The sequence below is a fragment of the Oncorhynchus nerka genome, linkage group LG10 (assembly GCF_034236695.1).
Source record: "Oncorhynchus nerka isolate Pitt River linkage group LG10, Oner_Uvic_2.0, whole genome shotgun sequence".
Lineage (NCBI taxonomy): Eukaryota > Metazoa > Chordata > Actinopteri > Salmoniformes > Salmonidae > Oncorhynchus > Oncorhynchus nerka.
Genome location: NC_088405.1, coordinates 31,036,628 through 31,180,806, shown reverse-complemented (window position 1 = coordinate 31,180,806; position 144,179 = coordinate 31,036,628). Strand labels below are relative to the sequence as shown.

Sequence of the window (144,179 nt, the reverse complement as noted above, 5' to 3'; positions counted from 1 at the left end):
AACTTTAAGCACCAGCTGTCAGAGCAGCTCACAGATCACTGCAACTGTACATAGCCCATCTGTAAATAGCCCATCCAACTACCTCATCCCCTATACTGTTATTTATTTAGCTCTTTTGCACCCCAATATCTCTACTTGCACACTCATCTTCTGCACATCTATCACTGCAGTGTTTAATTGCTATATTGTCATTATTTCGCCCTTATCCTACCTCATTTGAACACACTGTATATAGACTTTTTTCTATTGTATTATTGACTGCATGTTTATTTATCCCATGTGTAACTCTGTTTGTGTCGCACTGCTTTGCTTTATCATGGCCAGGTCACAGTTATAAATGAGAACTTGTTCTCAACTAGCCTACCTGATTAAATAAAGGGAAAATAAAAAATTACTGAAACTCTGTTACCTTGATGAATGAACAATGTTAGTGAAAAGCTGTGAACAACAGTGCGTCAGTAGCTAATAGCTAGCTCGTATAATAACGTTAGCTAGTAACTAGTTTATATGTAATATGAATGCATTTACCTGACAACTCAATTGGAAATGCTAATTATACATCAATATGTTTGCTTTTCCTAATGGGTTTGCATTTTTTGCGACAAAATTGAAATGTAAAAAATATATAGCATTTTAATAATTGAGTGCATAATGCCTGCCAATTTGAAAAATGTCATTGTACTGTCCATTACAACACTGACACATAACAAAAATAAAAAATAAATACATGTAAATGCTTAAATTACATTTCTCATGTTTTACATTTCTTCGTGACATGAATTGTGACAAAAAGAACATGAATTCTCAATTGCAATAGATAATCATTTTCCATACTCTATGATTTAACTGTCAATCAAATGATTAATGAATTCAATTAATCAATTGCAATGCTTAATTTGGCTTTTTTATTTCCCAATTGCTCCTTAGTGTTAATTTTTTCGATGTGTTAGACCTGACAATTAAACAGTGGGTGGAGTTTTGGTAAGCAGAAGAGGTTGCCTGGTCATGCTAGTTATGCTCAGACAAATACCGGCGCTCTTAATTTCGTAAACTATTTCTGGATTAGAGGAAGTGGTGAAGCTGTACTATATACTGAATAACTCTGATAATCTTTGCTATGCTGGCTTGGACAGGCGGTGAGCAAGGAGTTCGCAGGGGGAGACAGACTGGGCATGGTGCTTGCTGCTAGCAACGATGGCTAGTATATGTAGTTAACGATCTAGGTTAGATACAGCGCCATTGGAAAGTATTCAGACCCCTTGACTTTTTTTCACATTTTGTTGCGTTACAGCCTTATTCTAAAACGATTGGTGATTTTTTTTTTAAAGCCTCAGTAATCTACACACATAATGACAAAGCAAAACAGATTTTTAGAAATGTTTGCAAATGTATAAAAAAATATATTTTTTTTTACATAAGTATTCAGACCCGTTGCTATGTGAGACACACAGAATTGAGGTCAGGTGCATCCTGTTTCTGTTGATCATCCTTGATGTTTCTACAACTTGATTTGGAGTCCACCTGTGATAAATTAACTTGATTGGAAAGGCACACCTGTCTATATAAGGTCCCGCAGTTGACGGTGCATGTGCGAGCAAAAATGAGGCCATGAGGTCGAAGGAATTGTCAGTGGCGTGCCAAGACAGAATTGTGTCGAGGGCACAGATCTGGGGAAGGGTACCAAAAACATTCGGCAGCATTGAAGTTCCCCAAGAACAGTGGCCTCCGTCATTCTTAAATGGAAGAAGTTGGAACCACCAAGACTCTTCCTAGAGCTGGCTTCCCGGCCAAACTAAGCATTCTGGGGAGAAGGGCCTTGGTCAGGGAGGTGACCAAGAGCCTGATGGTCACTCTGACAGAGCTCGAGAGTTCCTCTGTGGAGATGGTTGTCCTTCTGGAAGGTTCTCCCATCTCTGCAGCACTCTACCAATCAAGCCTTTATGCTAGAGTGGCCAGACGGAAGCCACTCCTCAGTAAAAGGCACATGACAGCTCACTTGGAGTTGGCTAAAAGGCACCTAAACTCTCAGACCATGAGAATCCAAGATTTAACTCTTTGGCCTGCCTGAATGCCAAGTGTCACGTCTGGAGGAAACCTGGCACCATCCCTACGGTGAAGCATGGTGGTGGCAGCATCATGCTGTGGGGATGTTTTTCAACAGCAGGGACTGGGAGACTAGTCAGGATCAATGCAAAGATGAACGTGCAAAGTTTTATTTTAAGTACAGAGATCCTTGATGAAAACCTACTCTAGAGCACCCAGGACCTCAGACTGGGGTGAAGGTTCACCTTCCATCAGGACAATGACCCTAAGCACACAGCCAAGACAATGCAAGAGTGGTGTCTTTGAATGTCCTTGAGTGGGCCAGCCAGAGCCCAGACTTGAACCCGATCGAACATCTCTGGAAAAACCTGAAAATAGCTGTGCAGCGACGCTCCCCATCCAACCTGACAGAACTTGAGGATCTGCAGAGAAGAATGAGAGAAACTTCCCAAATACAGGTGTGGCGAGCTTGTATAGTCATACCCATGAAGAATCGAGGCTGTTACCGCTGCCAAAGGTGCTAAATCAAATCAAATTTTATTTGTCACATACACATGGTTAGCAGATGTTAATGCGAGTGTAGCGAAATGCTTGTGCTTCTAGTTCCGACAATGCAGCTACAGCAAAGTACTGAGTAAAGGGTCTGAATACTTATGTAAATTAGATTTTTTTTTTTTTTTCTAAAAATCAAACTGTTTTTTTGCTTTGTCATTATGAGGTATTGTGTGTAGATGGATGATGACGGGAGGGGGCTGCGTCTGCTGGAGGAGCTGCTGTGGTTGCTTGTACATAGCAATGACAGTTTCCTGAGGGTTGAAATACGAAATAGATTAGTTGAAAGGCACACTGTCAGATCTGCGGTAAATGAGCTAAAATGGAAAATGCTTTTCTTCCAAGTATTGCTTTTGTTGCCTTCATATCAGACCACAGGAACTCTGATTGGTTCCAGTCCATGTCATATATTTTATATAGATCTATCTTCCCCCTTACTGAGTCTGTGGTACTGTCCCCTGTGGGATATAATTAATTACTTTAACGTGCAAATGAAAGCTTGACTTGTAAAATGTCACATACAAGAACTGTGGGGACGGATCACGGGACTACAATATGAATATAATTATTTTATTCTACTGTGGACACTGCCGCAGAGTAGCCCTTTTTTATGTTGAGGGAGTTTAATTAATCAGGAACTGGGTTCACAGGGCTATGTGACATGAATGGGCGAAATCTGTGATGGAGGAGCGCCCTGCTCAAATAGAACAGTAATCTGCGCTGCCAGGTTATGTTGTCAACAAGACTGCATGATTCATCATTCAGAAAACATATGTATTTTCCATAAAGTATATGTTAGAATTTTACTAGTTTTACTTGGGAAGGCAGATAAAGTACATTCTTTTTTTTACAAAGAGCAAACACTTTGCATGTGAACACTGAAACCTAAATCGTTACTCCATGTTCTTCACATACGTAATTTTGTTTTGAGCTGACTTCTCTGGACTATAAACGGAGCACCCGGCTCTTGCCCGGGAGGCAAGACCCGGTGCAATCTCCGACCAGCTTAATTGAATCCCTCATTGTAATATCACTAGCCCTCAGCTACAGGAATGGGCGTATAGGTGGTTGAGCGAGCACATGAGGGCTACATCTCAATTCTCCACCCTTCTCTTATGGTGTGCACTTGCAAACTCCATCATGGAAGTATGCAAGTGCACACTTCGGGAGAATTCTGCAACAAGTCCAAATCATTTGAGGACTGCATATGACAAAGGGTGCTCTTCACACGGTCTGTTCAGTGTGTGATAGTGTCTTTTGTGTTACACAATCACTCAAGTAATGACTTGGAAACATACAGTACACAGTATCCACCTCTAAGCTTAGTCTCTGCCTCTTATCTATCCAAGTAGTTAGTAGTACCTAATTTGGGATACTTACTTGTAAATGTCCTACATGTGGGCAGTGAAGATGCCCTCCAGTGTTGTCCACCACTTCTCCCCCCAAAGAAAAAAAAGTTAAACAAAATGTTCTATCGTACGTGTGACGTTACACTATATAGTTTGACATGCTTTCAGATAATTCCCTTGTTTTTGAATAGCAACATACCATTAGTGATTCCCTCTAGAGTAACGTTAGTGCCACATAGCTTGCTAGCTATCTGGAAGGAGAATAAATAACCTTGCTAGCTAGTCATACAGCCACTTGTTTGAATGTGAACCAAATGTGAAATTACAAGACACAAAAGCCACTTGCTGTACCTAAAGGTGTTCCACAATGGTGTCTTGTTGCGAAGCTAGACAGTGTCAGTGGGCTAGCTAGTTAACGTTAGCCAGTAACGATAGCCAGTAATGCCTCTTCATAGCCAGCAAGCTACTATGTGGACATGTGCTCGTCAAACATCTCATTCTAGAATCATGAGCATTAATATGGAGTTGGTCCCCCCCCTTGCTGCTATAACAGCCTCCACTCTTCTGGGAAGGCTTTCCACTAGATGTTGGAGCATTGCTGCGGGTGCTTGCTTCCATTCAGCCACGAGCATTAGTGAGGACGGGCACTGATGTTGGGTGATTAGGCCTGGTTCACAGTCGGAGTTCCAATTCATCCCAAAAGTGTTTGATGGAGTTGAGGTCAGGACTCTGTGCAGGCCAGGCAAGGTCTTCCCCACCGATCTCACCAAACCATTTCTGTATGGACCTCGATTTGTGCATGGGGCAATGTCATGCTGAAACAGGAAAGGGCTTTCGCCAAACTGTCACAAAGTTAGAAGCACAGAATTGTCGAATGTCAAAACAGCCCCAGATCATTAGTCCTCCTCCACCAAACTTTACAGTTGGGACTATGCATTTGGGTAGATAGCGTTATCCTGGCATCTGCCAAACCCAGATTCGTCCGTCGGACTGGTCAAGTGTGATTCATCACTCCAGAGAACGCGTTTCCACAATCCAATGGCGGTGAGCTTTATACCACTCTGGAGATCTTAGGCTTGTGTGTGGCTGCTCGGTCATGAAAACCAATTTCATGAAGCTCCCGATGAACCGTTCTTGTGCTAACGTTGCTTCCAGAGGCAGTTTGGAACTCTGTAGTGAGTGGACAGAAGATTTTTACGTGCTTCGGCACTTGGAGGTCTCGTCCTGTGAGCTTGTGTGGCCTTTCAACTTAACAATAACAGCACTTACAGTTGACCGGGGCACCTCTAGCATGGCAGAAATCTGACAAACTGACTTTTTGGAAAGTTGGAATACTATGACAGTACCATGTTGAAAGGCCTGCAGTAAGGCCATTCTACTGCCAATGTTTGTCTATGGAGATTGCAATGCTGTGTTCGGTTTTATATACCTGTCAGCAACAGGCGTGGCTGAAATGGCTAAATCCACTAATTTAAAGGGGTGTCCACATACTTTTGTTTACATATGTTAGCTAGCCACTAGTAGCTATCTTGTGTCCCCTCCACTGAGCTTTATTGTTCCCTACTGCAAATTCCTCGCACACTGGCTGTTCTTCTGTTGGGTCTCTCCCTGGCTGTTGACAGCCTAAAACTCCACATCGATACAGCTTCTACCGAAAATGACTTGCTAGCAGGCATAGGCAGCCTCTCTTCCTTACCGAAACCCTGTGCGCAGTGATTGACAATCAACACAGGTCAAACAATAATGCGAATGAGGAAACAAAATAGCAAAATTAAGCATTACGATTCATTTATCTAATTTGATCATTTGAATTTTGAGTCTTAAACCCCACAGATTATGGAAAGGCCGTGTCAATTGAGAATTATTATTTTTGTCACAAGGAAATGAAATGGCACTTTTTTTTGTAAAGATTTGCCATTTTTAAGCATTTTAGATTTTTAAGTGTGTCAGTGTTGTACTGGATAGTACCATGAAAATAAAATATCAAACACACTTGGCTATTTTTCAAATTGGCAGACATTATGCATACCAGTCATGAAAATGATAATGCAATATATTTGTTATGCGTTTTGTGACAATTCAAATTGAAATGCAATCTGTTTAGGAAAAGGAATTGTAGAAATGATATTGATTTATATTTTGCACATTTGCATTTCAAATTGAGTTTCGGCAACTTTCATAGTATAATTAGCTAGCTCTAAGAGTATGGGTTACCATTAGGCTAGACAACTAATCTCAATTCCATGATTTACAATGGAGTTGAGCGGCCGCTATTGTGGGCGGACTGGAGCTCTGACGACACATTTTGAAGTTTTTAACAATGTCATTTTTAAATGCGGGCTTTTTTTGGGGTTCTGAAAGCCACCAAAAATAAAGTATATAACTTCATTTTATGACACCAGAGCTCCAGTCCGCAACATTCAAATCAATGGAGGCCAGAAAAGTGGTAAGAATCTGGAAAATGATATTGTCAGCTAGGCTGAATTCTGTGCCAGAATTAAAGCTACTGGCTATCTGACAGACTCACTAACCTGTTGAACTCGTCATCTTTCTTCACGAATCCACAGGACATAAAACAATCGAGGTAAGATTGATATCGATTTTCAGACATGACATTTCCTTTTTTTTTTTGTATGCTTTTTATATTAATTTGATTTGAAATGTCCTGTTTTACACTTGTTTTTGAGAGAAATATTTGAAACTCTGTGAAATGTCAATGGAGCACTGAGCTTAAACCAAGCTGTTTTATTTTTAAACCCTTTTACATTTAATTCAGCTTGTGTCGTGCTAATTTTGCCAACTGCTGAAACAACTTTGAAGACAGTTCAAAGACACATTTTCTACACTGCAGCTAATCAATTGCCCTCCCCCCGTAGAGTTAACCTCCCTACGTGTGTTTGTGTTGTAGATCAGCAAGGGGGACTATGAGGGTGAGGTGCATATCTTCGGGAGCAGCAAGGTTCAACAGAAGGCCCGAGAGATGATCGAGGAGTTGGTAGCCGGAGACAATGGCCCTGGGGGATTCCGCAGAGGTAAAACACACTTAAACCAATAGGAAAGGGAGAGAGCACTGAGTGTGGTACTGTAAACTGCAGATTGGACGGCGGTACATTCATGCTTCAAACAGCCTGTTCCATCTAATCCCAAAAATGCTATATATTTGATTGAGGTCTGGGAACTGCTCATGCCACTCAAGTAAACTTAACTCTCGTGTTCCAAGCATTGTTTTTCCACTCCTCAATTGTCCAGTGTTGGTGATTTGCATGCCCATTGGAGCCGCTTCTTCTTGTTCTTAGTTGTAAGAGTGGGAACCCAGTGTGGCCGTTTGCTGCAATAGCCCATCCGTGACAAGGATCAACGAGTTGTGCGTTCTGAGATGCCATTCTGCACACCATTGTTATACTGCGCTGTTATTTGACTGTTTGTGGCCTGCTTGTTGGCTTGCACTATTCTTTCCATTCACCTTTGACCTCTCATCAACAAGCTGTTTTCACCCACAGGAATGTTACCTACTAGATGTTTTTTGTTAGTCGCACCGTTCTCGGTAAACCCTAGACACTGTCGTATGTGTGAAAAGGCCAGAAGGACGTTAGTTTGACATACTGGATCCGGTGAGCCTGTTATCTACGATCATACCAGTCGCTTAGGTCACTTGATTTGCCCCATCTAACGTTCAACCAAACAGTAACTGGATGCCTGTCTGCCTGCTTTATATGGCCAGCCACGTAACTCACTGTCTGTAGGAGTGATCCATTTTTGTGAATGGGGTCGTGTACCTAATAAACTGGCCGGTGAGTGTGTTCTTGAAGGACCTCTTCAACTATATAGCTTTTTGCATTTACTTTGATCTAGTCTTAAAGGCCACTTTTCAACTTTTCATTCGACCTCATTCGTTATCTTCAGCACCAAACCAGTGTCTACATATTTGAAACCGGCGTGTTACAAATAAAAACGTATATTATTAATATATATAAATAATATATGTGTGTGTGTGTGTGTGTATATATATATATATACACACACACAGAGTACGAGTCAAAATGTTTGTCCACCTACTCATTCAAAGGTTTTTCTTTTATTTTGACTATTTTTGACATTGTAGAATGATAGTGAAGGAAGACATCAAAACTATGAAATAATACACATGGAATCATGTAGTAACCAAAACAAGTGTTATCAAAATATACTTTATATTTGAGGTTCTTCAAAGTAGCCACCCTTTGCCTTGATGACAGCTTTGTGCGCTCTCGGCATTCTCTCAACCAGTTTCACCTGGAATGCTTTTCCAACAGTCTTGAAGGAGTTCCCACATATGCTGAACACTTGTTGGATGCTTTTCCTTCACTCTGCGGTCCAACTCAACCCCAACCATCTCAATTGGCTTGAGGTTGGTTGATCGTGGAGGCCATGTCATCTGATGCAGCACTCGCATCACTCCTTGGTCAAATAATCCTTACACAACCTGGAGGTGTGTTGGGTCATTGTCCTGTTGAAAAACAAATGATGGTCCCACTAAGAGCAAACCAGATGGGATGGCGTATCACTGTGGTAGCCATGCTGGTTAAGTGTGCCTTGAATTCTAAACAAATCAGTCCTCAGCAAAGCACCATCACACCACCACCTCTATGCTTCACGGTGGGAACCACACATGCGGAGATCATCTGTTCACCTACTCTGCGTCTCACAAAGACACGACAGATGGAATCAAAAATCTCAAATTTGGACTCATCAGACCAATGGACAGATTTCCACTGGTCTAATGTCCATTGCTAGTGTTTCCCTGCCCAAGCAAGTCTCTTCTTATTATTGGTGTCCTTTTAGTAGTCTTTTCTTTGCAGCAATTCAACCATGAATGGCTGATTTCAAGCAGTCTCCACTGAACAGTTGGTTTTGAGATGTCGTTTTCTAGAACTCTTTAGCATTTATTTGGTCTGCAATTTCTGAGGCTGGTAACTGTAAAGAACTTATCCTCTGCAGCAGAGGTAACTCTGGGTCTTCCTTTCCTATGGCGGTCCTCATGAGTAGCCAGTTTCATCATAGTGCTTGATGGTTTTTGCGACTGCAATTGAAAGTTTCAAAGTCCTTGAATGTCTTAAAGTAATGATGGACTGTTTCTCTTTGCTTATTTGAGCTGTTCTTGACAAAATATGGACTTAGTCTTTTACCAAATAGCCCTATCTTCTGTATACCAACCCTACCTTATTACAACACAAGTGATGGGCTCAAACACAACCTCTACAGGATTGGTGGGTCCCCCTCGGGATGGTTGAGCTTACGTAGACTAATGCGATTAGCATGAGGTTGTAAGTAACAATTTCCCAGGACATAGACATCTGATATTGTCAGAAAGCTTTAATTGTTGGTAATTTAACTGCACTGTCCAATTTATAGTAGTTATTACAGTGAAATAACACTGTGCTATTTTTTTGAGGGAGCGTGCAGTTATGAACTTAAAGTTATTAATAAACCATTTGGGCAGTGGTTCATTGGGTCAGTCTAAAACATTGCACATACACTGCAGCCACAGTGGCCAAAATCTAAATTGCGCCTGGGCTGGAATAATACATTATGGCCTTTCTCTTGCATTTTTTTAAACGTTTTTTTCTTTGTATTATCGTTTACCAGATCTAATGTGTTGTAGTCTCCTACATTCATTTCACATTTCCACAAACGTAACTGTTTCCTTTCAAATGGCATCAAGAATATGCATAAAAAATATGCATTAGGTTAATTAAAAAGGAAAGAAATTCCACAAATGTACTTTTAACAAGGCATACCTATTAATTGAAATGCATTCCAGGTGACTACCTCATGAAGCTGGTTGAGAGAATGCCAAGACTGTGCAAAGCTGTCATCAAGTCAAAGGGTGGCTACTTTGAAGAACCTCAAATATAAAGTATATTTTAATTTGGATAACACTTGTTTTGGTTACTACATGATTCTATGTGTATTATTTCATAGTTTTGATGTCTTCACTATTATTCTACAATGTAGAAAATAGTACAAACAAAGAAAAACCTTGAATGAGTAGGTGTCCAAACTTTGGACTGGTACTGTATATATATTTTTTTACTGTAATGCCTTTTGTGACCGAACACTAGCACTTTACTTTTTACCCCCTACTAGCACTCTTTGCTGATTTAACTTCTTTATTGAGGAGAAATGTCATGTGATTGTCTCACCTAGTGCATCTTAAGATCTTTAACTGCAAAATGACTAAAATGTAAAAAGCTAAAGGGCCTAAAACATAAACACATGGTAGGATTAAAAGTAACAAAACGGTGATCTTCAAAACCTGCAGAGATTTTTCTAGCCAGAGGGTGGGTATTTCCTTTTTCCCTACGTTACAGTAAATTTCATAGTGTTTGAAAATCACTGTTTTTAAAATGTTTTAACTTTTGATGTCATCGGGTAGAACTTTGTTAACTTAATATTTTATATTACAAAATGTGGAAATGTTATTGTGCTGAAGATAATGAAGATGAGGTTAAAAAGTGGTGGAATTGCCCTGTCACATTTTTTAAATTTCACTAACATCACATATTTTGCTGTATCAAGTTATTGTTCTTACAGTATAGAGTTCTCTGAAGCTTTTCATTGTCTGCTTTCCATGAAGGCTTTCCCTGCTATAGCGGGCCTCCTGTATTGTCCGGTGGACTCATCTAGTGAACGAGACTACTGGTTCATCAGACTGAGTTTCTTTGTGTATTGCATTCTCTCTCAGAACCTGGGTGTGATGGAAGATTTGGGGGTGCTGGTGGCGGAGGCAGGAGCGGCTCCATCTGGTCAGCTGCAGCCCTGCAGGCGTCTCTGGAGGACAGTCCTCCACAGGCCATCGACTGGGTCTCCATGAGGGCCAACCGGCACAAATACGAAGAGATGAAGTGGCAGGGTGAGTGGGGGAGATGCACGCATGCATGCACAACACAGACCGGGACTGCATCGCTGTTGATTGACAACTGTTCCTACACTTGATTCTCCCGTGTTCTTACATGACAGTATTCTGATTGATAGTTCTTAGTGGCTGAATAGAACATTTTGATTTGGGATCCCTGCAGATCTCCCACCTCTGAAGAAGGATTTCTACTTTGAGTCAGAGATTGTAGCCAGTCGGTGTGAAGAGGAAGTAAAGGCATGGAGGTAAGTAAGTTGGGGACCAATTTTGTCTCGATGGAGGTATATTTCTTGTCCAGCAGAGGATGCTGTTTATCCACTTTCTGAGTTCAATTTTTATTTTTTTCTGCTCAGTAATATGTTATCAACTCAACTCTTCTGTCGACTTTGGTTTTGTACCAACCTACATGCAAGCAAAGTAACTATATTCCTGACCAATTCCACCCTCTCTTCCCGTAGGAAAGCGAATAACGATATCTTTGTGGATGACCTGAAGGAGGGAGAAGGGGAGAAGCGTCCTTTTCCCAACCCTGTGGTCACGTTCGACGAAGCCTTCCTGCACTATCCTGGGATCATGGAGAATATTGTCAGAGTCGGCTTCGCCAAGCCAACTCCTATCCAGGTCCTTATTGAGTCAGAGTTCAACCTCCCTTCCAAAACCTTACTGTTTGTATACAACTTTTGACCGTCTCTGAGCAAAGACTTGACTGAGTTTCACTGACCAATTTAGATGAGCAATACACTCCAAATTGAACTGACCAATATAGTGCACTCACTCCAAGCCCTTCAAGTTGGAGCATGATGGGAGCGGTTCAACTAAGCTAACATATAGAATTCACTTAAGACCATGCAGAATTTCACCATTATATTGTAGTACCCCTTTAGTTATCAAAATAAATATTTATCAAATAGTTATCAAAATAAATATGACCTTTACTACTAAAGCCCATAGAAACGCATTGAATAACACATTCATAAATGGCAAAAATACAGTCAGTTAATAAGGTTTTGAAGTATCTGTCCTATATCTAGGAGATATAAGACATATTTAACCCCAACAAAATGTTGGCTACATTACAACAGATTTACAATGACTTAATGGGTACATTACAGTTGATGATTTACAATGACTTAATGGGTACATTACAGTTGATGATTTACAATGACTTAATGGGTACATTACAGTTGATGATTTACAATGACTTAATGGGTACATTACAGTTGATGATTTATAATGACTTAATGGGTACATTACAGTTGATGATTTATAATGACTTAATGGGTACATTACAGTTGATGATTTATAATGACTTAATGGGTACATTACAGTTGATGATTTATAATGACTTAATGGGTACATTACAGTTGATGATTTATAATGACTTAATGGGTACATTACAGTTGATGATTTACAATGACTTAATGGGTACATTACAGTTGATGATTTACAATGACTTAATGGGTACATTACAGTTGATGATTTATAATTACTTAATGGGTACATTACAGTTGATTTATAATGACATAATGGGTACATTACAGTTGATGATTTACAATGACTTAATGGGTACATTACAGTTGATGATTTACAATGACTTAATGGGTACATTACAGTTGATGATTTATAATGACTTAATGGGTACATTACAGTTGATGATTTATAATGACTTAATGGGTACATTACAGTTGATGATTTATAATAACTTAATGGGTACATTACAGTTGATGATTTATAATGACTTAATGGGTACATTACAGTTGATGATTTATAATAACTTAATGGGTACATTACAGTTGATGATTTATAATAACTTAATGGGTACATTACAGTTGATTTCCTGCAAAATATAGAAATGAAAAGCACTATGGATGAAGAGATTTAGAAAAGAATACTTCCCAATTCTCTACTTGCTCAGTGTTTACTTGTTCACTTTCCTTCACTGATTGAATTAAAAGGAAATGGCTGGTATTAGAAATCTGTTGGAAACTATCCCATGCCTCCACCAATCCAGTGTGTTTAAATTTGTGAGAAATAGTGAACGTGTACATAATTCAGTAGACATTTTGGCGCTGGCAAAAAAGGCATTTCGTTATACTTGATATTGCAACTTTAAATGTGAAAGATGTAATTGGGAAACGCCCTTTTGAAGCTCACTGAACAACATTTTTCAGAGGTCTATGCCTATACCTGCAATTTGATGACTCATAGCTTACTGTTGTCTGTAGTTAGTTTCAGTATGCAAAAACTTTCTGCCTGCATGCACTGAGTTTCTGTTACACCTCTGTTGTCATTCAAAAGGTATTTATTGTGAGAAAATATTTTGTTTTCCCTAACAATAAACCCACTACTGGGATGCCACATTTGATACTTAGTACCATACACAGTTGCACTATAACTCCCATGTTGTCAGTGTCATTCCCATGACAGTTGTCCCCCTGTCCCAGTCTCAAGCCTGGCCCATGTCGCTGAAAGGAGATGACCTGATCGCGATTGCCCAGACAGGCACAGGAAAGACACTGGCCTACCTTCTACCTGGCTTCATTCACATGGATGGCCAGCCTGTGTAAGTTTTTACCACCATACTGGTATTTCTTCCAGCCACGCGTCTTTCACACAGTTGCTCATTCCAAGATTGACCCCTACCCCTAATGGTCATGTGTAGTTCAGAAATAATGGGATAGGCATTCTTTACATTTTGTGGGTGTGTGACATTTTTTACATTTGTGCCTGTATGGTTTACACAGAAAACGTGATAAGCGGGACGGCCCTGGTATGCTTGTTCTGACTCCCACTAGAGAGCTGGCTCTGCAGATTGAGTCAGAGTGCAACAAGTACAGCTACAAGGGCTTCAAATGGTACCATACGTGCTCCTAACACTATAGAATTATCATACTAGTGCTTTAACAAGCACCACATTTATTCTACTGTACTAACACTATAATACACACTAGCTTATTGAGGTACCATACCTAACGCTACTTATGAAACCACAAGGGCTTCAAGAGATCCGATCTATACTATGACCTACAGGGGAGATGTCTGCATGTGGCGCTTCCCCCTCTGTGTTGTCTCTGTAGTGTGTGTGTCTACGGAGGTGGAGACCGCAGGGCCCAGATCAAAGTGATCTCAGCTGGAGTAGACATTGTGATCGCTACGCCTGGCCGGCTTAACGACCTGCAGATGAACGAGTTGATCAACCTGCATTCCATCACCTACCTGGTGTGTGGTTATGTGTGGGGGGGCAGTGGTGAAAATGTGTATGCGCGTGACTATTTGTGCGTGGCTTTGTATATTGCTGGTAGCGTGTGAGCATGTGTGTAACTGGGGGTTTGTGTGTTAGGTGCTGGATGAGGCAGACAGGATGCTTGACATGGGCTTTGAGCCTCAAATAATGAAAATTCTTCTGGATGTCCGTCCGGACAGGCAGACTATTATGACCAGGTAAAAGGACCCTAAGATGCGAACACACCCCGTTACTTCAGACAGACTACAACTCTGTATCAATGTTCAGTTCCACAGTGTATAGAGCTCATCTGTTTTGTAAGAGTTAATGCCTACCATTCTTTTGTTGATCTTTGCCCATCTTGATGTCTATTCTCCGATTGGCTGATTCAGTGCCACCTGGCCCACGGGAGTGAGGCGATTGGCCAAGACGTACCTGAAGAACCCCATGATGGTGTATGTGGGAACTCTGGACCTGGCTGTAAGTGGAGCGAATGCTTCTGCTGCTCATTCCAAATAAATAAGAAATGAGTGGGATGTGTTAAGACCTAGGCCGGGATTCAATCTGATCAAGTTATATGTATTGTGGCTTTTAAAGGCAATTTGCCTTTTGGTAGGCCGTCATTGTAAATAAGAATTTGTTCTTAACTGATTTGCCTAGTTAAATAAAAAATATTAACTGCACTTATGTTTGTCCCTGCCCAACCTAATAATCTGTAGGTTTCTCTTTACTCTCTCAGGCTGTGAACACAGTGCAGCAGACTGTTCTCTTTTGTCAAGACGAGGAGAAGAAGGCCTATCTCTTTAACTTCGTCCACAACATGGAGCCTGAGGACAAAGTGCTCATCTTCGTAGGCAAGAAGATAATGTGAGTGTTGCCCTGCACCCCTCTGTTCTCTCCTTGTTATATGTCCAATGTCAGCGAGACATTGATGGTCAGCGAGACATTGAGAAAACTAGAGATAATCCCTAGTCCGATTCTAGAGGCACTTCATGTATATTTGACAGAATTACGTAGGTATAAGAATGGATAAGTGTAAAAGAAAATCAGGAAAGAAATCCCTGGCAAAAATCGAAGTAACACTTTGTTTTCAGAGGATTTTAAAATTACCTAATTACTTTTAGCAACATTTTAAGTGCTTTATATGATGTGTTATTTTTCATACAGTTCTTTAGAAGAATAATCGCATGTCAAATGTCTGGCACCCCTGCAGTTAACTTTTAAAACATATGTCCCCCTTAGAATATAGTTGAATAGCCTTGGTGTAATGGATATTGTAGTAGCTCCACCTTGCTTCTAATAGATTAAGTGGACTTTTCACAAGGGCGAAAAGAGGTAAGAGTTCTACCCATCACAGATGTCCTAGTCAGCAAAACAACATGATGGGTGAAATGAGGAAAATAAATGACCAAAACTGGAGAGAGATTGCCCAAGTCATCATTTTAGCAGTTATTGTATCTGATTCTGGCACTCGTTATATTTGTATTTATTATGGATCCCCATTAGCTGCTGCAATATCAATGCAGCAAAAATGCAGTAAAAATAAGGTATAACAAAAACAAGAAATACAAATATGAAATATTAACACATGAAAGTAAGAAGCTATGTACAGGGTCAGTTCCAATACCATATTTACAATGTGCAGGGATATTTGAGTGAGGGGGGGTAAGGTGACTTGGCAAAAGGATGTATGATAGAGTAGCAGTAGCATAAATGTGTGTGTAGACCCTTGTATAAAAAATAAAATACAAGGGTCAACTCAGTCCGTCCGTGTAGCCATTCTGTTAGCTATTTAGCAGTCTTATTGCTTGGGGATAGAAGCTGATCAGGAGCCTGTTACTGTCAGACTTTATGCACTGGTATCGCTTGCCCTGCGGATGCAGAGAGAACATCTAAGGCTTCGGTGGCTGGAGTCTTCAATGATTTTTCCGGGCCTTCCTGCCTGATATAGAGGTCCTGGATGGCAAGGAGCTCGGCCTCAGTGATGTACTGGGCTGTTCGTACCATCTTCTGTAGCGCCATGCGATCGAGGGAGGTACTGTTGCCATACCAAGCAGTGATGTAGCCAGTCAAGATGCTCTCAATGGTGCAGCTGTATAACTTTTTGAAGATTTGAGGGCCCATGACAAAGCTTTTCAACTATCATATGAGTGGACAATTTTTAAGTCCTTAGTGATTTGGACACCGAGGAACTTGAAGTTCTCGATCCGCAGCCCCATCAATGTGGATGGGGGCGTGTTCGCCCCCACATTTCCTGTAGTCCACGATGAGCTCCTTGGTCTTTTTGATGTTGAGGGAGAGGTTGTTTTCCTGGCACCACACTGCCAGGTTGCTGACTATGAGGCAGGGCTCCATTGTGCAACCATTTAATTATAATTATGCAACACTTTGACTTGGCTGTGCGAGTTCAATTTTTAATTGTTCTCACAGGTGCAAGCTGCAAATTCTAGCTGGACACTTCTGTCAAAACATTTGTTGTATTTGGAGGGTGGCTAAAACCCATCATTTGGTCAAACTGTAAGCTAAAGTGCATTGATATCCTGATTTCGGCATGAAGGTTTCTGCCCTAACCCAAAATACATTAATATCCTGATTCCTGCATGAAGGTGTCTGCCCTAACCCAAAATACATTAATATCCTGATTCCTGCATGAAGGTGTCTGCCCTAACCCAAAATACATTAATATCCTGATTCCTGCATGAAGGTGTCTGCCCTAACCCAAAATACATTAATATCCTGATTCCTGCATGAAGGTGTCTGCCCTAACCCAAAATACATTAATATCCTGATTCCTGCATGAAGGTGTCTGCCCTAACCCAAAATACATTAATATCCTGATTCCTGCATGAAGGTGTCTGCCCTAACCCAAAATACATTAATATCCTGATTCCTGCATGAAGGTGTCTGCCCTAACCCAAAATACATTAATATCCTGATTCCTGCATGAAGGTGTCTGCCCTAACCCAAAATACATTAATATCCTGATTCCTGCATGAAGGTGTCTGCCCTAACCCAAAATACATTAATATCCTGATTCCTGCATGAAGGTGTCTGCCCTAACCCAAAATACATTAATATCCTGATTCCTGCATGAAGGTGTCTGCCCTAACCCAAAATACATTAATATCCTGATTCCTGCATGAAGGTGTCTGCCCTAACCCAAAATACATTAATATCCTGATTCCTGCATGAAGGTGTCTGCCCTAACCCAAAATACAAACATGGGGAAACCCTGTTTTGAAAGCAGCTACTGTTGTAATGGTTGGAGAGAGGAGGATCTCATCTTTATGTAGGTATTCCATTTATTTCTCATATTTCAACATAGACTTTTTTTTTTTTTACTGAAGTACAGTGCCTTCAAAGTATTCCCACCTTTTTGACTTTCCACATTTTGTTACTGTCTGAATATAAAATGGAGATGATTTCTTTTGTCACTGGCCTACACACAATGTCAGTGGAATTATGTTTTGCATTTTTTTTACAAAATGTTATGGCAAGCCTAAAGTTCAGGAGTAAAAATTGGCTTAAGTCACTGTGTGCAATAATTGTGTTTAACATTATTTTTGAATGACTACCTCATCTCTATACCCCACACCTACAGTGCATTTGCAAAGTATTCAGACCCCTTCCCTTTTCCACATTTTGTTACAGCCTTATTCTAAATGTATTACTAAAAAAAATGAAAATGTGGGTAGAAGGGCCTTGGTCAGGGAAGTGACCAAGAAACAGTTGATCACTCTGACAGAGCGCCAGTGTTCCTCTGTGGATATGGGAGAACCTTCCAGAAGGACAACCATCTCTGCAGCACTCTACCAATCAGGCCTTTTATGGTAGTGGCCAGATGGAAGCCACTCCTCAGGAAAAGGCATATGACATCCCGCTTGGAATTTGCCACAAGACACCTGAAGGACTCTCAGACCGTGAGAAACAAGATTGATCTATTTGGCCTGAATGCCAAGTGTCACGTCTGGAGGAAACCTGGCACCATCCCTATGGTGAAGCATGGTGCTGTGATGATGTTTTTTGGGACAAGTCTCAATGTCCTTGAGTGGCCCAGCCAGAGCCCAAACTTGAACCTGATTTTGAACAGCTCTAGAGACACCTGAAAATAGCTGTGCAGCATCGCTCCCCATCCAGCCTGAGCTTGAGGATCTGCAGAGAAGAATTGGAGAAATGCTCCAAATAGGGTAGATGCTGATCTTCTCTCCCTGGTACTGCAGTTTCCCAATCTCTCCCGCCAGGTGAAGAATAATTTATTTAGCCTCGAAGCCATCCACCAGTTTCCATTTTATCATAGGTCTGATGTGATGAGCAATGTTGACCACCACTCTAGTTTCTTACCTCCCAAAGAGGAACAAGAATGTGGTCCTCCTGAGCACACTGCACTAAACGGCTGAGATCAGTGATCATAAGGACAGGAAGTCAGCCATCATCCTGGACTACAACCACAACAAAGAAGGTGTGGACAACCTGGACAAGGTGATTGGAACTTACAGTTGCAGGAGGATGACTGCCTGCTGGCCCCTGGTCATCTTCCATAACATCATTGATGTGTCCTCCATACAATGCCTTTGTGATATGAACAAGATCAACCCTACCTGGATGCCTGATAAGTGGGAACAAGAGGAGTGTGTTCCTGGAGCAGCTGGGAAAGGCACATGTAACCCCACACATTCAAAGAAGGGAGTGCCTCCCCCGTACAGCAGCCTCTGCAGCGCTTGTGAAAGCTGTTCAGGGGGCTGAATCTTGTCCTGATCCACCGGAGGCTACAGCTGGGGCAGGCAAGAGGAGGAGATGCCAATTCTGCCCCCCCAAAGAAGGACTGTAAAATGCTATGTGCTGCACATGTGAGAAATACATCTGCAAAGTCCATGCACAGTTTAAAAAAAAAAAGACATGCCGCAAGGTGTCTTTTTGTAGTCTCCAAATCCAGAACAAATTCAAGAAAACGTACAGTATTATATAACGCCCTTATTGCATGTAACTTCCATCTCATATTGCTCAAATAAACAGCCAACCTGGTTTAAAAAAACAGATTAAGAAACACCTCGCGGCACAACGCCTCCTTTATTTGACCTAGATAGTTTGTGTAGGCTACGTGAGCCTTTAAAAAAAAATGTATGTAGTTATGTTCTTGCCTAATGATCTGTATTATGTTTTGTGGGGACCCCAGGAAGAGTAGCTGCTGCATTTGCAAATACCAAATACCATGCACACACACTTGCATACTGTCCTACATGTGCTAATTAGTTGCTTGATTTATGTTCTTCACAACTTATTTTATTCTTATTGTTGTTTATACACCTTGTGGGTGGGGGCAATGGTTAAAGAAATGGGAGAAGACTAGTATTTTGTAGTTGAGTTCCCCATTCTACAGTATTCAAGAATATATCACTATTTTGCCAGAGAAGTTGAAGACTTATTGTTTCCCTTCAATAAAATGCATTCAAAACTACTTTCTGCACATTTCTGCTACTTTCTTAGGCTAGATGAGTACTATCTCTTGCAAAAAAATGTTTACACCTATGCAGTACCTTTAGCAATAACAATAAACCTCTACTTTAGTAAAGAAAACAATTATGACAGGTGTTGTAATAAAAACGCGTGGTGTCCACTGATTTTTAAATGCAGTCTTTCTGCATTGTGAAGAGGGAAACCCCAGATATTCACAAAGTTTGATGAATGACAGGTTGTTTCTAAATGCAAAATAGATTTGGGGTTTAAAATTCAATTAAGCTGCTTTTTTTTTTTTAGGGGTTTAGTGAAGGTGGGTCATTTTTTACCCTTAGGACAAGGGGAGTATACAGAATGTTAAGACTACACAAGGGTTAATCAATCACCAAATACTGAAGGTTTTCTGATTTCTTACCGAAAGGTGTGACGACCTGTCCAGTGACATGTGTCTGCGGGGCCTGGCAGTACAGAGTCTTCATGGGGACCGGGAACAGTGTGACCGCGAGGAGGCGCTCAAGGACTTCAAAGAAAGTAGGTTGATAAGTAATCCCTAACCACTGATCTGAGGTCAGTGGTCCACTGTAGTTCGGTTGATGGAGCATGGCTCTTGCAAAGCCAGGATAGTGAGTTCTATAACCTGGACCACCAATATGTAAAAAATGTGTACACGCATGACTGTAAGTCACTGGCTAGAACCGTCTGCTAAATGGTATATACAGTTGAAGTCGGAAGTTTACATGCACCTTAGCCAAATACATTTAAAGTCAGTTTTTCACAATTCCTGACATTTAATCCTAGTAAAAATTCCCTGTCTTAGGTCAGTTAGGATCACCACTTTTTATTTTAGGAATGTGAAATGTCAGAATAATATTAGAATGATTTATTTCCACTTTTAATGCTTTCATCACTTTCCCAGTGGGTCAGAAGTTTACATGCACTCAGTTAATATTTGGTAGCGTTGCCTTTAAATAATTTAACTTGGGTCAAACGTTTTGGGTAGCCTTCCACAACAAGTTGCGTGAATTTTGGCCCATTCTTCCTGACAGAGCTGGTGTAACTGAGTCAGGTTTGTAGGTCTCCTTGCTCACGCACGCTTTTTAAGTTCTGCCCACACATTGTCTATAGGATTGAGGTTAGTGCTTTGTGATGGCCACTCTAATACCTTGACTTTGTTGTACTTAAGCCATTTTGCTTGCTTCAATATATCAACATAATTTTCCTTCACAAAATAGACGGCATCATGAGAAGTGCATTAGTCCCTCCTGCAGCAAAGCACCCCCACAACATGATGCTGCCACCCCCCGTGCTTCACGGTTGGGATGGTGTTCTTCGGCTTGCAAGCCTCCCCCTTTTCCTCCAAACATAACAATGGTCATTATGGCCAAACAGTTCTATTTTTGTTTCATCAGACCAGAGGACATTTATCCAAAAAGTACGATCTTTGTCCCCATGTGCAGATGTAAACTGTAGTCAGGCTTTTTTTATGGCGGTTTTGGAGCAGTGACTTCTTCCTTGCTGAGCGGCCTTTCAGTTTGTCGATATAGGACTCTATTTACTGTGGATATCAATACTTTACCTGTTTCCTCCAGCATCTTCAAGGTCCTTTGCTGTTGTTCTGGGATTGATTTGTACTTTTCGCACTAAAGTACGTTCATCTCTAGGAGACAGAACACGTCTCTTTCCTGAGCGGTATGACGGCTGAGTGGTCCCATGGTGTTTATACTTGCATACTATTGTTTATGCAGATGAACGTGGTACCTTCAGGCGTTTGGAAATTGCTCCCAAGGATGACCCAGACTTGTGGAGGTCTACAATTTTTTTTTCTGCGGTCATGGCTGATTTCTTTTGATTTTCCCATGATGTCAAGCGAAGAGGCACTGGAGTTTGAAGGTAGACCTTGAAATACATCCACAGGTACACCTCCAATTGACTCAAATGATGTCAATTAGCCTAAAGCCATGATATCATTTTCTGGAATTTTCCAAGCTGTTTAACGGCACAATCAACTTGTATGTGAACTTCTGATCCACTGGAATTGTGATACAGTGAATTATACGTGAAATAATCTCTGTGAACAATTGTTGGAAAAATTACTTGTCGTGCACAAAGTAGATGTCCTAACCGACTTGCCAAAACTAACAAGTAGTTTGTGGAGTGTTTGAAAAACGAGTTTTAATGACTCCAGCTGACGTGTATGTAAACTTCCGACTTCAACTGTATATTTAAAGCTGGGGTGGCCAACCCTCCTGGAGAGCTACTGGGGTTGCAGGCTTTCGTTTCAACCCCGTTGTAACGCACCTGATATCACTAATTAAGGTTCTGGTGAGCAGCTAATTAGTAGAATCGGGTGTGCTAGATTAGGGTTGGCTCCTGTAGGAGATTAGCTCTCCAGGAGGCGGGTTAAGTAATGTGTCCTCCTGGAGAAGTCAGGCATGTAGAGTGCAACATATTAACCAGTCATATCAAATTTTATTTGTCACATACACATGGTTAGCAGATGTTAAATCAATTTTTCCATTATTAAAGTGGCTAGAGTTGAGTCAGTATGTTGGCAGCAGTCACTCAATGTTAGTGATGGCTGTTTAACAGTCTGATGGCCTTGAGATAGAAGCTGTTTTTCAATCTCTCGGTCCCCGCTTTGATGCACCTGTACTGACCTCGCTTTCTGGATGATAGCGGGGTGAACAGGCAGTGGTTCGGGTGGTTGTTGTCCTTGATGATCTTTATGGCCTTCCTGTGACATTGGGTGGTGTAGGTGTCCTGGAGGGCAGGTAGTTTGCCCCCGGTGATGTGTTGTACAGACCGCACTACGCTCTGGAGAGCCTTGCGGTTGTGGGCGGAGCAGTTGCCGTACCAGGCGGTGATACAGCCCAACAGGATGCTCTTGATTGTGCATCTGTATAAGTTTGAGTGTTTTTGGTGACAAGCTGAATTTCTTCAGCCTCCTGAGGTTGAAGAGGCGCTATTGTGCCTTCACCACACTGTCTGTGTGGGTGGACCATTTCAGTTTGTCCGTGATGTGTACGCCGAGGAACTTAACTTTCCACCCTCTCCACTACTGTCCCGTCGATGTGGATAGGGGGTGTGCTCCCTCTGCTGTTTCCTGAAGTCCACGATTATCTCCTTTGACATTGAGTGTGAGGTTATTTTCCTGACACCACACTCCGAGGGCCCTCACCTCCTCCCAGTAGGCCGTCTCGTTGTTGTTGGTAATAAAGCCTACCACTGTAGTGTCTGTCGTCTGCAAACTTAATGATTGAGTTGGAGGCGTGCATGGCCACGCAGTCATGGGTGAACCGGGAGTACAGGAGAGGGCTGAGAACGCACCCTTGTGGGGCCCCAGTGTTGAGGATCAGCGGGGTGGAGATGTTGTTACCTACCCTCGCCACCTGGTGAAGTCCAGGACCCAGTTGCACAGGGCGGGGTTGAGACCCAGAGTCTCGAGCTTAATGACGAGTTTGGAGGGTACTATGGTCTTAAATGCTGAGCTGTAGTCGATGAACAGCATTCTTACATAGGTATTCCTCTTGTCCAGATGTGTTAGGACAGTGTGCGATTGCGTCATCTGTGGACCTATTGGGGCGGTAAGCAAATTTGGGTGGGTCTAGGGTGTCAGGTAGGGGGTGGAGGTGATATGGTCCTTGACTAGTCTCTCAAAGCACTTCATGATAACGGAAGTGAGTGCTACGGGGCGGTAAGTCATTTAGCTCAGTTAACTTGGCTTTCTTGGGAACAGGAACAATGGTGGCCCTCTTGAAGCATGTGGGAACAGCAGACTGGGATAAGGATGATTGAATATGTCCGTAAACACCAGACAGCTGGTCTGCGCATGCTTTGAGGACGCCGTCTGGGCCTGCAGCCTTGCGAGGGTTGACACATTTAAATGTTTTACTCACGTTGGCTGCCCTGAAGGAGAGCCCACAGGTTTTGGTAGCGGGCCGTGTCAGTGGAACTGTATTGTCCTCAAAGCGAGCAAAGAAGTTTAGTTTGTCTGGGAGCAAGACATTGCGCTCTCTACGAGTGTGGTTGATTTTGTGTGTGTACTTCGTAAACAGTTGTAGACTAACAGTGATATGCTTGTTTATGGGCCCTTCCAAACAATATGCACAAAAGGCTTATTTCTTTCAAATTGTGTGCACAAATTTAATTACATCCCTGTTGGTGAGCATTTCTCCTTTTCCAAGGTAATCCATCCACCTGACAGGTGGGGCATATCATTACGCAGGTGCACCTTGTGCTGGGGACAATTAAAGGTCACTCTAAAATGTGCAGATTTGTCACACACCACAATGCCATAAGTGTCTCGAGTTGAGGGAGTGTGCATTTGGCATGCTGACTGCAGGAATGTCCACCACAGCTCTTGCCAGAGAATTGACTGTCCATTTCTCTACCCTAAGCCGCCTCCAACGTAGTTTTAGAGTTTGGCAGTACGTCTAACCAGCCTCACAACCGAAGATCACGTGTAGCCACGCCATCCCAGGCCCTCCAGCTTGTTCACCTGCAGGATCATCTGAGACCAGCCTCCTGGACAGCTGATGAAACTGAGGAGTATTTATGTCTGTAATAAAGCCCTTTTGTGGGGAAAAGCCTATTCGAATTGGATGGGCCTGGCTCCCAACTGGGTGGGCCTAATGAATTTATTTCAATTGACTGATTTCCTTATATGAACTGTAACTCAGTCAAATCAATGAAATTGTTGCGTTCTATATATTTCTTTCAGTATAGAAAGATAACACAAGGAATAAATACATGGGGTACCAACTCCATGTGCAGGGGTATGAGGTAATTGAGGTAGATACTTTTGGCTATGTAGTGCATGGACACCAGGTTTTTCCAAAATCATGGACATTAATTAATGTGGATTTGGTCGCCCCGCCCCCCCTTTTGCTGCTGTAACAGCCTCAACACTTCTGGGTAGGTTTTCCACTAGATGTTAGAACATTGCTGTGGGGACTTGCTTCCATTCAGCCACAAGCATTAGTGAGGTCGGGCACTGATGTTGGGTGATTAGGTCTGGTTCACAGGCGGTGTTCCAATTCATCCCAAAGGGGTTCAATGGGGTTAAGGTCAGGGCTCTGTGTAGGCCAGTCAGGTTCTTCCACACTGATCTCGATAAACCATTTCTGTTTAGACCTCGCTTTGTGTACGGAGACATTAAGATGCTGAAACAGCAAAGGGCCACCCCCAAACTGTTGCCACAAATTTGGAAGCACAAAATCATCTAGAATGTAATTGTATGCTGTAGCGTTAAGATTTCCCTTCACTGGAGCTAAGGGACCTAGCCCGAACCATGAAAAACCGCCCCTCCACCAAACTTTAGTTAGCACTATGCATTCGGGCAGGTAGCGTTTTCCTGGTATCCACCAAACACAGATTAGTCTGTTGGATGCCAGATAGTGAAGCGTGATTAATCTCCCCAGAGAACACATTTCCACTGCTCCAGAGTCCAATGGTGACGTGTTTTCCACCACTCCAGCCAATGCTTGGCATTGCATGTGGTGATCTTAGGCTTGTGTGGCTGCTTGGCCATGGAAATCTATTTTCATGAAGCTCCCAACAACAGTTATTGTGCTGACGTTGTTTTCCAAAAGCAGTTTGGAACTCTGTAGTGAGTGTTGCAACCGATGACAGTTTTTACGCGCTACATGCCTCAGCACTCTTTTGTTCTATGAGGTTGTGTGGCCTACCACTTCGCAGCTAAGCCGTTGTTGCTCCTAGACGTTTCCACTTCACAATAACAGCACTTACAGTTGACTGGCGCAAGGCAGAAATTTGACATTTACTTTTTGGAAAGGTGGCGTCCTATGACGGTGCCCCATTGAAAGTCAGAGGTCTACAGTACGGGCCATTCTGTGGCCAATGTTTGTCTATGGAGATTGCCATTGGTGTGTGCTCAATTTTATACACCTGTCAGCAACCTGTGTGGCTGAAATAGCCAAATCCACTAATTTGAAGGTGTGTCCACATACCTTTGGCCATGTAATGTATGCATGTGTGTTGCCATAGGTGTTGTCCGTATCCTAGTGGCCACTGACCTGGCCTCTCGAGGGCTGGACGTCACAGACGTCACACACGTCTTCAACTTTGACTTCCCACGCAACATTGAAGAGTATGTCCATCGCGTGGGCCGCACGGGCCGGGCAGGGTGAGTGTGTGTGTGTGGGTTTCCTTTCTCTACCTGAGCTGCTTCCAAGAGATATCAGCATGTTTCTTCAGAAAAAAATATTTGACAATTGTTGACAGTTTCAAATTTTTTCCTCGTCTCATAACTGGTAGACGCTCTGGGGCCTCTATCACCTTGGTAACGAGAGGAGACTGGAGGAAGGCTCCTGACCTGATCCCCATCCTGGAGAGGGCTGGACAGGTACTCTGCTCGCTCTCACACACAGAGCAACACACACACAGACAGTATTCACATTGTCTAACAAATGAGACCTATTTGGATTGAACCTGAATCCCTGTGTAGGAGGTACCTGATGAGCTGGTGCTCATGGCGGAGAGATACGAGAAGCACAAGCGAGAGAAGGAGATGTACGGCCCCAGAGGAGGAGGGGGAGGAGGAGTAAGAGACAGAGGAGAGTCTAACTGGAGGTTCTAACCCATTACAGGTACACAGGTACATATGTGTGAAGAGAAGGGCTGATGTGTTAACAATAGTCTAGTCCTTTGGGTTCACAGATGAGACATATTTGCTATTTATTCCCTTTTATTGAAAAGTAGGATATTTGGCACATACACGTTGCAATTTATTGATACTCAGCTGAAAACACCACTGCCCTCAGGCCTTAAATTCCAATGCATGGCTATTAACAAAGAAACCGCTTTTGGTGGAAAAAGCTGAACAGAAATACAAATGCTGTGGGAAAACAGAACATGCAGTGCGTTCACATCGCACACACATTCTCTCTGTTAGACCGTTTGAGTCCTATAATATGACAGTGTGGTCACACCAAATATAGCTGGTGTTGATGTACTTAGTAGGAAGATTTCCTGGGTTTAATTTTTTTTAAACAGTTAAAAAATCCTCACTGACAGCTCATATCCATATCCTTTTGCCAATTGTCAAATCTGTTTTCTTACTTTTTCAGGAGAGGAAGAAGCAACTTGCAACTTCAGTTCTGGAATCTCCAGCGTTCATCCTTTTTTGTGTTACGAATTTTTGTTTTATTGAATAATTCATAGTGTTGTACAGACAGTTTAAATTACCTTTTTATAATTTGAGTGAGAGCCAACTGCTCTTCTCCATGTATCATCTCTGGGAAGACTCAAAACTGTTCTGATCTGAATTAAATGGTAACTTCTGACTCCTTTCTCCTCTGCTCTTCAATTCCTCCTGCCTATGCCATTCCTTTTAACATAGACAACAGTATGGGACCACAGCTATACTCCACTTATGTCTGTCTATTGGGGCTCTGGGTGAGTCACTAAGGGGGCAGTGATTGAGGTAGTCCCGACTCACTAGCCGAAGATGGGGAAACCATTGTTGCGCTGCTCCTCAATACACTGGGCCAGGATCAGGCAGCTCTTGCGGTTGTGGCCAGAGCCCAGCAGGTTGTGTGTGGGGATGAAGAAGTTGGGGAGCTTGCCATCTTTCAGGTGGCCCTCAAAGTCTCTCAACAGCTGCTGGAAGCAGGGTCCCAGCTGCGTCGCCTCCCAGTCACTGTCCTTGGTCCTGGAGCAGCATGCGTGTAGAAGGGTGGTCTTTGCATGGTAGGAACAGAACTTGGACAGACGAGGGTCCTCTGCCTCCAAAAGGTTTAACAGGTGCTTCAGAAGCTTCAGACAGTCCTTCCTGAATGAAGAAAATGGGTAGCCTCATGCACACATGATCATACACAATTTATCAAAGTAAATGAGTTTGGTTAATAAAATAAGAAATATACAATTTAAAGGTCTACTTCATGGAAAGTACACTTGTTAATGATTCCCTGTACTGTAGCAGACAATTTGTCAAGGTTTTGCCAGGGCATTATGACTACAGTAGGCTTACCTGCAGCAGGGAATTCCGTTTGCCTCGCAACAGGTCTTCTGAGAGCCATGATTTGTTATGATACTCTTCTCCACATGCGAGAATGAGATGCGCCAACAGTCTATGCATAACACGACAAGATAAAACATTTAGGAAACTTGGCAAAAGGCCATACATGCCACTTCTCCTTTCTACCGAACTCTCATTAATGAATACATCACAAATTAAAGTGATAGCATGTTATGTGTAAATCTTGTTGACCTAATGCTTACCTTTAGCGCAGACCCCTTCCAGTTCCACCGTGCCCTTTCCCTCATACTTCGGAACGAGGTAGTATGATTGTGTCTTTAGTTCTTTCTTCACTTTGGTCCCAAGCCAGGTTTCTATTTTGAAGCCTTCCTGGGTGAAAGTGGGCCAACTCGATTTGACCTGTAGTCCCAGAACAATGTCCAGTGAGATGGGAACAGTTCCCGTCCTGTTTATCGTTAAGGTCACCGCCGGGCAACCCTTCTTCTTCTTCTCCACCAACACGTCTTGAAAGAAGTGAAATGCAAATAAATGTTTTTCGATACACCATTTTCTACTTATACAACATACAAAGCAATCAATCGTTTATGCATTTGAGAAGCGCGCGCTCTACACACCTTTATGTGTCTTCACAGATGTTTTAACTTCGTTTCTGAACTCCTTAAGCATTTCACTCGCAGATACCGTGTTGTCCTTATTTTGGAAGCGACCCAGAGAGTGTTTTCCCCGTTTAAATGCCACGCTATAAAAAGCTCCATCGTCTCCAAATGGCCGAATGTCCACCCGCATCACCGGAAAAGTAAACATCACGTCGAATTCGTCGGGATCAGAAATCTATATTGATCAAAACATAATATATCTGTAAGGCATGCAAGCGTATTGGGTCACGTTGGTGGTGAACAATTTAATTTAATGACCCACCTTTAGATGTTCGTAGTAACTTCCAGTGCGCAGAAGATTTACATCTTTGAAGCATTCTGTACGCTTTTTCATGTGGTCACTTATACACGTTACCACGTCATTGACTATTCTTGATGAATCCGATTTATGTGTCATCTTAATCTTTAATTTATCAAGTGTTGTAAACAGGATGTTATCCTGATGTGAGTCAACAATCCTTGAACCGGTCTCTTGTGGCACAGTTGGCTTTCCCTCAGTGGTGCACTTAGGCTGCTTATGCTTCTTAGGTTTATTTTCCTCAGGAATCTGTTGCATGTCCTTAGTGTCCATCACTGCATGGCAACCTCCAATGGAACCATTCTTGTCCCGAACCAAACTCTTGGCACACCCTGGTTCTGGCCCCGGCTGGACTCTTTGCGCGGGCCCAGATGGACTTTTTTTTGTCTTCCCTCTCCCGCTCATTGTAGTATGTATGATCGTGATGCGACACCCACTAGTGTATACTATGCCAGAGAAATGATCGTCTTCGCTGTTTTGGTTTGATGAAATGTGATTGTGAACACTCCCCTTGCTATATACAGTATCGGCTCATCGCAAGCTAGTGAGCCAAAATAAACAAAAGCACTAACGCCTACCCCACGCTTGTCACATAATGATTGAGCTTCTACCTACCACTAGGGATGGGCACAAATGACAAAATAAACAACATATTTGCATTTTGAAATGTATTTTAAAATACATAAATACATTTGCAAGTAGCTGACCCAAACGGAAACATTTTTACTTGCTACGACTTGTTTATCTACCTTAGTTGAATGCGCTGACTGACTAGCAGACATTCTGGATAAGACTGTCTGTTAATTAAATAAATATATATGTGAAAGTGAACATGCCAAAATGAACTGCAAAACACACTGGGGATTATTATTTGCCCTGTTTTGGGGTGGAGCTCAGAATAATACTCAGCATGCTTTGCATATGTATTTAGTTCATATACTTGAAAGGGAGCCATAATGGTGAACCTTTTTTAAAATTTGTATTACTTCTCAAAAGTATCTTGTTAGAAAATACATTGGAGTTCAGCCCAGTGTAATACAAAATACATGTAACAGAAATGTGCTATTGTCAGGTAAATGTATGACAACTCTAAATCCCCATCTTCCATCAAGGACTTACATTTCAATATGATGGGAACAGGGGGTTAACTGCCTTGTGCTGGGGCAGAACTTCAGATTTGACCTCGTCAGCTCGGGGATTCGAGCAACATTTTGGTTACTGGCCCAACACTAACCGCTAGGCTACCCCCCCCCACATAGAGATTGATACTCTATGTAACTTGTACTTTTCTTGACCCTAACTAGTTTACTACACAATGGCAAACTCAGTTAAACAGTATAAGATTTCTCCTCAGTTATCGATGAACCCCAGAGAGGATTCATTTAACAGAACGCACAGCTTAGAGCAATTAATGATTCACTTCAATCGAAAAAGGGTTGAGACATTCTGGTTTGTTAATTGATCTTTTAATGTCATGACGAGTCTTGTGCCATCTCGAACAGAGTAAGGTGCAACAGCTTCTGCCAATTAAAAGTTTTCCAGTGCAAAGATAGCAAAACGCCAATTAAAAGTGATTGGAGAGTCAACTATTGGTATACTCAGTGTGCCTAGAGTAATATATATATAACACAACATACACTTTAGAGAAATAATTTTCTACTTGTAAGAGTTAATTACCAAAGGCTACTATAAAGCACCAGGTAGTTTACAAACACTAAAAGCAAGACAACAGACGACGTGAAGAGTGACTTATAACTGCAGTACAGAGAGGAAGGGTGTGGCAGTTTACAAGCCCCTCTATGATTACAATATCTCACACATGGGGAACATGGTCATTCACATATTTAACAGTACACGTTTAAAACTAGCAATGTGCTATTACAACGTAAATAAATACACATGAATCTAACCACTTTGAAATGAGAGGGGGAACAAACACTGTCTTAAGGACTAGGCTTAATATTTGTTTCTTTCCTTCTGATACTTTTGCGATGCATTGTGATTATTAACCAGTCTTTGACTATGGAGTTGCAGCAGCCGATAGGGGGGTGGAGTTGGGTGACTACTGTCCTGCTATGGGTGACTCTTGAGTCAGCAGCACAGCACAACATTCATTTGGTCTTCTGGGCCTTTTGGGCAGACTTGGTGACCTTACCAGTGGAGGGGGCTTTCTTCTCAACAGCCTTGATCACCCCGACTGCCACAGTCTGGCGCATGTCACGCACTGCAAAACGACCTGCAGAGAGAGGATGTCAGATCCAAGGTAACTTCAAGGGAGAGTGGAACCATTTTCAAAGAATTCCAACCAGGCCCAAGAGTTATACTACCCAACAGTACTTACCCAGTGGAGGGTACTCTGAGAAGCTCTCCACACACATGGGCTTTCCCGGGACCATGTCCACAATGGCGGCGTCTCCAGACTTCAGAGCCTTTGGGTTGTCCTCCAGCTTCTTGCCTGAGCGACGGTCAATCTTCTCCTTGAGCTCAGCAAACTTGCAGGCGATGTGGGCAGTGTGGCAGTCCAGCACTGGGGCATAGCCAGCACTGATCTGACCTGGGTGGTTCAGGATGATCACCTAGAGAAGATATCAGACACAGTCAACATGGTTGTTCTGTCAGCACCTGTATCAGCACTGATATTAGATGTTGGCCTCTTTACTTCCAAAAATTGTTCCCCACAGCTCATCACACTGTGCCACAAATAAATATTTGTGAGAGAAGAGCAGAATGAATGAGGAAAGGAATAGATTGAATATTACTAACTGCCAAGCTGTATCATCATCACCAATATTTTTATCCATGTGATCACCACTGTGTATCATAGTTAAACATTTTTAGTTGTATGTCTTTTGGTTCTATGGTTTTTACACCTCTACAGTAGGTGTGAGTGTGTTATCTGGCCCTGCCCACCTGAGCAGTGAAGACTGCTGCCTCCATTGGGGGGTCGTTCTTGCTGTCTCCGGCCACATTGCCACGGCGAATGTCCTTGACGGACACATTCTTGACGTTGAAGCCCACGTTGTCACCGGGCATTGCTTCGGTCAGGGCCTCGTGGTGCATCTCAACAGACTTCACCTCAGTGGTCACATTAACAGGGGCAAAGGTCACCACCATGCCTGGCTTGATCATGCCCGTCTCCACACGGCCCACAGGCACTGTGCCAATACCTGAGGGAGAGCGGATAAGAAAGTGAAGGTGGAGAGAGGATGAGGAAGGGATGTATTAGGGATGTGCATCTTTCCCTTTCAAGACGATTCGATACATATCTAGATACATGGACTCTGATACGATACAGGAACGATACGTTTTAGTTTGAAACGTTTTGTTGCGATTCAGTTTGATGCACTAACATTTGCATAACCACTAGATTTTCCATTCTAAATCAAATCTACTGTTGATGGAGCTCATGAGCTGGGCCTAGTGAAGAGATCAACACTATGAAATAACACATGGGATCATGTAGTAACCAAAACAGTGTTAAACAAATCAATATATATTTTATATTTGAGGTTCTTCAAAGAAGTCACCCTTTGCCTTTTGACAGCTTTGCACACTCTTGGCATGAGGTCGTTACTTGGAATGCATTTTAATTAACAGGTGTGCCTTGTTAATTTGTGGAATTTCTTTCCTTAATGAGTTTGAGCCAATCAGTTGTTGTGTAAGGTATGGGTGGTATACAGAAGATAGAAATTTGGTAAAAGACCAAGTCCATATTATGACACGGGTTAGTAAAGTATTCATGAATTGTGAGAGAACTGTGCTTCCTCACTAATCCCATTCAACAGTATACACTAATATAATTGCTAGGTCACCTCACCAAATAATAATTTTGGTTGAGTGTCACCTGTGTTTGAACTATAATAAATAAGTTCTAAACATTGACTACAAATGACTGAAGACATGATGTAAATCAGATTGTTTATTATTTATGTTGCTAGTCTAAGGCAGTACTATTTGCCAGTCTGAAGCAGTACTTACAAATGTTTGACCTGTAAGAGTTCCAGTTCTTAAAGTATTCTAGATAATTATGTATTGTACAGGTTATAGTATCTAAACTGTTATTGTAGTTGTTTACTTTGCAACGTGTTTCTTGGCTTAGTTTGACAAAGTGCTTTCAATTCCAAGTGTTTCCTGTCACCTGGTCTCTGCCAGGTTATAAATGCTCAGATGTAGAGCTTTATGGGAAGGAAGATTGCCGCCTGTCTCTGCAGGGGTTAGTTAGGGTTGTTCTGAGCCCTAGGTGCTAGTCAGACTGATCTTCAGTTTTTTATATTCATTTGACTAGTTTATTCTTTTCTTTGAGCCTGGTCCAGCACATTGTTGGATGATTTGTATATTTATACCTGCATCTGCTCCAAAAGCCTAAAAATAAAAACCATGCTCTGGATCTTCTGCTAGACAGACCGCTCAAACCATCCAGGGCAAAAATTTTAAAAAAGAGAAAAGAAAACTGATATGGAGAGCCTTTAAGTACTAAATATATTAGTGAAAGTGGTTTGATTAATCCTGAAAGTTGCCCTATTGTTCAATCCATGAAATATTGAAGGTGAGTAAAGTGTACAATAGGGGTTGAACAGTAGTCCTATAAATCTTCCCTAATAATCCTCACTAATCATGGAACAGTGTTTTTGTCATGAACTGTGCTCTAGGTTTAAACTGCTACGTATGGTCTGAGTCCCATAATGATTCAAATAGGCTACATGTCCCAAATTATTGCACAACTTGTAATATGTTAGCCTAATATGATCCACTATTGCTAGCGATCCACAGGAACAACCACACGACCATAGGTAAACTAACGATGTAATGGAATGATGCTAAATTAAACGAAAAAATCAATGACCATTATAAATGTATGCAGGTATAACTGACGGTGGCTACTGATAGTGGCTAATATTTAACACTATACATTGTTACAAAAATTGTATTAAACATTCTAGAAATCATAATTCAACTCCAGGTTTGGCACTCTACTGTCATTTGCACATGGTTACAGAAGCCTATAGCTTGGGTCTCCAAATTTCATCCCAAGTTAAGGCCAGCGTTTCACTGTGGAAAAGGTGATCTGTTGATGTGATGTGATGTTGATGTGTTTCTGTTAGCTGCCATATGACTGGTTTCACGTTCGTCTCCAGTGATATTGTAAAATAGATCTAAAACAATGTATTCATATTTACAATCCGCTTACACATTTACCTCTTATCAATTTGTAAATTAGTGTATGGAGAAGGGCGTTATTTCTATTGCAGGGGGGAATAGATGTTCCATTTGGAACTATTCATTGTTTCATCGCGCATAAAGGTGGAGGAATTATGAAGGAATAAAGTCAAGGTCAGAATACGGTGTACAGTAGTTCTTCCTTTAAAAGTTGTGCCGTTCTGCACCACACCTTGCGGGCTGCCGCAGAATTCTATGTCAAGTTATTTAAGTGTCAGCGATTGTTGCCATTTTTAATGCTAATTAGTGCAAGTTTGACCACCAGAGGGCATCTTTGAGAATCATTTGACTTTTTTTATATATCGGCTGAACTAGAGAATTTTAAATATGTTTTTTTGTAAGAACATAGTATATGGGATTGATTTTATGAAATCTAGCTTAATTAATTTGACTAATATTATGGTGTTTCTATTCCAAGAAAAACTTCAAACGAAACATTCAGGACGCTGTACAACGTGACCGGTCTGGAGTAGGCTACTGTACTAAGATCAAAATAATCCTAACATTTCCACACCCTAATTGTAGGCTAACCAATAGCCAAACAGAGATTCAGTGACAATAAATCCAGGAGTGAGAAGCGGTGCTGAAATAGTTGACTACGTCATTCAATGATATTTATTCCCATAGCAATTCGTTATGGATCCATAATGAAATAAACATCTGCATTACAATTATAATGCAGGGTTAATAATAAATTAATATATTTGAGGTGTTGATGCATTTTTTTGTTGGGGCAAATTGGGTTGTAGAGTACTAAAACAATGCATTTGGTGGACTCGGTAAGATACACTCACTGATGGTTGAAGATGATGAGCGATCGGCAAAGGCAATCAACATCACTCTAATCACAGTCAGAAGACAGTTGAAGAAACTTGTGTGGACTGGTCGGGAGTAGGCCTAGGCTACTAAGGGACTGAGTGAAAAGCAAAATGATCCTAACATTTCCAAATAAAAATCTGATTTATTTATCAAGACCAGTTCATGTCATTCAGTGATATTTATTCCCTATTGGTCCTTCTGATAGTTGAAATAAACATCTGAATTTTGAAAGAGTATTTCTATCATTATTTTATTAAGGAAAGCATCAATACTGTACAATTTATGCCTGATCTGACATTTTGCGGTTGCATGAGGTTTAGAGTTAGAAATGTAAACCTTTTGAGTACTTAATACATTGCAAGTGGGTTGGGGGGTTCACACCTACTGTAGCCGAGCTATATGACTATCCTTTGTAAAGGTTGAGTCTATTGTCCTGCTATTAGCCCATCCTAGAAACGTTGTTTGCAGAATTCACAGCCTCCTACGTTTGTTTTCTCTCCCTGTATCAAAATACTAAAATACTACTTAAACAGGTCTCTTAAAGAATGTAATTGTTCATTTTATTTTTTGATCACAGAAAATAAATAAATAATAGAATGTTAATTATATAAAGCAGCCCCCGTTCCTCGCCCTCTTCAACTCCGCCAATGCCGCCTGACTCTCCGCCAATTTAATTTAGAGGATTGGAGGATTCTAAATATCTAAGGGGCATTTTTCGTAAGGGCAAATCTGATCTGTGAGAATATCTAAGAGGCTTTTTATATAATTCTAATGTAGGGTTAATTATAATAATCACATTGTTAATTTTTTTTATATTTTGTTGATTTCGTTTCAAATAACCGAAAGTGAGCGATTGTAGTAATTTGAATAAAGGGAAAAAGGCCATTCTTGAACATTGGGTGAGACATTCTTACTAATTTGTAAATAGAGGCAGTTAGATGTTTAAATTTTTTTCTGTATTCAGATGGAGAGAAACCAAAAGCTCACTGTGCCTATTTTTTTTGTAAAATCGTCAGTCCACATGTCAAGTGAAATTCCCCCATTTGTATTTATCCAAGTTCTCTCTTAACCCCAGGACCACCGACAGTTGTTGTTGTTGCCTGATGCAGGACTCTAGTGCCAGAGGAGAGAGACTGACATAAACACCACAATTTAGACCTACCGATAGATCAGCGTTCTCCTCCTTGTGATAGTGTGGTGCAATGACAGAATGCCACCATCTGCCACAAACGGTCGCAGTATAAACTCATAACTTTTAACTGAGCCAGCGATTTTGTTAAGTTTTAATCCATTTTCGGAACGATGTATACTTCAGTTCGGGGTACGCAGACCGATGCACTTGTATCTTAAACATTTCAATCAGGGGCCGATGCATATCTGTGAATCGTTACATCCCTAGAATGTATCATTACGGATGGGCAGCCTCTAAGGTGGGTGTGATGCTCACCTCCAATCTTGTAGACATCCTGCAGGGGTAGGCGGAGGGGCTTGTCGGTGGGGCGGGACGGGGCTGAATAGCATCTAGAGCTTCCAGCAGGGTGGTCCCGGACGAACTGCCATCCTTCCTGGTGATCTTCCATCCCTTAAACCAGGTCATCTGAGGATGGAGGAGACCCGAGTGAGCAGTAGATCAAAGTTATAAAGTGTGCTGTGCTCCACATTTTTCATTGACTTACTTTCTTCAAATTAAAGCGGAGGGCAGATTATATTAGGGGTGTGCCGAATACTCGGATAAAACTAGTATCATAACGAATATGGAGAATTTTCATAATACGATTGACAAGTATTTATTTTGTAATTATCAGTGATCGGACATGTTTTATTTTCATCTGCCATCACACATCTTTCACTAAAACAGTGTGAAGCGCTGTGTGCTCCAAACTATTGACTAGTTCTTCTGTCTGTAAAGAAACTGGCAGACTATTTGTTGAGCCTGTTGCAACAATTGAATTAGAATAAGCCGCTCTCCGTCTGCTCTAATTGACCCAGCCATGCACGGCTGTTTCACTAACAGTCACTCTTCTCGGGCCACAAGTCTCCCCTTCTCCAAACGTCATGTATGAATCCGTAGCTAGTGATTGAACAACAATCTAGCTATTTTCTGTAGACTTTTAAGGCCATATATTCTGTCTACTTGGCGTTATTTAGTAGTCCTACTTTGTCTGCCAGTATAATTATTCCATTGTTGACGACATCTTATGTCGTGATCCTAGCCCATGCTTCTTGCTATTTTTTTATTCTGGCCCAGGCATGTTTACCGAGTGACAGATTATTTTAAAATGAAATGACCAATGTTGATATTTTAATTGTACAAATGTTGTGGCATAAGTGTCGGGAGAGAGGTTTTGCAGTGAAACAATATATGGGGCAAGCAAATTAGCCTATCTTCCTCTAAATCTGCATCTGGAATAAATGCATGCAGCAGTAGCCAGCCATGCATTAGGGTATTTATTAGCTTATTTCGTTGATAATTGAATAGGACTAAGTAAATGGCCCTAATGTGCATTTATTTGTCAGGGTCGTTTACCTTTGAACAATGTGTGTGATTGAGTGAAGGAGCCTAACAATGCGCAGTAATGTGCACTAGAGGTATAGGCTTTACCAGCATTTAATTAGCAGCATTTAAAGCGCACTTCCTGGTTTTACGCGTATCAAGTGATAAAACGGATACGTTTACGTGTATGACGAAATCGGCACACTGCTAGATTATATTACATATACTCAAACCGCTCACTGTGGCTGCAATGCTATCCTAGTATAAAGATAAAAAATAAATGCCCTTTAGCTTCTTGCTTACGTACATTAGGACTGGCCTCCAGCATGTTGTCTCCGTTCCAGCCAGAGATGGGAACAAAGGCTACCGTATCCGGGTTGTAGCCAATCTTCTTGATGTAGGTGCTGACTTCCTTCACAATCTCCTCATAACGCTTCTGGCTGTAGTTGGGCTCAGTGGAATCCATCTTGTTGATGCCCACGATCAGCTGCTTGACCCCCAGGGTGTAGGCCAGGAGGGCATGCTCGCGGGTCTGCCCGTTCTTTGAGATGCCAGCCTCGAATTCACCCACACCGGCTGCCACAATCAGCACGGCACAGTCTGCCTGTAAACACCAGAACATGTGAATAATAAATACAATTCGTTTTCAAAAGTCCTATGCAACTAAGATGGCAATTTGAGTCCGCAAATTGCCTGTGGTTATAGTACAGCTATAAGCTAGCCTGGAAAACCACAGTTGCAAGTTTAATAATAGACTTCCAGGCACTTGCATGAAGACCTGGCAGGTGTCTGTGTGTAAGGAAGGACTGTGTCATTGTAATTCAGACCTGGGAGGTTCCAGTGATCATGTTCTTGATGAAGTCCCTGTGTCCGGGGGCGTCGATAATGGTGACGTAGTACTTGCTGGTCTCAAACTTCCACAGTGAGATGTCAATGGTGATGCCACGCTCCCTCTCTGCCTTCAGCTTGTCCAGCACCCAGGCATACTTAAAGGAGCCCTTCCCCATCTGAGAAAAAACACACGTCACTGGTTATATGACATTTCTGAAGAGAAGTCAATGGTGGTGAATTCTATTGCCAAGATGTATTGTCAAATTAGACAATATATGGCAATATAACTGTCAATCTTTAGGTAGCCTATGAAGATTATTGGTTAATACAATATAACAGCAGTGTACTGAGCCCTTTTACAACACGTTGGCCAACAGAAGAACGGACTATCAGTAGATGTTTGCAAAGTACAGTACCAACTCTTACTCACCTCAGCAGCCTCCTTCTCAAACTTTTCGATGGTCCTCTTGTCAATGCCACCGCACTTGTAAATCAGGTGGCCAGTGGTGGTGGACTTGCCAGAGTCCACGTGGCCGATCACCACAATGTTGATGTGGAGCTTCTCCTTGCCCATGGCTGACTGGTTAAAGTGACAGTGAGAGAGTCTGCAGGTGGAAAAGTGCAGCAAGGTCTATGGATCTGAAAGGATTTCCTGGTCAAAGACTCCACAAGGGAATACAGTGAATTACAGCACCATGGACAAGGACACTACAGCTGACTTCCCATTGCGTAACAGCCCCAGCAGCTACTGCCTCAGCATAACTTCTAAGGACAAGCACAGTTTACACACAAAAACAATTTCACATAAATGGCACCACGAGACCAATCAGCAATCATTTAATGTTATCAAACTGTCAGTGGGCACAGAACTGCATCAAGCTCAAGACACAGTTAGTTTCTAGCTAGTTATCCCTCCTTTCCTCGGCCACCCAAAACAATGTGTATTGTCACACACCGGATGGGTGCAGTGAAATGTTGTTTAACAGGGTCAGAAGTAGTACAGTGACCCTGGAGCAAATTAGGGTTAAGTGCCTTGCTCGAGGGCACATCAACAGATTTTTCACCTCGGCTCAGGTATACTTGCCCAACACTATAACCGCTAGGCTACCTGCCACTGCTCAGCAGTGAGACATTGAGACAATCAGCTCTTATGTCACTGAATATCCTCCCTATTACATATCAACTTGATAACTGTAACCTCAGACAGTCCTCCATTTTGTCATGGCATTGAATGTGCAGCAGCCATTTCTGAAGCCAGACTACTGCAGTGGAATGCACAGGTTAAATGCTGGGGAATAACACCATAACACATATTATATTTAAATAAATGCCGGTTTTACTAGGACAGTCCTGTTGTTTCCTTTTCATTGACTTGCATGACAATGACAGAAACACCACAAATTCACCTCATTTTCCAATTGCAAAATTGATCAACACCCTAGGTTGTTGATATTTATGACAGACCATTTCATTAGGTGAGCAATGTATGGAAATGATTACAGTAGCCTAATTCTGCATGCTTATCTAGGTGCACTGGGAGCTGATACCAGATTTCACCAGAACTGACTGCTATTTCTAAAATAAAATTATGGTAGCTTTGCAATAGTTTATTTTTCTTTGCAATAGTTTTTGTTTTTCCACTGTTCATTTGACTTTGCTGTCCATGTAAGCCTATTTAAAAACAGGTGACTGGAATGTAGGTGATACAATTAGCTGCGCGACCGGATAATTCTGATGAAGTCTAGAGGATTTAGTTGGATTTCCAAACCGTCCTCCTGCCTCTGCCGCCATGTTCTCTCATCGCCTACGCTTACTAGAATATGGCCTATCTATGCGCATTAGCAGTCGACTGTCGGCTTCCAACAACAATGCAATATTCACACGCCCACAAACGTTACGCACAACAATGTAAGGGCAAATGGAAAATATAAACATTCAGTCATTCGCCATTTACAGCATTAGATTTGAAACAATGTATCACATGCGTAGTTATTGGAAAGTATTGCCTACCTGCGCAAACGAATGAGTCAAGTCCGGTGCTGAATGAGACTGTGACGAGATGCTGATCTGTTTATCGCAGACAGGAGGGGGTTACGCAATTGCGTTCAATGCTCATACCCCTTCCGAGATCGTTCTATTATATACCCCAGTGCCCTAGACACAGGGCCAGTAGCGGTGCGTGGGTAAAATCACTGGGGAAGCCAAGCCATATTTACAACCTGTGTTGTGATAATTGCGTTGTTTGCTCTATACATCCTGTTAATTAATTTGCCTTGTGAAAATGCTATACAGTATAGGCCTAAAGACCTTTTTGTTTTATCATAAAACCCGATATCAACCTCTCTAAGTGAAGTCCACAAAGCATATTGCTTGTACAGTAACAGACCTACAGCATGACCTACAGCATGGTCAAGCAAGTTAATGTTTCAGACATTTTCGGACTGCTACACAACTATTGATTTAGAACCACAGAGTTACTGCAAGTCGCAAACAGGAGCTGCCTCCCCTATGCCAGCACCATTTCAACGTCAATATTTCAACATCATCACCTCGGTTTAGTCTAATACAGTGATAACTAAAAGATTCCAAACACAATTTAGTCCAAGTTAAATATGTGGCTGTCCATGGTTCTGATTTCTGTGTGTGTGTGCATGCATGTTCGTGAAAGTAGAAAAACATGTTGACTCACCCATGTTGACAAAACGGTCTATCACTCTGTCATACACTACACACTTTTTATTTTTTGTTGTCCTGGCTAAAATGCTTGCTCACTCGCCTAACTTCCATTCATGGGCAACGCTAGTTAACATTAGCCTTCTACATCTATCTCTCAGGCCAGGGGCACAACAATGTATGAATTAATGGTTGGATCAGAATCGCTGTTATAATCATTGGCCAGTACAGAGAATGAAATAAAACCACAAGTCTAAATCCATATCTCCATCCATGGCTAATTTTGGAAAGGGACCATTTTAGCTAGCTGGCTAGCTAACCACCGGAGGACAACACGAGATGCAACAATTCAAGTTTTTTTGTCAATGACGTATGCTCTCAATGGGATTTGATAGGAGTGACGCCAAATCCAAGCTGGCTTCCCTTGACACTTTGGTGCGCCAGGACCAATCACAGTTGAGCTCGCTCAGTTTAGCTCAATGCTGATTGGCTAATTTTTTTTAATACATTTTTGTCAAGGGAGGCCCGATGCTCGCTGGCTTCCCTTGCCTTTGCGGACGCCCGTAGCATTAATGTCATACTTGGTTGGACTAGACAGAATCAGATGGACTACACACATAGAGAGGCGCTGTTTCGCTCGCTCGGATGCTTTCTCCTGTGAGATGCATTCAGCCTCTTGCAAATTGAAGGAAAAGTATGAATCACAGAGACTAAGGATACACTCATCATTTTGGGGGGGAAGCCTGGCTTCCCTTGGCAACCATGAATACACGCAACTGCGTAGAGCAGGGATGGGCAACTGGCTGCAAGCCCGCATCATTTTGAAGGCTCCTCTTATCAATTTCCCAAAAAATATTTTTTTTTTTTTAAAGGGGGAACTCCGTCTGGGTCTCAACTTGTTCCGAAGTAGAATACACAAGGTGCAATTTAGAAATTTGGTTGTTAGTAAACAGTTTTTCTCATCATTCACTGATAGGCACTCAATTTGGGGCGGCAGGTAGCCTAGTGGTTAGAGCATTGGGCCAGTAACCAAAAAGTTGCTAGATCGAATCCCTGAGCTGACAAGGTAAAAGTCTGTCATTCTGAACAAAGCAGTTAACCCACTGTTCCTAGGCTGTCATTGTAAATAAGAATTTGTTCTTAACTTACTTGCCTAGTTAAATAAAGGTACAATAAATAATTAACCCATGTCAGCTAACATTTTTTAGATTGGTAAGTGAGTCTAGTGGCCAGCTATCTAAACTTGTAGTAATCAAGGTTAATCAGTGTCACTCATATCATATTAAAAACTGAAAACATTTGTCTCCATCCTACAACAAAATGTGTAGAATTTCAGGAAATTAGCTGTAAAACGTATATTTTTCCTCTCCGCCTCAACGAAAAATGTGTAGAATTGCACAAAATCTGCAGTCCGTCCTGTCTCCCTGTAGCGCTGTCTTAGGTGTCTCACAGTACGGACATTGCAATGTATTGCCCTGTCCGCATTTGCAGTCCTCATGCCTCCTTGCAGCATTCCTAAGGCATGTTCACACAGATGAGCAGGGACCCTGGGCATCTTTCTTTGGGTGTTTTTCAGTCAGTAGAAAGGCCTCTTTAGTGTCCTAAGTTTTCATAACTGTGACCTTAATTGCCTACCTTCTGTAAGCTGTTAGTGTCTTAACGACTGTTCCACAGGTGCATGTTCATTAATTATTTATGGTTCATTGAACAAGCATGGGACAGTGTTTAAACCCTTTATATTGAAGCTCTGTGAAGTTATTTGGATTTTTCCAAATTATCTTTGAAAGACCAGGGTCCTGAAAAAGAGACATTTATTTTTTTTGCTGAGTTTAGATTTGAAAGTGGGATCATCTTATCCTTTGAGGCTTTGTGTTCTTACACTATGATTTTGAACATTCAAAGCAACTGGGAAACGTCCATGGAAGGCATCGTCACCTTAGCTTGCTATATAACTTCTGAGTTATGGGAAGCACGAGCATCACCACCAATCAGCCTACACCACTGCTCACACACCTGTTGTTACTATGACAACTAGCATAGCCATGTCAGCAAATGACTGCTGTCTGAACACACACACATCTGATTTGGTAACTTGTAACTTACCTGTCTAGACAGTCAGTATTCCAAAAACAAAACTGATTTGAGCATTAAGGCCTGCAGTGTAAACAAGGCTTAAGAGCTTTCCACACCTGGATTGTGCAACATTTCCCCATTTTCAAGCTGTCAAACTGGTTGTTGATCATTTCTAGACAACAGACATGTAGATTTAAGTCATAACTGTAACTCAGCCACTCAGGAACATTCACGGATTTCTTGTTAAACAACTCCAGTGTAGATTTGGGCTTGTGTTTTAGGTTATTGTCCTGAAAGATGAATGAATCTCCCAGTGTCTGGTTGACAGCAGACAACCCTGTTTTCTTCTAGGATTTTGCCTGTGCTTACCTCCATTCGGTTTCTTTTTTTTTATCCTGGAAAACTCCCTAGTTCTTACAATTACAAGCACCACTATGCTTGAAAATATGGAGTGGTACTCAGTAATGTTTCTATTCAGGACAAAAAGTTAATTGTGTTGCCACATTTCGGTAGTATTACTTTAGTTTCTTGTTGAAAACATGTTTTGGAATATTTATATTTTCTACAGGATTTCTGTTATTTACGTTAGTATTGTGGACTAACTACAACATTGTTGATCTATCCTCAGTGTTCTATCACAGCCATTAAACTTTAACTGTTTTCAAGTCAACATTGGCCTCATGGTGAAATCCCTGAGCGGTTTCCTTCCTCTCTGGCAACTGAGTTAGGAAGGATGCCTGTATCTTTGTAGTGACTGGGTGTATTGACACACCATCCAAAGTGTTATTAATAACTTCACTATGCTCAAAGTGGTAACTCAATGTCTGCTTTTATTTAATCAATTTTAAATTCAGGCTGTAACACAATGTGGAAAAAGTCAAGAAGTGTGAATACTTTCTGAAGGCACTGTACAAGACCATTATTCATGTTTTGCACAGCAGGCACATGATTGAACTTTACAGCCATACCCTGGTTGGCTTTAGAATTACCCCAAATGAACTTGTCAGTGTAATTACAGCCTAAATGAGTCAAGACGCCCATGAATATTCAATAAGACTTCCTTGAAATGTTTTATTAGACTTACATCGGTCATTGACTGAAATGTGCTGTTCCTCATTTGACCTTCTTTTAAAGATCAGGCATCAAATATGCCAATATCCACATTTAAGATAATGTGATTACTATGGCTGCGTTTAGACAGTCCAATTTATTACCATGGTTGTATTTTTTGTTGATGGATTTACAGGTACATTACCCATTTCAATTTATGTACCTGTCGGCTGACAATTTGTTTTCAATATTCTTTTCCAGTTTAAGGGTTCTCTTTTCATGGCTTGCTCAAAATTGCTTTCCAATAGTTATTTATAATGAGATCAGTTTCAGGAGCACAGATGGTTTGGTAGTTGGGTTTCCATGGGCCGGCATAACTAAATATTTGGAGTACGGGCATGCCCTTTTGATTTCCAGTTACATTGTTGCGAGCAATAACAGGCAGCCCAATTCTGATTTGACAGATCAGATGGGAAAGATCTGATGTGATTGGTCGAAAGACCAGTTAATGGAAAATAGATCAGAAGGTCTAAACGCTGCCTTGTGTACAAAGCTTATAAAGAGACAGTATGTAACTAACATAACGATGAAATAGCAAATTGAGAAACGGACCATTTGTGGTCTCAAACACAAGTACTGTTCCTTTAGGTGGGGGGACAAAGCCTGTGCAATAAATGTCACCCTCACATAAAGCAACCAAATTGGCAGTATGCCATGATTAACATTGTAAGTAGCGTGTAAAGCAGCTCTCCATCCTCTGAAATGTCGTTAAAAATAAATCAAGTAGACAAGACCCTTTAAAACTCCTTCATTGTAGTTGGTTCAGCAAGTAAACATAACTGATCAGTAAAAAAAAAAATGAAGACAGATTTGGATGGTAGACACATTAACACAGGGAATATTGCTGTTTATCAGTATTCTGTCACCTGTATTGATTAGATGAGATATACTGGGTTGATGATCATAGTTCTATACTTTAGGCACAAGCGGAAGGCCAAAAAAAACAAGTTTCTCAGAAGGCAATAACTCTGCTACATACAAAAACTTTAATTTACCGTATATGTCTTTTTTTCCCTCCTGAGCATCGAACAGAGGAAAAACAAATGACAAAGTGGAAATGCTACTTGTCTGATGTCAGTTCATGTAAGACTTGAAATGTAAAGGAATTTAAAAACAAGCAAACTCTTACCTGTAAACAAAAAACACTAAATGTGGTTATCATATCACAAGAGCCTACACAAAGAGTAAAATTGTAATTGATTTAAAAATAAAAAAACACACTTATACCCATTATTGGGTCCACTTACCAAAACTAAAAACATTAAAATATTAGAAGTTACTTTAGAAGGCTGTTTCCCCACTAGGGTTGTGTGTAGAATTGCTTGGTTGAAACGGTCCCATGGCTGCGAGTCCATTTTGGTCCACAGGGTGTCACCCTTTGTCCCCCTCAGTTGCCATGGGAATGGGGATTGTGGACAGCCCAGGGTTGCACCACGCCTTGACCAAACACCGTGTAGAAAACTGCTCCAAACAGGTTGATCCCAGCAGAGATGTAGAACACTGTCTGCCACTCCTCTATAGTGTTCTACAATAGGAAGCAGAGCCATCTGTGAGACCAATAAAGTAGGTTGAAGTTGCCCCCATCTATACACTGGTTTAAGGTCAGTGCTGCCTTGTTTCTCCCAAATACTAGTTAAGGCTAAGCTGATCCTAGATATGTGGCAACTTTTACCCACATCCTGAGCCCAACACACACCCTACAAGTCCAACAATCATGAGTTTCGTGACACTGTGCTTTCATTGTCTGAAAGATATGATGAAACCAGATGTGATTCTTACATTTTTGGTCAAGGCTCTTGCTATGACTGGTCCCACCATACCAGGTATTGTGGCAAAGGAGTTGGTTATTCCCAACAAAATTCCAGCATAACTAAAAGGGAAAAGGAACATTCACACTAGACAATTATACATCTCACAACAAGACAAGTTGATGGTTACTTCTGTTTTACTATGCCATTTAAGTAAATGTCTGGTAATTTCTCTTGCTTAAAATTAAGCACTACCATAGCAACAGTATCAATAGTGATGACCAGTCTTACGATGGAGCGATATCGAGATGGTTGATGTTGAACCCGGAGGCAACGATTCCTCCCAGGGAGGAAGAGATGGAAAGGAAGGCTACTGCCAGGATGTAGTTACAGCCTGTATACCCAGCAGCCACAATGAACACTGCCGGCCCAATCATACCTACATACACAGACCCAATATGGTAAATATGGTCATTTGATTTATCCAAATGTAGAGGTAAAGTGAGATACAGCTAAAAGACAGACCATGTGGGTGTTTGAATTGGCAGATTGTGAGCAGAGAGGAGTCTTGTGTAAGCATGAATGCATGTGTGTGTTACGATGATGCTGCTCCTCACCTACGAGACTGAAGGCCTTCCTGACAACCACAGTCCGGTAGAAGCAGTTCTCCCTCAGGTAGTCAGCCAGCTGGCCGCCCAGCACGGCCAGCAGCGCACAGCCAATGTAGGGCAGAGCCGACAGGGCACCGTTCTAATATGGGAAAACACTGGGTTAATAACAAGAGTCTGTGGGTGTGTATAAACTCAGAACTAGTGTATAAACTCACCTCTTTGATGCTGAAGCCCAATACATCACTCATGTATGTGGGCAGCAAAGTGAGTAGCGTGTAGAATGTCCAGTTGTAGGAGAAGTGAGCCACTACTATGGCCCACAGCGGCATGGATGTCAAGATGGACCCCCAGGGGATGTGGTCACCCGACAAAGTGAGCTGAACAAGAGAACAAAAGACTGCCATCTTAAAATACCACTTGACTTGCATGTGAAATATCACTGTTCTCACAGGCTTATTTGAGGGTGGCTGAGAAAAGCGCTTTGTGGATGTTTAAAAACAAAAAGGGGGGTTTCTAGTCAATGTCTGTAAGTAAAATATAATAAAAAAGTTATGAGTGCAGTAAAAGGTTTGCATAAAAAGGTGTTCCTCCTGTTGAATGTTACACCAAATAGTTTGACATTTTACACTGTAACAATTACTTTTTTTATTTTCTTCTCAGATGTACTATACATAACTTCACTGTATTCTACATTTATGAACTAAATCCTCACGAGCCTGACAAAACCAGTCTGCCATTTGATCAAGAGATTGGGCCTTAGATAAAGTTCAGACACTACAATTCCCAGCTGCCTTTGCAACATACCTCCTTATTCAGGGAGGAAGTGATGTAGAGTCGCTCCTGTTCTGTGATCCGCGGGTGTGTGCTGGGAGTGTTACTGACAAGGAGCGCCCACAGGATGAACCACACAATTCCCACAATACCTAAACACACACACAGTCAAATAATGCACAAACTAAGTTGCTTTGGATAAGAGTGTCTGCTAAATAACTAAAATATATATTTTTTTTTAAAACAAGCATTGCTTGTGACATGGACTTAAATTTCTCCCACTCAAATGTTCCACTGTTTTTCCCCTTCATGTTCCGTAAAAAAATATTGTATAAACAAGGAAACAGTGTCTGTATTCATTGCATGTGTAAGCATGAAAACAGACAAAACTGTCTCTCTGCACAAAGCTGACACTACGGAAAACCCTCTGCTAGCCTTACCAAAGATATAGAAGACCCAGGTCCAGTCAAGGTAGAAGCAGATCTGAGCAGACAGGGGAAGGGCAACCACTGTACCCAGCTGAGCACCTGGAGAGAGGAGTTTTTATAATTAAACTGCTTTGTGGAGAAGAAAACAAATATATTTTTTTAAATCACCTAAATTTAGGAAAAGTATAGGCCACACGTGCAAACATGAGTGAGTTCCCAGAGTATGAAAGGGTGTGTGTGCAGGGTGGGATAAGAGTGAGCATTACCAGTGTAAGCGATGGTGAGCAATCGGCTCCTCTCCATTGGCGGGGCCCAAAATGCCCACATGGCGTGCATGGCTGGAAACGTCACTCCCTGTTGAGAAATACAAAAATATCCCTGGATTACAGACTCGGTACACACTGAGAAGTAATCAGGTAAATATTATGACCAAAATAAATCCCCCCCAAAAAAAGTGGGTTGAGGTCATACAGATGCTAAAGTGCGAGTTCTCATGAGTACTCGACAGAGCTTATAGCTATATTGCGTGTACACACACTACCTCTCCAATACCCTCCAGCACTCTGACAGCGATAAGGTAGCCTGCACCCAGGTCTGCAGCCATGGGGGTGAGGAGGGTGAAAACCACAGTTACCAGGATTCCTAGGCCCAGTAGCCATTTGGCCCCATACTTGCGTGCCAGGTAGCCTCCTGGGATCTGAGTCAGGATGTAGCCGTAGAAGAAGGAGCCCAGGATCCAGCCTTGGGTCTCAGAGTCCCAATCATACACACTGGCCTGCCAGACACACAAAGACACAGATAATGCTTTCTGTTTGGCCAGAGCAAACAGGCCAGTCAACACAGGTGTGGTTGCTAATCATGTGGTATCGTGATTAAGTGTTACAGTCAGTCGTAGTGTGGTTGTGTAATGTGTGCAGTCATAGTGGTCATGGTTTTTTACATGATTACTCATATTGTGGTTGTGTTTGGGGCGAGCAGGGCTGGGCTGGTGGTACTCACAGTGTGGTTATGTTTGGGGCGAGCAGGGCTGGTGGTACTCACAGTGTGGTTGTGTTTGGGGCGAGCAGGGCTGGAGTGTGCAGGACATACTGATTTGCTGGTGTTGCCGCTGGCGTCTGTGTTGTTAAGCATGTCCACCATGGCAACGCTGAGGTTGACCCTAAGGGCATAGGCCACAAAGAAACCATAACAGGAGAGCAGGGACAGACCGTACCTCGAAGAGCAGCACGCAGGGGCTGAGAGAGAGGGGAGACCACAGAAAACAGAGAGAGTTGTGAGGTGCTAGAATTCATTGGATCAGGCACAGTGCAATATCACAGGATAATACATTATTTTGAGAATGCTAAATATTGACAGCTACATCTTTTGTCCTTCACAATATTCAACAACAATGAGAAAGGGTTTATAAAATAATCCCCTTAACATGCCTATGGTCGGAACATGGTAAGACATGCCTCATTAAAATGCAAAAAAAATACAAATAAAAACAAGTCGAGGTTAAGGAATTACGTTTATGGATAAATTGTATGTAAAATGTTGACTGCCTCCACAGATTGCAAAGAGGGTGATGTTGCAAAGCGCAACAGGCACGGTCCTTTCTCTCCTATCGGAATGAACAATGCCTCTAGTATGTCACAGAAGCAAGCCTTTAGACATGAATAATTACCCTACATTATATTTGCAAAATATGACTGGCGTTTAGCACACACACAACCAAAAGTATGTGGACACCTGCTCGGCAAACATCTCATTCCAAATCATGGGCATTAATATGGTCCCCCCTTTGCTGCTATAACAGCCTCCACTCTTCTGGGAAGGCTTTCCACTAGATGTTGGAACATTGCTGCAGGGACTTGCTTCCATTCAGCCACAAGAGCATTAGGGAGGCGATTAGGTCTGGCTCGCAGTCGGAGTTCCAATTCATCTCAAAGGTGTTTGATGGGATTGAGGTCAGGGCTGTGCCGGCCAGTCAAGTTCTTCCACACGGATCTCGACAAACCATTTGTTTTGACCTCGCTTTGTGCACGCGGGCATTATCATGCTGAAACAGGAAATGTCCTTCCCCAAACTGTTGTTGCCACAAAGTTGGAAGCCAAGAATCATCAAGAATGTAATTGTATGCTGTAGCATTAAGATTTCCCTTCACTGGAAATAAGGGGCCTAGCCTGAACCATGAAAAACATCCCCAGACCATTATTCCTCTTCCAAACTTTACAGTTAGCACTAAGCGGTCGGGCAGGTAACGTTAGCCTGGTATCCAAAAAAATGGCTCCCGAGTCCAATGGCAGCGCTTGGCATTGCGCATGGTGATCTTAGGAATGTGGGCAGCTGCTCGGCTATGGAAACCCATGAAGCTCCCAGTGAACAGTTATTGTGCTGACGTTGCTTCCAAAGGCAGTTTGGAACTCCGTAGTAAGTGTTGCAAGCGAGGACAGACGATTTTTACATAACACATGCTTCTGTGAATTTGACAAACTGACTTGTTGGAAAGGTGGCATCCTATGACAGTGCCATGTTGAATGTCACTGACCTCTACAGTAAGGCCATTCTAATGCCAATGGTTGTCTATGGATATTGCATTGCTGTCAGCAACAGGTGTGGATGAAATAGCCAAATCCACTCATTTGAAGAGGTGTCCACATACTTTGTATATATATATATTCAGTACCAGTCAAAAGTTTGGATACACCTACTCATTCAAGGGTTTCTTTATTTTTACTATTTCCAACATTGTAGAATAATATTGAAGATATCAAAACTATGAAATAACACATGGAATCATGTAGTAACCAAAGTGTTAAACAAAGATTTGTTTAACAAAAGTGTTAAGCTTCATGAGGAATGCTTTTCCAACAGTCTTGGAGTTCACACATATGCTGAACACTTGTTGGCTCCTTTTCCTTCACTCTGCGGTCCAACTCATCCCAAACCATCTCAATTGGGTTGAGGTCAAAATGATTGTGGAGGCGAGGTCATCTGATGCAACACTCCATCACTCTCCTTCTTGGTCAAATTTATATATTTTTTATTTATCCGTTATTTTACCAGGTAAGTTGACTGAGAACACGTTCTCATTTGCAGCAACGACCTGGGGAATAGTTACAGGGGAGAGGGGGGATGAATGAGCCAATTGTAAACTGGGGATTATTAGGTGACCGTGATGGTTTGAGGGCCAGATTGGAAATTTAGCCAGGACACCCCTACTCTTACGATAAATGCCATGGGATCTTTAATGACCTCAGAGAGTCAGGATAACCAGGTTAACGTCCCATCCGAGAGACGGCACCCTACACAGGGCAGTGTCCCCAATCACTGCCCCGGGGCATTGAGATATGTTTTAGACCAGAGGAAAGAGTGCCTCCTACTGGCCCTCCAACACCACTTCCAGCAGCATCTGGGCTCCCATCCAAGGACTGACCAGGACCAACCCTGCTTAGCTTCAGAAGCAAGCCAGCAGTGGTATGCAGGGTGGTATGCTGCTGGCAAATAGCTCTTACACAGCCTGGATGTGTTGGGTCATTGTCCTGTTGGAAAACAAATTATAGTCCCACTAAGCGCAAACCAGATGGGATGGCGTATCACTGCAGAATACTGTGGTAGCCATGCTGGTTAAGTGTGCCTTGAATTCTAAATAAATCACCAACAGTGTCACCAGCAAAGCACCCTCACACCTCCTCCATGCTTCACGGTGGGAACCACACATGCGGAGGTCATCCATTCACCTACTCTGCATCTCACTAAGACACAGCAGTTGGAACCAAAAATCTCAAATTAGGACTCATCAGACCAAAGGACAGATTTCCACCGGTCTAAGTCCTTTGCTCGTGTTTCTTGGCCCAAGCAAGTCTCTACTTATTTATGTCCTTTAGTAGTGGTTTCTCTGCAGCAATTTGACCATGAAGGCCTGATTCACACAGTCTCCTCTGAACAGTTGATGTTGAGATGTGTCTTTTACTTGATCTCTGAAGCATTTATTTGGGCTGCAATTAACTCTAATGAACTTATCCTCTGCAACAGAGGTAACTCTGGGTCTTCCTTTCCTGTGGGGGTCCTCATGAGCCAGATTCATCATAGCGCTTGATGGTTGTTGCGACTGCACTTGAAGAAACTTGCGACGGTCTTCATTTTCACGATTGATTGACCTTCATGTCTTAAAGTAATGATGGACTGTCACTTCGGTTTGCTTATTTGAGCTGTTCTTGACATATGGACTTGGTCTTTTGCCAAATAGCTACCTTCTGTATACCACCCCTACCTTGTCATAGCATAGGACATGACAGGATGTAGCCAAAGGCTATCACCGACACTTCAACATGTAGGCTAATATTTATGTACATTTGCATGCCACTTGTGTTTTTCTTAAGAGAATAAAGCTACTGTTTTTTGGTTGTCAAATACATGTAATTGGCTATTTTGCTTAATTGGGAACCTCTTGAAGGCCAAATGGCCTTACCCCTAAAATCACAAAATCCAGGCCTGGACCTCAGACCCCCTTTGTGATCTACTGCTACACATTGTTTTCAGAGGAAACACTGTTCTACAGCATATCTCTGTTTTTAGTACCATTAACTACGGCTGAGAGCAGTTTATGAGACTGAAGATTGCCATGATTCAACAATAACATACTTTTAATTCCCAAAGCATTCCTTCCAGAACAGAAGCGTGTTTTATGCAGCCTGTGGGAATGAAATGGTGTCTGTCTACTCTTGACCATGGAGTATCTAAACCTGGAACCTGAAGGCAATATAAGACATGCAACTCAGAGTGAAGGGGATGGCTCACTGTTCATTTAAAATGGTTAGGCCTATAGGCTACTTCTGACAGTTGAGGCGCCAGCAGGTCTAGAATAAATATTTGACAGATGAATATGGTCATATTGGGAAATAGTGCATAGGAAACAAATGCTTGGTAAACCAGTTTTTTTTTTTTTAAATGCCTGTTTTAAAATAAACCTGCAACAGCTGTAAATGACACATGTTCGACAACCAGTGACACAAGCAATAAACTGCTGGCAAGAAGAAAACGCAAATCACGAGACCGTGGAGAAATATTAAAACAGTGGCACTGACTACACAGAGAAGGTAGGGTGGTTGGTTAGCTAAAAAGGTGAGATATTCAACTACTGTTCACATGGTAGACTGCTTGTAGGCCCCACTCTTGTTTGGAAAACACTGGATTATCCTTACTTCTCCCACCACTACCACTCTCCACACTCCAAATTATATCAACACAAAAAAACACCGGGGCAACTTCCAGACAGTTACATAGGCCTAACAGGCTGACTATGCCTAAATTCTTACCTGACAGGACAGCAGACATCCATTTCCGTAACACACTTGAGTGCATGCCCATATGCTATTTAGCGTAGCTCTCGAACTCAATATGCTTAACCAATATTGATCTGTCCAGAAGAAAAACGTTATGGCCTTTCAGCAGATTGAAAAATTGGATGTGTTGATTCCTGCTTGCTGGCTTCAATTTGCTACAGGAGAAGCGCATCCCCAGTAGACTAATCGACCTTATGTATACATAACCTAAGTCGATTCCTGGGCCTAAGGAGAGGTGGAGTCAAGGAATATACGATCCTCAAAAATAATATCCCGATATATAACTATCACCCCCCCCATCACTAGCGATTAAGAACAGTTTAAAACAGACACCAGTTAGAGAGCCCTGAAGGAACATCTGTCTCGCAGGGGAATGTCCCACTAATAGTCCAAGGGCCACCAACCAAAAAAAGTGTTTTGTGACCCAGAAAACAAAAACGTAAAATGTCTACATCATTTTGTAGATCACAAATTCTTAATAAAATGATCTAAAACTTGTAAAAAAAAGTTGCAGTTTAAATATTAGAAATCATAAAGGTATAATTTTGAAATCATAGTGCATTTTGGGTAAATTCCCCCATGTTACATCTTGGTTACAATTGTTACACATGTTCTCATAATTGCAGAAAGCAACGCATGTACCGAGTAGGGTCTACCTAGGGCTGGGCGATATGGCCTACAACTTGTTGGGGAGGCAGGTAGCTGGGCTATACGGCCTACAACATTTGGGGCGGTCTAGTGGTTAGAGCTTTGGGCCATTAACCGAAAGGTTGCTGGTTCGAATTCCTGAGCTGACAATGTAAAAATCTGTCGTCTGCCCCTGAACAAGACAGTTGGCCTACTGGGGAACAGTGGGTTGTCACTGTAAATAAGAAGTTGTTCTTAACTGACTTGCCTAGTTAAATAAAGGTTATTAAATAATAAATTATGTTTATTTTTTACAGTATTTCATGTTTTTGAATAATAAAAGTTCTCAATTTTCTTCGTGAGTAGTGAGTGACCCTAAGGTGGCAACACATACATTCTAAGTGATTTCAATGGGCCTTTCTCCATTGTGATTGTTTTCTACTGTTCAATTCAACTTCAACCACAACCATGTCAGCATTTTCAAACTTCTACATTTGTTGCACTCATTTCCACACTGCAACGTAGGGCTGCACGATATGGGCAAACAATCTAGACCTTATTTTTAACCAAAATGCTGCAACTGCGATTTGACTTGCAATTTAGAGTAGACACTTTGGTGAACTGTTGAAATCGTGGAAATAGAATGATTGTTCTAATTCTATAGTTAGAATATAATAGTGAGCTATTTGAATTCAGTGTTGTTTGCCAGGGAGGAGTTATTGTGACAGGGTAGGAACGCGCTCACCGGCCAAGCACACGTACTGTCGTGGATGCAAGGTCCGATCACTTCTGACACCAATGTAATGAAACAGGCAGGGAGCAGGTCTTGAACCCTCGACCTTCTAGCCCGAGGTCCGGCGGTCCATTCTCGTGCGGCAGGGTCGATTTCCGCGCTTATAAACCCAGGGTCGTTAGATTATATTTTCAAACGAACCGCACTGATAACCTTATGCCTAACCTTAAGACCAACAAGTAAATTTTATTTTTCATCAACTTTCACGATATAGATGACTATGGCTGGTAACTAATGGAAACCGTCTTTCTACGCCTGCTACGTTAGGTTTCCATACACTAACTTATGTCGATCCACCCACTTACTCTGCAACGCACACTTTCATACACACTCCACGTATGCAGTTACCCATACCTGGTTTTCTGGGTCACGGGACAACACATTTTTGATTGGTGGCCCCACCATTTCAATAATACATGTCACCAATAGCAAATGGACATGCATGGGCTGATCAAACAAGTAGCTAAAAACTATGGTTTACCGTCAATCATACAGTCGAGCCAAAACATTCTTTATGAACAGTTCTCTCGTATTACCTGTGTAAATACTTTTTAAAAGTGCCCTGGGGGTAAGGAATGTTTTGGGATTTTTAAGTCTCTTAGCGGAGCACCTGATTAAATGTTTGGTTCAAGCTGGGCTGAAGCGCGTTTAGGGTACGCTTTCTTTCCGTCACCTGATTCTCGTAAACAAAGAAAAGGGTGAGGCAGTATGCAAGCAGCAGAGGCATTAGTTTGCTACTGTAACTAGCTAGTTACGCAGATCATTTATCCGAATGTTTCGAAATTAACTAGTAAGTTAGTAGGCATTTTTTCTGTATCCTATGTCAATATAAGTACTCCAATTGTAAATATTAGTTAGCTATCTAACAAGGCAGGTGTTTCAGCTGGCACTCACCTCTTTCGACTTTATCATCTTGTCGACTGAGCAACAACGGTTGTTCTTGGTCATCGGTCTCCGTGTCCGATATATATCGGTCCATTGCACATCAGAGTTCAATGTTTTGAGTTGCCATACCAGCAGTTAGAATTTAATGAACTGAGCTAGCTATATGAACGATTGAATCACGAGAACTGTGAACGGAGGTTTGGAAAGGAACCGGTGTGAGGTCCATTTCTTCTTCTTTGGTGGGGTTTTACGGCGGACTACATCCTCCAATGGTGTATTGCCGCCATCTATTGGGTGGGGTGAAAAGTAAGCAGCGTTAACAAAAAGGGGGGAAGCTTGAAAAACATAATATTTTATTTAACTAGGGAAGTCAGTTAAGAACAAATTCTTATTTACAATGACTATCTACATCAGCCAAACCTGGAAGATGCTGGGCCACTGCCTGTATTCGAACCAGAGTGTCTGTAGTGACAACTCAAGCACTGAGATGCAGTGCCTTAGACCACTGCACCACTCAGGAGCCCCTATAAAACATAAACAAAACACATACACAAAACATACTCAGTCTTACTCAGCCCCCGTCCCCGCAGGAGGCCTTTTGCCTTTTGGTAGGCCATCATTGTAAATACGAATTTCTTCTTAACTGACTTGCCTAGTTAAATAATGCTTAAATAAAAATGTAATAAATGGTGCCCGAGAGGGGGGAACATCTTCAGAGAGTATTCCCTGCGATGTCTCAGCTATGAAGGCCTGGAGATCCAAAAACCCTTTACCGCATTTACAATGATATCCAATTTTTTTTGATTTCTTGTTAGTTTGGCCACTACAATTTAGCACCTGCGCAATTAACGCAACAAAATCCACCATCTTCACAATCATTGTTTCAGGATCCTGAAACTGATGATTGACTTTCTCTGCGGGGCATCCACTGCCATATCTTCCTCAACTCCATTTTTTGCAGGCCATGTAATAATTTGGCCATGTAAAAATGTAATTGAATGGGAATTTCACGATCTGACATGATGGTTGCTTCCTGGGCTTTACATTGGAGTTTAGCATTTTCTTTTCATGGTTTTAGTTCGATAAAATGGCACCGATGGAGAAGGGCAACATCTTACGAGTTCCAACCTAACTTTGCTATATAGTGACTTTTATCCGTTTTATCTGAACGTTTTTTGTACAGAAAGTTCATACTATTATCACATATGACCGCCATGCACTTCTGGACATCAGATCGACAGTTACTAACCTTGATTTCAAATACAACTTCTACTCCAACTCAGCTGTTCCACTGTTCAAACCGGACCTTATTCCTTTGTTCCATGGGCTACCAAAATACTGCAGGCATAGACGTGGGTGACAAGGTGGAGTCCTGGTGAAATTGAGGCGAAGAGAAAACGTCCAGTCACTGGAGAAGGAGATGGATGAGCTTCGTTGGAGAGTCTCCGATCAGAGAGACTTGAAAAGCTGCAATACCTTGCTTTTCTATTTTGTGTGTCATCTGTCAAATGTCTGCTAAGCCCACATGCTCACACGCTCTATACACTGAGAGTACAAACCATTAGGAACACATGCTCTTTCCATGACAGACTGACCAGGTAAAATCTATGATCCCCTGTTGATGATTTTCACAACTCACAAGCATGCTTGGTGCTTATACTGATGTTTAGGTTACTACTATTTTCTTAATTGACCATGCATCTTGGTGGTTTGGGTATTTGTATTTGTTTTGTCATCATAAAAATATGCTTTTACTGTGTTTCATAGTCGTAACAAAGGCAATACACAAATGAAATAGATTTTACACAGTAACATAAATTAATGAAAGTGTTATTGTTCTTTCAAATATTTACATTTCATATTCTAATGCTATCTTCATAAGACTGGCGGCTACTCTAACCCACTTTTAGTCTACCCACAGAAATGCATACAAGGCCCTCCCTCATCCTCCCTTCGGAAAATATGACCTTGACTCCATTCTCCTGCTTCCTGTTTACAAACAAAAACTCAAACAGGAAGTACCAGTGGTTCGCTCAATACGAAGTGGTCGGACGAAGCTGACACGAGGCTACAAGACTGTTTTGCTAGGACAGACTGGGATATGTTCTGGGATTCATCCGATAGCATTGAGTAGTTTACCACAATAGTCATGGGCTTCATCAATAAGTGCATAGACGATGTCGTCCCACAATGATTATAAGAATGTATCCAAACCAAAAATCATGGATTACAGGCATTATCCGCTCTGAGCTAAAGACTAGAGCTACCGCTTACAAGAAACGGGACACGGATGAATACAAGAAAGCCAGCCTCTGATGAGACATCAAACATGCAAAAGGACAATATAGTGACAGGGCTTGCAGACAATAACAGATTACAAAGGTAAACCCAGCGATAAAGAACTCTCAAACGAGCTAAATGCCTTTTATGCTCGCTTCTTGCCCTCTGTGGCTGTTGTGAGAAAAACAGGTTAACAATCACAAGGCCTCTGGGCCAGACGGAATGACAGGGCACGTTCTCAAAGCATGCGCAGACCAGCTGGCAAGTGTCTTCACAGACATTTTAAATATCTCCCAGTCTGTGATCCCAACATCTTTTAAGACGGCCACCATTATCCCTGTTCCAAAGAGCTCCAAGGTAACCTGCTCAAATGACCATCGCCCTGTAGCACTCACATCTGTAATTATGAAGTGCTTTGAAATGTTGGTCATGACATACATCAACACCATTATCCCAGACACACTAGACCCACTCCAATTCGCATACCGCCCCAACAGATCCACAGATGACACAATCTCAGTTGCACTTCACACTTCCCTCTCCCACCTGGACAAGAGGGGAAATAACCACACTAAATTTCAAAAGTATGTAGACACCTGCTAGTCAAACATCTCATTCCAAAATCATGGGCATTAATATAGAGATGGTCCCCCCCTTTGCGGCTATAACAGCCTCCACACTTCTGCGAAGGGTTTTCACTAAATGTTGGAACATTGCTGCGGGGACTTGCTTCCATTCAGCCACAAGAGCATTAGCGAGGTCGGGCACTGATGTTGGGCGATTAGGCCTGGCTCGCAGTCGGTATTCCAATTCCCAAAGGTGTTAGATGGTGTTGAGGTCAGGTCTCTGTACAGGCCAGTCAAGTTCATACACACCGATCTCGACAAACCATTTCAGTATGGCCCTCGCTTTTGCTTCCGAGTGGCGCAGCGGTCTAAGGCACTGCATCGCAGTGCTTGAGGCTTCACTACAGACCCGGGTTCGATCCCAGGCTGTGTCACAGCTGGCTGTGACTGGAAGACCCATGAGGCGGCGTAGAATTGGCCAAGCGTCGTCCGGGTCCTTGTCCCATCGCACTCTAGAGACTCCTGAGGCAGGGCGTATTCACGCTGACACGGTCGCCAGATGTACGGTGTTTCCTCCGACACATTGGTGCGGCTGGATTCTGGGTTAAGTAGGCATTGTGTCAAGAAGCAGTGCGGCTTGTCTGGGTCGTGTTTCGGAGGACGCATGGCTCTCGACCTTCGACTCTCCCGAGTCCTTACGTGACTTGCAGCGATGGGACAAGACTGCAACAACCAATTGGATGCAACGAAATTGGGGAGAAAAAACAAGTAAAAAAAAAAACGTTTTATGTCTTGCGGGCCGGATTTTTCTGAGGTCTTGGCTGATTTCTTTTGATTTTCCCATGATGTCAAGCAAAGAGGCACTGAGTTCGAAGGTAAGCCTTGAAATACATCCACAAGTATACCTCCAATTGACTCAAATGTCGTCAATTAGCCTATCAGAAGCTTCTAAAGCCATGACATAATTGTCTGGAATTTTCCAAGCTGTTTGAAGTTTGGAACCACCAAGACTCTTCCTAGAGCTGGCCGCCTGGCCAAACTGAGCACCTGGGGGAGAAAGGCCTTGGTCAGGGAGGTGACCAAGAACCTTAAGGTCACTCTGACAGAGCTCCAGAGTTCCTCTGTGGAGATAGGAGGATCTTTCAAAATGACAACCATCTCTGCAGCACTCCACCAATCAGGCCTTTATGGTAGAGTGGACAGACAGTAGCCACTCCTCACTCAAAGGCACATGACAGCCCGCTTGAAGTTTGCCAAAAAGCACCTAAAGATTCTCAGACCATGAGAAAGAAGATTCTCTGGTCTAATGAAACCAAGATTGAACTCTTTGGCCTCACATCTGGAAGAAAACTGGCACCATCTGTACAGTGAATCATGGTGGTGGCAGCATCATGCTGTGGGGATGTTTTTCAGCGGCAGGCCTGGAAGACTAGTCAAGATCGGGGGAAAGATGAGTGGCGCAAAGTGCAGAGAGATCCTTGATGAAAACCTGCTCCAGAGTGCTCAGAACCTCAGACTGGGGCGAAGGTTCACCTTCCAACAGGACAACGACCCTAAGCACACAGCCAAGACAATGCAGGAGTGGCTTCGGGATAAGTCTCTGAATGTCCTTGGGTGGCCCAGCCAGAGCCCGGACTTGAACCCGATCGAACATCTCTGGAGAGACCTGAAAATAGCTGTGCAGCGACGCTCCCCATCCAACCTGACAGAGCTTGAGAGGATTTACAGAGAAGAATGGGAGAAACCCCTCAAATACTGGTGTGCCAAGCTTGTAGCATCACACCCAATACGACTTGAGGCTGTAATCACTGCCAAAGGTGCTTCAACAAAGTACTGAGTAAAGGGTCTGAATGCTTATGTACATGTCATATTTCCGTTTTTAATTTTTAATAAATTAGCAAAAAATCTAAATCTAAAAACCTGTTTTTGCTTTGTCAATATAGGGTAGTGTGTAAATTGATGAGGAAAAAAATTTAATAAATTTTCAAATAAGGCTGTAAGGTAACAAAATGTGGAAAAGTAAAGGGGCCTGAATACTTTCCGAATGCACTGTACGTACGCACACACACACTTTTACACTCACCATTTGCTGCTGCTACTCTGTTCTTTATTTTACTCTTATTATCTGTTTGGATGCCTCGTCGCTTTACCCTGCCTTCATGTACATATCTACCTCAAATACTTCCTACCTCTGCACCTTGATCTGATACTGGTACTCCCTGTATATAGCTCCATTCTTTACCCTGCCTTCATGTACATATCTACCTCAAATACTTCCTACCTCTGCACCTTGATCTGATACTGGTACTCCCTGTATATAGCTCCATTCTTTACCCTGCCTTCATGTACATATCTACCTCAAATACTTCCTACCTCTGCACCTTGATCTGATACTGGTACTCCCTGTATATAGCTCCATTCTTTACCCTGCCTTCATGTACATATCTACCTCAAATACTTCCTACCTCTGCACCTTGATCTGGTACTGGTACTCCTGTATATAGCTCCATTCTTTACCCTGCCTTCATGTACATATCTACCTCAAATACTTCCTACCTCTGCACCTTGATCTGGTACGGGTACTCCTGTATATAGCTCCATTCTTTGCCCTGCCTTCATGTACATATCTCCAAATTTCCTTCTGCACCTTGATCTGGTACTGGTACTCCCTGTATATAGCTCCATTCTTTACCCTGCCTTCATGTACATATCTACCTCAAATACTTCCTACCTCTGCACCTTGATCTGGTACTGGTACTCCCTGTATATAGCTCCATTCTTTACCCTGCCTTCATGTACATATCTACCTCAAATACTTCCTACCTCTGCACCTTGATCTGGTACTGGTACTCCCTGTATATAGCTCCATTCTTTACCCTGCCTTCATGTACATATCTATGTCAAATACTTCCTACCTCTGCACCTTGATCTGGTACTGGTACTCCCTGTATATAGCTCCATTCTTGTGTATTTTATTTTAGTCCTTGTGTGTTACTATTTTATTTGCATTATTATTTTTAAACTCTGCGTCATTGGGATGGGCTGGTAAAGCAAGCATTTCACGGTAAACACCAGTTGAAATCCGCATGTGAGCATTTTGAACTAAGAGACATTTAGGAGCCAAATGAGCCCGCTTTTTTAACTGAAAGGACTCTGAATGACAATCACTACCATGTATCCTCACATGCTGACCACACCGCTCGCATCATGAGCGTTGCAAAATAAATGTACACATAGATGTTATTCAATCATTGCACCCCCATAGATTTAACAACTTTTCATAGTACCCTGGCAACTTGTTTTCAAACAACACCTAGCAGCAAAGTTAGCTACTTTTAAAAATGTATTTGGAATTTTTAGCAACTTTTGAAAAGTGACTCAAACGCTAAAATGAGAGAAAACCGATTTTCTCTGTCACACACTCAGTCACAACACATGTGCCTGGCTGCAAAAGTGCATTGTGAGTCACGTCAGCAGCAGGCGCTCAGCTCGTGCACAGGCAGCAGCAGGCCAGCAGCAATTTCAGCAAATTACAAATCATTGTTGGCTGACTGCAGCAGCAGTAGTACGGGTTCGACCAGCAAAACCCAATGAATATAGTTGGTCACGAATGTTTGATCTTGAACAGAACTTACAACATCAATCAACATGTCTCAATCAAAATTGTACAGCCAGAAGTACAGAAAAGAGTGGGAATCTGGACCTGAATTTAAAGGGTGGCTGAAGCCAGTAATTGGGGATGATTGTCGGGCATACTGTGCGTACTGCAAATCAGATATGCTTGCAAAAATGTATGACATCAAAAAACATTGTGCAAAGCATATAAATAAATCAAAACCGTACAACCCCGCAACACAGTCTACATTACCACAGTTGGTTAAGAGTGGATAACTGCAAAAGCACAGAAGCTACTATGGCAATGGCCATTGCGGAGCATTGTTCACTGCTAGCATGCCACCATTTAGGTATGGCTTGCAAAGCTGCCTTTTCAGATTCTGTGGCAGCAGCAAACTTCCAAATGCACAGCATCAAGTGCACAGAAATGATTGAGGGAGTACTGGCTCCTTATTTTCTCAAAAGGGTAATGTCAGATGTGGGGGATGAGAAGTTTAGTCTCCTTCTGGATGAGTCCACTGATGTCAGTGTCTCGAAATACCTGGGTGTGGTGATTCGGTATTTCAATGCTAAAAAATAACTGTTGTGTCCACATTTCTAGGGTTGGTTGAGTTGGAGGGGGGCGATGCCAGATCAATAGCAAAGGCGGTAGTTGAGTTTCTTGAGAAGTGTAACCTTAAAAAAGAGAATCTTCAGGGTATTGGCACTGATAATGCGTCTGTGATGACTGGGGTGCACAAGATTTTAAAGCAGGAATGTGCATTGCCCAATTTGGTACTCATCCGTTGTGTGTGACATTCTTTACAATTGACTGTCAGTGCAGCATCCAAAGAAACCATCCCTAGGAGTATTGAGTACTTAATCAGGGAAACCTACAACTGGTTTTCAATTTCCCCAAAACTGCGCGAGGCGTACAAAGCAGTGTACGCCACCATTAATTGTGTCCAGAAACCCCTGCAGATCACCAAAGTGTGTGGCTATCGATTGATCCTGCGGTAACTCGTATATTAAGCCAGTGGGAAGAACTGAATCTCCACTTTGAGATGACCAAGGCCAGTGAGCATTGATACATGGTGGATGTGCTCCACACCACGTACATGGACAAGACCAACTATGTCTACCTGACATTCTTGAAATCAATCCTGTCTGATGTACAAGTTGCAGTGAAGTCATTTGAGGGAGAGCAAACAGATCCTGTCAAGCTTTTGGACAATCTGGTACACCTCTTAACATCAATTTGCAGCAGAGTAGTCAACCCTATGGCAAAAATTGATGTCTTGAAGGATGCCATTGATGGACATCTCAGTCCATCACCATACCTTGGGTACCTTTTCGAGAGCACGGTGTACTAACTCAGTCTCGCGCCAGAGGACAAAAAGGTCATTCGGAGAAAGTGCATCAACTGCATTGTTGCTTTAAGCAAGGAGCTGCAAGCAAGGCTCCCAGACAACCTTGAAGCCTTGTGACACATGGCCTTGTTCAGTGTTAAGGAAACACTAAAGCACAATAAAGGCACCACTGAAATTATTAAAGTTGCTGAGCTACTGGTGTACCGGCCCCAAACAATTGATACAATTGTTTCCCAATGGAGAAACATACATCTGTTTAGGTGGGACTCAACTGAAAATACAGTCGAGTTTTGGAGTGAAGTGAATAACTACACGGACTCTTCCGGGTCAAATCCATTTGAAGAACTGTGCAAAGTGGCACTCGCTGCCCTCTCCTTTCCCCACTCAAATGCGGAGGTTGAACGGCTGTTCATCCAAATGAGTGTGGTCAAGTCAAAGTTAAGAAATAGAATGTCACTGCACACTCTCAACTCCATACTCCTGGTGAGGTACGGACTGAAGTGGCTGGTGATACCTGTTACCAGCATAAACTACCAAGTGAAGTTCTGCAGCAGTTTGGCACCACAGCAGCGTACAGCTTTAAGGCCACTCCATCCTCTTCTGCTGGTTCCAGCTCCGTGACAATGCAGTTGGACAGTGAAGATGAAGAGGATTTCCTTTCCAATCTATGATTCCTCATATTTACAGTACGTATGCAAGGGGTGGACCTTCTGGAATTTTGCGGAGACACACAGCTGATGGTGGCAGTGTGTACTGCAGCGTGTGCAAGAACAGTGTCAATATCTGGAGGAAACCATTGAGCAGCTAGCCAGCCAAGCAGCACAACAACCTGGAGAAAGCTGGAGAGAGATTCTTAGAGCACACATCATTATTTGAGTTAAGTTGCTTGTTCAATAAGATAGCATATATACCTTGTTATTAGCTTGTACCTATAATTGCTGATCAGTCAGGTAGCATGTTAACTAACTACCAATACACTGCTTAAAACTATAATTGTTCAGAATGTGTAGGTTTACTAGTTTAAAATAAAATAAAATAAATGTCATTGTTCATGATGTGTAATTGTTCAATAATTCATTGTGTTGAATTCTGATCATATAAAATGTGTTTATATTACTTTTACAAATAAAAATATATGATAATAAACAAACAAATGTAAACTAACAAATGTCAAATCATATTTTTCACCGAGATGGCCAGTCAATTTGAGTAATGTTATTGTGTATTCTACGTAATGATGTAGTTTTACGTTACGTTATCACAACGTCATTTAGCAACTTTTAGCAACAAATCGACCTGCCTCAAGCAATTTCCCCTGAAAATGAGTTGGCAACACTGCCCACACTGCTCGCGTGCGCCAACGAGCGTCTGCGTTGCCAAGCGCTAAAATAGAAGTCAGTTCTATTTGTGACGCTGAACGCAGTGCAAGTCCCACCTCTCCTATCTCCTCATTCGTTTATAGAAGCGTATACCCACGTGCCATTTCGTCAATGGTTATACCCACGTGGGTGATTGAAAGATGAACTGAGGTCGGTCGTGGTATTTCACCTTATTATGAAAGTTAGTTGCCAATCGCCATATAAAGTCCAAAGAAGAAAAATCCTGGAAGGAGGAGAGATGACTAGAAACAATTCGGTTGACCGTTTTATGTATGGATTAATTGTCGGCGTAGAGGACCTTGTGCATTTCAGGTAAAATAACAACTCAACGTTTATATCTCAGGACAAATTAGCTGCAAGCTAACTAGCTAAATTGCCATAAATGTTTAATGCTTTCCGACCTGTCCCAAATTAATATAATTGGTTCAGAGTTTGTTTTGATGATTTAACCTGCATGTCGTGATCGCGTTTGGTGTGGGGGGGACAAAATCAATTTACGTGCACGCGTCACGTTTGGTCATGGTGTCAGACTCTTCAACAACGTACTCATTCCTTCTCCAAACACTTGACACATGGCCAAACTTTTTACACTAGCGATATTGTAATGGTTTGGGCACAAACACTCTTACCACATATCTCACATACCCCAGCTTTACGAGAAACTCATCAAGCATCAATAAAACCAATAGGCTTACCTCCTTCTATCCATCCACCTTTCGGGTCAAGTGACGTGCATCCACGACTCCTGGAATGTTCCGCCTGAGAAAATCTGCCTCAATTTCTGGCGAGACGACAGAGATTACACTTTACACCTGCTCCGAAAATCAAGGCTCTCCACATCATATGATGATAATTCACATGATGACTTCAGTGTTAACTTGTTAAGCCACAATGCCTTTTCCTTCTGCTCTTTTGACACACAGGAAATCAAAACGACTTCTGGTCACTCTGACCGACTCCACCTTTCCTACTGCCTAGAAGGCAAGCATCCCAGAGTCGCCTCTTCACTGTTGATGTTGAGACGGGTGTTTTGGAGGTACTATTTACTGATGCTGCTAGTTGAGGACTTGTGAGGCGTCTGTTTCTCAAACTAGACACTATACCACTTGTCCTCTTGCTCAGTTGTGCACCGGGGCCTCCCACTCCTCTCTCTATTCTGGTTAGAGCCAGTTTGCTCTGTTCTGTGATGGGAGTAGTACACAACGTTGTCCGAGATCTTCAGCTTCTTGGCGATTTCTCGCATCAATACTCAGAACAAGGATAAACTGACGTGTTTCAGAAGAAACTTCTTTGTTTCTGGCCATTTTGAGCCTGTTATCAAACCCACAAATGCTGATGCTCCAGATACTCAACTAGTCTAAAGAAGGCCCGTTTTATTGTTCTTTAGTCGGAACAACAGTTTTCAGTTGTGCTAACATAATTGCAAAAGGGTTTTCTAATGATCAATTATCCTTTTAAAATGATCAACTTTGATTAGCTAACACAACGTGCCATTGGAACACAAGTGTTGCGTGTGTGACTATCATTAAATGTGAAGACTGTTATTTTATCAAATCAATTCTCTACGTGTAATTATTATTACGTGATTAAAACTAATCATGTAACTTTAATTAGGAAGTCAGGGCACCACAGATTTTTTTTTATAGAGTCTCTAATTCCCGAATCGACTCTTCAGATATGTTAATTGTAACGGCTGTTGGAAGCAGAGCATCAAGGTGCAGCATGGTATGTGTCCATATTTATTTAATGAACACAGAAATACCAAAAATAGCAAAGAGAACGACCGAAACAGTTCTGGCTGGTGCAGACACACAACAGAAAACACTAAACAGAAAATAACTACCCACAGATCATAGTGGGAAAACAGGCTACCTAAGTATGGTTCTCAATCAGAGACAACAATCGACAGCTGCCTCTGACTGGGAACCATACCAGGCCAAACACAGAAATACAAAACCTAGAACAAAAACATAGAATGCCCACCCCAACTCACGCCCTGACCAAACTAAATCAGAGACATAAAAAAGGAACTAAGGTCAGGACGTGACGTTCATATCTTATCAATTAGTCTTCCATTAAATTATTATTAATTGCTACCTCATTAGTCTCATACCAAAAGACGTAAAATTATTGGTTATCTGCACAAACCCTCGTTTCCATAATGAATCAGCAATATAGAAATTGGTTAATTATTTATTTACTAACTAACAAAATAATCACAGAAATACATGAACAAACAGTAGATATTGGTTACTAACAATGATAGAAAAGTCCCTAGTGGGCTAAGCCGATATGATGGCTTGGTAGACAAAAGGAAACGGCTGGGGACTGAGAAAGAGTGGGAAAGACAAAATGGATTCACTCCACACAGTCTATAATTATATTCATTGGAATGACAATCCTTTGCACATGAACGGCTGCTCAGTCGAGAATAATTGCAATTTATATATTTACGCCCGTATGTCATTGTTGTCTTCTCTGTTGGAATCCTCGATCGTCCTGTAGGATTCATCAGTCTCATGTTTTCTAGTCTTAGAAATTCAACCATTTGCAACCTTAGCTTATACTGTGGTCTGGTGTGAATTTCATCAGGAGTGGGTTTTATACATTTCAGTAGAAAAGGGTGGTTCCATAACACCGACGTAATGTCTATGCTCTCGTGGGTGTGGCCACTGACTAGTTCATCTTTATATGAAAATCCATACTCTCCTTTAGAAGGTTAACATCACATTACATTTTTTCACAAATAGTTTCATGTTTAATCACATACGTTTCACAATATTTAGATATAAACCTGACAGCTGGGAAATGTACACTTTAAGAGATACAGTTATGTGTGTTTCCTGTCCTTCATGAGATCACCAAATGAAAGACACTCGTCATAACTGTCCCTTAAGTGTCCACGGACCATTCCCACATTTTCAAAAGTGGAAATATTGTTTTATTCTCCCATTTTGGGGATTTAGGAGTTTGGTCAAGAGAGGGTCTTTGTTCTCTTGGACTCTCTCAATATTGCATGGCAGGTATTTATGACCTGTCATAAAGTCATAAAACTGTGGAGAGAGAGAGATGGGGGCTATGATCCACCCCCAGGGCACGTCATGACACAGGAGTGATGGTTGCTGATAATGGGCCTCTGTATGCCTATGTAGATATTCCAGTTACAATAGTCATTTACAACATAAACAATGTCTACACTGTATTTCTGATCAATTTGATGTTATTTTAAGGGACAAAACATTTGCTTTTCTTTCAAAACATGGATATTTCTATGTGGCCCCAAACTTTTGAACGGTAGTGTGTGTATATGACGTTAAATCACGTTATATGTACAGTAACTTTGATTGGACTGATCAACTCAACGTCTTACCTTCACAATCTTAGCTAGCAGTCATCATGAATCAAGTCTACTGGCAAATCTTTTTTAATCCTTGTCATATCAAGAGAAATAGTGAAGAGAAAATACAGATAAAACGTATCAGTGCTCACCGGCCATTGGATATAAACATTACAAAACTTTTTGGAGATTGCAAATTCAACAATGAGTGGTTTGTAAGGAATCGGTGACAGTGGCTAACTGCAAGCATTGCTACTGGGAAGTTGGGAATAATACATTTTGAACGGTCAATCAACTCAGAAATGTAAACATCTTCCTCTTTGATGACAACATTTGCCCACGAAGGACCGCCGCGCCACCTTCCTGTTCAAGCACATCACAACAACATGAGTCCAAAAATGTCTTATGCTGCTTCATAAATTATGTAGGATGCCAGAGAGATATATGTGTACAGTAGCTAAGAAAGTAATACTAAGTGTATGTTGTGTAGTAAGCTTTTAGTAGCCCATGTGCCTCACCCTAATAATTTGGTCTATTTTCACCAACGCGGTATTGTAAACACATCGTTTGTGGCAGGTGTGTGCTTGTTTGCAAACTTTTCTTTGTACAGCTTTGACAGTGCTACTGATAGTAGTACACTGTAAGAACAGCCCATGTTCTGAATTCTGTCGCTGTACATTTCAGCGACTGGACAGTAGTGGAGAAGGTGGAAAGTTTTAAGTTCCTCAGCGTACACATCACAGACAAACTGAAAGGGTCTACCTACACAGACAGTGTGGTGAAGAAGGCGCAACAGCGCCTCTTCAACCTCAGGAGGCTGAAGAAATTAAAACCCTCACAAACGTTTACAGATGCACAATTGAGAACATCCTGTCGAGCTGTATCACCGCCTGGTACGGCAACTGCACCGCTCCCTCAACCGCGAGGCTCTCCAGAGGGTGGTGTTGTCTGCACAACTTTATGTAGGCCCTAACAGTTTGTGGGCTCCGTTTGTCACCGTTATAGTGCAATTAATGTATTGTTTAGTGTTGTATTGTGTTGTGTAGTGGCTTTGCTGGCATGCATCCCACTTTTTTTTTGTTGCCCCACCAAGATTTACATGCTAAAATCGCCACTGGGAGCTTCGATAACTCTGACAGTAGGCCTATGTGAACACGGCAATGATTTCAAGCTCCCACATTTGGGTTTAAATCATACTTTGCACAACTTAATAACATGCAACTGAATAACATGCAACTGAATTAGTAAAAAATTAAATCAATAAAAGTGCTTTCAGAATATCAAGGTATATTATTCTATCAAAACTGTTTTTTGTGTGTTTCTATTACAGATGACTGAAGACATAATGGAAACACCAACATATTGTCTTAATAGGGAGTTGGGCCACCATTAGCCCCTTGATCATGACTCTCAGTTCCATTACATTACACATACGAGTCATTAATCGGGAGTTGGGCCACCATTAGCCCCTTGATCATGACTCTCAGTTCCATTACATTACACATAAGAGTCGTTAATAGGGAGTTGGGCCACCATTAGCCCCTTGATCATGACTCTCAGTTCCATTACATTACACATAAGAGTCATTAATAGGGAGTTGGGCCACCATTAGCCCCTTGATCATGATTCTCAGTTCCATTACATTACACATAAGAGTCATTAATAGGGAGTTGGGCCACCATTAGCCCCTTGATCATGACTCTCAGTTCCATTACATTACACATAAGAGTCATTAATAGGGAGTTGGGCCACCATTAGCCCCTTGATCATGACTCTCAGTTCCATTACATTACACATAAGAGTCATTAATAGGGAGTTGGGCCACCATTAGCCCCTTGATCATGACTCTCAGTTCCATTACATTACACATAAGAGTCATTGGAGAGTTTTGTTCAGAGCCAAAACGCTGGGTCTGAAAATTAACACGCATCGCTTGCGGTACAGTTTTGGAAGCATAAGGACCTTATCGTTCAAATCGGCAAGAAATAATTGTCAAAAAAGTAAAGGTTAAATTGATACACACCTTTATTGGGCTAGGGTTCCCACAGGGCCATATTTCCATGTTACAGAGCTTGTTTACGTAAAAGAGATGGAAGACAGAGTGGACTACCTGTGCTAATTAGCTATCTGCGTCTCTAAACACCTGTGTGTAATCGGAAAACTGTCGCCACAAACGTGTTAAAACAGTGTACATACAGTAAGTGTGTATTTTGCATTTGTGAAATGATTTTGATGTGACATGAAAGTATAGGGATTCATGTTTCTAGAACTGTACCGCAATTGAGTATCGATTCACATTTAGATGGAGTAATTGGCTGTTTTGGCTTCCAGTGCCAATTCACCCTTTAAACAGAACATGTAAGGTCCTTGGACTAGGGAGTAACGTTAGGCTCCTTTAGTCCAATATTGGGCTAGGCCACCAGAATAGCTATAAGGCACCTTGGCATAGATTCATTCTTTCACAAGAAATTCCCATCATTTGGTCTTTCGTTGATGGTGGTGGAAAAAGCTGTCTCAGGCGTCGCTTGATAGCCTCCTTTTGGCGAGGAAGCACAAGTGTATCCTACCGTGGAAGAGTTTTGCATTCGTTCAAAAACAATATGCAACTTATTGTTTTATCTATAAAATGTCTTGCTTCATTTGTTCGTATAAATGTACACATTTATTTTGAGAATTGTATTTCTCTCCAAGCCGCCTCTCCTTGATTACCTTTCAACCTTTTTCAAAAGTAGGCGAGAGAGGATGGAGTGAGGATGCAGGAGGTGAGCAAATCTAATTGAGAAAAGGCCATTGTTCTTTTAAGACCCTGTTGCCCCTTTAAGAGCTTTCTTGCGCAGTTATGCCTAAAAAGTACAACTCCGATTGTAATTCAAAACGGTTCCATGTATTGTTGTGTTAATTCGAATCTGGTATCAGGATAAATATGACACTGAGTCACCGATTGTATGCTATGTATTTTTTATTAGCTAAGCAATAAGTGGTAAATGCAATTTTTGTATATTCGGGCTCTCTGTCCCACCTCGCAGGGTAAACAGAGAACTAACTGACTTGTTCTTGACAAAGATATTATAAATATACCCTGACAGAAATAGTTCCTGCTTCCGAGCCGGCCTGTCAGAGTAGAGACTGAGCGTGGTTTAGACTCACCCAGCCTATCGTTGATTGTTGGCGCAGAGCTGGTCCCAACCCCCTAAGCGCTTCAGCTGATAGATGTAACTGTTGCTGTGAAGAATATCTATGCGCTCATGCTCTATACTGTTATTTCGCACCTGGCTCCTGTTATCTAACAAAATACCGTTTGTTCTCGCAACACTATGTTCTGAATGTGCCCCCACAACTCATTGCACAGTTCCTGTCTTCATGTTATTCTGTATTTTTCCATCATGAGAAAGGCCCATGGCCCTGAAACTGTTACCAATGTTTCAAGTCAGCTATGTTGCATGACACATACATACATCCACACAAGCCAACAGCAGATAATATTCAATCACATATATGGTAACGGGCTATAGTGCATAACACAGAATCCTCATAGTATGCCATTTTAACTATTGTTAGAATTATAATTGAATTGTTTCATATTATGTTGTAAAGCAAACATGTTAAAGAAATAATCTAAAAATAATGATTATCTTTGTAAGTAAGAATCTTCAATGGGTTTATAGTAAAATAACACTAAAATAAAATAACACTGCATTCATGACAAGTTGGAAACTCGGAACTTCTGAGTTAAAATGAACATACCTTATTTGCATAGAGTTTCATATTGGTTGATTCAGATACTGTCCAATTGGGGAACTCAGGTATCGTCTTTCTACAATGAGTTTCCAAGTCGGAAATGGTTGACTTTCCTAGTTCTGACATCTCATGAATGCTGCATTAAATCCACTCTCCTAGGCCTATTCTTCAGCAGCTTTATATTAACCTCAGACTCTCAACTTTAAATGGATAGTTCACCCAAATTACAAATTAACATATTGGTTTCCTTACCCTGTAAGAAGTCTAAATATGACAGCTATCCATGCTTTGGTTTAGTTTCACTGGCACTGTTTTGAAATGCCATTGTTTTAGTATTTGTGGCACAAATCCCATGCAAGTCATGGTACCTATATTAGCCTTTTTTGTGCATAATATCCAAATCCTCCTAAAGTATCTTAAATTGATTATGGAGCTCAGAAACATCACTCAGATGACATGGACTTAATGAGCGAAAAATGCTAATATAGGTATCATGACTTGCATGGGATTTATGCCACAAATGCTGAAAACGTTAGCACTTGGAAACCGTTCCAGGGAAAATAAACCAAATAATGGATTACTGTCATACCTTGTATGCATACAGAGTACATTGACTGCTTACAGGGTAAAGTAACCAATATGTAATTTTGTGTAAGTTGGGTGAACTATTCCTTTAAGGAAAAATTGAATTTGTCTCAAAAGTAGCCTAATTACTAGTTATTGTTATTTGTTATTGACTATATATTTTTTCCTAGTGTCACTTTATATTTCTGTTGAATCTTTTTTAACTTTATATTTTTTCTGCATTGTTGGAAAAGGACCTGTAAGGAAGTATTTTACTGTTAGTCTACACATGTTGTTTATAAGGCATGTGACAAATAACATTTGATTTGATTTATAGTAACCTGACTCATAGGTTCTGAGAAGCTTTATACATACGGCACATGTTCTACTGTATGTTTTTATTTGGACATTTTGTAACGTTGCACCCTCCAGAACAAGCCCTATGTATGTGCCACATGTGCACCAAGTGCCTCTGGTGGCCAAAGCTCCAGTTGGAGGGATGAAAAACCAGGGTGGGAGGAAAAGGCGACTGTGCTTGAATCCGAAAGTGCGGCAAGTGATGTGTGTGATAATGAATGGAAAATAGTGAAATCAAAGAATGGAACAAAACAAGCAAAAGTTGTAGTAGAAAGAAGACAAGGACCAGTCCATTAATGCATTTCTTATTGGGCTCCATTTGTAATATTGAGGACTGTGAAGAAAGCAGTGGGAAAGGTAGATCCAATCAAGGTCACTAGAAGTGGCCTTGTTTTGGTTAATTGTGTTGACGAAGAACAAAAGAAGCGTTCACTGGATCTGGCAAAATTATCCATGTCAGAAGAAACATGTATTGGATATAGATGAGTACCTTAGTCAGACGCCAAGGTTATCCAGCTGGCTACTTTACTGCTTGGATGCGGCAGGGAGACCGCTTCTCCTCAGATATGGCGGTGAAAGGTTTGCTGAGAACCCATTGGCTATCAAACACACAATGGAGTGAGGCATGGGTCTTGATGGCCTGGGTGGTTCTCTGAAAGAATAGTTTGGTTAGCTGCTACCAGCTACTCCTCCTTGCTCTTTGTACCACTTCCATTATCATGCCCATTCGTGTGGCCATTAGCATTAGCCCCATTAGAGCTAATCTTCCCCTCGGCCGTCAGTCTACTAATGCAGTCGAGGGAGACCTTCCCTTCGAGAACCGAGGGTTTCTTGTAAGACCCACCAATGCGGTCCCACAAGGTGAAGTACTGGCCGTAGTTGACGTTGAAGCAGAGGTGGTGGTCCGTGTGGTGGGCCGCCCCGTTGACAACCTCCTGCAGTGGACCGGGCATGCGGTAGGCGCCGTCGTGGATGGACACGGTCCAGATGTTGACAAAGATGTAGAGAGCCAGGTAGAGCACCTTGTGCAGGGGGAAGAGGAATGGGTAGACATGGTAGGGCAGGCTCGACAGGAAGCCGTCCAGCGGGTGGAAGGCGTGGCTGGCGAACGGCGTGGGGATCTTCAGCACATGATGCTTCTTGTGGAAGTGCTGAGGGGAGGGAACATGTCACAGAGATGGTCCATTCAAGTGAAAGAATTCAAAAAAGGAACTGTATTTAAAAAACATTTGCTGAGGAATAGATAACATACAAAACATAAAACCTACGGATGTGTTTGATCACATTCAAGTGTGCCAGCTATTGAGGACCAGCAGACGATAACACACACTGTACTGAAGATATAGCGCTGGCTTTGTTCTACCACTGTACATTACATACACAAGAATTTAGCAACAACATGTACGCCAAGAGGTGGAGGGGAAAACGGTTAGATTGTTAATCAACTTTAAGACAATGTCAACTGCCTTAATCTCAGTAAGATAATTAGTTGACTTATTATACAGTATTTGTCTGCCATTGTCTGTCATTGTGGACTGATTTGTAATACTGTGCATCTTCAACATCACATCTACAGCAACAATCCATGTCCAATTGACAGTGAAAGGGCCTACCCAGTACCACACATTCCCATTGGTAACAAGACTTAATGCCCACCTTGTAAATACATCTGTGGTGAAGAAACCGATGAATCCAATAGATGCACCCATCCGTGAATAACACAAAGAAAATAATGCTGAAAAGCACAAAGGGCCAGTCTGATAAAACAAACCACCATTAGTATCAAAATGACAACCCGTTTGACAAACATTACAGAACGTCTGAGCGTCAGTGAACGCAGCATTGTCTTACCCATGGGAGATTCTTCAACGTTGTCATAGAGCTTACTGTATCCTTTGACCTCAATGAAAAATAACACCACGGTGGGGATACTAATAATGGGTAGTGAGGTCATGGCATGTCTGATCTCCAACCAGACCTGGTTCTGAGGACCAACAATGATGTATGATCAATTTTCATCAAGAGAACATTTGGGAAGAAAGAATAGTAAACAAAAAGCAAATGCCAACTCTCAAGTAGTAACCTTACAATATGTTAATAAACCTAAGTTGTTTGTCGCAGACCAACTTCATACAACTATTGTAGCCTGGTCCCAGATCAGTTTGTGCTGTCCTACAGGTATTGCGACATGAAACAAGATCTGGGACCAGGCTACAAGTATTGAGTATAATAAAGAAGGACATACCTTTAGAAACTGTGGATGTTTCATGCGGTTGTGGTCAAAGATGAATTGGTAGCTCAGCCAGCCAAGGCCCAGGTAGAGGACCGCGATCCCCAGGTTGGTGACTACCAACAGGCTGATGATCTGGCGCAGTGCTGTGTCCTCGGGCCATGACAACGGGTACACGTAGGGGGTGAGGACATAGTGGTCGGCAACGTTCAGCACGAGATCCATGTCTGAATCAGTCAAGATGATAAGCAATGGCTTTGAGCAAAGCCTTCTAGGCTCCGGTTAGAAGACTCCTCTTAGACTCCTCCTCTCAAGGAGTTAATCCAACCCACCCACACATCATGTGACAAACAATTCTTCTACATCTGCAAATTCCTCACTTATCAAAGCCAGAGAGAAGGCTCATCCAGAGAGAATGCTCTGGTTTTGATAAGTTAGGAATTTGCATGTGTAGCAGACAAAAATGTCACAAATGAATTGTGGGTAGAATAGACTCCTTGAGAATGACATGTAAACTGGATATGGCTTATACATAGTGTGGGTAGTCAACTAGTCACTGTTAGATCTATAGACTATCAATTCTAGTTTTTTCATACAGATACAGTATTGTGTTGTAATAGAACTACCGTAAATAACAGTATGATAAATGGTAGGGCCTAGTAATGTAGCTCTTTAAAAAAAAAGCAGTGACATTTGGGAATGCTACTGATCATGCTTTTTAAAGCAGTGACATCTGGGAATGCTACCGATAATGCTTTTTAAAGCAGTGACACCTGGGAATGCTACCGATAATGCTTTTAAAGCAGTGACATCTGGGAATGCTACCGATAATGCTTTTAAAGCAGTGACATCTGGGAATGCTACCGATAATGCTTTTAAAGCAGTGACATCTGGGAATGCTAACGATAATGCTTTTATAAGCAGTGGCATCTGGAAATGCGACTGATAATGCTTTTTAAAGCAGTGACATCTGGGAATGCTACTGATCATGCTTTTTAAAGCAGTGACACCTGGGAATGCTACCGACAATGCTTTTTAAAGCAGTGACATCTGGGAATGCTACCGATAATGCTTTTTAAAGCAGTGACACCTGGGAATGCTACCGACAATGCTTTTTAAAAGCAGTGACATCTGGGAATGCTACCGATAATGCTTTTAAAGCAGTGACATCTGGGAATGCTACCGATAATGCTTTAAAGCAGTGACATCTGGGAATGCTACCGATAATGCTTTTATAAGCAGTGACATCTGGAAATGCTACTGATAATGCTTTTTAAAGCAGTGACATCTGGGAATGCTACTGATAATGCTTTTTAAAGCAGTGACATCTGATCATGTCTTGCGGTAAACTGCTAGGTAGTCTTTTACTAGGCAATCTTTTAAGTATGCTGGCACCACCAAACATTTTCAAGGAATGGGAATGCTTAACTGGGTACAGGTGTAGTCATTGTAGATTCTTGGTATTCCAGAAAGATGATAGCAAATGGCTTTGAGCATTTAGTCTGTCTCCCATATGTTCGGTCATTTTGGAAGACGTATGTTATCCCTTTTTTAATTTAATGGAACACCAAGGCTCTAATTTGGTAGTTCCATTAATTCCTCTAATTTGGTAGTTTGGTAGCAGTTTTTCTCTTTTTATGTCAGTCAATCAATGTCAGCAAAAAAAAATTGATTTGTGAGTTAGCTTGCTTCTAGACTGTCTAAACTTGTAGTAATCATGGTTGAATTACCAACCGGAGCGCCCCCATTGATAATCAGATATTATATTAAAAACTGCAAACATTTGTCTCCACCCTACAGCAAAATGTGTAGAATTCAAATCAAATCATATTGGTCACATACACATGGTTAGCCGATGTTAATGCGAGTGCAGCAAAATTCTTGTGCTTCTAGTTCCGACAGTGCAGAAATATCTAACAAGTAATCTAACAATTCCCCAACAAGTACCTAATACACACAAATTTAAAGGGGTGAATAATAATACGTACATATAAATATATGGATGAGCAATAGCCAAGCGGCATAGGCAAGGTGCGATAGATGGTATAAAATACAGTATATACATATGAGTAATGTAAGATATGTAAACATTATTAAAGTGACATTATAAAAAGTGGCATTGTTTAAAGTGATTAGTGATCCATTTATTAAAGTGGCCAGTAATTGGGTCTCAGTGTAGGCAGCAGCCTCTCTGAGTTAGTTATTGCTGTTTAGCAGTCTGATGGCCTTGAGATAGCTCTTTTTCAGTCTCTCTGTCCTAGGATTGATGCACCTGTACTGACCTCGCCTTCTGGATGGTAACGGTGTGAACAGGCAGTGGCTCGGGTGGCTGTTGTCCTTGATGATCTTTTTGGCCTTCCTGTGACATCGGGTGCTGTAGGTGTCCTGGAGGGCAGGTAGTTTGCCCCTGGTGATGCGTTGTGCAGACCGCACCACCCACTGGAGAGCCTTGCGGTTGAGGACGGTGCAGTTACCGTACCAGGCTGTGGTACAGCCCGACAAGATGCTCTCGTTAGTGCATCTGTAAAAGTTTGTCAGGGTTCTGGGTGACAAGCTAAATTTCTTTAGCCTCCTGAGGTTGAAGAGGCGCTATTGTGCCTTCTTCACCACACTGTTTGTGTGGGTGGACCATTTCAGTTTGTCTGTGATGTGTACGCCGAGGAACTTAAAAACACTCCTGAGTGCCTCACCTCCTCCCTGTAGGCTGTCTCATCGTTGTTGGTAATCAAGCCCACTACTTTTGTGTCATTTGCAAACTTGATGATTGAGTTGGAGGCGTTCGTGGCCACGCAGTCGTGGGTGAACAGGGAGTACAGGAGGGGGCTGCGAATGCACCCTTTTGGAGTGCATTCAGTGTTGAGGGTCAGCAAAGTGGAGATGTTGTTTCCTACCTTCACCACCTGGGGGTGGCCCGTCAGAAAGTCCAGGACCCAATTGCACAGGCGGGGTTGAGACCCAGGCCTCCAGCTTGATGATGATCTTTGAGGGTACTATGGTGTTAAATGCTGAGCTGTAGTCAATTAACAGGATTCTTACGTAGGTATTTCTCTTGTTCAGATGGGATAGGGCAGTGTGCAGTGTGATGGAGATTGCATCGTCTGTGGACCTGTTGGGGCGGTATGCAAACTGAAGTGGGTCTAGGGTGACGGGTAAGGTGGAGGTGATATGATCCTTGACTAGTCTCTCAAAGCACTTCATGATGACAGAAGTGAGTCATTTAGTTCAGTTATCTTTGCCTTCTTGGTAAAGGAACAATGGTGGCCATCTTGAAGCATGCGTGGACAGCAGACTGGGATAGGGAACGGTTGAATATGTCCGTAAACATACCAGCCAGCTGGTCTGCGCATGCTCTGAGGATTTTTCTCTCAACCACATGGCAAAATGAGAAGAATTGTATGAAATGGGTCATAAAATTACAAATGATTTTCTCCATCGTGTCAAAATGCAGCAAACTTGCTTTAAAACTGCAACATTTTCTCTGTGCCCCATGGCAAAATGTGTAGAATCAAGAGGGGTGCAGAGAGGGCACATTCGCTATGTAACACAACATTTTTTGTGACAAAATCATAAGTAGAATTGAAAATGCGAGGGAAATTCATTTAACTTGTATTTTTTTATTCGGTACATGGGAATTTAACTGCAAACGTATGTGCACAACATCATCATGCCCAGCTTTTAATTCGCAACAAATCAATTAGATGGAAACGCGTCTCTGGTGGGAAGTCACATTTATACATATTTTAGAATATTATAAAATCTGTCGCAAATTGGATGGAAACCTAGCTAGTGTGTGGAAATATCCTTTTAGAAAACAGGAAAATCTCACTTTTGACTGTGTTGCCCCATAAACAGTGAGGAGCAAACTAGAGAAATCTCTAAGCAAAGGACTTTATAAATATGAGACTGCTCCTGAGCATGTTTACAACAAAGCCAGTTAAAATAGTACCACTCACTTCTGTCCATGCACTCCCTCAAACATGTCCACTTGGAGAGACTGAGGAGGCTCTGATCTGAGCAGGCAGAAGGACTGGCAGGTGTCCAGCCCCCTAGAAACCTGAGCCTAGCAACCTATCAGTGACCTGGTCACAGAGGTCACTGGGATTTTGAGGGGCAGGTTAATGAACCCCCAGTCTCTCTGGCACCATCTGGGGATGGGTGGAGTGAGGTGTGAGATTAATAGAGACAGCACCACTGGCAGTGGGAGTTCTCTACAGCATCAGTGGTGTAAAAATACTTTAAAGTACTACTCAAGTAGTTTTTTGGGGTATCTGTACTTTACCATTTACTTCACACACCCAAAAGTACTCAATACATTTTGAATGCCTAGCAGGACAGGAAAATGGTCAAATTCACAGACTTAGAAAGAGAACATCCCTAGTCATCCCTAGCTTCTGATCTGGCGGATTCACTAAACACAAATGCTTCGTTTGTAAATTATGTCTGAGTGTTGGAGTGTACCCCTGGCTATCCATAAATAAACAAGAAAATGGTGGGGTCCTGTTTGCTTAATATAAGTCATGTGAAATAATTGTACATTTTAGCAATTATATTTACTTTTCATACTTAAGTATATTTAAAACCAAAAACAGACTTTTTACTCAAGTGGTATTTTACAGGACGACTCACTTTTACTTGTCATTTTCTATTAAGGTATCTTTACTTTTACTCATGACAAATCGGGTACTTTTCCCACTACTGTGCAGCATATAACACAAAGAAAGAATTCCACCCGCCAGAATGTCAACAAAGTCTGCTGGGAGCCAACGATGTTCCACCACCCTGTCACTTCAAGTTGAATTTTGGCTACCACATAGCGCCCGAAAACACTGTACAACAGAATGGAACTTGAAAAGGAAAGACAAGTTAATCCACCGGATGGTGATGTAGGCACATGATATTCTTCATTTCCTGGCAAAAATAAAATCAGATCACAACTTTGAGGAAGTTTGGTTGAGGTCATTCAAATTAAAATAATTGAAAAATCATAAAAATGTCAAATTACATTTAATTCTGAATAGCCTATTTGCTCGAAACTGATGTTGACCCTAAAAGACCAAGCCAGCATTAAATAGTGCAACTACACCTTTCTGTTGAATCAGTCCTACTGAACACTAAGGAATAGCAATTCAATTCACACACACACACACACACACGACTGTATGCCTCCACTGCAGGTGAGCGTACCATTTCCTGCGGGGGGTAGGTGAATCCCAGTAGGTGAATTTCAAGTTGGCCAAAGATGTGGAAGGAAGTGGCCCCTTTAGTGGCAAACACACACACCGCACACACATATGCACAGTCAAATTCATGACCAAAATTTATTGAGTGCAAAATAATATCATTCAATGATACGTACAGAGAGTCTTTAGCATAGGAACATAAGTAAATTTCTTGTTGATCTTGGAAGACTGCTTTTTCCATATCTGTTATATTGCAATCTGTGAAAAAAATCCCAGCACAGATACATATAAATACAAAAATGTGTATCATTTAAAATCTTGTTAGAGTAGCAATTGTATTACAGTATAAAGTACATTTAAAACAGGATAACACCTAAGTCCCAAAAAAGTTGAAATATATTTCAATATTTTTAACTAACATTATAAGCTACATAGTGTTTAACAATAATGCTATTGCCTCCTCAACCTTTCCTCAATCACATTTACCATTTCACTTTTCTGTTATCGTTCTACAGCACCAGCAATGCCCAACTCTACATTTCAAATGGTAAACATTGAAGTACTGATACATTAATAGAATGCAATTTGTTTAAACATGATTTGTGTTCAGTTAACGAAACAGAGCCTTATTTTATTAATGATTCAGTTCTACTTCACATCTCATTCTTTTCGCTCTCCGTCTTTTAAATCTGTGTCCTTCAAAATTCAAAAGGCACTCGCACATCTTAGCTATCTTTGCTGCAGGTGCATGGTAACAATTGAAAAAGAAACCTGCACATTGCACTTGCTAGTATCACTGCTCTTTATTAACCTTTACGTATCAACCTCAAGGCCTTTGTCAAAGCTTAAAAAAAGAGCAGTGATACCTAGCAAGAGCAGTGTGCAGGTTTCTTATTTTTTCTCAAATCTGCGTCCTTGCAGATCTCTCTTATGCCCTCATACCCATTGCTCAAAATCTTACCAGCCAAGAGCCAAAACACACACAAGTTTGTGCATTTGTGTGTGTGTGTGTGTGTGTGCGTGCATAATCTCAGACCAGCTTGAGAATTGACACACCAAATTTCATAAGGCAATTTAGGCCTACTTTTAATATTTGTCAGTAGTACAATATTTCATGACCTTGTCTGGGATTTGACGCCGGTACTGTAGACCAAGCCAGTCAATCATATATCACACAATCACTATGACAGCAATGACCTCTATTAACTAAGGATTAGCTATGAGGGATGTACAGTATCATATCTCCTGGATAATCATAACATTAAGGACGTTCATTATTTCGTCACTGGCAGACATGCCCGCTTCTAACATTTAACAAAGAAAAGAACATGCAATGATAAAACAATATTCCATAAAAATACATATCCTGCAATTTTACCAGCAACTGCAACAAGTAATTCATAATAGATGTAGGCTATCACCCAGATAAAGTAAATGCTGTATATTTGCTATAAAGGCTATATTCTGTCTGAAGAAAAAGTGAATGGACAGAATGAGTACATCACTAGATGGAACCATTGCAGACAAAAGTTAACCCTATCCACAGATCTGAGATCAGCTTTCCTCGACTTATCCTTTGCTTCACCACTAGGAGTTACAAACCAAAAACTGACCCCGAATCTGAACTTTCAGACACTTTTGCAGTATGACCGTATAGACGGTCTGTCTGTGTCTGTAACAAGACTATTTCAAAGCTTTTATCCATCCTTTATGTGAGTGGCGTTTGCCCTCACTTTATCCATCCATATCCATCCTTTATGTGAGTGGCGTTTGCCCTCATGTGTGCTCCTTGAGTGCCATGTCCCAAAGGTTCACAAATAGAGCTGCAAAATAACCCCATCTGTCGCATTTCCTTCCCTCTTCTCTCGCATTTCCTTCCCTCTTCCTCTCCTTTCCTCCTGTACTTAGACAAAGCTTTCCGCTTTGAGGACGCCCTGCTAGACAGAAGATTCACCAAAAAGGGAAGTTTGTTTTGGCTAAACTCAGCATGGCTCAGCTTAACCCAGTTAGGCCCAGTTCAATCCAGTTAAACACAGCTCAGATCAGTTTTGTTGGGTTACAGAAAGAATGTCCAGATGGAGGGTTTCCAGCCCTGCAGCCTCAGATAGATATGGAGTTGCCATTTTGCTGGTTGGGGGGTAGACTGAGGCTGAGACTGGGACTGAGACCCAGGTTGAAGTTGGGCTGGGGGTCCGAAGGGGTTAAGGCTACATCATTGTGATTGGGCTCAGAGTCCGTGGTAAGGGTGACGTCATTGAGGATGGACTGGGGGTCAAAAGAGGTCACGTCCAGTTCATTGAGGTTAGCCACGCGACGGAAGACGAAGTGAAAAGGTGCGGCCTGGGGTCGACTGTGGAGCTCAGCTTTGATCTTCTGGGGGTATGTGTCAGGGGCTAGCTGCTGGCTCGAGCCCTCAGTGAGCAGGAACAGAGCGTAATCCTCAGGGTCGGGAACTTTGAATTTGTAGGCACAGATCTGGCAGACTTCCTCTGTGGTGGCGTAGGGCTGCACCTGCAGGGTTTTGGCCGTGCAGCCGCTGTCCAGCTCCTGGAGCGCCACTCGCAGGTAGTTCTGAGGTAAATGAAAAAGATAGGGTTGTTTAGATGTATTTAGTCAAAGGGACTAAGAGTTAAGAATTCAGTGTGTGTGTGTGTGTGTTACCTGAAAGTCGTCTACAGAGGGAGCAGTGCGCTGGGTGGTGCGGCGACGGTGCCACTGGTGGAGTGTGTTGCGTGTTTCAGAGCTGAGTACACGAGCTGCTTGCTCCTCTTGGAAGTTCCTAATGAGGGACATGGCTCCGTACGCACTGGTCAGGTAGTATCCACCTGGAACAACACAGGAGAGAGAGGTCAAACATCGCTGCAGCCTGACACTGCTGCAACAGCGGTCAATGATTGACACTCAAGATTTAGTTGAGTTTACGTGACCATTACGATCTACAATAACATGGAAGAAGAATGGGAAGATTAGGAAGGACATACAGTACACATAAAGCAGATGTGTGTGTGTGTGCGTGCGTGTTGTACCTTCTCCATTGAGCAGAGAGGGGTCCAGCAGTTCCATCATGTAGAGGATCTCGTTATCTAGTTGAGGCATGTCACACTGGGCCAACACATAGGTCAGCATGGGCAGGAAGTCATCTGCCCCGTACAGACGACCTGAGACACACACACACACAACACTACAATTAGAAAGAGAGAGTGTCGATGTGTTTGTGTGTGTGCATACATATGTAATTGGTCTTGTTTATGCATGCGTCTGTACACTATGTACCTGAGTTGTCCTCCATGATGGTATAGATGAGTTTACACACGCGCAGCAGCATGGTCACCTTCTTCTCAGGGGAGTAAAGTTTACACATAGTGTGAAACTTGTGCCGGATCTTCTCTATGGCGACTGGATCTGGAGGGAGTGCGTCGGTCACGCCCATTTCCTGGGGCTGCCGGACCTTGGCCAATGAGAGGTTCTCCTTAAGCTCCTGCCATGCCCCGCTGCGGACCTGGAACTCCTGGAGGGCCACTCCCACCACACCTTTTAGGGGCTTCAGGACAATCTTATGCATGGCCTTCTCTAGGACATAGTCTGTTTGGGGGAAAGAGGGAGAAATACTATTATTTTGACAGCAAATACTGATAGGCACCATCCACTCTATATGAATTAATTACAGGAAGTCTTAATAGATTCCTGGTAGTGGTACGAGTGGGATTCAATCCATATCATCAAGACATTATGCAGACATCAGGTTTTACAAGCACTCTCAAAGAGACCGACTACTAGGAACCATGATATCATAATACACACAGGATGAATGCAGAGTGGGAGTCTAACCACAGAGCTGAATAAGGCAGAGAGAGAGAGCTGACTGTGCAGTCGAATGGGGCAAACTCAGCAGGATTATACTGGAGACATCTGCAGACTTAGGAACAGCTTCTTCCAACACAACATTGACCCACTTTTCTTTCTTTCCTTTCTCCTGTGTCAGATTAGCTGCTTTCAGGGCTACTCTTCCTGGGGTCCAAACAGGAAACTACACAACAAGTAAAATACATCATATTTACTGAACAAAAATATAAATGCAACATGTAAATAGTTGGTCCCATGTTTAATTAGCTGAAATAAAAAATTCCAGAAATATTCCATATGCACAAAAAGCTTATTTCTCCAAAATGTTGTGCTCAAATGTGTTTAAAATCCCCGTTAGTGAGCATGTCTCCTTTTCCAAGATAATCCATCCACCTGACAGGTGTGGCATATCAAGAAGCTAATTAAACAACATGATCATTGTGCTGGGGACAATAAAAGTTGATTTCACACAACACAATGCCACAGAGGTCTCAAGTTGAGGGAGTGTGCAATTGGCATGCTGACTGAGGGAATGTCCAACAGAGCTGTTGCCAGAGAATTGTATGTTCATTTCTCTACCAATGTCATTTTTTTAGAGAATTTGGCAGTACGTCCAACCGGCCTCAAAACCACAGACTACGTTTAACAACGCCAGCCCAGGACCTCCACATCCAGATTTTTCACCTGCGGGATCGTTTGAGATCAGCCACCCGGACAGCTGATGAAACTGAGGAGTAGTTCTGTCTGTAATAAAGCCCTTCTGTATGGGTGGCCGATGCTCTTCCAGGCCCACCCATGGCTACACCCTGCCCAGTCATGTGAAAGCCATAGATTAGGGCCTAATTCATTTATTTCAATTGACTGATTTCCATAAATGAACTGTAAATCAGTAAAAATCGCTGAAATTGTTGCATGTTACGGTTAGATTTTTTGTTCAGTCGTACCCCAATGACGTATCACATACATAGCACTACATTTACATGACAATTTAGCCATTCAGCTGACGCTCCCATCCAGACTGACCCACAGCTAGAGCATCCATCTTAAGATAAGCAGGCGAGACGACAACATCACAGTCGTACCACATTTCACATACATAATACAATGCATAAAAATGTTGGTCTCTCTTCACAGTCCCTGTCGTGCCGTAGAGTGTTCTTTTATATTTTTTTTGTTATTTGGTTTCAAGGAAGGAGCTTGAGTAGCCTGGGGTGGCAGAGTTCCATGTAGTCATGGTTCCATTTAGACACTATTTAATACTGTGTGTTTCCCAGCCTCTGTTCTGGACTTGGGGGACTTCTGGTTGCATGTCTTGTGTGATACCGAAGAGTGTCCGAACTGTGTGCCAACTGCTTGAACAGACAGCTCAGTATCTTCAACACCTCGCACAAAGACCAATAGTGACAAAGTCAATCCTTCCTCAACTTTGAGCCAGGAGAGATTGACATTCATGTCATGTCATTGACATTTGCCCTCCTTGTACATTAAGTGTAATACCTGCTGCTCTGTTTTGGACCAACTGCAATGTGCCCAAGTCCTTCTTTATCGCACCTGACCACAAAACTGGACAGTAATTCAGGTGCAAAAAAACTTCTCAGAGTAGCCTAACCACTCCGTCTGAGAATGTGTGTAATGCATATAAATGTGTCTTTCTTCCTCGTAAGTCAAGATCAGCAACACATTTCCTTCCTTGTAGGTGTTACATCACTGTATCATTATCAAAGGTATGGTTTAAAAATAGACACTGGTAGTACAAAATGTAATTCTTCCAGTAAGCACAATAACCAACAGGTTAAACTAGACTTGTGACACTTCACTGGCAATTAGTCAAATTTGATCAAAGTCAACTTGTCATCTTCTATGAACAAGCCTGGTATTTGGTATTTATTAGGATCCCCGTTAGGCACTGCAAGAGCATCAGCTACTCTTCCTCAGGTCTACATGAAACATAACATAATACATAGTACAGAACATTATTAGTCAAGGACTGAAATACATTTAAAACGTCAAAGTCTACATATCAGTACGTATCTAGGTCTAATACGTAGTACAATACAATATATACAAAATGGCTGTCTGTTCACAGTCCCCTTTGTGCAGTAGTGTTTGTTTATCTGGTTTTATTGCTAGCTTGAGTTACCTGGGATGGCAGTGTTCCATGTAGTCATGGCTCTACTTAATACTGTGTGTTTACCAGCCTCTGTTCTGGACCTGGGGACTGTGGTAGAGCAAGCCTGGTACCTTGTAGTTCTGTTAAAGTGGTTCAAATCCCTGGAATCCCGTGCCAGCACTAAAAGACCTCAGACCTGCGGTTGGGCTCGGTGCATGTTTCCCAGTGGGAGCACACATGTACACGCACACGCACCCATACAAAATCCCCCTGTGGCCTTTGTTTTTGCATGCACGTTATTTTCAAGTTTCGCTGGACTGGTCTTTAAAACAATGTGCCTCAAGCTACTGTCCTTCCTTACATACTTGTACCGCTCATAACTCTGGTCATTAGCACTGTGGAATGTAACAACATGGAAGCGTGAAGGGTTAGCATGCAATTCTGTAGTGTACTAATGCACAGGGAGGCAAACTTGTGAGGGCCCAAAAAGGTGATACTTTTTAAAAATTAAACAAAGAATATGATCTACATGATCTGTCTCTGTGTGTAAAATAAAGTGGTTCATGTGAACCTAACTTGCATCTAAAAAATTTAAAGAAAGCAATCCAATGTTATTTGTTGCCTAGACTTTACTGCGTATGATACTCAAGGTCTTGAGAAAAAAAAACAATACACTAATATTGCAGTTAGCCATGACAGCCTTTATAATATAACACTTGAACACACACATAAATATTGCACTTGGGGAAAAAAACATCTAAAGTAGAAATAGAATGAAACAAACAGGCATTCTATTTTTGCTCTATTATAGTGGCCACTATAGACATTGATTAAGTGCACAAGGCTGCATGTGAGTTGAGTTCAAGTGAGTGAGTTCAAAAAATGAGTTCACTGACTTCAAAAAATATAATCTCTCTCACACACACACGCGTTACTGTCAAATTCAACACAACAAAAGCAATATCTTTGGGCTACACTGCAAAAAGGCTAATTTTCACCTAATTCTCTCATTCAGAAAATGAACCACATAAGTTACTGTAGAGGGAAACATTAGTTAATGAATGGGGTTAACCCTAACATTTCACAGATTGCCATGGTCCCGTAAGCAACTAACGCGTTATAACTTGAATGCAAGGTGTCGTATACCAGTTAATACTGTAATGAAACAGGCAGGGAGCAGGTCTCGAACCCACGACCTTGTAGCCCGAAGTCCAGCGCGCTATCGACTGTGCCGCAAAAGCATGCTCAAGCGGCAGAGTTGATATCCACGCTTATAAACCCAGAATCGTTACACTACTATAGCGAATTGGTTAGGTTACTAATGTTAGCTCATTTGATGTTGTAACATTAGCTAGCAAGCTAATTTTCACACCATCAACTCAATTATTTGATCACATGAGTTGGCTAATGTTGCTCAACATTTCTCTGGCTGGCTAACGGAGAATTCAATCCAGTTTATCTAGCAAGATTCTTAACAATGCTAATACTTATTCCACCACACTTTCTCCCTCACCTCACACTTTCCAAATGGCAGTTATTTTTTGTTACAGCTCATGAGGTACGCTTCATCACCTTCTCACCCCCGTCTCCGTGGTCAGGCTTCTCACCTAACGTTACCTCTTCGTTATCGTTCAGGGGACTCACTGCTGTAACTGCCATTCTACTCTCTGCGGTCTTTCCAGAGCGCGCGCTGATCATGTAACTAGCAAATTGGGTGTCTCTTCTCTGTTCAGTTGCTTGCTGCGCTGCATTCTGTTGTTATGTGAACAATTGGCTGAGCCTTGGATACAGCCAGTATAGCTCCAAACGTGCATCACTCTTCCGCTTACAGCCAGTAGTGATCCCCCCTAACTTTTCTCATCGAATCTACATGAATCACGTAGGTCACCTATTTTGGATTCAAAACGGCGAATTTCGCCGAAAGGTGACTAGTTTGCATCCCTGAATGCAGTTGTTAAACTCACTGTATGGCTTACAACACATGCTAGATGAGTAAATGCTGGATGAGCAGGTTGTCTTTAGAGAAGTCTGAGGTCAATGTGAGTAAGTGGGAGTTTGATGAGTGGTGTGAGAGGGGACACAGGAGCTATCCCACTTAGGAGGGACTTTTCATGGTCACACACTTATTTCCCATTAGGCCACAGACACGCAAACTCACACAAACGTACGGTATGTACTGAGGGCCACCTCCGCTTCAAATACACATCTCCCCACCAAAACAACCTCCCTCACCCACAATCTCACTCAACACATCCTCCCTGCAGAGCTTGCACGTGAACCGGAGGGAGGGAGGGACGCGAGGGTGGGACAGACAGAGCCATGGTGCCGCCACATAGTGACAGATTGCCTCTCCGTGACGCACATTGAGGCTAACACGGGTACACACTCACAGCGCAAACAGAAATCCCCTGACAGTATATTCACTAAAGCTTTCAACACAACTTTGAATAGATCTCTAATAGCTTACACTATTCTTGTCACATTTCCCCAAAAGTCACAGTGTGTAAAAATGGCCCTGTAATCTAGAGGTATGGCAAGGCCATCCAATCTGAGCTGTCGCCAAATTCAGGGCTGCAGCTGATATGGACTCTATTTACTTCCTCGTGAGTACTCTGCCTGAAGATTGGCTACCCCTCGTACATTTCCAACAGCCCCCACTCTTCCCCCTTCATGTCCCTATTGTTTTTTATCTATAGAAAAATGTACCCCTGGCCCCTACATAGTACAGTACTTGTGAGTCCTAAATTAATGGTGTTCATATGGTGAGATTTCCACCTAGCCTAACAGAGGGCCATGTGGAGCAAGCCATCGCTATTGCTAATGTCTGTCCAACCCTTTCAGATCTACATGAAGTGCTTAGGGTCTAGGGGTGGAGTTGGAATTGGGCAATAGAGTCTCCCTTCCACAAACTCCTTACAGGCCTATAAACAGAGCTTCAAAACAACTTGTTGCTCAACTTGGCACTGAGCATAGCAATGAAGCCAAAACAAGGAAAAACTGCCAAGTGGGTTAATTTAAGGAGACACAAGGGTCCCATTCTCCCCCCTCCCTCTTCACCCCTCTCTCTCTCCATGCTCTTGCCTCATACACCCACAGACAAATGCAAGCGCTGTCAACACAGAAAGGGATAGAAAAAGAGGGAGAGATTTAGCGGTTTGCAACAAAGGCTCCGTCTGTGATTGGAAGTGGGAGAGTTGGAGAAGGATAGAAAGAGAAGAGAAGTGATGGTCGAGCGGGAGAAGTTTGCTTACTTGGCAAACAGCCACTGAAGCACATCTGGAGAGTCAATTAATTCAGCTAAACTGAAAACACTTTCTGCTGCAACAAAAACATTGCATAACAATTCCGATTACCAAACATTGCAGGAAAACTAATCGTGATGTATGAAATCCTTGGATTAGTTGTCAATCAAGAATGATTTTACTGTCTTTGTCTTAAAGTACCATCTCTTTGATGATTGTTCCTGACACACAGTAAAAAGGAGAACGGTTTTGTAAGGATCAAATACACCTCCCATGTGTTACTGCTTCACAGCTCTATGGTATATTGTCTTCTTCCTCTGCCAACTTTGAAAAGGACCAGTGGGAACAGGTTAGTTCACAGAAGGATCCTCTCTGGCTGAAACGTGTTTTCACTGTTTACATTTGGGCCAGTTTCTAATCCCAATAATTCCCACACATGAATACCTTGGCCTTTCTCTAAGCCCCTCCCCTGGGCAGGTGTGTCATAAAGGCCAAGAATAACACTATCTAAATGCTAGCACTGTTGTCTCACTAGCAATAAAGTATCCCAATCCCATTGGTTAACCGGTTTGTCTGTAACTCAACTCCTGCTGCTTCACCGACCACAACCCCTATTCCGAGATGCATTCCAAAGAACTGTAATCATCCTGACCAAAAGCTCCAGCTCACACACAGACTTGCATACTGAGCTGCTCTCGCCATGGCTATAGGCATACAGAGTGTTGTCCAGTTGGCATATTTTCAGATATGACGGTTTATGATTTTCTTTAGTCGTTTGGTTGTTTCAATGTCAAATATGAACCATTTCAGAGATGACGATGGAACAACTTCCTAACAAGTTCAATGTACATTTTTACTAACTTCTAGCATACGATCAACTTTTATGCAACGGTTAACCAACATTGACTGGTGTGATGTCCAATAGATGCACAAATGTTGTATAACAGTAAAAATCCATACATTCTTACACACCCCTTGCTACTCACCGATCTGGTCCTCTGGGATGAGTGACTCGATGGGGGGCTCCAGCTCAGAGCTCTGCCGTAGGTAGCTCTTCATCTGGGTGATGAACTGGCGTAGCGTCTGCAGCAACTCCAGTCCTGATGCGTGGCACTGCCAGGCCTGGCTGCCGCCTCCCTCCTGCAGGAAGCTGAGGTAGTCCTGCACCAGGCAGCCGAAGTAAGACCCCTTGTCCCTCGACAGCTCCAGGACTCTCCGTATGGCCCGTTTCTCTGGGGTCATCAGCGAGTTGAACACCCCACTCATTTTACGGAGGTGGCCCCTGAGGGCCCGCTGGATGACCATGGCCCCGGCGCTGGCTCGCCGTTTGGTGCGCAGCCCAGGAGGGGTGATGGTCAGGTCCTGGTCTTGGTCGCTCTCCAGGCTCCCGCCGAAGTCTGCTTCGTCTTCATCATCATCATCTTCCTCCATGCTGCTGTAGGGGTGGGTGAGGGGGGGCAGGACCAGGTTGTTGGTGGTGGGGGGGCTGGGTTCAGAGAGAGGGGGGAAGAAGCCCTGGGAAAAGTCTAGTGAGTCGGCAGAGGATTCGGTGGAAAGGCTCATGTCGCTCAGGCGCTGCACACTGTCCCCTCTTCCTCCTCTTTCTCTTCCTCCTTCCTCTCGACGGGAGGGGCTGGGTCTTGAGTGGACGGACTGTTTCCCTCTGTGTTGTCATCAGGGGTGGTGGCGTTTCTCAGTGACAGCTTAGCCAGACTGAGAGAAATGGCGTTCTCAATAGTCTGGTCATCGAGAGCAAGATGGCAGTCGACGTCGCTTGGCGGCGTGGGTTTCGGCCTACTTGGGGAGGAGAGGGACAAGGGAATAGAGATGGGGGCACTGATGCTGAGCTTCTTAGGAGGGGAGGATAAGAGGAAAGAAGAGGATGGACTGATGCTGAGAGAGGAGCCCAGACGGGAGAGAAGGCTACTGCCCTTCTCTCTTTCTCCTCCTTTCTCCCTCTCTCCCACCCTGTCCTTCTCTTTGGGGGGGTTGATCCAGGATATCTTCTCAGGCATGCTGCACTGGCGTCGAGGAGGGGCAGGGCGACGGGGAGCACAATGGGGAGGTGGGGGGCGAGGCGGTGGTGGGCGGGACACGCTCTTAGCCTGGCTCACACTGTTGTTATAATGCTGGGGGCTGTTGCCAGGGCTAGGACTCTGAGGGCTGTTGCTAGGGGGTTGAGGGCTGTTTGTGCAGTCGATAAGTTGCTCTGGGTTGCTGGTACAGTGCTGTTGACCTTGTACCGTTGTTTCTGTAGTTGTTGTAGTACTATTGTTGTTTAGGTGGTGGGGGTTGTTGTAGTAGCTGGTGGAGGAGGGAGGGGTGTGGTTGCCCCCCTCTGGGTCGTGAACCTTCAGGAAGAGGGGGTTGATGAAGCAGAGAGCCCCGTTGGACTGGGAACACTCAAGCTGGGACGGGGTGCGGGTGACCAGGGGGCTGAGGTATTGGTCCTGGATGGTTGTCCCGGACAACCGGGAGACGGAACTCTTGTTCCTGCAGCAATGCTCAGAGTCCCAGAAGCCTGCAGGGCAGAGACAGGAGAGAGACAATATCAGAACAGTCAGACACTACAACAGCAACATTACTGAAAGATATAGCGCTGAGTGATTAGTGCTTTATGAGGTCGGTTCAATTATAATATATATATATATTATAATTGAACCGACATATATATATATATATATATATAGAAAACCGATCAGTTTTCTATTTCCATAAGTTTTAAACATTAAATGCACTATACATTAGTGTTGCACGGTATACCTGTACCACGGTAATATCACGGTACCAAAACGTCATGATACTTATGATGCAAACATTTTAGAATACCGCAGTACCGTTTCATATGATACTACCAACTTTTTCCAGCCCTACCAATCTAAAGAACCTGCTGGCGCCTGTTATAAAATGTTTAGAAAGTCAGTTTGGTTTATAAATTCAGTTGAATTTAAGCAACAGCCACTAGTCTCGAATATGCTCATATCACACGGCAGCTGTAATCAGCCAGCCCCATCCCCTACCAGGCCTCACTCACCTGCTTCTCCGTCTGCTCTTTTTTTTTAACCTGTATTTAATTAGGCAAGTCAGTTAAGAACAAATTCTTATTTACAATGACGGCCTAGCCCGGCCAAACCAGGACGATGCTGGGCCAATTGTGCGCCGCCCTATGGGACTCCCAATCACGGCTAGATATGATACAGTCTGGATTCAAACCAGGGACACCTCTTGCACTGAGATGCAGTGCCTTAGACCGCTGTGCCACTCGGGAGCCATGTGTCGATTCCGCCATCAGTTTTAAAAATATATCATTTAGTACTGATGGCGAGCGGGGATGCAGACCCTGATGAGTCTTCTGTTAGATTTGCTACATTGGAGCAGCGCAAAGCAAGCAATGTTGATACATTGTATAATTTCATCGTCTGTTATAATGAAGAGAACAGACCAGTCTGAGGAGTCTTTGCAAGTTCATGCAGCCTCAGTGCCAGAGGGGAAATGGAGCACATGCTTGTAGCTTTACAGCGAATAAAACAACTTGTCTCTAGTCTAAACAGTTAAAAAAAAGATCACCCATATTACCAGAGATGCCTTTTTTTCTCCTACTGTGATTCGCACGCATTTTACATAATTTCACAAACCATGTCGTGGGCCGTTTTAAACTAATCGCGGGTCGCCAATTACTGGTTTAATAACAATGTTGTTCTAGCTAAAAACCTGGTATTTTGACAGTCGGTTTAGGATAATTTGATTGACAGGAAGAAAGGAAAAGAATCTGATGTGCTTCAAAAGGTAGGATTCATATAAACCGAATGTAAGCCTAAACTAAACCAAACATCTATTTCTTTCTGGTGCTCCTTCAATTGTTTTGAGCCTATCGTTTTAAAAGCTGGGAGCAGTGTATGTATTGGTGGGATATCGAGTGGTGTCTATGAGAGTGAGGGAGAGAGTGTGTGTGTTAACTGAAGAGTAAAGGTTTGATGCAGTGTTTTCCCCTTATACATGCAAAATGACATGACATAATGACATTATCCATGTATACAGTACACATCTAATTTACAGTGCATTCGGAAAGTATTCAACCCCTTTACTTTTTCCACATTTTGTTAAGCCTTATTCTAAAATGGATTCAACAAATTTCTTTCCTCATCACCCTATACACAATACACAATAATAACAAAGCAAAAACCCTTAACTGAAATAACATTTTAGGCATTCAGACTCTTTACTCAGTACTTTGTTGAAGCACCTTAGGGAGTGATTACAGCCTCTTGTCTTCTTGGGTATGACTCTACAAGCTTGGCGCACCTGTGTTTGGGGAGTTTCTCCCATTCTTCTCTGCAGATCCTCTCAGGTTGGATGGGGAGCGTCTCTACACAGCTATTTTCAGGTCTCGCCAGAGATGTTAAAATCGGGTTCAAGTCCGTGCTCTGGCTGGGCCACTCAAGGACATTCAGAGACTTATCCCGAAGCCACTCCTGCGTTGTCTTAGCTGTGTGCTTAGGGTCGTTGTCCTGTTGGAAGGTGAACCTTTGCCCCAGTTTGAGGTCCTGGGCGCTCTGGAGAAGGTTTTCATCAAGGATCTATCTCTCTGTACTTTGCTTCGTTCATCTTTTCCTCAATTCTGTTGAAAAACATCCCTACGGTGAAGCATGGTGGTGGCAGCATCATGTTGTGAGTGCCAGGTTTCCTCCAGATGAGACGCTTGGCATTCAGGCCAAAGAGTTCAATCTTGGTTTCATTAGACCAGAGAATCTTCTTTCACGTGGTCAGAGTCCTTTAGGTGCCTTTTGGCAAACTCCAAGCAAGTTGTCATGTGCTTTTTACTGAGGAGTGGCTTCGGTCAGGCCACTTTACCATAAAGGCCTGATTGGTGGAGTCCTGCAGAGATGGTTGTTCCAAACTTCTTCCATTTAAGAATGATGGAGGCCACTGTGTTCTTGGGAACCTTCAATACTGCTGTCATTTTTTGGTCCCCTTTCCCAGATCTGTGCCTCGACACAATCCTGTCTCTGAGCTCTACAGACAATTCCTTCGACCTCGTGTCTTGGTTTTTGCTCTGACATGTACTGTCAACTATGGGACCTTATATAGAGAGGTGTGTGCCTTTCCAATTCATGTCCAAACAATTGAATTTACCACAGGTGGACTCCAATCAAGTTGTAGAAACATCAAGGATGATCAATGGAAACAGGATGCACCTGAGCTCAATTTCAAAACTCATAGCAAAGGGTCTGAATACTTATGTAAATATGGTACTTCTATTTTTAATTTTAAAACATTCGCAAACATAAAAATAAAATAAAAAACAGTTTTCGCTTTGTTTTTTTGGGGTATTGTGTGGAAATTGCTGAGTATTTTTTTTTGGGGGGGGACTGTGCAATGTGCGCATTGAGCTCACTGAAAAAAACAGAATGAAATGGAATTCAAATAATTGAACTGAAGTTGCTCAATTAGTTGTTTAAAAACCTAAAATCACTCAGCACTAGTAAGATAACACTAACAGCATGCCAATATTACACCTACATTATTTCAATATTGCCCTAACTCACAATAACATTAATGGTCAAACGCTGCAGGAGTCAATCATTCTGATATTACACTACAGAGAAACATTAGGATAGCATAACACTGTAATATAATATCAACACAAAGTAACATGCAGTGATGTTCTACATTAACAGAGGCTACAATAACGTAGTAACTGAAAAGTATGCTAATAAAACAATGCCAATACACAGACATTAGACCATCGAGTCAATTAAGCTACTGTCATACCACGTTGCCAATGCCTACATTACAGTATTCATACAAAAAAACATATTAACACATTGTTGCAAATAAGTACAACCATACCAGTCTACATAACAGCAACACAATAACATTCCAAATCAGCATGATATAACCATAGAAGACTTAGAAAGAACAGCGCTGGTCACTACTCAACACAGCCACCAACTTAGCAACCAAAGCCATGTACCAACCAAATACACTATTGGTGCATTTCCATACAGGATTTACCCCAGTGTTTTACTCAAAAGGCTCAGAATTTTCTGTTCCATCTACGCGGGCCAGAACTCGAGTATCACTGGACATTGGCTCCGGTGGACCTTCTCTTACTTTGGGCCAAAGCCAGGCCACTGGTACTTTTCAGCTTTCATTTACATAAGAGGCTAACTGTGAACTTGAACAACTTCTCACAAAGCAACTGTTTAGATTATGCAGAGGTTATGCAGAGGTTGTTGATTCGGCTCTTCACAAGTCCTCGCGGTCAGCCCTAGCTACGGAAACAATGTACCTAGTATAACATAAGGGCATATACACTAGTGTAACACTGGTGTTGCAGTCGAAAAAAGCAGCATGACAGAACTAACCTACTGCAAGAGACGCATCCAACTGAAGAGCATATACTATAGTGCTGTACTAGACAGAGCAAAACGCAGAAACTCTAGAACAATTAAAGACAAAGACGTACCATATTAAGCCAAAGTCACATCACAATGTAAGACCAGAGAAACTTTGACTTACTGTTCTCACATCAGCAGACAAAGACCAGCTCTGATTTTAGTTTACTAGTGAGAGACCTCTAGAGCACACTGCCGTCCAGTCTGAAGCCTCACTGTCATGTCTCACACACACACACAGACTTATGACTCACACATGATAACGAGTGCATGGGGGCGGAATGTCAACAGAGCACGCTCTCCTCCCCCCACTTCTTGCTCTCAATCCCTCGCTCGCCAGCTCTGTCAGTTTTTCCTGCCCCATTCCTCCTTCAAGACTTTTATTTTTCTCTGCTGTTTTTGTTATTCGTCCACTGTCATCTTGAGCTAACTTTAGGCAACAATAACCCCCAAAGCTGTCATCCACTGTTTTGTTTCAAAAGCCACTGCTAGCTTGAGCTAGATTAACCACAAACCATAGGGATAGTGGCAAGCTCACAGTGTTCAAATGTTGTGGCCAATTCACCTCTAAGTAACTTCAAACTAAGTATTTGAGTTGATTTGTCTTGCAATTTTGAACACTGTGAGCTTGCCACTATCCCTATGGTTTGTGGTTAATCTAGCTCAAGCTAGCAGTGGCTTTTGAAACAAAACAGTGGATGACAGCCTCTCCTGGCCCCATAAGACTTAATTCAGGGAAAATGGAGAAAAGAAAAGTCTAAAAAGTGACGATATATCCTTTAACATTTGATTTGGTTCCCTCAAAAACACCAATTATAAAAACATTTTCATACACTCAGCATATGTTTAAATGTGCTCAAAACAGGAGCTACACAAGAAAATCACATTTTGACTCCGCTGGGCCTTTAAGACAGTGATAACATGGACCCTTCACATTATTCTAGGACACTTGGGGGTATCCGAAACAAATGTAATTATTTGATTACACTTTTGAATCTGGCCTTATAAATAGCAAAGCTGTTTCAGTCTGAATGAAGTATGCTTAGAAGTTATTGAAGTGCATCATACAGGTATTGGAAGATTCAGGAAAGCAGAAGAAAGTTCAGGCAATCATTGTGTATTTCATCTTTCTTAGAACAGAATATAAATTCATTTCCCTAAAAACATTCTGTGTTCCTGAGAGTCATAGATTTCAGGCATGGGGTCATAATTGAAAATGGCCAAAACAGTTCAACTGCTAAAGCCAAATTCATAGGAAGATCAATTACATTCAATTAATTTCCCCCAGTCATTCTGTGCGATTTTGTCAGTCCCGTCTAACGAGTTCTGTGCGACACGTGAGCTTTGTGACCAACTTTGTTTTTATACTTGTAATGATAAAACTAAATAATCAAAGAAATGCATACAAAGATAACCCCTAACCCATTGTGGGGGGACATGACCCTCCCGTCCCCAGTGAAAGTTCCACCCCTGGTTACCTTTAAAGTCCGTTTTTGTTCCTTGTCAACAATAGCAGTGGTATTTGATATTTTGTTGGGTTCTGGAAAATATTATTATTGATGAAAGTTCTGTTCCAGACATAAAATCACTTGTCTTGGACCAAAATATCACACATTTATCCACAAAGTGTTAACAATAACTGATGTGGTGGGATGTGGGGAGGCAAGGGTTAAACTGGTTGCAACAGAAACCCTGTATCTCAGGTAACACACCTGTGTTGAGTTCAGTTTGATTAAATATTTGCTATGTTGCTTGATGGTTTGAAATGAACGTTTCCCCAAAACATTCTTCAGTGTTCTTGAACAGACTGAGGTATGTTTGCTCTGTTTGGTGGGGTGTGGCTTGAAGCAATAAGAGAGGTATTTAAAGGGCAGCGGAGTGTTCCCCAAACCACAATTCCTCACAGTTTTTCAACTAGTCGTTCAGAACATCACCATTTCCGTTTAATTGAACGATGCAGAACATTTTTTCATCCTGAACACTGCCCTGAGACACTGAGGGTGTGGCCTAACGGGGGAAATGTCTTTGTCTAAAACTGGCAGCTGGGAAAATCTAGGGTGAGCTGAGGACAATGAGGGGAGGAAACCTGAAATTCAGACAGATGACAAAGTGAATTCATTCTTGGCCAAAGTTTAGCCTCTTGGTAAAGAAAGACAGAAATGTCAGCTAATGGTTCGCTGCTTGAAAAAAACTTATTTAACAAGCCTTGCTAGTACGTCCAGCTACTGTGTACTTCTTTTTCAATCAAGCTCATCTTCTGACAAAGGGTTGAATAGAGACCGACAGAATGAAAGAAAGAGTTTACTTTCTCTGAAGCATAGAAGGACACATCCCCATTGTATTGAATCAGACCCACGTCACAGGTGCGGTTACCGATCCAGACGTCAGAACTCAGCACTGATGTCTTTTGTTCTGTCCAAAGCCACATTTCAGTGACGCGACATAGCCTACCTACACACACAGCTCATCTCCGGCATGGTCACCTATATGAATGTCATTAAAATATATGTGAACCTTCACTGACGCTCATCTACGTCCACACAATCATTGTTCAAGTCTCAATGCAGTCTGCTCACATTACTCATAGGGAAAAATAGACAGTGGGGCTGCTGTGTGTGAAGATCACTCAAAACCACACCAAAGGAAGGGTGTTATCAAATCAGTGTCTTTGCAGATGCCTGTACTATATATCAACTCTTTCAGATGCAGCCAGGCAAAGTGACATTACGGCTTTGGCACAGAGAGCACATTGCACAGAGAGTGGTTCATGACCGAGTCTGAGGTTTAATACCCTAGTGAGGCCTACTCAGGGGCTCCAAAGCCCCAGTGCTCTCCTGATCATGTGCCCAGCTGAGCAGCACTGATTTGGGGCTCAGAGAGGCATTGTTATTATGGGTGACTCATTGAGCCATGTCACTTTGGGCTTTTACTAGTTTAACTTGGAGAATGTGGTTAAATGTGATTTACGAGAACACCCTGAGGAAGAAAAGCTTGGTTTTAAACAGAACAGATGTGGGATTAGACCTAAGGTAGTAACAATACTTTTCTAAAGCAACGAAAGTCAACTAGCAGGCAGTCAATGACCATCCAGATACAAAGGGAGGCTACACTTTTAATCTTCATGCTTCAGACATGCATTATCAATATAAAACGCATAGTATCAGTCTAGTGGACACTCACCTGCTCCTAGCTTGGCCACCTCCTCCAAGTCTGTTGGTGTTCTGGCTGCAGAGATGGCTTCAGGAAGCTTTAGGGTGAATGGCAAGACATCCCTAAGAGAGAGGCAGACAGAGTCAATATGTGAGATGAAAATGAGTGAGAAAGACAAAAAGAAAATGGAGTGAGAGAGAGTAAGAAATAGGGAATAAATCACTGTCCCTGCAGTGAGTCATTTAATTGGGGTGACCAAACAGCCCTTTCCTAACTAGTGTTTGTCCCATGTGTGGTTTCTTGGGCTAGAGAGAGAAGGAGTGGACACATACACAGAGCGAGAGAGAGGCAGACAGACAGACACAGGCCAAGAGGCGCAGCACCCCACCCTGTTCTTCCTGTGTCTCAGATAACTTATGAGTCTGAAGTGCACATTTACTAAGCTCCAATTGACATTATCATGGCAAAAAAATGTAACCAACATAATTTCAAGAGTAAAATAAGGCTGCTATTTTGTCATAGGCTGTCATATATTTAATCTGAGCCTAGAGGAAAGTCCTTGTCCTCAGGCCTGAAGGGAAGCCAAAGTAATTCCGCTACCCAAGAGTGGTAAAGCGCCTTTACTGGTTCTAACAGTAGACCTATAAGCTTTCTGCCAGCTCTGCTGAGCAAACTGTTGGAAAAAATGGTATTTGACCAAATACAATGCTATTTCTCTGTAAACATATTAACAACATACTTTCAGCATGCACTCAACATGCACTGCACTGACACAAATGACTGATGATTGAAAGAAATTGATAATAAGATTGTGGGAGCTGTACTGTTCGATTTCAGTGCAGCCTTTGATATTGACCACAACCTGTTGTTGAAAAAACATATTATGGCTTTTCAACCTCTGCCATATTGTGGATTCAGAGCTATCTATCCAATAGAAGTAAAAGGGTTTTCTTTAATGGAAGCTTTTCTAATGTCAAACATATAAAGTGTGGTGTACCGCAGGGCAGCTCTCTAGGCCCTCTACTCTTTTAATTTTTACTAATGACCTGGCATTAAACAAAGCATGCGTGTCCATGTATGTTGATGATTCAACCATGTACGCATCAGCAACCACTGTTAATGAAATCACTGAAACCCTTAACAAAGAGTTTCAGTCTGTTTTGGAATGGGTGGCCAATAATAAATTGGTCCTGAACATCTTTAAAACTAAGATTTGTATTTGGTACAAATCCTTCCATAAGTTCTAGACCTCAGCTGAATCTGGTAATGAGTGGTATGGCTGTTTAACAAGTTACTTTGGCGTTACCTTAGATTGTAAACTGTCAAGGTCAAAACATATTGATTCAATGGTTGTAAAGACAGACAGACCTCTCCCTGTAATAAAGAGATGATCTGCTTTTTTCACACCACACTCCAAAAAACAAGTTCCACAGGCTCTAGTTTGGTCTAATCTTGATTATTGCCCAGTCATGTGGTCGAGTGCTACAAGGAAAGACCAAATTAAGCTGCAGCTGGCCCAGAACAGAGCGGCACATCTTGCTCTTCATTGTAATCAGAGGGCTCATATAAATACTATGCATGACAGTCTCTCTCTTGGCTAAGAGTTGATGAGACTGACTGCATCACTTATTTTTATAAGAAACAATGTGTTGAATCCCAAATTGTTTGCATAGGCAACATACACACAGCTCTGACACACACACACACACACACACACACAGGGTCTTTTTACAGTCCCCAAATCCAGACAAATGTAAGAAAGCAGTATTATATAGAGCCTTTATTGCATGGAACTCCGTTTCCTCTCATATTGCTCAAATAAACAACAAACCTGGTTTTTAAAAAACGATAAAGCAACATCTCCGGCACAACGACTCTCCCCTATTTGACCTAGATAGTTTGTGTGTATGCATTGATATGTAGGCTACGTGTGCCTTTAATTTAAAAAAAAATGTAATTCTGTCCTTGAGTTGTTCTTGTCTATTCATTTTATGTTTCATGTTTTGTGTGGACCCCAGGAAGATGGCTTCTGCAACAGCTAAATGGGAACCCTAATTAAAATACAACAAATTCTTAACAGAATTGAGAACTTTGAGCCATGCACTCAGTTGAAATCATACTGTACAAAGTTCATGATCATTTTTGACCCCTTATGTTTTGTTTGCAGTTTTGTTCCAGTCTCTATACGTAAACATAAGCTACAGACAGTTCAAGGCCTGTTTTCTTCCTCATAGACACTTCCTGCTTTCCACCCCGCATCCCTATTGATTTGTGGCCTTGACATGTTGCCATTCATTAGCATCACCAGACAATAATGTGTTTTCAATCAAGCTCAACCTCCACGTTTTAACCAAGCTTTAATAGCATTGTTTGAAAAGCCTTGAGCTTGTTCAACTAACCAAGTCAATATGTAATTAGAATTATTATAGTGCAGACTCGACTGACATTGTTAGCTTTCGAAGAAAACAGTGCAATAGTCTCAGTGCAATAACGTGAAGTGATGAGGTGGCTAGTAAATGCCATTCTCTGTACTTCAACTGAAGCATGGTTCTTTCAGTAAGTTCTGGGATCCATGTGTTCCTCTTCAAAAGGAATATGTGATTTATAACTAGGATGAGAAAGGTAGTGTTTCTTGAGGTAGTGTGTGTGTGTGTGTGTGTTACCTGCTGATGCAGCAGAAGGCCACAAGACGGAACAGGTCTGCAAAGCCGAGGCCCGATCCCTCCAAGGAGAATGCTGTGAAGGGATACATTTATATTTAAGGAACTTCAAAATCAGGAGCAAAGCTGTACTTGCATAATCAGAACAAAAGCATGGCAATATTCCTAGATGGGAGAAGGGAGTTGGAGTGATGTTTTCACTTGGGAACTACTATGTCATACTATATACACACACACACCACTAGCATTATCATGAGAGTAGCTAACTGTTGCTCACATATTTGCAGAAGGGTAAGTCTGTTTTCTTGGCATGCTGGCATGGCTGAGTGGGTGTGCCTACACCTAGTAGGCATTTGGTGCACATACAAGCTGCAACAGGCCATCACACTTACCAGGCTACATCGCATTAGTAAAGAAAGGCAAAAACACCTGGTGAGACATTTTCTGGGATAACACACCCAACAAATAGCCTAATAAGATTTTTCTATTCACTTCAAGAACATCAACAAGATGTGGCTATATTAAGCCTTGTTAAAGGTTACCTTTTGTGTGACTCTTAACTACATAACACAACTAGTTTCACTAGGTAAGTATCAGGAAATAGGTTTTTGGGAAACTCCAAACGCTCTCGGCATTGACCTCGGAGCAGGGAAAGTGAAGTGAAAGGGGGATACCTAGTCAGTTGAATGCATTCAACTGAAATGTCTTCCACATGTAAGTAGAAAGAGAGAAGAGAATATTGAGGCCCAGGATGACGTCACATATTGTACTAGACAGCGGTAAACTGTGACAGCAACACAGCAAACCCAAGGGGAAATGCACAGAGAGCAAAAGGAATACATTAGAATAGAATATTCAAATGATCAGAGGGAAATTGTTTTTTCTTTTTTAATAAGCTTATAATAACCACATGTATTTGCGGGATACATTTGAATGATAAAGATGGGAATGAATAGGCAGGTGGGAATGAATAGGCAGGTGCTTACTGTATTGACTCTCCTTCACAGGGAAGTCTTTGACGGGTGTCTCAGAGTCCTGATGCATACGCAGAGAGATCACCTTCCTCTGCAGGGTAGTCGACTTCCTCACCAGAAACGTCTGCAGACAGGGTAAAAAAGCAACTTGAGAAACACAGACAACAATAAAAACATTGAAATGGAGAATATCAGATAGTTTGAAAGTATATGTCTCCATTAGTCCTCCATTGTGTGAGATTGTCGAGGTGTCTTTGCGTATTGTGAGGTTGTTGTTGCATGAATAGGAGTTTAATGGTAGGGTCAAGTAACTGATGCACCTAAAACTGGTTTCTGTATTCCTCCTATTACCTAAACGGAAATGGCTGTCAAATAAATGGCTCTGCTCTTTAAATGGAATGAAACAGCCGTGTGAGATGTTTTATGTTGACTATCTATGCAGCTTTAAAAAAGAGATGGAAATCACAGTGTGACCTCTATGGCTAAATAATGGAAACTCCATGTAAAACTTGACTCCTGTTTCACAATCAGTTAAAAAAATTAAATTAAAAAAATATTAGAATGACTGAGTGTATCTGGTCTCACCCCGGTGGGCTGCGGTTCCAGTATGCTTGTGGAGTCTGCATGGTTAAGTCCCAGCTGCAGCCACACAACGTGCGTCTGCACCAGCCTGTCCAACACACTCATCCTTCTACGCAACGAGTCGTAGCCTGAATCTCTAGCTCCAGCCAGCCGTGCCCCCACACCAACACAGGGAGGAGCCTGTAGAAACAGACCTCCCACTTCCCCATCCAGCCTGAGAGAGGGAGAGAGATAGGGAGAGGAAGAGATACAATTAGAAATATACCTTTCAAATCCTATATGTTTCCTGATAGTAATACCCACACGTACACAGAAAAGCAAGCATGCACAAGTGCACATACAAACAGACTAATAATAAAAACTGGAATGTAATACATTAGCATGGGAGTCAATTAGTAATATTGAGATGAATCATAGTTATAAATGGATTTCAATACTGAGATAAGCATAATGGCCCAGGAGGAACAGTACTTCAGTGGAGAAGGACAAATGTACCCAACAACATCTAAAAATGAAATGACGCAAAGCAAGCACACTTACTGAGGCCCGTATCCCTCACCACTCATACTTCTGAAGAAATGGGTGCTGGGTACGCAGACCCACGAGCCACTGCGGCCCCTCATTAGGAGTTTGGTCTTTTGGGGGGGCCCGAACCCCCATCAGAGTTGCCCATCCCTGATCTAAGTGATTGATAGTTGGTATTCAGCAGTCATAAAAGCCTTATTTACTTTGAAGAACGACTAAATAGTGACTTTGTCAGACAGCGTAGGCAGCAGCTCTATAGAGATGAGTTGGATAAAATAATGAAGTCATCAAATATGAATAAATGGTTAATAAGTGATAAGCAGTAATGGGCAGGCACTACCATCATGGGACTTTTATGAGTTATTTTATTCTGTGTTGTTACAGCATTCAACCCACACAATAAGTTGGTAGAGCATGGCACTTGCAATGCCAGGGTTGTGGGTTCAATTCTCACAGGTGACCAGTACCAAAATGTATGCACTCACAAATGTAAGAAAAACGCAATTTCCTTTTTATAATCGAACCGAAACGACCTCAATCGACAAAATGAAGCCAATACTGGGTATATTTTATTATAATCTACATGTCATTATTATGTACCTAATGTCAGGTAACCTGTAACCCATTATCTAATTTACACAAATATGCTTGGTGTTCACTTTGAAAATCCTATACTCTTATACTCTTTCCACTGTCAGATCCCTCTGACTTCCTGTCAACACAATGACATGATGAAACTCCACTACGTGAATGACCAGAGCACACTATCCACACCTGCTGGTGGACACCGGGAATTACAGTGGAACTAAAATCAACGTTACTCAAACTGGCACTCATCATCATTATCATCATCAATCATTCCTATCAAGCATCCAGTAACAATGAATTTAACCACTGTTATTACATTTGAACAAGCAACAGAGGTCTGAAAGGATATTCTACTCCTTCCTTAACGAAACAATCCCCGTTTGAATGTCTTCCACTGTTTCCTCTCCCTCTAACATGCACAGCTAACGTTAGTTCTACATCAGCCCATGAAGGAGGCTGAAGCAAGCCTTCTCATCATACTGGTACTAGAGTAAACAGAAAGAACAGAAATAACAATTTTGTTAGTCAGTTTGCCGGTCTGTTTTAAACACACTTACCCCTGTAGTATGACAGGCTCTGGGTCCCTCTCTGCTGGCTCAGCCTTCTGCACCACCTCCCTCTTCAGAGTCCCGATCTCCCAGGCAAATGAGTCGATCAGCTACAGTACAGAAAGACGGGAGAATGATCAGTGATGAGGGATAAAGGAAGAGTGATAGAAGCAACCAAGTTGAGAAAGAAATGAAACCGAGTGAGAGTGTGTGTGTGTACATTTCTTGTATTTGCGTGAGACTACTTTTCACTCATTCCTGCAGACTCAGGAGCAGGGAAAATGTTAGTCACCTCCCAGTGTGTGTGTCCACCCTCGCCTCAGAAGAGCCACTTCCCCTTTACTGACGGGCCAAGACGACAAGGAAAGAGAAAAATACCCATTTCTAGACAAAACAAAACAGAAGAGACGCCAAACTCACATAACATCCTCTAGCCTAAAACATCTCACGCTGATACTGAAGTTTACAAGATAAATAAATCCAGCCATGCAAAACAAATAGTCCAATTTGGAATTTTTCCACAGACCAGTCATATCCAGTATAGGTCACTGTTTCAAACACACGAACACAAAATTAACTGAGTTCACACACACACACACACACACACACACACACACACACACACAACTGTGAAATCTGACTGGACTCATACACGCACCCAGACCCCATCCTCAGAGTCTATGCTTCTACAGCCATTCCTTGCTCCTTGTTAGTCTAACCATAAATGAGCACCAGGCAGCAAACCGCGCACACACGCACGCACTGCCTGCTACTCTCCCACTACAGCTCACTGCCAAGACACACAGCCGGGGAAGAGCAAACGGAAGCTTTAACACATGCTTAATCCTAGAATCCAATAGATTTAGACAATACAACCTTCCCTAAATAACCACATTAGCCATGCTTAAACGACATCAGCTTCTATAGTGAATTACTTACATTAGCAATAGTTCACAATATCTAGTGTACATCTCCACTTATCTTGAAAGTGAGTTAGGTAAAATAAGCAATGGTTTAGCATCATTACCACAGAACAAAGACCCCAGCTTGACAACCGTCACCTCTGGGTGTTTTCATTTCATATGAGGCGACAAATCAGGAAGATTGCTCAATTACGTATATGCTTGATTCTAAAGAAGTGGTGTAAATTGCAGTCCCACACCCAAAAAAAAAACATCTAAAAAAACCTAATTCAATCCAAGGCAATAGCAAACATATTGTTAAATTTATATAGTAAAAAGTAAATGTTTAAACACCTATTTCTATTAAAAAGGTGGTTGACCCAAACCCTGACTCCTAAACATAATGTTTGAAAATAAAGCAATTAATACATTTTTATTACTTTTATTATTTCAATAGAACAGAGTTCTTATTATATTGAAATAAAGATACCGATCTAATTAGTAGTTTTGTTTATTTTTAAACATCTAAAAAAAATTATGTTCCACCTTTTGATGTCAATACTGAAACACATTAAAAGACTGTAGAACGAATGTCTTAAGCCACACCCCTACAAATATTACCTGGTGATGGGATTGCACCCCTCAACAATGGCCACATGGTGAATAGTCCACAAATTTTCTCCAAAATATTTGCAGGCAAGTTGACACATCTTCATGTATTTTTAAGAAGTGTAACTACCGGACATCTAATATATCAAGAAATATGTAAAGTACGGGTTTGGTACTAAAATAGGCTGTTTGCTGGGATGTCCAGTCGTGGCCAAAAGTTTTGAGAATGACACAAATATTAATTTCCACAAAGTTTGCCTCTTCAGTGTCTTTAGATATTTTTGTCAGATGTTACTATGGAATACTGAAGTATAATTACAAGCATTTCACAAGTGTCAAAGGCTTTTATTGACAATTACATGAAGTTGATGCAAAGAGTCAATATTTGCAGTGTTGACCCTTCTTTTTCAAGACCTCTGCAATTCGCCCTGGCATGCTGTCAATTAACTTTTGGGCCACATCCTGACGGATGGTAGCCCATTCTTGCATAATCAATGCTTGGAGTGTGTCATAATTTGTGGGTTTTTGTTTGTCCACCGCCTCTTGAGGATTGACCACAAGTTCTCAATTGGATTAAGGTCTGGGGAGTTTCCTGGCCATGGACCCAAAATATCGATGTTTCGTTCCCTGAGCCACTTCGTTATCACCTTTGCCTCTTGGCAAGGTGCTCCATCATGCTGGAAAAGGCCTTGTTTGTCACCAAACGGTTCCTGGATGGTTGGGAGAAGATGCTCTCGGAGGATGTGTTGGTACCATTCTTTATTCATGAACATCCGGCGCCGACAAAGATGGCCGCCTCGCTTCACGTTCCTAGGAAACTATGCAGTATTTTGTTTTTTTGTGTGTTATTTCTTACATTGTTACCCCAGGAAATCTTAGGTTTTATTACATACAGTCGGGAGGAACTATTGGATATAAGAGCAACGTCAACATTACGACCAGGAATACGACTTTCCCAAAGCGGATCTTCTGTTTGGCCCACCACCCAGGACAATGGATCGGATCCCAGCCGGCGACCCAAAACAACGGCGCCGCAGAAGGGGCGGTCTTCTGGTCAGGCTCCGTAGACAGGCACATCGTGCACCGCTCCCGAGCATACTACTCGCCAATGTCCAGTCTCTTGACAACAAGGTAGACAAATTCCGAGCAAGGGTTGCCTTCCAGAGAGACAGAGACTAACGTTCTATGTTTCATGGAAACATGGCTCACTCGAGACACGCTATCAGAGTCGGTACAGCCACCTGGTTTCTTCACGCATTGCGCCGACAGAAACAAGCATCTCTCAGGTAAGAAGGGCGGCGGTGTATGCCTTATGATTAATGAGACGTGGTGTGATCATAACAACATACAAGTCCTTTTGTTCACCTGACTTAGAATTCCTCACAATTAAATGCCGACCGCATTATCTACCGAGAGAATTCTCTTAGATCATAGTCACAGATGTGTATATTCCCCCCCAAGCAGACACATCGACGGCCCTAACTCAATCAGCATGACAGAGTGATCTCCAGCCTGATTCTCGTCAACACTCACACCTGTGTTAACGAGAGAATCACTGACATGATGTCAGCTGATCCTTTTGTGGCAGGGCTGAAATGCAGTGGAAATGTTTTTGGGAGATTCAGTTCATTTGCATGGCAAAGAGGGACTTTGCAATTAATTGCAATTCATCTGATCACTCTTCATAACATTCTGGAGTGTACAAACTGAGGCAGCAGACTTTGTGAAAATTAAAATATTTGTGTCATTCTCAAAACGTTTGGCCACGACTGTACATCTGTCCAAATGAAAGATAACCAGCCATATGTTAGCTATGGGGATTCTTCAAAGTCCAAAATAAGTAAACATTTGTAAACTAAAATGGTCACAAGCAAAGCAATTGACACCACAGAGGCAGTGCCATTGAGGCCATCTCCATTTTAAAGTTGCATGTGCCATGCTCTACCAACTGGGCAACAAAGGACCACCATCTGGATAGTGGACAAGTGCATACTTCAGGAAAAAGTATAGAGATGCATAGGCAGCATGGGGGCTCCAACCGTCTAAGAGCCCAAACATTTACATCTATTTAGCCAAAGCACAAACATCTATAATGTGCTATACTGTATTGTACCCTACTGTGATCTACTATACCTTACTCCACTGGACTGTGCCCTATTCTACTGTGCTCTACTGTACCCTATTCTACTGAACTGTGCTTTACTGTATTCTACTATGCTGTACTCTACTATAGTGTACCCTACTCTACTGTACTTAAGTGTCTTACAATTAAAGGGCCCATTGACTCTTGATCTAGTGATCTAATTCGGTCTTTAATTTGTCGTGGTCTCAACTCACTGGGTCTGGGTCTTTCTTGGGACCAATTTGAAGAAGGAAATGCTCTCTGATCATTGGCTGAACACTCCCAACCTATAGGAATCCCAACCAAGTTGACTACATTTAAAATGGTGGAAGCCCTCAACGGCAATGTCCATACTAAATTAAGTAATATCCTCCTTATAATCCTTATAGGATTGACACACGACACAAAAACGGCTTTTATTTTACCAAAATAAAGATTGGTAAAATGATAATTCATAATATGGATAAGTAATTAAATCAATCAACGCGTTTCAGATTCGTACAATCAACATTGAACATTTTACAGAGAACAATAGAGATGATATTGCACTAAATTCAATTGAAAGGTTTGGAAAATCAGGTTAAATCCTGTTTTTGCTATTTTGTTAATTTGGTATGCAACTTTTTCCATTATGTTTCTGCACTGACAAATTTAGTGGGGTGGAAAGGAATTCAGGTAAATATTTCAAATATGCAATACCAACAAAGTGTGTGAGTAGTGTGTGTGTTATATACACACACACACACACACACACACACAGTGGGGCAAAAAGTATTTAGTCAGCCACCAATTGTGCAAGTTCTCCCACTTAAAAAGATGAGGCCTGTAATTTTCATCATAGGTAGGTACACTTCAACTATGACAGACAAAATGAGAAAAAAAAAAATCCAGAAATTCACATTGTAGGATTTTTAATGAATTTATTTGCAAATTATGGTGGAAAATAAGTATTTGGTCACCTACAAACAAGCAAAATTTCTGACTCTCACAGTATGTGTACAGTGAAGCTAAAACATGAATGTCCTCCAGTATTTTGGATTTGAGATCAAATTAGCAAAATTACATGATGGTACAGAATACCACCTCTTTATTTGAGGGTATTTTCATACATATCTGTTCTACCATTTAGTAGAGGTGTTAAGGTTAAACAAAAATTGGGATCGTTAACATTTAGAAAAAAAGAAAATAAGAGAAAAACAAAGTATTGCTACAAATGTTTAAATGTAGCTAATTAAACCAATCACACGCCAGGCACACAACCAATCCCATTTCACGCAAATTTCCCCTCAGATCTGTGCCGCCCATTTCTGTCAGCTAAGTAATAGCTAGCTAGCAAGAACAACAATGAAATGTGGTGTAATTGAAGCTTTTTCTTTTACAAAAAACAAATGAACATGATCAACCACAACCAAAAGAAGAAGATGGATGATGATGATGAAGATTGTAGTGTCGGAGATGTTGCTACCAATCCACCACCTCAGAAAAAGATCGCTTCGCAATTTCAAGTGGCAAAGGAGGGACAAAACTTGCAACACAATGTTCTGTGTGTACTGTCGAAAATGTGGAGTAATAGCAGTAGGGAAGAGTTCTTTTGCCACTGGGTTCAAAAACATAAAACATGAGTCACTGCTAAAACACAACTTAAGCCAAAAGCACATCCAGTGTAGAGGTCGACCGATTTAAATCGGAATGGCCGATTAATTAGGGCCGATTGCAAGTTTTCATAACAATCGGAAATCTGTATTTTTGGACACAGATTTTTAAAATATTTTTTATAACTTTATTTAACGAGGCAAGTCAGTTAAGACCAAATTCTTATTTTCAATGACTGCCTAGGAACAGTGGATTGTTCAGGGGCAGAACGACAGATTTTTTACCTTGTCAGCTCAGGGATTAAATCTTGCAACCTTACAGTTAACTAGTCCAACGCTCTAACCACCTGCCGCACGAGGAGCCTGCCTGTTACGCGAATGCAGTAAGAAGCCAAGGTAAGTTGCTAGCTAGCATTAAAGTTCTTATAAAAAACAAACAATCATAATCACTAGTTATAACTACACATGGTTGATATTACTAGTTTATCTAGCGTGTCCTGCGTTGCATATAATCGATGCAGTGCGCATTTGCGAAAAAGGACTGTCGTTGCTCCAACGTGTACCTAAACATAAACATCAATGCCTTTCTTAAAATCGATACACAGAAGTATATATTTTTAAACCTATTTATCTAAAGAAATATGTTAACCAGGTAAAATTGTCACTTCTCTTGCGTTCATTGCACGCAGAGTCAGGATATATGCAACAGTTTGGGTAGCCTGGCTCATTGCGAACTAATTTGCAAGAAATGTACGTAATTATGACAAAACATTGAAGGTTGTGCAATGTAAAAGCAATATTTAGACTTAGGGATGCCATCCATTAGATAAAATACGGAACGGTTCCATATTTCACTGAAAGAATAAACGTTTTTTTCCGAAATGATAGTTTCCGGAATCGACCATATTAATGACCTAAGGCTCATATTTCTGTGTCTTATTATATTATAATTAAGTCTAGGATTTGATAGAGCAGTCTGACTGAGCGATGGTAGGCACCAGCAGGCTCGTAAGCATTCATTCAAACAGCACTTTTGTGCGTTCTGCCAACAGCTCTTCGCAATGCTCCAAGCATTGCGCTGTTTATGACTTCAAGCCTATCAACTCCAGAGATTAGGCTGGTGTAACCAATGTGAAATGGCTAGCTAGTTAGCAGGGTCCGCGCTAATAGCGTTTCAAATGTCACTCGCTCCGAGACTTGGAGTAGTTGTTCCCCTTGCTCTGCATGGGTAACGCTGCTTCGAGGGTGGCTGTTGTCGATGTGTTCCTGGTTCGAGCCCAGGTAGCGGTGAAGAGAGGGATGTTATACTGTTACCCTGGCAATACTAAAGTGCCTATAAGAACATCCAATAGTCAAAGGTATATGAAATACAAACGGTATAGAGAGAAATAGTCCTATAATAACAACAACCTAAAACTTCTTACCTGGGAATATTGAAGACTCGTGTTAAAAAGGAACCACCAGTTTTCATATGTTCTCATGCTCTGAGCAAGGAACTTAAACGTTAGCTTTCTTACATGACACATATTGCACATTGACTTTCTTCTCCAACACTTTGTTTTTGCATTATTTAAACCAAATTGAACATGTTTCATTATTTATTTGAGGCTTTTTTGGTCCTCCAATAATCGGTATCTGCGTTGAAAAATCATAAAATCGGTCGACCTCTAATCGAGTGCCAGGACAATTGCATCGGGGCAGGAGCAACATCACTACGTCTACTAGCTAACAGACATATATTTGACAGGCAACAGGTGACAGCCCAAGCCGGTGAACAGGCAAAACTAAAGATAAAATGTAACACGAATGCCAAAAGAGATTTTTTTTAAATACCAAATTCATGCACATGTTTCTCAACCCAGTAAAATAATGGAATACAAATCAACCCAATATATGGAAGCATGGTGTCCTGCACAAATGTTATTAGTAACATCGCGGACACTATCCTGTAAGAGGGTTAGTGCTATCTGGGATCCTTGACGTCCCTACCCTAAACCTAAAAGCAACTTTATTTATAAGCTAGATTCTAGAGCAAATCAATTGATTAGTTATTGTGAGAGGAGACTAAACATTTATTTCATTATTGTCACCATCATAATCTGTTAGCCAAATGCAGTACTGGATAACAGTTCAGTTTTCTGTTATACTTTTGAATACAATCAATGTTATGTTTTGTATGTTACATATGTTTATCCAAAACAAATCACCTATGTAAATATGTTTGCAGTTGCACTTTTGAATATAATTATAAAAAGGTTGTTTTTATTCTAATGTCTTGCCCACTCTCTAGTGATGTGTTCGACACAATAAGGTAACAACTGATGACCATTGAGAATGATAGGAATGTCACTTGCATTTTTTTTTTTTTAAACAACACATTTTGTCTGGTGCTCCATATTTTTTGAAGATCGGAACATCAGTGCTACCAATGAAAAAATACATTTAGAGCCCTGCATACGTGGCGTTATCAGATTTTTGGACATCTATGAACACGCTATCATATCATTTGCAATGAGCCATCACATTGCTGAGAAGTGGGACTGACCACCGAGAACATGGAGGAGGCACACAGCAAAGAACCTAAAAACAGCATCTAAAAACAGCATTGTGTGTGGGGGACAGCAGTAAGGTAAGCTCCGTCTGGTAGCCATGACTGTGATAAATGGAACTGCACTGCAACCTCACGGTCATAACCAGGACCATATCTGCATTGTGAATTCACTTCATTTCATTTTATGATTTTTAAAAATTATTTAAAACGTTAAGAACAATTTTAATTTGTTACATCCCTACCTAGGGCTGAAGAGGTCATGCCATTTTGTCAGCCGGTGATTGTCAAGCAAATAACTGGCGGGCTCAAGGTAATTGACCGGTAATAAACACATTTAGCATCTCCTGGCCTCCACGCATAGCCTACAAGCTACTGATGCAGACCTATGGAACATCTACATTTTAAAAAGTCTAATAAATCCAAGTAATATATCCTACACAATAAATCCATTATTTATTTTAGACACGTTTAAAGAAACATGACATGAGGAAAATGTAGTCCATTTCAGAAGAACAGAATAGCACTCTCTGATTTGGCTATGTCATATAGCTGTGAGCTACACTACTTCATTTAGCAGACAATTTTCTTAGAATTTGGTTGCATTATTTTATAGTATGAAGAATAAGATTAAACAGCTGAATGAAATAGAAATGATACTTTCTCCAAACGATTTGAGGGAGTGAACACATGCAGCTATTCTGTGTTGAGCGGCTAACAAAGAAACAGGTCCTCCTATATGCTTTATTTACAGTTATTTATGTAACTTTAGTTGTGATACAAATGTTGGGCAATATGTTCTGATTTTTAATACATTCTAAGGCTGCATGATGGAACTAACGATCATTTGAAAAAAGTTGCATGAAAGGCTGTACACACTTCATCAGTCTCTTACTCATAATTTGACAAGCACTTGATAATGCCTAAAATTTCCCAGCTGCACCCCGCGTGTGGCTGTAAAGCTCCATAAAAAAAAACAATGCCTTTTGCAGCCAGTGGGCGTCGTGCCCTTGGGCTGAATATAATAATTATAATTCCCTTCTCCTGGCTGTGTGCCGAAGCACTTCTAACCCACATGGGTCTTTCTCACAGGCTACAAGTGAAGACCGACACATCGGGAAGCAACTGCGCGAGGCGCTAATTGAAGATATTGGAAGAACTGTCCACATTTACTTTTTGTCAGCCGACAAGATGAGTAGACCTAACGAACAGCAAAGGCTCCAGCATGTCAATCTACTATCCCCTTGGTACAAAGGTTGACCTATTCTCTTCTGTGCCAGAAATAAATATTCCAAACATAGTCTGCGACAGTTGTGGGATGCGATAGATACCAAATTAATACAACCACTAGCGTCAAAAAACCTGTTTTAAGCAATAAGTATGATGCAAAGATGAGAACATTTAGCTTAAAATTGATCAACTATTATACTATTTCTTCACATTATAAGCGCAGCAATGCGCACACGGAAGTAGGCTATAATTGCAAATGTTTCATTAGCAGGAAAACACCACGGTCCAAAGTGACCACAGATAACATCGCGTCAGGTGTTCGCATGAGTTTGAGTTTTGCTCATGCAACAGTTTGGGCAGCCATTGCCGTTCCCTCTCCTACTGAAAAATACAGTTGCAGTTGATATATTATCAATTATATATTTTAAAAACAACCTGAGGATTGATTATAAAAAACGTTTGACATGTTTCTGTGGACATTACGGATACTATTTGGAATTTGTCTGCGTTGTCGTGACCTCTCTTTCCTGTGGATTTCTGAACATAACGCACGCTAAACAAACTGAGGTATTTTGGATTTAAAAATAATCTTTATGGAACAAAAGGAACATTTATTGTGTGACTGGGAGTCTCGTGAGTGAAAACATCCGAAGATCAAAGGTAAACGATTAATTTGATTGCTTTACTGATTTGTGACCAAGCTACTTGATGCTAGGTGTACATAATGTTTTGTCGGGCGATCGATAAACTTACACAAATGCTTGGATTGCTTTCGCTGTCAAACTTATTTTCAAATTCTGACACGACAGGTAGATTAACAACAGGCTAAGCTGTGTTTTGCTATATTGCACCTGTGATTTCATGAATATAAATATTTTTAGTAATATTATTTGAATGTGGCGCTATGCAATTCAGCGGTTGTTGATGACAATTATCCCGTTAACGGGATGGCAGCCATAAGAAGTTAAGACAATTAATAAAGTTACATAGGCTACAACAGATGCTAACCTTTACCAGGGAAGGTTAGCATCTTTTGGGGTATCACATTGTCATTATTCAGGATTTTTCATAATCATGGCAGCATCCAAGTGAATGTATGTCTTCAAACTAGGACTGTCAAAGTTAAACTAAAAAAGCATTGTGCTACATTTTTAATGCTGTAAATATTTGACTCCATTAATCGCATCTCTATTTCTTCACCGCACTGACCTTAACACATACGTTACTGCACGGACCATATACCACACACAGCACTTGATGAAAGTAGCACCTTACGTCTTAAAAATCCACTATGTGCGCAGTTGAGCAACAATTTTTAAAGGAGAACTTAAGAGTTCAACCATAAACACATTCCCAGGCGTTTCATTAGAGAACAGCAAAAATATAATTTGTACAGAAGTAGCTAGCTAGTTAAGCTAACATTAGCTATCTAGCTAAACAAAAGATGGTTTACTATGCCATGGCTGAATGCCTCTTAATATAGCTCCAATTTCCCACAATGGTTCCCCCCCATCCATAAGATTCTAAGAAAGTTGAAGCTCATTTACAGCATTTCTATACAATTTAAAAACTCTAAAATGCTATTTGGAGATCTCAAAAACAAGCAAAAATTACCCCAGCCATTATCACATTGGCTGGCGTGAATGAAGAAGCTACAGCAACCAATCTACAAACACATTGCCTATTAGCGGCAACATGAATTCACATTAACTCATCACCGGATTAAAAACTATAATTTAATACGTACAGAAAAGTTAGCAGAAGATGTATATTATTAACAGATGGTAAACAAATACATTTGCTTGAAATATTTTTCAGATTTACTGCTAATTTCCTGCAATTCTACACATTTTGTCTGGGGTGGGGAGACATTTTTGCAGTTTTAAAAGCTAATTTCCTGCAATTCTACACAGAATGCCATGACTTATGCCATCCGAGTAAACGCTCATGAATTACGGACCGGGCTCGCAGGGTTAGTTAGGGCCCCCGGGAACATGCCCTGTTGGTAATTCACCCATGATAACTACAAGTTTAAATAGCTGGTTAGACTAACTAGACTAATTTACCAATCGAAAAATGTTTAGCTGACATTGTCTAATTGAGTGACTGTCAGTGAGTGACATAACAAGCGGAAAACTGCTGAAGCACAACCAAGTTTCGAAATTGCACCTTGCGTATTCTACTAACAATCAATCAAGTTGAGCCGCCAACAGAGTTCCTAAATTAAAAAAATACAAAGTCCCGACCTCGGGGTCCTCACATGTAGCTACGGCCGTGTGTGTGTGTGTGTGTGTGTGCGTGCAAGTGTTAACCTTCAAGAACATTGATAACAGGGAGTAGGCCTAAGGTGGTTGCTGAGGGGAGAAGTGCTCATAATAGTGGCTGGAATGGAGCAAATAGAATGATGTCAAACACCTGGTTGCCATGTGTTTTATGTATTTGATACCATTCCAGCCACTACCATGAGCCCGTTCTCCCCAATGTTCCTCGGCCTTCATTGAAAATAAGAATCTGTTCTTAACTGACTTGCCTAGTTAAATAAAGGCTAAATAAAAAAGTAAGGTGTCACCAACCTCCTGTGGAGTAGGCCTACTTAAATATTGGGAGCATTTAGTTTATGAGGTTCATTTTGTTTCCGTCCCTGCAATGCACTGCTTTTTAAATGGACAAATCTTTCTTTAGGACCAAAATTTTAGCAAATTAAAAAATGTTGATTAAAATCGCTATAAACTAACAAAAATAATGTGATTAATCACGATTCATTATTTGAATTGTTTGACAGCCCTAGTTCAAACATCTTCTACTCTCACTTACAAAAAATGTAATACAAAATTACACCTGACATCATTCAGTTACTAATGGGCAAGACAAACTGGGCGGCAGGTAGCCTAGTGGTTAGAGCATTGGACTAGTAACCGAAAGGTTGCAAAATCGAATCCTCGAGCTGACATGGTAAAAATCTGTCATTCTGCCCCTGAACAAGGCAGTTAACCCACTGTTCCTAGGCCATCATTGACAATAAGATTTTGTTCTTAACTGACTTGCCTAGTTAAATAAAGGTAAATAAATATACACTGCTCAAAAAAATAAAGGGAACACTTAAACACAATGTAACTCCAAGTCAATCACACTTCTGTGAAATCAAACTGTCCACTTAGGAAGCAACACTGATTGACAATACATTTCACATACTGTTGTGCAAATGGAATAGACAACAGGTGGAAATTATAGGCAATTAGCAAGACACCCCCAATAAAGGAGTGGTTCTGCAGGTGGTGACCACAGACCACTTCTCAGTTCCTATGCTTCCTGGCTGATGTTTTGGTCCCTTTTGAATGCTGGCGGAGCTTTCACTCTAGTGGGAACATGAGCCGGAGTCTACAACCCACACAAGTGGCTCAGGTAGTGCAGCTCATCCAGGATGGAACATCAATGCAAGCTGTGGCAAGAAGGTTTGCTGTGTCTGTCAGCGTAGTGTCCAGAGCATGGAGGCGCTACCAGGAGACCGGCCAGTACATCAGGAGACGTGGAGGAGGCCGTAGGAGGGCAACAACACAGCAGCAGGACCGCTATCTCCGCCTTTGTGCAAGGAGGAGCACTGCCAGAGTCCTGCAAAATGACCTCCAGCAGGCCACAAATGTGCATGTGTCTGCTCAAACGGTCAGAAACAGACTCCATGAGGGTGGTATGAGGGTCCGACGTCCACAGGTGGGGGTTGTGCTTACAGTCCAACACTGTGCAGGACGTTTGGCATTTGCCAGAGAACACCAAGATTGGCAAATTCCCCACTAGTGCCCTGTGCTCTTCACAGATGAAAGCAGGTTCACACTGAGCATGTGACAGACGTGACAGAGTCTGGAGACGCCATGGAGAACGTTCTGCTGCCTGCAACATCCTCCAGCATGACCGGTTTGGTGGTGGGTCAGTCATGGTGTGGGGTGGCATTTCTTTGGGGGGGGGGGGGGGGGGGGTCGCACAGCCCTCCATGTGCTCGCCAGAGGTAGCCTGACTGCCATTAGGTACCGAGATGAGATCCTCAGACCCCTTGTGAGACCATATGCTGGTGCGGTTGGCCCTGGGTTCCTCCTAATGCAAGACAATGCTAGACCTCATGTGGCTGGAGTGTGTCAGCAGTACTTGCCAGAGGAAGGCATTGATGCTATGGACTGGCCCGCCCGTTCCCCAGACCTGAATCCAATTGAGCACATCTGGGACATCATGTCTCACTCCATCCACCAACGCCACGTTGCACCACAGACTGTCCAGGAGTTGGAGGATGCTTTAGTCCAGGTCTGGGAGGAGATCCCTCAGGAGACCATCCGCCACCTCATCAGGAGCATGCCCAGGCATTGTAGGGAGGTCATACAGGAACGTGGAGGCCACATACACTACTGAGCCTCATTTAGACTTGTTTTAAGGACATTACATCAAAGTTGGATCAGCCTGTAGTGTGGTTTTCCACTTTAATTTTGAGTGACTCCAAATCCAGACCTCCATGGGTTGATACATTTGATTTTGATTGATAATTTGTGTGTGATTTTGTTGTCAGCACATTCAACTATGAAAAGAAAACAGTATTTAATAAGAATATTTCATTCAGATCTAGGATGTGTTATTTTAGTGTTCCCTTTATTTTTTTGAGCAGTGTATATATATTTTTTTTTTAAATGGACCCAATGACTCACAACCGTGATACAGTCATTACATGCAAGGGATATGAAACAAATACTAAACTTTAGACTAATTGAATACACTAAGTGAATTTGTCCAAAAACATATGATTTCTACAAACAGATCTGTATGAAAATACCCTCAAATAAAAAGTGACATTCTGTCCTATCACCTTATAGTAATCATTTGGTCTTATAACCAAAATGCTGGAGTACAGAGCCAAAATTAAAATGTTAGCTTCACTGTCCAAAGTATAGAGTATATAGCCTTTCATCTTTCCCTTGGTCTGGTAAGCCACATGAACAGGAACTGATTTATGACTGGACTGATAAGACTCAGGTTGAAGTCAGACAGATTCCTGGAATTTCAGTCTGGAGTGGACCTAGTGACACTTCCCTTTTTTCCCCACTTTCCTTTTCATCCTCCTCTCTGTTACATTTTAATCATTTAGCAGGACGCGCTTACCCAGAGCGACTTACAGTTAGTGCATTCATCTTAAGATAGCTAGATGAAACCACCACTTATTTCACTGTTGTAGTAAGTACAGCAATGTCAGTGACAGTACGAAAATACAAGTGCAAGGTTTTTTTTTATTTTTTATACATTTTTTTGTGGGGGGGGGGGGGCATATGTCTTATTTAAGATACTCTTTGAAGAGGTAGGTTTTCAGATGTTTTCGGAACATGGGCAGGGACTCTTCCATCGTAGCATCAAGGGGAGGCTAGTTCTAGGACAGAGAAGAGCCTTGACTGGGCTGAGCAGGAGCTGACTTCCCATAAGGGTGGGATGGCCAACAGTTCCAGAGGTGGCAGAATGGAGTGCTCAGGTTTGGATGTAGGGTTTGAGCATTGCCTAAATGTAGGAAGGGGCAGTTCACATTGCTGCTCCGTAGGTAAGCACCATGATCTTGCAGTGGGTTTAGACTGAAGGGGCGAAGGAAAAAGTAGTTGCGTGTCATCTGCATAGCAATGATAGGAGAGACCATGAGAGAACATGACAGAGCCGAGTGACTTGGTGTATAGAGAAAAGAGGGATAAATCTATGAAGATGAGAACAGAGGAGAGATAAATCTATGAAGATGAGAACAGAGGAGAGAGTCAGCTTTGGCAGAGCGGAGATCCTCCCCCGTGACAGAGTAGAGCAGTCTCAGTTGACTGACCCGTCTTGAAGCCTGACTGATTAGGGTCATGAAGATCATTCTGAGAGAGAACGAGATAGTTGGTCAGAGACGGCATGCTCAAGTGTTTTGGAAAGAAAAGAAAGTGATTCCGGTTTATAGTTTGAAAGAGGGATCGGGTGATTGTTTCTTTATTTAAAAAAAAAAAGTTTGTATTTATCCCCCTTTTCGATCTTGTTTCATCGCTGCAACTCCCCAGCGAGCTCGGGAGGAGAAGGTCGAGTTATGTGCTCTCCAAAACATGACCAGCCAAACCACGCTCACTTAACCCGGAAGCCAGCCGCACCAATGTGCCGGAGGCAACACCGCTCACCTGACGACCGAGGTCAGACCGCAAACGCTCAACCCGCCACAGGTGTAGCTAGAGCACTATGAGCCAAGTAAATCCCACCCCGGCCAAACCCTCCCCTAACCCGCTGGGCCAATTGTGCGCTGCCCTATGGGACTCCCGATCTCGGCCGGTTGTGATACAGCCCAGGTTAACAAACAGATCAACGACCATTTCGAATCCGGCCATGCCTTCTCCGCTATGCAATCTGGTTTCTGAGCTGGTCATGGGTGCACCTCAGCCACGCTCAAGGTCCTAAACGATATCATAACCACCATCGATAAAAGACAGTACTGTGCAGCAGTCTTCATCAACCTGGCCAAGGCTTACGACTCTGTCAATCGCAGACTCAATAGCCTTGGTTTCTCAAATGACTGCCACGCCTGGTTCACCAACTACTTCTCAGACAGAGTTCAATGTGTAAAATCGGAGGGCCTGTTGTCCGGACCTCTGGCAGTCTATGGGGGTGCCGCAGGTATACTCAGGCCGACTCTTTTCTCTGTATATATCAATGATGTTGCTCTTGCTGCTGGTGATTCACTGATCCACCTCTACGCAGACAACACCATTCTGTATACTTCTGGCCCTTCTTTGGACACTTAACTAACCTCCAAACGAGCTTCAATGCCATACAACACTTCTTCGGTGGTGCATGCTCTTCAACCGATCGCTGTCCGCTCCCGCCGGCCCGACTAGCATCACTATTCTGGACGATTCTGACTTGGTATTTGTAGTTGTCCACATATTCTTTGGTACAGTGCCTTGCGAAAGTATTCGGGCCCCTTGAACTTTGCAACCTTTTGCCACATTTCAGGCTTCAAACAAAGATATAAAACTGTATTTTTTTGTGAAGAATCAACAACAAGTGGGACACAATCATGAAGTGGAATGACATTTATTGGATATTTCAAACTTTTTTAACAAATCAAAAACTGAAAAATTGGGCGTGCAAAACACGGTCCTGTTCTGTGAGCTTGTGTGGCCTACCGCTTTGCGATGTGGCCTACAACTTTGCGGTTGAGCCATTGTTGTTCCTAGACGTTTCCACGTCACAATAACAGCACTTACAGTTGAGCAGGGCAGCTCTAGCAGGGCAGAAATCTGACGAACTGATTTGTTAGAAAGGTGGCATCCCATGACGGTGCCATGTTGAAAGTCACTGATCTCTTCAGTAAGGCCATTCTACTGCCAATGTTTGTCTATGGAGATTGCAAGGCTGTGTGCTCAATTTTATACACCTGTCAGCAATTTGTGTGGCTGGAATAGCAGAATCCACTAATTTGAAGGGGTGTCCGCATACTTTTGTATATATAGTGTAGTTGGCACTGGACCAAGGTATGGTTGCGCTCTCCCTGGTGGACATCTACATTCAACACCTAGGTGAATTCTGCTGATTTCTCACATAGACACCCATCTTATATCAGGTTACAGACCAGCTAACTAGGTCTAAGACCCCTAGCGAGTGCAACAATTTTATCAGGCTAGTTATTGGTTTCGTAACAACTGCCACAAGTACCGAGCATTCAGCAGTTCAAAGCAATGATTAAAGGTGTCCCCATGCTTCTGGTCTGAAACAGTTCGTGCATATATTATGACAACATTTGGGTCTTCGGCAAGCGGTTTTTAAGGCTGTTCATGCACACTGCATTTTTTTCCCGAGGCTAGCCGAAGTCCTGTAGCTGAAGTCTACGCCCCTTCGTCTGATTTGTCAACAGTAGGGATTCTTCCATTAAGTGTTTGTCGTCATTCAACGAGAGACGACTGGTTTTCATGCACATTTTTTCTCTTGATAAATACTGCACCACACACTAAGATATGCTTGGAAAAATGAATTCGATTTCTGTAGTTATTTTAGATTAATTCAGATTATTTTGAGGAAATGTATACTGGCTACGGCGTCTCGAGGGACAAGTACCTTTGCCGCTTTTTTCTCGCTTTTCAAACAAAGGTCTTTTAAGGGAGTATTCAAGGCACAGATGTTCACTTCGCCTTGCCGAGTTCTGCTAGGAGCAAACCAAACCTAGCATGCAGATGCCTTAAGTAGGCTAATATGTGGAAGGGCAGCACTTAGTATAATCTGGCTAGGGCAATTCTAATTATCTCCCCTTTATTTCTTTGTCATTTACCTCTCATCCCCTTTCCATTCTTCCCTCCTCTCCTGCTAAAGCATCACATGTACGATAGGCTGTTACAGCAGCCTTACTGTATTTCCTATTGAACGCCACAACCACATGAAGCCTTTGATTTACTATATGAAATGAATGGCTTCAAAGAAATGAACTGGTATAAAAATAGAGTGGTTGTGTTCTATGGAACACAACAGTTCAAAAGAGAGTAAACCTATTACTCTCCCATTCAGAGTGAAGATCTATAGTGTTTATTGGAATCAGTATATCTTCTAACCCTTTTCACAGCAATGAGGGGTGTGGTGTGGTGGTGCTGTGTGTAGGTCTATAAATTACTCTTTCTCCCCCGAGTGAGATAGCAGGGTTTACACAGTTAACAGCCATAATATATGCCTGGCTGGGGATATGGGTCCTTGATTAGGCCTTTGACCTCCTGAAGCATTTTTAGGCTAAAGAGACTCACTAGCTAAAGTCTCAGCAAGTTCCCAGCACATAACCACCAGATTTATTGAAAGAGGAGCTTCTCACTGAGTTCACAGCTTAAATGTGGTAGATGTCATTACTACAGAGAGATTAGTCTCTGAGCTGTGGGTTCGTGACTCTATGGTAAGGCGTGCTAAACTACAACTAAATCACTTCAGCCTATGACATCACATTTCATATGGAGGGTATTTATAAATCTGATGCATGGACATTGAGAGGAGAAAAAGAAAGAACATGGGGACTGATTAATGTTAACAAAACTAACCCAAACTTCCTCTCAAATAAGTATCAACTGAGTAACTTGATAAAACAACTAGAACAGGCCGTTAAAGGACAGAACAAAAACAAACCACAAGGAGTTTCAGGAAGGTGCCTCCTATCTACCCCCCCTCCTAATCTTCTCCTTTGTTTATCTTCTCTCCCTCCATACCTTGAAGAAGCTGCCTTTCTTCTCCCTGAGGCTGGGTTGGATGAGTGTGCTTGTTGACATGCTATCCTCCTGTCCTTCGTCGTGCCTGTGTTTGTTTCTGTGGGGGAGGAAAATGTCATTAACTGGGTTTGTTTCCATACAATTGACAACAGATTTTCATTCAAATCATTTCAAATATGCATTTCCCCTCCAGCGGGGTGTTTACACCAAACTGACGTGTTGCGTATAAACGGATGCACGTGATGATGTAGTGCATGTAAAGATAACTTAAAAAATAGAAGTTTAAAAATAAGTTTCCATCGCAATATCAACTCTACTGGTGGTTTTTGTCTGTAAAAATGTTGCGTTAAATACAGTGTGTGCCCTATCTAGCCAACAGCTCACAGCTGCAGTGCAGTTATCCCCTACATGATGAGAGTACGGACAAAAGACAGAGATTATTTTTAATTGTCAAACGACAGCCAAGCATCGGTCGTCATTGTCACCAGAATAAGACCCTGGATATTTGTTGGAAAGCAGCATCAAGCTCATCACCGTGCACGTTCACCACCCAGTGAAGTTCATCATAACGTATTTCATCTGTAGCCTAATAAAAAACGGCACGCTTTCCCGAGTCGTAGTGGGAGAAGCACATAACATCTTATCACATGACTCCAAGTTTACTTCGATATGATGGTTATTATATCAATGTTTCTATTGCGATTTCTCGCACTATTTATTTTAACGACACAAAAAGATCGCACCCTAGCTATTTTGTTTTGTCGACATTTGGAATGTTTACCGTAAATTTGCTTTTTCCATCAGGCCTGTCCTGAGATTTTAAATCCAGTTAGGCTAGTGTCCACCCTCCAGTACAGCCCAGTACTGTCTAGTTCAGGCGTCCCCAATTAAATTCAGTTATGAGCCGATTTTTCCAGATATAGTATTTGACAAAACAGAATTATTTCAAACCTTGATTACATTGGGATAGATCACATACAGTACCTTCAGATAGTATTCATACCTCTAGACTTTACACATTTTGACATGTTACAGCCTGAATTTAAAAATGATTAAATTGAGGGGGAAAAAAGTGTCTACACACAATACCCCATAATGTGAAAGTGGAATTATTTTACACTTAAATGTCTTGCGTCAATAAGTATTCAACCCCTTTGTTATGGCAAGCCTAAATACGTCCAGGAGTAAAAATGTGCTTAACAAGTCATATAATAAGTTGCATGCACTCACTGTGTGCAAAAATGTATAACGTGATCGCAAAAGCTCGCAACTGGCGATGATTGAAAGACTGCTCCTGCCTGTCGATGCAATAGCCTACAGTCCTCCTCGATGACCTCTGCAGAAATTGGGAGAACAGCAATACATCACATCCATAGGACATGATCCAATTCTGATTGGAGTTTGATATTGTCATGTGTGATTATTTTACCTTACATTTTTTACTTGTCCTGGGCAAGCGGACATGCATTAATATCGAGCCCTGTATCTGTTGTGCTCCATCATCGCAGAAGAAAATAATGACATGAGCTCCAGTACCATCATGTTTGTGCCTGCTGACTGGTTGCCTTGGTTAGGACTAAGAACCAGAAGGTTACACTTGCAGCTCTATTATTGCATCGCAGGCTTCTTGTTTTTTCCTTATTATGATTTGAGTGCAAGTACTGAGCACTAAATCCATGAAAACAAACCCTTTGCTCGAAAGGCAAAAAATGCTGGGTCGTTCCACCAATTAGGTGCCTTTCACCCTTGGCAGAAAGTGGATGTTTCTGATTCAGGGATAAAGTATATTCAACTAAACTCTGCCCAGGTGTCTTTCTAGGTCTGCTACAAGTTTGAGTAGTGTAACTTGCTGGGGGAAAAAAAACTTTGATTTCACAACATTTTTACATTGTCATAAAGTGCCACAAATCCAACATAAATCCCCTTGTCACAGGGGGAATGGAAGCGTGTTGTGTGCAACAGGGAGGGATAATTGAACGCAAGCTTTAAAAAAAATGTATTGTTAAAATATTTCTAGCCTGTCTAAGGGTAAGAGGGTGGACTTATGCTCGACCTGCTCAGTTTTCCACCACCACAAAACACCAGAAAATGACCAAAGAGTAGAACCAGCTCTTTTATTAGATGTTCAATGTTTTAAGGAAAAGTTTCACCATATTAAAGAGTTCAGTTCACGTAACAGGGTTGACCTTAAAATGAGGGACAGGTTGTATATATATATATATATATATATATTTTTTTACCTTAATGTGATTTAGTGATGTCATTTTAAGTAAATAAATCTTCAGGAATGACTTTTCATGGCAACAAAATAACTAGGGCTTTACAATGATGGTGAAAACTTGGAGAAATGTTAAAATGAAGGAATGCTGAATTTTGGCACTTTAGCAAGTCTTGATTCATATTATAAATTTGATTTATTGAATTTGAATGTTGCCTTTATTAAAAAGGGCACTTCATTTAATATAATAGGCTTTTTTTAAATGCAATATTTGTGCACAATATCTACCTAAAATATCAAAGGGACGCAAAAGGTACTCATTTAGTAGTAGCAGTAGTAGTAAAATGGGTGGAATATGCCACCTGAAAAGACGAAACAAGCCATTCACATGCTAATGTTAAGGTAGGGCTGGAAAATTGCAGTATCTTTAGGTCCCTTCTCTATGTGAGGGCAGCCTCGTCATAAATCTGCATTTTCTCTGAGCGGACAAGCTTTGATAAGTATTGTGGTTAACCAATTGTGAACGAGTAAACTCCAAACACTGGCCAGCACACAGTATAAGACATGACACATCTGAGACTGTGGACTGTTGATAGAGGAGCAGACAATCTGAACTATCCCTCCAAGATCCAATTCTACTTCTAAATAATATTCAGGACAATTTGAACACACGGAACCTGCTATTCTCTCTCTATCGGAGAGAGGGGGAAAAACTATTAGCTAAGTAATTAACTGCCAGTCTTAGCACACTTCTTAAATTCCTTACCTCAATTTATACTAGGACTTCAACAAAGCTCAACCGTAATATTGTGTGCCCTCAACATCTCACACTATCTCAACATGACAACTCGTCAAGACAAGCTTGATCTGTCCACCTGTGTTTTCTGGAACATCGCTTCAGGGAAAACGTTGTACTTTCTGATGATTTTTCTCCTCTCTCGGTTACCAGCTACCTACTCATTAGATTGGTGAGACTTAACTTCTTATGGCTGGGGGCAGTATTGAGTAGCTTGGATGAATAAGGTGCCCAGAGTAAACCGCCTGCTACTCAGTCCCAGTTGCCAATATATGCATATTACTAGTATATTTGGATAGAAAACACACTGAAGTTTCTAAAACTGTTTGAATAATGTCTGTGAGTATAACAGAACTCATATGGCAGGCAAGAACCTGAGATAAAATCCAACCAGGAAGTGGGAAATCTGAGGTTGGTCGTTTTTCAACTCATTCCCTATTGAAGTTAGTGGGATATTGGTCATGTTACACTTCCTAAGGCTTCCACTAGATGTCAACAGTCTTTAGAATCTTGTTTGATGCTTCTACTGTAAAGTGGGGTGAATGAGAGGGGAATGAGGAGAAGAGTATCTAATGTTCCATGTATAACACTTGTATTTTCATCAACATTTATAATGAGTATTTCTGTAAATTGATGTGGCTCTCTGCAAAAATCACCGGATGTTTTTGGAACGACTGAACATAACGCGCCAATGTATACTGAGATTTATTTATATAAATATGAACAAAAAATACATGTATTGTGTAACATGAAGTCCTATGAGTGTCACCTGATGAAGATCATCAAAGGTTAGTGATTCATTTTATCTCCATTTCTGATTTTTGTGACTCCCCTCTTTGGCTGGAAAAATGGCTGTGTTTTTCTGTGACTTGGCTCTGACCTAACATAATCGTTTGTGGTGCTTTCACCGTAAAGCCTACTTGAAATCGGACACTGTGGTGGGATTAACAAGATGTATATCTTTAAAATGGTGTGAAATACTTGTATGTCTGAGGAATTTTAATTAGGAGATTTGTTGTTTTGAATTTGGTACCCTGCACTTTCACTGGCTGTTGTCATATCGATCCCATTAGTGAGATCTCAGCCATAAGAAGTTTTAAAGGATGGCAGCAGTCCTGCACATTGTTTAAGAATGAATTGATCTGTGGTCTTTTGCAAAGCTTTGTTATAGCATTCCCTGTGATCTACCATTTTCTGCTCTGACGTACTGTGATTTTAGGGGAATGGTGCACGGTACATTATTTTGTTATGGTTACTGTCTTTTTTAGCTGATGACTATGGATCTCATGGCAGGAGAACTATGTGTTTATTTTCCACAGAATCCACTACCGGAGCAAAACTCCCAGGCACGTGTAGCTTGCCTTGGGGCTAATCTGGGTGCTGAGTGTCTGCGTTGGCAGGAATCATCTTGTCCTGCTCAAACCACAGGATGCATTCATTTTAACAGAGCCACTGCAGGGCTGCTCTGTGAGCCTAGAATTGTGAGAGCATCTATGAACTTCAGTGCTATGGAAATGGTACTGCTCTATGGCCCTCCCACTATAATCATGACTCTTTCAATAACAATCTTCTGCTTCTGTTGTGGATGCATGTACATGTAGGCACACAGGGCTGTGGCTCTCAAAACTGTACCCTTCTATTTCTTCATGTTTTCACTGTAGCTGATGCCAATAATCTACAGAGCAACCTGCATACTATTACTAGAGCAAACTATGTCCTTTCACTTCACTCTTAAGGGTGTATGAAGCATATATTGGGGCGGAAGGGTAGTCTAGTGGTTAGAGCGTTGGACTAGTAACTGAAAGGGTTGCAAGTTCAAATCCCTGAGCTGATAAGGTACAAATCTGTCGTTCTGAGGCAGTCATTGAAAATAAGAATTTGTTCTTAACTGACTTGCCTAGTTAAATAAAAGGTAAAATAAAAAATAAAATAAAAATCACAATTATACTGTTTAGCATTGTACCACCATTCATCAGCACAATTGTCTATATCAGGCATTCCCAGACTGGGGTACGCCAAATAAAAACGTGATTCACATGTTTTTTTAAATACCAAAAAATGGTAATAAAAAAATAAATAATTTTTCACATTTTCAAACAGTCCATTTAGTAAGGCCCGTGTCCATAGAGACACATACCAGCTCTGCTGGTAGTACTGCCACTACCAGCACTACTACACCTTCACCTGTCGATGACACAAGTTGTTCTGCTTCCATGAGCACATCCAAAGCTAGCATCAGTAATTCTACATTTGTTGTTAGCTCAGCTAGCATGGACACTGACAGTTGTGAATCTGATGCAGCCGAACAGCTACTGCCCCCTTACCCGGGAATGCACCAAACAACCAGGACAACAGGAGAGGATTTTTTTAAAGTACTGGACAGCTTTGTGACATCAAATGGAATTCGGTGGTCAAGATGTATTGGTTGGTATCTGTACTGATGGCGCAAAAACCATGACAGGGAGACATAGTGTAGTGGTAACGCACGCGCACACAGTTGCTCCCGACGCCACATGGGTACACTGCAGCATCCACCGAGAGGCTCTTGCTGCCAAGGGAACACCTGACAGATTGAAATACGTTTTGGACATTACAGTGAAAATAGTTAACTTTGTTAAAGAAAGGCTTCCTGAACTCGTGTATTTTCTGAATCGTGCAATGATATGGGCAGCGACCATGAAACGCTTTTACAACATACAGAAGTGTGCTGGTTATCAAGGGGCAAAGTATTGACACTTTTTTAATTGAGAGACGAGCTAAAAGTTATTTTTACTGACCATAATTTTCACTTGTCTGACTGCATGCATGATGAGTTTCACACTACTGGCCTATCTGATGTTTTTTTATTGCCTGAATGATCTGAATCTAGGATTATACAGAGACTCTCCGCAACTAAACTCAGCAAAAGCAAAAAGAAACGTCCCCTTTTCTGGACCCTGTTTTTCAAAGATCATTCGTAAAATTCCAAATAACTTCAAAACTTCAAAAATCTTCAACGTAAAGTATTTAAACACTGTTTCCCCATGCTTGTTCAATGAACCATAAACAATTCATGAACATGCACCTGTGGAACAGTCGTTAAGATACTAACAGCTTACAGACTGTAGGCAATTAAGGTCACAGTTGTGAAAACTTAGGACACTAAAGAGGCCTTTCTACGAACTCTGAAAAACACCAAAAGAAAGATACCCAGGATCCCTGTGTGAACGTGCCTTAGGCATGCTGCAAGGAGGCATGAGGACTGCAGATGTAGCCAGGGCAATAAATTGCAACGTCCGGACTGTGACGCCTAAGACAGCGCTACAGGGAGACAGGACGGACCGCTGATCGTCCTCACAGTGGCAGAGCACATGTAACAACATCTGCACAGGATTGGTACATCCAAACATCACACCTGCGGGACAGGTACAGGATGGCAACAACAACTGCCCTAGTTACACCAGGAACGCACAATCACTTCATCAGTGCTCAGACTGTCCGCAATACTCAGAGAGGCTGGACTGAGGGCTTGTAAGCCTGTTGTAAGGCAGGTCCTCACCGCCAACAACATTGCCTATGGACACAAACCCACTGTCGCTGAACCACAGGACTGGCAAAAAGTGCTCTTCATTGATGAGTCACGATTTTGTCTCACCACAGGTGATTGTCGGATTCTCGTTTATCGTTGAAGGAATGAACGTTACACCGAGGCCTGTAATCTGGAGCGGGATCGATTTGGAGGTGGAAGGTCCGTCATGGTCTGGGGCGGTGTGTTACAGCATCATCGGACTGAGCTTGTTGTCATTGCAGGCAATCTCAACGCTGTGTGTTACAGGGAAGACATCCTCGTTCAGATACGGATTTGCTTTTGATTTTGAACCCCTTTGTTCAGGGGCACATTTTTCAATTTCTGTTAGTCACATGTGTGTGGAACTTGTTCAGTTTGTGTCTCAGTTGTTGAATCTTGCTATGTTCATACAAATATTTACACGTTAAGTTTGCTGAAAATTAACACAGTTGACAGTGAGAGGACATTAGTTTTTTTGCTGAGTTTATATTCAGTGTGGAAATAATTGTTGCTATGATTAAGAAGTTGGAGCTCTTCTCTGTCTGCATTAACAAGGACAACACAGGTCTTTCCATCATTGTATGATGTGTGCGCAAATGAACTCAAGCTTACGGATATAGCGAAGCACCGGAGTGAGTTGGGTGCGCAAATACGCAGGTACTTTCCCAAAACTGGATTCGTTATCCCTTTCATGCCCTGCCTCCAGTCCACTTACGGTTATCTGAACAAGAGAGCCTCATCGAAATTTCAACAAGCGGTTCTGTGAAAATGTCATTTAAAATCAGAAGCCACCGCCAGATTTCTGGATTGGGCTACGGTCAGAGTATCCTGCCTTGGCACTTCGCACTGTTAAGATACTGATGCCCTTTGCAACCACAGTACCTATGTGAGAGTGGATTCTTGCCCTCACTAGCATGAAAGCTAAATACAGGCACCGACTGTGTGAAAAATGATTTAAGACTCTCTCCAATACAACCCAACATTGCAGAGTTATGAGCATCCTTTCAAGCACACACTTCTCATTAACCTGTGGAGTTATAAAACCTTATTTGTTCATCAAAAATTGTGAATATGTAAGTTGTTTAAATAAAGAGCAAAATGATTTATTATTATTAGTGCCCTGGTCCTATAAGAGCTTATTGTCACTTCCCAAGAGCCGTGTTGTGACAAAAACTCACACATTCTTATGTTTAATAAATGTATCGTATAGTGTGTGGGGCAGGCTTACAATGATGGCAAAAAACAACATTTTAGAGTGCGCTGACCCTGATGCTAGAGGGGGTACGCAGCTGGAGGTTGAATGTTTGAAGGGGTACGGGACTATAAAAGTTTGGGAACCGCTAGTCTATATGATCCGTAATGGGGTTGTGCGGATCTGGCCATACTCGTAATCGTATCCGTAAATTGACAGTTGATAGTCGGATCAGATAATACTCATAATCTGAAAAACATACATTTAAAAAAAAAAAAATGCCTTAAAAATGTCCGCGCACGTTTGTAGAAAACACAACATCTGCAGATCAAGAGTCTAGAGTATGAGTGTGTTCTTAAAACATGCAGATGAGTTAGTGGTCACTCAGTCAGAATGCGCATCTGTGTTTTTATCTATTTTGTTTAGTCTTTTTCATTTACGTTTTGTCTGCATCCTTGCTTCCATATCACCCTTCCTGTCTCACTATCCCCCACTTGTGGGGCCACCCAGTCAGGGATCCAACCACCTGGCTGCTTCCTCTGATCAAACCACCATACTCAGGGATACATCCATTCTCCATCCACTCTGATGTCCTACCATGTGATTCCTCCACCTTTCCTCCTGGCTGTCACTGGATTCAATGTTTTACTGTTGTAATATTACATTTATCCCCCATTTATCTGTTTATGGTTTTGTTTATTATAATTTTCGCTAGGCGTTTGTCTTGGCATTTCAGTATAAATATGCTTTTTTTTTTTAAAGAATGCCTTCTACAGGAATGCCAAGATAAAGGCTTTTTAAATCAAGAAGCTCATCCTTCCATTTTCTTTAATAGTACACCTGCCTTGATTGGAAAAGTAAGCACCACAATTAAAGGGGAGGCCATCATACCCTTAATTTTTCTGCCAGTCATAGACTGACCAGACAGGTCGCCTACCATAATGTATCCAATGCATCGGCTGGACCGGAGGCGGAAATGACACTCGTGCACGAAATCAGTCCAGAGCCTTTCAGTTCATGTTCTGCCGTAAACATTAGCCTACCACCAGACACAAAATTGGTAGCAAGTCATTTGAAGCCTCCCAAGAGAATCCAACATCCTCTCCAGACCTTGTGCTGTTGCTCCAAGGTCGGGGGATTACCAAGACTAGTCATAACCTAACCTTGAGACAGAACTCAACCAAAACAGACATCTCAATGATAAAGACTCACAGCACAAAAGCAAATACACACAGTTGGTGCTGTGCCTTTCCTTTATCACTGAGGTGGAATTTTTGTTTTCACGGCTTTGGTTGAGTTCGGTCTCAATTCTACAACATTAAATATATTTTGTGTAAATCTATAAATGGACATTGGATACATGTTAAACATTTGAAAATATTGTATTTTGATGTTATGAGCTTATTTGTATTTTTGAAGTAATTGTGACTGAACAAGTTAAATATTTCATGTAAAATATTTAGGACGAATAAGAAAATGGAATAATGAACAACATGTCAGCGATATGGTTGATAGTGTGATAGTGTGTGTTGGTGCTGTCTTTTCTTCATCATTGAGATGTACAGTGCCTGCAGAAATAATTCACACCCCTTGACTTTTTCCACATTTTGTTGCATTACAGCCTGGGGAAAAAATTGATTGAATTTAGATGTTTTTTTGTCACTATAGCCTACACACAATACCCGATAATATCAAAGTGGAATAACTTTCGTTAATTTTTTTATATTTGTACAAATGAATTAAATGGACTGATTACACTTTGGATGTTGTATCAATACAGTTGCCGGAGAGGAAGGAAACCATTCAGGAATTTCACCATGAGGCTAATGGAAGGATGGATCAACAACATTGTAGTTACTCCACAATTCTAATCTAATTGACAGAGTGAAAAGGAGACCTGTACAGAATAAAAATACATATTCCAAAACATGCATCCTGTTTGTAATAAGGTACTAAAGTAAAACAGCAAAAAAATGTGACCAAGCAATTCACTTTTCATTCTGAATACGAAGTGTTATGTTTGGGGCATTCCCAATACAACACATTACTGAGTACTACTCTCCATATTTTCAAGCATAGTGGTGGCTGCATAATTTTTATTTTATTTTAGTAATTTAGCAGACGCTTTTATCCAGACAGATTTTTAACTTAGACGGCTCGGGGGATTCGAACCAGCGACCTTTCGGTTACTGGCCCAAAGCCTAGGCTACCTACCACCCATGTTATGGGTATGCTTTTAATCCTTAAGGGCTGGGGAGTTTATCAGGATAAAAAAATAAACTAAATGGAGCTAAGCACAGGCAAAATCCTAGAGGAAAACCGGGTTCAGTCTGCTTTCCACCAGACACTGGGAGATAAATTGACCTTGCAGCAAGACAATAGCCTAAAACACAAGGCCAAATCTACACTGGAGTTGCTTACCAAGAAGAAAAAAGCATTCCAGGTGAAGCTGGTTGAGAGAATGCCAAGAGCGTGCAAAGCTGTCATCAAGGCAAATGTTGGCTACTTTGAAGAATCTAAAATGTATTTTGATTTGTTCAACACTTTTTTGGTTACTTCACAATTCCATGTGTTATTTCATAGTTTTGATGTTATCACTATTATTCTACAATGTAGAAAATAGTAAAAATATAGAAAAACTCTTGAATGAGTAAGTGTGTCCAAACCTTTGACTGGTACTGTATATATTTGCAGACACACACACAAACACTTTTAGAGCAGACTGTAGCATAACTGTTTTCTTTCAATCAAAATACATTTTGTCTGGTGGTGCGAGCTGTTGAGTTTTGAACACATCAGAAAAATTACAGTAACGCTATACTATGCTATTTAATTTGGTTCTGTTATGTAGAATACTATCATTATGTTATCTTGCAGACATTGATTCAGCGTTGACCTAACTAGAAGAGCACCATTCTCCACTGATCACTGAAATTCAACAGAGTAGTCTTTTCCTTCAGAAACTGAAAGAGTAGACGCAAAAGATTATGATTTTTAGCTATTAGGAAGAGCCCCCCCGCGGTTCTAAAGTTCTGATGACTCTTTCAGCCATCAAAGCATCCCATGTAACACCCTAAAATCTCAACTCCCGCCACCCCTCTTCTCCTCACACCCCAACAACCCACACCCCAAACTAATGTGAACAGACTGGTTTTCTTGCTCTGATAGCAACATATTTCCTGCACTGGCACATCTACAGTACTATTTAGTTGGGGCAAGCAGACAGATGTGTGAGGTGAAAGACCACAGGTTTATGAGCTGTGAGTGTTGTCATGGCTTGTTATGGTAGGCTTTAAACCAAACTCCGTATGACAGCATTTATGGCTACTATTTTCAGAAGTTGAAACTTTCTTCCTCTCTCAGGGCTGAATCCGAACTTGAGAAACTCCAACTCTTGACCGAGTCTCTCATAAAGCGTGTGTTTTGTAAAGTATATCTTAGGGTGTCTGTGGTTGGAGTCTCAAGTGATGACAAACACGCTTCTCTATTGGTGATCTGCACACAAACACAGCAGACTGATTGGGGGACCTGGGAAAGAAAGCTACAACCAGTTACACTATGGTGATAGGGAGAAATACTGTCGTAGAGGGTAATATGGGACTGAGTGTGCCTTTTTATGTGGCCTGTTTTGGGGAAGAGATAACCACTAATAACTGTTCCAGGGGCAGATATGTCAGAATGTTATAGGGCAACAGTGACAGGAACAATGTGTGGAGACAGCTGGCTATGTTATGCAGTTGGGCAATTCCACGATAATGGATTTACACTCACATTTTTCACTTTAAAAATGTATGCCAAAACAAAAAACATACAACTCTATGCACAATGACATCTTTGAACAAATTACAAAAAAACATTTGCTGAAAAAACTGCAGATGCAAAGTCTCTGTGCAGATACAAAGTTTGGAAACCGTAATTATGTTACCAAACCTTATGTTTTTGTAAAATGTTCAGTGCATTCCAATATTTGAAACGTTATGTACTTTGCCTTGCCATTGGCCAACTGAGGAAACCCGAGAGCATACACTTTGGCTCACACAATCTGCTCCTAAGCTACACTGTAACCTTGACAACACATGATTTAAAACAAATTGCCCATGCAGGGAGCTTTGAACACAGGGAACCTGCTAGTCTCTAAAGGAGAGAGGGTAAAAAAAACTATTTTCTAAGTAACAAACAGCCAGTCTTAGCACACTTCTTAAATTCCTAACCGGTGACGAAAGTTCTACAAAACAACACCAGTCTGTTTTTCCCCCAAAGCTATGCTTAAGCATATTAACATATTTTAGGGCAGACTGGAAAACTGGCACCTTGGCAAGTATGTAATTGGCAAAAAAAAATGTTACTCTTTTGCAGAGAAAGTGAGAAGTTTGAGAAGATTGTGGAAAAATAATGAAAACAGGTTTTCAGTCTAGTTTGGAAACCTATAGGGTGACAGCTACCAAATCTGGATTTTAAAAAACTATTCAGAAACTGTAATCGTTAAACACTAGAACAGAAGTAACCTCTAAAAATTGAACCGCTCCTTAGATCACACATTCAAGTGAAGGTCTATCTGTGACTCCCTCTTATGACTCACCCAGCTGAACAGAAAGCGAACCTTCCAGTACTGAGTCACAATGAGCTTTGTTCCACCTGTATAACTCCTTTGTGTTCTCCATACTTTCTCTGAATTCACAGGGTGAAATAACACACTGCTGATCACTTAGGGGCAATTTAGAGGGTGATGAGAGCATAAATTGGGATAATTACACAATATTGATATTCTATTTATATTATTAGTAAAAGTTGGTTATAGCCTTCTGAGGGCTATGTCTTCGTATATCTTATCAGGCCCACTAGAGTAGGCTTACTTCAATATTCCAATGTACAGTTTTTACACTTGTTGATTGCAGCACACCTTGCTTTAACAACTCACACAATATTCCCCTGTTGCCTTGCTTGGCAAGCATTTTGAACTTTGCTTAGGGCCTATACTGTAGCACATTAACGACAGTCCATACTCCTAGAGTGAATTGCACAGCATTGCAAACGTCTTCTACTTCTTTACATTTTGTGTTAAAGTGGGATTCAAATAGATTTAATTGTATTTTTTTGTCAACAATCTACAGAATATACCCTGTCAGAGTGGATCTCAAGCATGTTTATAAAAAATAGATTAAAATTTTTTTTTTTTTTTTTAAAAGGAGGCAGTGATGTGTTGTGTTTGACCCAAACATAAGACTTTGCATTTAGGCCAAACAGTGTATTCATTTGCAGTATTACTTTAGTGCCTTGGTGCATACAAGATGCATGTTTTGGAGTAATATCCCTGAGCAGTTTCATACCTGTCCTGCAGCTCAGAAGGATGACACTATCTTTGATGTGTCTGGGTGGTTTAATAAATCATCCACAGTAGGGCTGGGCGATACGACGATATATATCGCGTGACGATAAATAATATGAAACGATAGACGTTTTTCTAAGTCATTTAGCAGACGCTCTTATCCAGAGCGACTTACAAATTGGTGCTTTCACCTTATGACATCCAGTGGAACAGCCACTTTACAATAGTGCATCTAAGTCTTTTAAGGGGGGTGAGAAGGATTACTTTATCCTATCCTAGGTATTCCTTAAAGAGGTGGGGTTTCAGGTGTCTCCGGAAGGTGGTGATTGACTCCGCTGTCCTGGCGTCGTGAGGGAGTTTGTTCCACCATTGGGGGCCAGAGCAGCGAACAGTTTTGACTGGGCTGAGCGGGAACTGTACTTCCTCAGTGGTAGGGAGGCGAGCAGGCCAGAGGTGGATGAACGCAGTGCCCTTGTTTGGGTGTAGGGCCTGATCAGAGCCTGGAGGTACTGAGGTGCCGTTCCCCTCACAGCTCCGTAGGCAAGCACCATGGTCTTGTAGCGGATGCGAGCTTCAACTGGAAGCCAGTGGAGAGAGCGGAGGAGCGGGGTGACGTGAGAGAACTTGGGAAGGTTGAACACCAGACGGGCTGCGGCGTTCTGGATGAGTTGTAGGGGTTTAATGGCACAGGCAGGGAGCCCAGCCAACAGCGAGTTGCAGTAATCCAGACGGGAGATGACAAGTGCCTGGATTAGGACCTGCGCCGCTTCCTGTGTGAGGCAGGGTCGTACTCTGCGGATGTTGTAGAGCATGAACCTACAGGAACGGGCCACCGCCTTGATGTTAGTTGAGAACGACAGGGTGTTGTCCAGGATCACGCCAAGGTTCTTAGCGCTCTGGGAGGAGGACACGATGGAGTTGTCAACCGTGATGGCGAGATCATGGAACGGGCAGTCCTTCCCGGGAGGAAGAGCAGCTCCGTCTTGCCGAGGTTCAGCTTGAGGTGGTGATCCGTCATCCACACTGATATGTCTGCCAGACATGCAGAGATGCGATTCGCCACCTGGTCATCAGAGGGGGGAAAGGAGAAGAATAATTGTGTGTCGTCTGCATAGCAATGATAGGAGAGACCATGTGAGGTTATGACAGAGCCAAGTGACTTGGTGTATAGCGAGAATAGGAGAGGGCCTAGAACAGAGCCCTGGGGGACACCAGTGGTGAGAGCGCGTGGTGAGGAGACAGATTCTCGCCACGCCACCTGGTAGGAGCGACCTGTCAGGTAGGACGCAATCCAAGCATGGGCCGCGCCGGAGATGCCCAACTCGGAGAGGGTGGAGAGGAGGATCTGATGGTTCACAGTATCGAAGGCAGCCGATAGGTCTAGAAGGATGAGAGCAGAGGAGAGAGAGTTAGCTTTAGCAGTGCGGAGTGCCTCCGTGATACAGAGAAGAGCAGTCTCAGTTGAATGACTAGTCTTGAAACCTGACTGATTTGGATCAAGAAGGTCATTCTGAGAGAGATAGCGGAGAGCTGGCCAAGGACGGCACGTTCAAGAGTTTTGGAGAGAAAAGAAAGAAGGGATACTGGTCTGTAGTTGTTGACATCGGAGGGATCGAGTGTAGGTTTTTTCAGAAGGGGTGCAACTCTCGCTCTCTTGAAGACGGGAGGGACGTAGCCAGCGGTCAGGGATGAGTTGATGAGCGAGGTGAGGTAAGGGAGAAGTTCACCGGAAATGGTCTGGAGAAGAGAGGAGGGGATAGGGTCAAGCGGGCAGGTTGTTGGGCGGCCGGCCGTCACAAGACGCGAGATGTCATCTGGAGAGAGAGGGGAGAAAGAGGTCAGAGCACAGGGTAGGGCAGTGTGAGCAGAACCAGCGGTGTCGTTTGACTTAGCAAACGAGGATCGGATGTCGTCGACCTTCTTTTCAAAATGGTTGACGAAGTCATCTGCAGAGAGGGAGGAGGGGGGGAGGAGGATTCAGGAGGGAGGAGAAGGTGGCAAAGAGCTTCCTAGGGTTAGAGGCAGATGCTTGGAATTTAGAGTGGTAGAAAGTGGCTTTAGCAGCAGAGACAGAGGAGGAAAATGTAGAGAGGAGGGAGTGAAAGGATGCCAGGTCCGCAGGGAGGCGAGTTTTCCTCCATTTCCGCCGGCTGCCCGGAGCCCTGTTCTGTGAGCTCGCAATGAGTCGTCGAGCCACGGAGCGGGAGGGGAGGACCGAGCCGGCCTGGAGGATAGGGGACATAGAGAGTCAAAGGATGCAGAAAGGGAGGAGAGGAGGGTTGAGGAGGCAGAATCAGGAGATAGGTTGGAGAAGGTTTGAGCAGAGGGAAGAGATGATAGGATGGAAGAGGAGAGAGAAGCGGGGAGAGAGAGCGAAGGTTGGGACGGCGCGATACCATCCGAGTATGGGCAGTGTGGGAAGTGTTGGATGAGAGCGAGAGGGAAAAGGATACAAGGTAGTGGTCGGAGACTTGGAGGGAGTTGCAATGAGATTAGTGGAAGAACAGCATCTAGTAAAGATGAGGTCGAGCGTATTGCCTGCCTTGTGAGTAGGGGGAAGGTGAGAGGGTGAGGTCAAAAGAGGAGAGGAGTGGAAAGAAGGAGGCAGAGAGGAATGAGTCAAAGGTAGACGTGGGGAGGTTAAAGTCGCCCAGAACTGTGAGAGGTGAGCCGTCCTCAGGAAAGGAGCTTATCAAGGCATCAAGCTCATTGATGAACTCTCCGAGGGAAACTGGAGGGCGATAAATGATAAGGATGTTAAGCTTGAAAGGGCTGGTAAATGTGACAGCATGGAATTCAAAGGAGGCGATAGACAGATGGGTAAGGGGAGAAAGAGAGAATGACCACTTGGGAGAGATGAGGATCCCGGTACCACCACCCCGCTGACCAGAAGCTCTCGGGGTGTGCGAGAACACGTGGGCGGACGAAGAGAGAGCAGTAGGAGTAGCGGTGTTGTCTGTGGTGATCCATGTTTCCGTCAGTGCCAAGAAGTCGAGGGACTGGAGGGAGGCATAGGCTGAGATGAACTCTGCCTTGTTGGCCGCAGATCGGCAGTTCCAGAGGCTACCGGAGACCTGGAACTCCACGTGGGTCGTGCGCGCTGGGACCACCAGATTAGGGTGGCCGCGGCCACGCGGTGTGGAGCGTTTGTATGGTCTGTGCAGAGAGGAGAGAACAGGGATAGACAGACACATAGTTGACAGGCTAGAGAAGAGGCTACGCTAATGCAAAGGAGATTGGAATGACAAGTGGACTACACGTCTCGAATGTTCAGAAAGTTAAGCTTACGTAGCAAGAATCTAATTGACTAAAATGATTAAAATGATACAGTACTGCTGAGGTAGGCTAGCTGGCAGTGGCTGCGTTGTTGACTTTGTAGGCTAGCTGGCAGTGGCTGCGTTGTTGACACTACACTAATCAAGTCGTTCCGTTGAGTGTAAAGTTTCTACAATGCTGCTATTCGGGGGCTAGCTGGCTAGCTAGCAGTGTTGATTACGTTACGTTGCGTTAAAAGAACGACAATAGCTGGCTGGCTAACCTAGGAAATCGCTCTAGACTACAGAATTATCTTTGAAACAAAGACGGCTATGTAGCTAGCTATGTAGCTAGCTATGACTCCTACGTTAAGGACGACAAATAGCTGGCTAGCTAACCTCGGTAAATTAAGATAATCACTCTAAAACTACACACTCTAAACTACACAATTATCTTGGATACGAAGACAGCAAAGACAACTATGTAGCTAGCTAACACTACACTAATCAAGTCGTTCAGTTGAGTGTGATAGTTACTACAGTGCTACGGTAGACGGTGAACGTTTGCTAGCTGGCTAGCTGCTGGGCAGATAGGAGGACGACGAAATACGATAATTACGCAATTATCACTCTAAGACTACACACTCTAAACTACACAATTATCTTGGATACGAAGACCGCAAAGACAACTATGTAGCTAGCTAACACTACACTAATCACTATTATGCTCCATCGCTCATTTCGTTGCGTCACAAATCACTCTTTACGGCAATATCTTTAGTCAATTAGACGACACGTTGTGTTCTTCCACATGGCAATTTGCAAAAAAAACAACTAAAAAGGTGGAGTGAAAGTGACACAGAGCACGAGACACAGAGCACGAGACACGGAGCTCGTACCTAAAAGAGGGGCTACTTCTGTCGCATGGATGTGGTTTGAGTATGAAAAGTCTGACAGACAAGAAAGTCGTCCTCTGCTAAATATGCCGCAGGCCGGTCCCGACAACAGGCTCAAACACCACTAACCTCTTTACCACCTACGCAAGAATCATGTGAAACAATACGGAGAGATTCTACGGATGAGACCCCAAAAAGTACAGTTGAGTGCTCAAAACAATTCCCCGACTCAGACGTTGCAAGAGGCTTTTTCCTGCGGCACACCATATGGCAAAGAATCACAAAGATGGAAAGAGATAACAGCTGCCGTTACAACTTACATCTGCAAAGACATGGCCCCAATTTACAAGGTCGAGAAACAGGGATTTAATGAGTTGGTACTAACACTTGCCCCAAGGTACCAAATGCAAATTGATATACAGTCGTGGCCAAAAGTTGAGAATGACACAAATATTAACTTTCACAAAGTCTGTTGCCTCAGTGTGTTTAGATATTTTTGTCAGATGTTACTATGGAATACTGAAGTATAATTACAAGCATTTCATAAGTGTCAAAGGCTTTAATTGACAGTTACATAAAGTTGATGCAAAGAGTCAATATCCGCCCTGACATGCTGTCAATTAACTTCTGGGCCACATCCTGACTGATGCCAGCCCATTCATGCATAATCAATGCTTGGAGTTTGTCAGAATTTGTGGGGTTTTGCTTGATTCCAAGCACCACCTTCCTTTTGAAGCTTCCAGTCTGTTATTCGAACTCAATCAGCATGACAGAGTGATCGCCAGCCTTGTCCTCGTCAACACTCGTACCTGTGTTAATGAGAGAATCACTGACATGATGTCAGCTGGTCCTTTTGTGGCAGGGCTGAAATGCAGTGAAAATGTTTTTTGGGGGGATTCAGTTCATTTGCATGGCAAAGAGGGACTTTGCAATTAATTGCAATTCATCTGATCACTCTTCATATCATTCTGGAGTATATGAAAATTGCCATCATACAAACTGAAGCAGCAGACTTTGTGAAAACTAATATTTGTGTAATTCTCAAACTTTTGGCAACAACCACTCCACAAATTTCTTGTTAACAAACTGTAGTTTTGACAAATCGGTTAGGACATCTCCTTTGTGCACTTTCCCAACAATTGTTTACAGGCAGATTATTGAACTTATTCTCTGTATCACAATTCCAGTGGGTCAGAGGTTTATATACACTAAGTTGACTGTGCCTTTAAACAGCTTGGAAAATTCCAGAAAATAATGTTATGGTTTTAGAAGCTTCTGATAGGCTAATTGACATCATTTGAGTCAATTGGAGGTGTACTTGTAGATGTATTTCAAGGCCTACTTTCAAACTCAGTGCCTCTTTGCTTGACATCATGGGGAAATCAAAAGAAATCAGCCAAAACCTCAGAAAATAAATTGTAGACCTCCACAAGTCTGGTTCATCCTTGGGAGCAATTTCCAAATCCTGAAGGTACCGCGTTCATCTGTACAAACAATAGTATGCTAGGATAAACACCATTGGACGACACAGCCGTCATACCCCTCAGGAAGGAGACGCGTTCTGTCTCCTAGAGATGAATGTACTTTGGTGCGAAAGGTGCAAATCAATCCCAGAACAGCATCAAAGGACCTTGTGAAGATGCTGGAGGAAACAGGTACAAAAGTATCTATATATAAGAGCGTCTGCTAAATGACTTAAATGTAATGTAATGACCTGAAAGGCCTCTTAGCAAGGAAGAAACCACTGCTCCAAAATCACCATGAAAAAGCCACACTATGGTTTGGAACTGCACATTGGGACAAAGATCGTAATTTTTGGAGAAATGTCCTCTGGGCTGATGAAACAAAAATAGAACCGTTTGGCCATAATGACCATTGTTATGTTTGGAGGAGAAAGGGGGACGCTTGCAAGCCGAAGAACCCCATCCCAACCGTGAAGAATGGGGGTGGCAGCATCAAGGGACTGGTGCACCTCACAAAGTAGATGGCATCACGAGGGAGGAAAGGTATGTGGATATATTTAAGCAACATCTCAAGACATCAGTCTGGCAGTTAAAGCTTGGTCGCAAATGAGTCTTCCAAATGGACAATGACCCCAAGCATCCTTCCAAAGTTGTGGCAAAATGACTTAAGGACAACAAAGTCAAGGTATTGTAGTGGCCATTACAAAGCCCTGACCTCAATCCTACAGAACATTTGTGGGCCGAACTGAAAAATAGTGTGCAAGCAAGGAGGCCTACAAACCTGATTCAGTTACACCAGCTCTGTCAGGAGGAATGGGCCAAGATTCACCCAACATATTGTGGGAAGCTTGTGGAAGGCTACCCGAAACGTTTGACCCAAGTTAAACAATTTAAAGGCAGTGCTACCGAAAACCAATGTGTATGTAAACTTCTGATCCACTGGGAATGTGATGAAAGAAATAAAAGCTGAAATATATCATTCTCTCTACTATTATTCTGACATTTCACATTCTTAAAATGAAGTGGTGATCCTAACTGACCTAAGACAGGGACTTTTTATGAAGATTAAATGTCAGGAATTGTGAAAAACTGAGTTTAAACTGAGTATTTGGTTATAGTGTATATGTAAACTTCTGACTTCAACTGTATGATGTTTTAATGCCAAAATAACATACAAAACAGGCAAGCCCTCAAAAATATATGTTTTAGGCCTATATGTATTTTGTTTGCAACTATAGTTGAAGTGTTTTCTATTTACCTTTTATACATTGATATTTTGTTACATGCTACATTGAAAAGGTTCTAAGGTTCTAAATAAAAGGAGAAGTTATCAAATGAGTAAGTACCTTTTATTTGTTGAGTATAATTCAACATGTAATACGAAAACGGCCTTTACGTGGTCATTTTATATAAACTATTTATTAATTGAATTCACAGAAAATGTGCTATATCATGATATGTATCATTATCGGGATATGAGATTTTGGCCATATCGCCCAGCACTAATCCACAGCATAATTATTAAACTGACCATGCTTAAAGATATATTCAATGTCTCATTTGTTATTGTTAGCCATCTACCAATCACTGCCCTTCTTTATGAGGCTTTCAAAAAGCTCCCTGGTCTTTGTAGTCGAATTTGTGCTTGAAATTCAATAATTGACTGAGTGACATTACATATGTTGCATGTATGGGGGACAGATGAAGGTTTAGTCATTAATAAAAAAATCATGTCAACCATGTCAGTCATTTTTCGTCCACTTTTACATTAGAGTATTTTGTGTAGATTGTTGAAAATTAAATACATTTTAATACCACTTTGTAACACAATCAAATGTAAAGACATCCAAGGGGTCTGAAAGCTTTTCCAAGGCACTGTAACTGAGCACATGAAGTTGGCCCACTGTTCAGTTTACAGTTACAATATCTCTGTCCCTGACCGAAGTGTCTCAGCGCTCACTACACTGTATCTCTCTATCGAAGCCAAAACAGGCAAAAAAATAGCCACCACATCCTAGCCATTTTGGAATTACAAGAAAATAGCTTTAAAACTGCTCAATTCTAACTCCGCCTCATTGCAAAATGTGTAGAATAGCATGAAATTCGCTTTCAAAATAGCATAAGATTAGCTGGGGGGGCTTGCTCGGCCTCGCTCCACAGTGTCCTAGCCTACAGCTTCAACAAACCATTTTTTATATGTAAAACATAAACACACGTTCACACCATTTCGTAAGTGTCTCGAGCGACAAGTGTAGCTTAGTACAGTAGCGGAGGAAATATTCAGTTTCCATTCCTCAGAGAGGGATACGTGATGGAGGATTGTCAGGGACAATACTGGCAAACAAATACAGTAGAACCTATTACTGTCAAAACATGCACTTTTACACTGGCAAACAGGCTTGCTAGCATGGAAATTGAGAAATAATATGAGAAAAAAAGTTGTGTGAGCTGAACCCTATTTGTCAACACACTGAAAACTTACCTCTTTCATAGATGCACGCCCAGTCGGCAGAATTGAGCTCCTAAACCGACAACCCTGCTGTATGTAGGCTTATATAATAGCCTATCATTATGTAGTAAAATATAAATGAAAAGTTATTTCTGTGTCATTGAAATTACGGTGTAGTTCATCGTAGAAAGTTGGGCTCCGCTCCTTTCCCGAGTCGGCTCCGGCCAAGATTTGCCCTAGTGCCTTTCCATTTTCTTTCCTTCATCCGCCTCGCAAACGACCTCCCCCGGCATCAACGTCTGGAGAACAAAACAAAAGCCTGACGGAGTGGCAGGATAAGGAGTTTTGTATGTTAATTTTCAAACGCTATTTCTGCGCATGTGCATGCTTCTTTTTTTACGTGGCTGCTGTACTTAGTGCTCCGCTGCCGCCCACGTACTTGATTGCCTTTGTCTCATCACAGAACTTCATGTTGTAGAAAACTGTTCGAACTATTGCCTTCCTTCAGTAAGCTACTAAGCAAAAGTGCGATTTCCTACAAACTTGATGTTGTCCACAAAACTGTTTTTAGCTATTGCAATCCATGCCTCGTTAAGCATAAGAACGATTTCATGTTATTTTTTCATGAGGGGATAAGTTATTCACATGTTTTACACAAAATACATTATCAACATGTTCGTACAAACAGTTCTCAGCATTGCAAACATAAGCACGAATCAAACAGGCAGT

The 144,179-nt window shown here is 42.0% G+C and overlaps 6 protein-coding genes and 1 non-coding gene across 11 annotated transcripts in view; 1 reads left to right on the top strand and 6 right to left on the bottom strand.

The window, feature by feature from the left end:
* The window catches only part of LOC115135135 (potassium voltage-gated channel subfamily KQT member 5-like), a 150,709-nt gene extending 123,889 nt beyond the window's left edge, over positions 1-26,820 (top strand). For 3 of the 4 annotated variants that reach the window (XM_029669455.2, XM_029669456.2, XM_029669453.2), the window contains 15 exons: positions 6,853-6,976; positions 10,669-10,836; positions 11,003-11,084; positions 11,298-11,460; positions 13,284-13,402; positions 13,584-13,694; positions 13,917-14,058; positions 14,180-14,280; positions 14,455-14,542; positions 14,802-14,929; positions 19,938-20,047; positions 25,523-25,661; positions 25,793-25,880; positions 25,983-26,124; positions 26,605-26,820. In XM_029669455.2, the coding sequence (XP_029525315.1) occupies positions 6,853-6,976; positions 10,669-10,836; positions 11,003-11,084; positions 11,298-11,460; positions 13,284-13,402; positions 13,584-13,694; positions 13,917-14,058; positions 14,180-14,280; positions 14,455-14,542; positions 14,802-14,929; positions 19,938-20,047; positions 25,523-25,661; positions 25,793-25,880; positions 25,983-26,114 (1,695 nt within the window). In that variant the 3' untranslated portion in view covers positions 26,115-26,124; positions 26,605-26,820. Of the gene's footprint in view, positions 1-6,852; positions 6,977-10,668; positions 10,837-11,002; positions 11,085-11,297; positions 11,461-13,283; positions 13,403-13,583; positions 13,695-13,916; positions 14,059-14,179; positions 14,281-14,454; positions 14,543-14,801; positions 14,930-19,937; positions 20,048-25,522; positions 25,662-25,792; positions 25,881-25,982; positions 26,133-26,604 lie in introns of all 4 variants that reach the window. The other variant, XM_029669454.2, reaches the window with a different exon arrangement.
* On the bottom strand, positions 26,657-28,937 carry cgasa (cyclic GMP-AMP synthase a). The gene is made up of 5 exons (XM_029669460.2): positions 28,434-28,937; positions 28,130-28,346; positions 27,758-28,018; positions 27,507-27,606; positions 26,657-27,308 (listed from the first exon to the last, which is right to left on the bottom strand). The coding sequence occupies exons 1-5, from the start codon at positions 28,872-28,874 to the stop codon at positions 26,975-26,977; spliced, it is 1,353 nt and encodes a 450-aa protein (XP_029525320.1). The 5' UTR covers positions 28,875-28,937; the 3' UTR covers positions 26,657-26,974.
* A 1,287-nt stretch (positions 28,938-30,224) lies between these two features.
* Positions 30,225-39,946, bottom strand: eef1a1a (eukaryotic translation elongation factor 1 alpha 1a). The gene is given in 9 exon segments (XM_029669452.2): positions 30,225-30,705; positions 30,811-31,045; positions 31,380-31,636; positions 35,953-36,015; positions 36,018-36,102; positions 37,307-37,603; positions 37,827-38,006; positions 38,261-38,435; positions 39,841-39,946. Coding segments are annotated over 8 exon segments (1,386 nt in total). The 5' UTR covers positions 38,405-38,435; positions 39,841-39,946; the 3' UTR covers positions 30,225-30,580.
* A 4,473-nt stretch (positions 39,947-44,419) lies between these two features.
* On the bottom strand, positions 44,420-55,115 carry slc17a5 (solute carrier family 17 member 5). 2 transcript variants are annotated; one of them, XM_029669450.2, is made up of 11 exons: positions 54,886-55,115; positions 48,244-48,479; positions 47,786-48,019; positions 47,511-47,598; positions 47,257-47,343; positions 46,850-46,968; positions 46,261-46,422; positions 46,052-46,184; positions 45,726-45,873; positions 45,466-45,556; positions 44,420-45,211 (listed from the first exon to the last, which is right to left on the bottom strand). In XM_029669450.2, the coding sequence occupies exons 1-11, from the start codon at positions 54,968-54,970 to the stop codon at positions 45,074-45,076; spliced, it is 1,521 nt and encodes a 506-aa protein (XP_029525310.1). In that variant the 5' UTR covers positions 54,971-55,115; the 3' UTR covers positions 44,420-45,073. The 2 variants fall into 2 exon arrangements, with proteins under 2 accessions (XP_029525310.1, XP_029525311.1); XM_029669451.2 differs by having other exon boundaries at positions 48,286-48,479.
* Positions 55,116-70,343: 15,228 nt separating this feature from the next.
* On the bottom strand, positions 70,344-74,558 carry LOC115136340 (lathosterol oxidase-like). The gene is made up of 4 exons (XM_029671931.2): positions 74,307-74,558; positions 73,913-74,045; positions 73,718-73,818; positions 70,344-73,212 (listed from the first exon to the last, which is right to left on the bottom strand). The coding sequence occupies exons 1-4, from the start codon at positions 74,514-74,516 to the stop codon at positions 72,745-72,747; spliced, it is 912 nt and encodes a 303-aa protein (XP_029527791.1). The 5' UTR covers positions 74,517-74,558; the 3' UTR covers positions 70,344-72,744.
* Positions 73,350-73,481, bottom strand: LOC115136545 (small nucleolar RNA SNORA57). The gene has a single exon (XR_003864654.1). It is a non-coding gene; the product is annotated as a small nucleolar RNA SNORA57 (small nucleolar RNA).
* Positions 74,559-79,585: 5,027 nt separating the features above from the next.
* On the bottom strand, positions 79,586-143,788 carry rin2a (Ras and Rab interactor 2a). Its single transcript, XM_029669449.2, is given in 13 exon segments — positions 79,586-82,042; positions 82,133-82,296; positions 82,498-82,629; positions 82,745-83,053; positions 89,653-90,249; positions 90,252-91,187; positions 98,245-98,336; positions 100,878-100,950; positions 101,861-101,972; positions 102,434-102,644; positions 104,101-104,201; positions 122,310-122,406; positions 143,484-143,788. Coding segments are annotated over 12 exon segments (3,258 nt in total). The 5' UTR covers positions 122,370-122,406; positions 143,484-143,788; the 3' UTR covers positions 79,586-81,571.
* Positions 143,789-144,179: the final 391 nt, after the last annotated feature.

Excerpts from the sequence above, each read along its gene's own strand:
- LOC115136340 (XM_029671931.2), bottom strand. The coding sequence starts at position 74,516 with ATGGATCTCGTGCTGAACGTTGCCGACCACTATGTCCTCACCCCCTAC. Across the intron at positions 74,046-74,306 it reads AACATCCACAGTTTCTAAAG|AACCAGGTCTGGTTGGAGAT; the intron begins GTATGTCCTTCT and ends GTTGGTCCTCAG. Across the intron at positions 73,213-73,717 it reads ACCACAGATGTATTTACAAG|CACTTCCACAAGAAGCATCA; the intron begins GTGGGCATTAAG and ends CCCTCCCCTCAG.
- cgasa (XM_029669460.2), bottom strand. The coding sequence starts at position 28,874 with ATGAGCGGGAGAGGGAAGACAAAAAAAAGTCCATCTGGGCCCGCGCAA. Across the intron at positions 27,607-27,757 it reads GGAAGGGGTCTGCGCTAAAG|ACTGTTGGCGCATCTCATTC; the intron begins GTAAGCATTAGG and ends TGTTATGCATAG. Across the intron at positions 27,309-27,506 it reads AACGGAATTCCCTGCTGCAG|GAAGGACTGTCTGAAGCTTC; the intron begins GTAAGCCTACTG and ends TTCTTCATTCAG.
- slc17a5 (XM_029669450.2), bottom strand. The coding sequence starts at position 54,970 with ATGGACCGATATATATCGGACACGGAGACCGATGACCAAGAACAACCG. Across the intron at positions 47,599-47,785 it reads TGCTGGAGGGTATTGGAGAG|GGAGTGACGTTTCCAGCCAT; the intron begins GTAGTGTGTGTA and ends ATTTCTCAACAG. Across the intron at positions 45,557-45,725 it reads CATCTCGATATCGCTCCATC|TTATGCTGGAATTTTGTTGG; the intron begins GTAAGACTGGTC and ends TTTCCCTTTTAG.